This window comes from Erpetoichthys calabaricus, chromosome 2 (genome assembly GCF_900747795.2).
Source record: "Erpetoichthys calabaricus chromosome 2, fErpCal1.3, whole genome shotgun sequence".
In the NCBI taxonomy this organism is placed as follows: domain Eukaryota; kingdom Metazoa; phylum Chordata; class Cladistia; order Polypteriformes; family Polypteridae; genus Erpetoichthys; species Erpetoichthys calabaricus.
The window spans coordinates 133,269,598-133,402,747 of record NC_041395.2 but is presented as its reverse complement, the minus strand read 5'-3'; the positions used below and the strand labels follow the sequence as shown (position 1 = coordinate 133,402,747).

Below are 133,150 nucleotides of genomic sequence, written 5' to 3'. Positions count from 1 at the left end.
TTGGAGTCAGCAAGTAAAACCTGTTAAAGTAAAGGTGAAAGACTTCCAGTAGCAAAATGTTTGTTGACCAGTGTTATTTTTCAGTTTCACACTGAAGGTATGTTTATTCATATAATTAGATCTGAAGAACCTATTTAAGACATGTAACTCTTATTCTGTTTTGGACCATGGTAGTAAATCACTAATTAGGAGATGCTAGAGTTCAGTTCTCCCAAGTCGATGGTCAACCACAATACATCTGTTTCATACTTGCCTCTTATTTCATTTGCATTACTCCCAACTCCTATCCTCACTCCCCAGAATGCAGCTCTAAGCATCTTTGATGAGAAAAGTTCAACAGAGTTATGTGAATGTCCTATGATCGTGAGTCTTTTATTATATTTTCTGGCTTGCTTTCCTCTCAATTTTCATCTCCTGGTTGGATTTTTTGTGAACCTCCACCTTTGTTTTATTCATCTCCTGACTTCTTCACCTGGATGCTGGTGTTCACCTGTATCAATGAGTTGAATGCCCTTCGGAGACGCAAACTCACCCGCCGCCGTCGTGGAAAAAGAGCTGGAATTGCTGTTAAACAATGCCGACTCAAGTCCCAGAGCTTTGCTTCCCGATGCCTGCGAGTCGTCTATGACCCATCGTCTCCTGCTCAGAACTCCATCACTGGTTCATGGGTGCTGGACACTGGATTTAATTTCTCCATTTCAAGACAGCATCACTTTTCCTCGGCCTGCAATTGAGTAATAAACTCTGCTAATCTTCGCACGCTCACCCGTGCTCATCCTGCAACAAGCTCTTCTACCTCTATCAAGGCTGCTCTCTTGAACGTTAGATCAGTGTCTAATAAAACTTTTATTCTGCAAGACTTTATTACCTCAAATAATCTGGATTTCTTCTTCATCACTGAGACTTGGATTTTAAATGGTGACTCTTCTTGTTTTACTGACATGACTCCACCAGGTTATTCATTTTTAAACTCTCCTCGCCTGACTCGTCGTGGGGGAGGGCATTGCCACTATTTTTAAGTGTGCAGCTCGTTTCTCTGCTGTTTGCCATGGTTTATAGACCTCCTGTAATTAATGATACTTTCATCTCTGAATTCTCTGATCTCTTGGCTGATATCACCCTCTCTCATGATAAAGTTTTTATTGTTGGTGATTTCAACATTCACGTTTGTTGTCAATCGAAACCTTTGGTAAATGACTTTTTATCACTTTTGAACTCATTTGATTTTATACAGCATATTAATATGCCAACCCACTCTCTCAGTCACACCCTTGATCTCGTTCTTACTCGTGATATTTCAGTGAATAATATTGATTTATGTGATGTTTCTTTTACTGATCATTTTTCTATAATGATGGATCTGAATATTACTGTTGATGTCCCGACTAATAGCTGTCCCCCACACTGCTCGCGTTTTTTAAATTCTTCTATTATATCTGATTTTAAGACCATTTTTCTCTAGTCTTTATGTGCATGACCAAAATAATGGTATCGATGATTCTGTCGTAAAATTTAATTCTTCCTGTAAAATGATTTTAGACTCAATTATTCCGCCCAAGATACGCAGTAATAAGGGTAGTCCTGCTCCCTGGCTAAATGAAAATACACGATCACTGCGCCGCGCCTGTCGAACTGCTGAACAGTGTTGGAAAAAAGATGGACTGATTGTCTCTAAACAGATTTTTAGCACTTTTCTTTTCAATTTCCAGGCTGAAGTTAAGATGACGAAACAAAACTTCTTTGCCAATTTAGTATCCCGTTACTCAAAGAATCCTAGGGTCTTATTTGATTCAATTAATGCAGCCATTCACCCCCACTCTGCGATAGGATCAAATAGCATTGTTCATTCATGTGACCAGTTTCTAGCATTCTTTGTCAGCAAAATCGATACTATCCGCTGTGGCTTTGTCGGGCTATGAACTTTCTACTGTTAATCATGACATTGTCTTAGAATCCTTTGATCAAGTCTCACTTTCACAGCTAAAAAGAACTATTGACACCCTTAAACCAGCCCCCAGTCCTCTGGATATTGTACCACCACGTCTCTTAGTGGAAGCATTTGATGTGTTGGGCCCACCCTTAATAGCCATCATCAATGATTCTATTAGTTTGGGAGTTGTGCCCTCATTTTTTAAACATGCTGCAGTACGTCCCCGTCTAAAAAAGGCAGAATTAGATCCTGGAGTCTTAGCCAATTTTTGTCCAATTTTCCAACTGCCATTTCTGGCTAAAATTCTAGAAAGAATTATTTATAATCAATTGGTTGATCACCTTAACTCCAAATATTTATTTGAGATCTACCAATCTGGCTTTAGGCATTATCATAGTGTTGAAACGGCACTCCTGAAAGTGTTCAACAGCATCTCTCTTATTACTGACACAGGTGATGCGGCAGTCCTTCTCCTCCTTGACCTGTCCGCTGCCTTTGACACTATTGACCATGAGATATTGCTGTTGCGACTTGAACATCTTGTTGGGCTTAAAGGGGCTGTTCTTAACTGGTTCAGGTCATATGTAACTGGTAGACACTTTTCAGTGACTTTTAATTCCTCTTCTTCATCTACTGCTCCTTGTAAATAAGGTATTCCTCAAGGATCCATTTTGGGTCCTATTTTATTCTCCATATACCTTCACCCTATTGGAGCGATTTTTAGGAAATTTAACATTTGTTTTCACTGCTATGCTGATGATACTCAGGTTTATATTCCTGTCTACAACTCTTCAACAAATCAACTCCACAACTGTCTGTTTGAACTAAGATCCTGGATGGCTAATAATTTTTTTGATCTAAATCAAAATAAAACAGAGGTGCTTATAGTGGGTCCATCAGCTAAAGCCTAAATTGGTCTGGGACTTCTCTGCTCTTTCTCTGTCTTTTCCAAACCTCAAGTCCGCAATCTTGGTGTTACCTTTGATAGTAACCTCTCATTTGAGAAACAAGTAAATTCTGTAGTCAAGAGTTCCTTTTCCATCTTCGTCTATTAGGTAAGATAAAGCCTTTTTTATATTCTAGGGATCTTGAGATAGCTACTCATGCATTTATTTTTTCTCGCCTCGATTACTGCAACTCGCTGTATTCTGGGATTAACAAATCCCTGATACACAGGTTACAGTTGGTCCAAAATGCTGCCGCTCGCTTTCTGGTTGGGGCAAGAAAGTATGACTCTGTTTCTCTTATTTTAGCTTCTTTACACTGGCTGCCTGTCAGTTTTCGAATTGATTTTAAAATCTTGCTGCTAGTTTTTAAATCTTTACATGGACTTGCTCCTGCCTATGTATCTGAACTGTGTGTTTTACATCAGCCATCTAGAGTGTTTTGATTTTCTGGTCAGCTGTCTCTGGTTGTCCCTCGTACCAAGTGTAAAACCAAGGGGGTAGGGCTTTTGAAGCTTCTGCGCCTCGCCTGTGGAACTCTTTACCTCATCATATAAAGGAGTCGTCTACAATTGAACTGTTCAAAACAAGACTAAAGACTCATTTCTATTCACTTGCATTCCGTGACCTTCAGTAATACTGATGGTTTCCTCTTTGTGATTATATAACATTACTTCTATTTTTTATGTATTTTATTTTATGTTCATATATTTCTATTTATGTTTTATGTTAATTGTTTTTGTTTTTCTTTTATTCTATTATTGTAAAGCACTTTGGCCACAGAATTACTATGTTGTTTTAAATGTGCTATATAACTAAATTGACATTGACATTGAATAACCAGAATAATAAGTGCACTTTTGGCTAAGCATATGTGTCCTAGAATATCTTATGTTATGTTCACTTAGGTTTAACAATAGAATTACCAAAGCCTACGAAAAAACTCATATATTGTCATTTCACACCTTTTGTGAAAGTGTATATTTGATATTTGGACTTCAGGCTTCACACATTATACATTTCATGTCTAAATTTTTTCAATTATTACTAAAACTTAAAAATGTTTCTGTTTTAACAATGTGTTTACATAGATTGTTGTAGACACAGAACACACATGAAATTCCAAATGACGATGTATTATTTACCCTCCAGAACTCCAGCACTTCACTCTAAGATAAACACTGAGTACTGAGAACCTTCCTTGTAATTTGCTGCTTGCTGCTTGCATTGATCGGCACATTTACAACACAAAAGACTTTGACCAGGATTTCGAGTTTTTTCGTAGGCTTTAGTAATTCTAGTGTTAAGGACAACCATCATAAGAGTGAAGTTTTGAACTGCTTCTTGTGTGGTCCTTTCCAAAGATAACATTCTTAGGACTACACGGTGCATGATATTTTAGCCAGGGACTCAGCCCTGTCTTAAATGTAATTTTATTTGTTGTCATATTATGTGTTTTGTTCTTTTTTTTAATATTGTTGTGTTTATTAATTACTTACTATAAATACAGTATATATTAGCTGTGCTAGCTGTCTAAGACAGGTTGAAATCTAAACAGTCAACAAAGACCTCATGTTTTTTATTTGATATATGGGTTGTCCATTTGGTCTGGTATAATAATGGGTACCCAATACCCTTCCCTTGAGGTGGCCTTTCCACTTTGTATAGAGCTACTAGTTTTCACTGATTCCTCTGATCATTACCCATCAAACTGACCACTGTATAGTTGAAGTGTTTTGCTGGGAAAATGCAACGGTGGTCACTACTGCATTGGCCTGCTTTAGCAACCCGAGCTGAGTCGTGTCAGAGGTTTGAGGCCCCAACATGCGTGTTGCTTTATTGTTATTTTCACTCCACCATGGGAAGTTATTTGTCGTTAGCATTACATCTATAAACCTCATTCACATGGCCCAAGCAGGTGCAAGAAAGTCACCACTACACTCCTGTTACTGGCATATAACATCAGACAATAGAATCCATCAATAAGACCAATTTTCTTTTAACTCTTATATGGCATTTTTTCTGTCATTTTTAATTAATTAATTACTTTTCTTCCTTTTCTTCCCTGGCTGCCAGACAGAACACACAGCCCTTTATTAAGGTGGATAAGCTGATTTCTGTCCATCCAGCAATTAATCTGTGTTGGTCATATTCAGCGTTAATGTTTGCAGTGCACTATTTATTGGAATATATAGATTTTTATTTCATTTTATTGATTTTATAGTAATCATTCCATACAAATAGATCAATTTTTACAAAAAATAGGATTGAAAACAAAACAACCCCCACCCCTGAGAAAGAGAGTATGGCCAACGGAGTAAAAATGAATAAATTGACGAGTTTAATAGGCGGATAAAGATAAATGGAGAAGAAAGAGAAATGGGAAGAAAATCTGCTTCCTCAGTGCTTTAAGAGCTTATTCTAAAATATAATTGATTAGATCCTGCCAAGTTTTGAAAAAGTTCTGCACAGATCCTCTAAGTGAGAATTAGATTTTTTCCAATTTCAAATAATATAAAACATCAGTTACCCAAAGACTTAAAAGACGAGAGTTAGGATTCTTCCAATTTAGCAAAATAAGTCTGCGTGCCAATAGTGTAGTGAAGGCAATCACAGTTTGTTTGTCCTTCTCCAATTTAAACCCATCTGGAAGAACACCAAACACAACTGTTAATGGGTTACGAGGGATTGTGACACCAAGGCTGTCTGAAAGGCACTTAAAAGGTTTTGTCCAGAATGATGTTAACTTGGTGCAGGCCCAAAACAAGTGACCCAGTGGGGCTGGAGCTTGATTGCAGCGTTCGCAGGTTGGATCTTGCCCTGGAAACATTTTGGACAGTTTTAAGTGAGACAGATGTGCTCGATATATAATTTTGAGTTGAATAATTCTATGTTTTGCGCATAAGAAGCTCAATTGAATTCTCTGCATTTCTACCTTCCACTCCTTTTCTGATATGTTGTGTGAGAGATCCTTTTACCATTGTCCTCTTGGATCTTTGAAAGGGAGGGACTGTAAAATAATTTTATATACTGCAGAAATGCTGTCTGAGTCCTTGAAACTGAGCAATATTTTTTCCAGCGTAGAGGAAGGTGGGAGATGAGGAAAATCGGGCAGGTTCTGTTTAACAAAGTTTCTAATTTGTAGATAGTGAAAGAAATGTGTTGCTGGAAAGTTACATTTGGAATGTAATTGTTCATAGGATGCAAAGATGTTGTCTATATAAAGATCTCTAAGTAATTTAATCCCAAATGTTTTCCAGATATTAAAAACTGCATATGTTTGTGAGGGTTGAAAAAGGTGGTTTTCATGCAGAGGTGCCACAGATAAAAGATTCTCCATCTTAAAATGCTTTCTAAATGTTTTCCATATTCTGAGTGAGTGAAGCACAATTGGGTTATTAGTATATCAGCGATAACTTGCATTAATAGGGGCACAAAGCAGGGAATATAAAGAAGTACTGCAGGATTTTATTTCTATTGTGCACCAAGCCTGTGTATGTTCATCTATTTGTGTCCAGGTTTTTATAGCTTGTATGTTTGCTGCCCAGTAATAAAACTGAAAGTTAGGTAGAGCCATGCCACCTTCTGCCTTAGGTCTTTGTAGGGTCGCTCTTTGAATATGTGGATGTTTTAAGTTCCAAATATTGTGGCTTGACATGGAATATATTTTCTAATGCAAGTAATAATTAAATGCGAAGTCGCAGTGGGATCACCAAATGTCTAAGGATCATCAAGGCTTCTCAGCCTTCTTCTCTAGCCCTGTTTACCTGGCTTTTTCCCACAGCAGTAGCATTGCAGTCTGCCCCTTCACTTGTTGTTCCTGATGCCTTCCTAATCTTCTTTCCTTTAGGTGTTCTGTACTAGTTTATCGTTTTCTATTGTGGCTTGACATAGTATGGATGGGATACTTTTCTGAAGAATGAGTTCGATATGGCTTTTACCTTTCCAACATCAGCAATCAAAAAATCTACAACTGCTTTGTTTTTGCTTTTCACCAAATTCTGAAGAATATACTGAGCTGCCACATGAGCATTACTTTACTCTGAAGCCATAAACTCATCTATGCTAAAATAGTCATTCATGACTTATTGTACAAATTCTATGTCACATGACTCAAGCTATCATGCATAAGGCTGCATGGCAAGTTAATTTTACAAAGAAAAGGCACACTGACTGAAGAAGACTAGCTTTTGAAGGAACCTTTTTAATTTGTAGGTTGTGTTTCTGGTTTTTGATTTTTAACCCGTTCAGTATTATGATTTTTTCTTGATCTCTTTGTTTCTACTAAGTGTTTTGGTTTATATTGACTTGGTTCATAAGATTTCTCTCTTGGAAATCCCCCTGAATTAGAACTGTTTCCTTTATTAATGATTACTACTCTGTATGATCGTTCCATTCAAAAAACCCTTGTGGATTTAGAGCATGAGCTTTTAAGGAGGAAACAAATCATAAAAATTAGCAAGAAAATGTGCAAGTCTACGTGCAGGCAAGTTATAAAAAAGAAAACAAAATACACTGACAAAAATGTCATTTCTGCCAAAGAAAAGTTCAGTTCTGAGGTGCATGGTGCAACATTGTGTAGAGCTGTAACCCTTTACTGTCCTAATTTGGATACTCTTTACCATCTTTAAAAAATCTTAGTGTTGGTTAGTTTCTTAATAAGGAGAAACTAGCTCTAGGTTTATGAACTCACCTTTGATCAATGACATGATTTTTTATTAGTCCTTTGGTTTTGGTTGCTCACTCCTTTCTTTGCACAATTTCAGGAGCACATTTTATATCTCCTGGTCACTTTTTTACTCACAAAAACTCTTCAACACTGTACATCTCTTAACATAGGAGTTCATCAGATAGCACTGGGCCAAGGCACGGAAGTAGTGAAGTGCCTTAAACCCCCTTTGGCTAGAAGCTGTTTAGTGCCAGTGGGCTGAACTCTCCCTCCGTGCTCCACAGTGCTGCAGACCCAGAAGTATTCTCTTATGTATGTAAGCTACCACTGAATGTTAGTCAATAGTTATTGTCTTGATATCCCTATTTCATTCTTTTTTAATGTTAAATAAATGTTAGCTTTCCCTCCATTACTTACAGGTACTGTGTTACACAAAAGTCCAAGTGACAGAGGCTATAAAAATAGTATGCTATGAATACTTCTCAGGATCACATACTCTTTTGAGGTTGTTGTCAGTGCAAGTGTTAATACAACTGCTTATAACAGATTACCAGTTCTTTAAATGAATATGTCTTTTGTTACAACACTGGAAATCCTTTCATTTGAACTGGTTTCCAGCACTTATCTGAAAGTCAATCATTATGTCAAACCCTTATGCTCTCACATCTACCTATATTTAACTGTATCACTTTTTGTGATGTCTTTTTCTGACTGCTGTACCTGACATAGCGTTTGGCCATTTGCCTGGTCTGTGTTTTTGAAAATTTCTTGTGGAATCCCCTTCACCTTGCTTTTCATTAAAATACAAGATTTGCAAAAAGTCTTTTAAAAACTAACAGTATAATATGTCTCAGTAGAAGAATGCAGTATGTGGATCAAATAGATTAGATGGCCCCCACTTCACATAGGGCATACTGTATATATTCACTTTTCATTTTAGTGCTGCCCAGTGTTAAGTGAGGCCTTAATAAAACAACTTGAAAGAAGGAACAACACACAGTCATTCATGTCTAAAGATCACAACCAAGATATTTTTCACATCAATTGATTTTCCTGGTGCTACCCTCTTATCAGGATGCATTTTCATCAAAGATTCTAGCACAATGCACACAGAAGTAAACATTTTTTTTCTTTGTAATAACATACCAGATTGCATTTTAATATAAAAATTCCTTTAAAATGTCAGTTTTGAAGAGAAAGCATCTATATTGTTGTTTTTCTTTGGTCGATAAGGTATTATATCATCCTGCGGTGGGTTGGTCACCCTGCCCAGGATTGGTTCCTGCCTTGTGCCCTGTATTGGTTGGGGTTGGCTCCAGCAGACCCCCGTGACCCTGTGTTCGGATTCAGCGGGTTGGAAAATGGATGGATGGATGGGATGTATTATATCAACAATATCTAATTAGGCTCTTAAACATAAATAAAACATATATGTTATGTTTGAAATAAATGTTTGCATTTATTTTTCCTTTATTTTATTAAATAAACTACACACAGCAATTATTAATAAAGAGTAATATTGCAAGAACCAAATGCTTTTTATCTATTTAGTTTTTACTCATCAGATGCTTTTTGGTGTTTTTGTTGGGTTTGAACAGTATAACATAGCATTTTGGAGCAAAGATGCACAAAAGCAAACCAAAACTAGAAGCCAAAATTGCAAATATTTCAACAGCTACAGTATATTTTCCAGGAGAGCTAATATAAGCAGGAATGAAAGTAATCCAAACAGCACAAAATATCAGCATGCTGAAAGTGATATATTTAGCTTCATTAAAGTTATCAGGTAACTTGCGAGCCAGGAAAGATAACAAAAAACACATAGCAGAGAGAAGTCCTATATATCCCAACACAGTGTAAAATGCAATTTTAGATCCAAGGTCACATTCTAGAATAATTTTCTCTTTGTATGATTGTATATTTTTACTGGGAGAAGGAGGGGATAGTATTAACCACAAAGTGCATATCATGACCTGTATGAGCGTAAAACAACACACACTTATCCTCTGCTGAGTTGGCCCAAACCATTTCATCATATTATTCCCAGGTAGAGTGGCACGGAAAGCCACTAGCACTACTACTGTTTTACCCAGAATGCAAGAAATGCACAGAACAAAAGTGATTCCGAAAGCTGTGTGTCGTAACATGCAGGACCAGTCAGAGGGCACACCAATGAAAGTGAGGGAGCAAAGAAAACACAGAGTCAGAGAAAACAGGAGAAGAAAGCTCAGCTCAGAATTATTGGCTTTAACGATTGGAGTATCTCTGTAGGAGAAGAAAATCACTGCAACTGACACACTTACAGCTGCTCCAATCAGCGAAAATGTCACAAGCGTCATTCCTAAAATTTCTCCGTATGAAAGAAATTCAATATTCTTTAATATACATTGATCCTTTTTAACATTTGACCAGTAATCCAAAGGACATTTGATGCAGTCGGTGGAATCTATAATAAAAATAACATGGTTACAGTATATGCATTCTCAATAATTTGCGTATTTGCAATTGTAGATTACGGTGGTGAAGTGGCTAGCACTACTGCCTGATACCTCCTAGCATCTAAGTTTAATTCCCAAGCTACCTTCCATATGGAATTTACATATTTATGACTCTAGTTTCCTTCCTACAAAGTATGCAACTATACAGTTTATTAACTTTCAATGATGTATTTTAAATTATGACAGTAGTTGTTTTTGAATTCTAGAAATAAAATAATTTCTTAACTAGGAATTTTGTTACATATTTTTTCTCTCGAGTCTTGTTGATACTTAACCTGTTTTGGTGCTGACTTCCCCTTCAGCACATGGAATGCAATCAAAGCAACATATGGGTTTGCCTTTCTGAACAGCCTTACGAGTACCTGGAAGACAACTTGTACTGCAAACTGATGTAGGTACCTAGAAGAGAAAGTTAGTCATTTGTATGTGTATCTATTCCTAGTTAGCAGAATCACAAATGCACACTCTGCTTTATATTGAAATTATACAACTACAACTAAATACCCACATTCCTTCATTACATCCATATATTTTTGAGTTATCTACAATAGTCTTAATCCCATATATTCCATGAGAGTATATATAAATTGAAATGAGTCAAAGTAATCTCCTTCATAGCATTTAATTGAATTTGAAATTGGAAATGGTTAACACCACTAACTCTCCCAGTACTTCAAACACAGGAAATAAAAGATAAGCACCATGCCACCTACACGAAGAACCATATGTAATATTCTTTAGTAAACTATATAGTGTGATACCCATTTGGGACACAATTGTCGACTGTCTGTCCACATTTGGATGTCATTTGTATTGTGAAAACCTTACGTTGCATCCATTTTCCCAAGCAATTTTCCAAATACTTCTTAGTAAATTTCCAAAATGTTATTTAAAAAGAAATGCACACGCATATGTACATATATAATATATGTTTATAAATATGTGTTATGTTTCCAGTATTGCACTCTTTGTCATTAGATTTATTTACTGACAATCTAGTAAAAAAAATGGATTTAGGTAAAGTAAGATGTGGTTCGGAAGGTGTTGGTCATAAAGTGTTTTTTATTATTGGGATGTTCTTCTTTTTTAAGCCTGCATATGCTAGGTTTTAGTCCAAGAGAGAGAGAGCCACGAATCCACCAGCTCTCTAGCACTCAGTATTGGACTGAATTTTTACTTTCAAAGTGCCCCAGTTAAACATGTCTTGTGGATCTTGTATGTGTGTAAATCAGAGACTGTGGGTCTTTCCTTCTGACAGCATTGCAATGTTCCTGTATACATGCTGCAAGTCTTTTAAATGTTTATATCATTTATACCGCTGGGCATGTACTGCATGTAATGCTTTAAATTGCACCTCTTGTTTCTGTGGTCGACTTTTTGCTTTTGTCGTTGAAAAGGACAGTCCATAAAGTGTTTGCCAGTTTGTGCGCTATCTTGATCCCAGATCTGGACAAGATGCATGCTGTACTTTCTGAGATGCCACAATGATAAAGAAGGGTGTGGTAAGTGCGGTGGGGGACTGAGTTGGAGTCAACTGTTTGCTGAGGTCTGCAGCGTCTCCTTTATAGGCATTGTTTAATAAATGTCTTGGGGTCGCCGTTCGATGTGAACAGACAAAAAAGGTAATGTCTTTCATTCTCTTTTGTGTTACAATGGATGTTAATCGTTTTGGACAAAGTCCTAACACAACTCCATTTATGTGGTGAAGGGTGGTTGCTGGAAAGTGCAGTATTTTTTCTGCATAACAATCCTTGAGATAAACACTCATAATTAAACTGTCGTGGTTACCACTTTCAATAGAAATGTCTAGATTGATGGATAAGCTACATCGACGAGACATTCATCATATTAAAAAGTAACCAGCTGAATGAATTCTATACCCATATCAACTCAGTATTCCTGTAATCCAATTCACCATGGAAAAAGAAATGAACAGACGCATCGATTTACTTGACATTTCTATTGAAAGAGGTAACCAGGTCGGTTTAATTACGAGTGTATGAGGAATGCATTGTACATCTTGTGTGAAATTAAATGGTTAATGGAGAAAATGGTTTCTTCCATTTTGTCATGTTCTGAGCCAAATGTCAAATTGATAAAAAAAAACTTTAAACTCTGAGAACATTGAAAGCAAAAACTAGGTGAGTAAACTATATGACAAAGTGGTAGGTTACATACAGCAGTGCTTCAGTTCTTCAGTTATCACTATTCTACGAGAGAGGTGTTTTCTGCACACACTCCTTCCTTCTGTTGTAGAAAATGACAGACAGATTTTGGTTCCATAGTTTCCCTATCAGACAACCACCTCGGTAGAAATAAATACCAACGGTAGTTTATTAAAAAAATGCAAAATAAAAAACACATTGTTTGGCTTTAGGTAAGTGTTGTTGTTATGGCATAGACATTACCTGGTTCTATTTATTCAACTAGTATTTTTTCTAATAGTAACACAGCTACAGAACACAAAAACCATACTGTACAATTAGTACTGCAAAACTCACAAGAACCCATATTGAACACGTCATTTAAAATATGAGCGATTATATGATAAACACAACAGATAAGTGTGATATTAATACATTTGAAGTTAAATCGGTTAAATAGCATGAAAAATGTTTATTTGCTGTAGAAGACATGCAGGTGATGGGTGTAACAAAGTAAGGTGCAGAGGAGAGGAGGATATGGAAAAAGATGATCCACTGTGTTGACCTCTAACGGGAGCAGCCGAAAGATGTTATGTTAAGTTTGCAACATTTTACATGATTAAAAATTTATATTAAAATGTTTTCTTTATAATGTGACACCAACAAACTAATGTATTTTAAAAGCATGCATTAAGGATACTTAAAAAGTAGTATATCTATTAAATATAAGCACTGTTATGTGTATAGCAACAATTTACTTTCAGCTAGCACATTAGAGAGATATGTACATGTGGGAAGAAGGATTTCACATTGCCAAGTTCATATTCTTGCAGACATTTGTATGTAAAAATACAGGATCTAAGAAGAGCATGCCAAGTCCTCACAGAGCAGCTGGATTTGGAGCAGGAGTGCTAACCCCTGCACCACCGTGTGACTATAGGCATATATAAAAATGTGTACTTCCTTAATAACACACACTGCATTAATGACTTTCAACTTCAATTACCACAGAAACAGAAAAGGAGCAATTGCCAAAGGACTTTAGTAAAATATTAGCACTAGAGAAGCTTACTTGATGTTGATTGTCTGTCCAAATGATACTGATGTTATTCATTTTAAATTGCTGTCCCTCTGGATAAGATGCATCGTAATATCCAACTACAACAAATTCAGTCGCTCCATTTTTATTAAGCTGCCAATTTACTAATTCATATCTTGCAGTTGGGTCTCCATTTTCATCAAAGAATACCCTTTCTCCTATTTTGGTTGTGAAATTGACACCTTTCAGATACTGAAGTACCTATGGAAGGCACATAAACATTTAATGTACATACATTTTTTTCAGGTACAGGTACTAAAGGTTTTACTAAAGGGAAATGCTCTCAGATTGTGATAATTATGATGTATGTACTGTATTTTAATGCTGTTTTAAGAGGGCCAAAGTATTTGCACTGAAGAACTTTTTGGGGTTTTCATCAGTTTATACAGACTACCTGTTGTCACTTCTCAGGGAATTGGCCAACAGGTCAGGAATATCTCAGCCAAGCTCCCTTTCCGCCACACTGTGCCCATCCCGTTGCTCTGGAAGTCATTAAACCAACCAGCAAAGCACTGCATCCAGTTTTTGTATGGTGTGGGTGTACATTCATAAAGCATAACATGTTTTTGTCAACATAAAAAGGCAATTTGCAACAGTGTCCTGTTCTCCTAACATAATCTGAGCAGTTTACTACAAGTGAGAATGAAGCTACTTTTGTTAAACAAAAGCATTTATATTCCATTAACACATCTGTGATGCCAAGATTAGACTGACAAAGGTCTGGTGACCTACATTACCCCGTGATTCAATTATTTTGAGCCAAATTAGCTTTGGCAGATGTAATGGTACTGTACTTGGTGGCTGGCATGTTTTTTTTTACATGGCCTGTACTCTTCATTGTAACAGTAATCATGTCATTACATGGGCCAGGTAATAGTGGCTCAGATACTGACCCCTTACATTTTTCCCTAAGCCCCAAAATGCAGAGAAGAGGCACTATAATGCTGCACATGATCTTGCATGGTCAGGTGAAGAGTGCAGTCTGAAAATCTTGAATGTAGGTCATGGAGTCTCGATGCATCAGGAAGTAGGCTGCTCTACCAAGCAATGAAGTTTTGCAGCATCATGATTGCCTATGTATGAGGTTTATTAGCATTGTCCTTGTATGGTTGCTTCAGGGTGGCAACCAGGAGGAGTTTGAGATGTGTTTGCGTATGCACATTTATAAGATGATTGTAATTTATAAAGGTAAATTGAGAGGAAATTAGCATACACTAGGTTTTATAAATCTTTTTTTTTTGGCATAGGCATTTTCCTGTTTTTTGATATTTGCATTCTTTCATGCTCAAACTCACAAAACGCTTTTTAAATGAAACCCCAGCGCACTAAAAATGTATTTGGGAATTGCTATATGTAATTGAAAGGCTGTCAAATTAGTCAAATATTAACTAAAAATATTTTATATGATCTGCTCATTCATGGGCGTAGAAAGCTGTCCTGTTAGCATCAAAGCACAGAAACACACTATGGAAATGGACTCCTACTCATTACAGTGTACACGTACAGAGATTATCATACTCAAAGTGGGGCAGATTTGAGGTACTAATTAACAAAATGTACACATTTTTAGGATAGTTGAAGAAACACAAGCAATGTGAAGTAGCAATAACACCAGCTGCACTAGAGTGCTATTAAAATAGGTAACATATAGACATTTATGCAAAGCTAAAGGAGGAAACAGGGAAATGCATTTAAAATAGACAACAGAATGTAGATAATTAAGGAAACAGAATCAAAACAAAGAAAAGCGTTAAGTCTGCTATCATGTGCTCTATATTTAATAGATATGTACATTCTGAATTGCGAAGTGCGCAAAAAACATACAATAGTGTAGAATCACTCTACAGTCTACTGGGGGAACGTTTGCCATTTTGTCAACATTTTTAGACAACTTAACAAAATGTATGCATGGTGTAACATTCAAGTACGTTTACAGACTTAGTTAACTGATTTGAAAGCTGGTGCATTTTTAAATTGTTTTAGTTATGTTGTTAGACAGTCAGTTATCACATTTTTGTGTATGAAATATTTTTCTAACAAGGAGTCAAGTACAAAAATAACAGCAACAATAGAATGCAATTACATGTATTAGTAGATAGCATTACATACATGTTTTTAGTAGTACTTTGTACAGGTCGGGGATGAATTCTGTTAAGTTGCTTTCCTTTTTCTAACCTTATGAAATATTTTTTCTTTTCATTTTTGTTTTTCTAGTTTTAGCTTTCTTGTGTTCGTATGCTCACTATGTTGTATAAGTTTGACATGTTGTATGCAATGTTATTTTCTTTAAATAAAATATAAAAACAGTACTTTATAGTATTATATAGTTAAACATTTTTCCCAAATAGGCATGTAGTGGCTCAATAGCTATCATACACAGCAAAGTCCAATTCGAGTAATGCAAAAATGGATTTTATTGACAACCTCAGTTGTTGGCTGAAACTTCTTAAGCATAACATACACAATGGAGAGATAAAATCTCTGAAGTCTCAAGGTAATATCACTGATTTGAACAGTTGCCAATACACGGAAATGATGGAGAAATACTGTTCAGCTCATGCAACTGTGAGCTTGTTTTTAGAGTAACCTAAATACTGACAATATATCTGTTCACTCTGTGCTCCCAGAGTGACACTTTCAAAATTCCTTTCCACTAAAATTGTTTTTTCTTTTTTACTTTTATGGTTAACTTACCTCCAGTAGCCAGAGAAGTGAGCTGCTGTAGCAGTGGTTTGAATACACTTCTCCAGGCATTTAAGAAATTTGCATTGCGGACCTATTTTGCCATTGGGAGTGGCTTTTGGACGAGTGAAACAGGAAAATATGCAAAATATAGAAGTTGAAATACAGTAAACTGATCTATAATTGTAGCCACTTAGAAGTCACACAATTTATTTTAAGATTGAAAAGTTTGAAAATTTGATTTTCAATGTGAGATATTGAAATGTTTACAATTTGTTCAATGCACTCTATCTAAGATATCTCAGTGAAAACTAAACTTTCCTGATACATTTCTTTGAAGAAAATGTGGGCCAGATTTCAACCAAGTAGGTGTAAGTGTGTGCCAAGTTGTTTCATGCACACATTTTGCTTGGCTTTTCTCTACATTCATAATGGCTAACACGGTACAACACCCTAGTACTTCATGCACACAGAAAGTCAGACAAATGTGACAATAGGAAAAGGTGTTTATCACATTATACGTGAACACACCTAAAAAATAAAGTTAATTGTTGTTTCTTACCTGCCATGGCTCAAGGTTTATTTGATTCCAACATTTTTTAATTGAAATAGGGTTATTTCTGTCTTCACACACAAGAAGATTATGCAGTGAATGTGCTACAGCATAAACAGCTTTATATACATTATTTGAAATTCTCAACTCCGACACATCAGTATATGGATTATTTATTTCTGTTAGACTCTCATTTCCTGTGCATGGATTTTTTATTTCAGCACCAATCTGTGCTGTAAGAGAACACCCAAATACAATCTCCCAAAACTCCTTCACAAACATATTGTCAGGTTTATCAGATGGGTGAATTTGTAATAGAAATTCCCTCAAACCTGGTATTACAGCACTAACAATGGCAAATCCAATTGCTCCACCCAGCACTTTAAATCCATTGTCAGTTGCAAGATTTCTAGCTGTAATCCAAGATTCACTTCCCACCCATTGTAAGCCTGTAATATTCTGAAGCAGTAATTCCCGCATCAAAATGGCCATTTCTCCCTGTGCCATAAAAGCTACAATAACTTTTGCAGTGGACTGCTTTATGACTTCAATAACTTTGAGGATTTTTTTTTTTGGATCTGTTCTAGAAAATGACTCTGAATATTCAATGCAAATTCCCTCTTGTAATGCAGTATGAACAAAAGTGGACATTCCAGAATTTCCATAGTCATCGTCACTTCTAATTGCGCCAACCCATGTCCAACGAAAATGCTTGACTAGTTGTACCAAGGCTCTGCTTTGATAATAATCACTTGGGACAGTCCGAAAGAATGATGGGAATTCTTTTCTGTTGCTGAGACATGCACAGCTGGCAAGGTGACTTATCTGTTGAAGTGGAGGAAATGAAAGATATTTTAAATATATTTAAAATATTTTCATATGTAAATATTTACGTATCACATTCCCTGTGTCTGTGTCACGTTTTCTCCAGGTATTCTGTTTTTTTCTCAGATAAATTAAATGATGATACTAAATTGCTCCCATTTTGTGCCATGCAATGGGCCAATGCCCAGTTTTTTAGGACTGACACCCAATATGCCCTGAACACACCGCATCATCCTGAAGTGGATTAAATGGCTTTAACAATGGATGGATAAACTGACGATATTCATCACTGTCAGGAGTGTTTTATTTAAGAATTCATGAGACATAATTAAAACAATATGCCTGTTCACAGTACAAAAAGTAAGTCTATGTATTAAAAATTTATTGATGTAAAGGAATGAGACAAAATGTAAAAACTCATTCTTACCACTGGAACCCGTAATGGTCCTATAGTTGTTGCCATTCCAATCATTGGAGAAGATGAGGTCTGTCCTATTACTGAAAGCACAGAAGATTGTTTGGTGCAAGACATATCTGAATTAAATTCATTGTCTTGCCCATTCACCAAATCAAGCACAGCTTTTATTGACCGAGGTATATTTGCACACGCATCATAAATCTTATAGCCCAACGAAATGCCCGGAAGAATTTCTGTACTGTTGTTAATTTCTTCTATGGTGAACATCATGGTTTGTGCAAACTGAAATTCTCTATAATTTAGGCTATGGAAAAAGAAGCAAAACAACACACAATACTTAAAATATTCATTGTTTACTGTGATATAATTTAACACAGTACACGTACAAACAAGATATTTGTCAAAAAATATGAAAACATTATCTTTATAAGTAATTCTTGCTATAAACACATATAGTTTATTCTAAGAAAAGCATAAAAAACCTTTTGTAAATCTTTTTGATTTGTGTAGGCTTATCTACAGTGTAAAAACTAAAATAAGAGAGACATCCTTTACAGCAGCCAGTGATGTTTGAAATGTAATACTGTATATATAGTGATGATTAAAAATTAAAGTACAATAAAGTGTTATAATAATGAGGATATCATTATTTTACTAACCTTTTACATTTTAAAGGCTCAGGCCTGTTTTCAAAAGTAGGATTACTGCCAACAAAGCTACCATGGAAAGAAAACAGTCCTCCAATAATTATATCTCCTTCTTTCAAAAAGAGTGGGAGTTCTGGTTTTCCTAGATGTTTACAGACAGATTCCACTGATTGTATGAAAAAGCCAGCCAATAGCAACCCCAAGAAAATCATTTTGTATTTCATAGGAAGAAAACATGTTTTCAGCTTATATACAAAACTGTATCTCATACGAGTTCAAATGGTTGAGTAGGTGGTTATATTGACTGATGGTTAACTCTCTAAAGCTCACGAGTATTATTTGTCACGCTGTCTTGGGAAAATAAACTGAATAATTATCTTTAATCAATTTTCAAGAGACACAAAGTGTACTTTGCAATTATAATGAAAATTGTATTGACAAAATGTACTGTATGATTATAATTTAACATAAAAGGTAACATTAAAAATGTTTCAAACTGAGAAGCATGAAAAGTGCTATATAAATGTAGTAATGAATTAATAATTACAATTGTGTACATTATCGTTGTATTGCTTGGCAACCTTTATCTTATACAGTCACTAGGCCCAACTAATTATCTGGTGAGCTCATAAGGTATTCTTTTCTTGGGTCTAATCAGCATTAAACATTTTAAATAGTCATTTTTTTTAATATGGGTAATCTGCAAAAAACGTAACAACTTTATATTTTGCAGAGTGTATGATGCAGAAGCAGCAGTGGGTTGGCGCCCTGCCCGGGATTTGATCCTGCCTTGTGCCCCGTGCTGGCTGGGATTGGCTCCAGCAGACCCCCGTGACCCTGTGTTAGGATATAGCAGGTTGGAAAATGGATGGATGATGCACAAGTTTTCATTTAAGTAGTATAAAGCTGATGAACTCTGGAGCTGACTTTTTTCACAATAATCTCTTTTTACAAGACGGTACATTGGTGGAAGTTTTTATGCAAAAAGTACATTTCTTTTAAAAAAGGATGTATTTATTGTATAATTATTTATTTAGTTCAGAAATAAATCTCTCCTCAGAAGAATTGAAGGGAATCAAAACACTCTACTAGAATAAACAGCAATGTGAATTAAAGCTGTATCATCAGGGCAACACATAGCCAACATTTGACAAACTGAGCTAATGTACTCCATTTTTCAAATGATTTGCGGGATGCCCTGTTGATCCAAAACCCAGACTATTTAATGTAATTTAAATTGTATAAGAAAGGTCTCCATTTGTTCACAGGAGCTGGACCATAACATTCCTATAACTATAACAGGACTAATACAAGGCACAAAAAACTTTTGCCAGTTGTTAATGGAAGTTCTTACATCAAAGAAGAAGAGATACAGTATCCTTCCATCCATTATCCAACCCGCTATATCCTAACTACAGGGTCACGGGGGTCTGCTGGAGCCAATCCCAGCCAACACAGGGCACAAGGCAGGAAACAAACCCCGGGCAGGGTGCCAGCCCACCACAGGAGATACAGTATATACTTCTGAATATCTAAAACTATCAGTGACAGGGAGAGATGTTAAGGTTTGGTGATAAAAATCAGACACAATAGTCCAACCTAAATTATGTCGCATGTCTGCTCCATGTGACCACCAACAAGCATCATAACTACAAACAACTTGCCGGCACCCATGCCAGAACACAACAAAGTAGTGTCTGTGTCACCCATCAAAAGAAAATGGCATTGATGTGAAATCACAAACATAAAGTGCAAATAATTTCCATCCATCCATTGTCCAACCCGCTGAATCCGAACACAGGGGTCTGCTGGAGCCAATCCCAGCCAACACAGGGCACAAGGCAGGAACCAATCCCGGGCAGGGTGCCAACCCACCGCAGGACACAAACAAACACCAAGCACACACTAGGGCCAATTTAGAATCACCAATCCACCTAACCAGCATGTCTTTGGACTGTGGGAGGAAACCGGAGCGCCCGGAGGAAACCCACGCAGACACGGGGAGAACATGCAAACTCCACGCAGGGAGGACCCGGGAAGCGAACCCAGGTCCCTAGGTCTCCCAACTGCGTGGCAGCAGCGCTACACACTGCGCCACCGTGCCGCGTGCAAATAATTTCTAAATATGAAATGCTGAAATTATTGCAAAAATGTTAAAAATTAAAAAATAAAGTAGTCAAACATTCACAGCAAGCATATGGTGCAAATTATTTGGCTCGATCAGACCACTTTTAGGGCAGGTCAGGGTCTGTAAGAAAAAAACTCGACCATGAAGCATTTATGGCAAATCTGAAAAAATGTGTAATTTGTTTAAGTAAATTTGTATTTGTTTATTTTCCTTTGTATAAAACAAACTCCATTTACTTCATCTAAGCACTGTCACTTGACTTTTTTGTGCAATGTACTGTTGCAGTTCATTTCTTAAATGGTAATCCACGTGTTATTATAACTAAACTCAGTTAAATGCACAGAAGGTTATTTGTACTCATTTTTAAAGAACATCAACAGGTTGCACTGTTTCCATTCTTTACCAGTGTGAGGTCATAATATGAGCAGGTAGATCAGTGCAGACTGGACTTTGAGTTGCATCAACCTGTCCCTGTACAGAGCTAACATAGTTGGCATATTCCTTATGGCAGATCAGCTCCTAAACTATGGTCTGGTGGGATATATTACTAGCAGCTTTACTAGTATAACATTAGGAGCGACAGAAAGATAGCTTAATTTAGACCATTTAGCAAATATGGCTTCTCATTTTATTTTTAAGATTATAATTGGTGGACAATATAAAACATACTGATAATACTGAATGTCACAGGTAACTTTATAATTTTTATGTGGACCAAAAACACTTTACCAGGACTGACTTGTAAGCTTGTCTGTTTTGACTTAAATGTATGCATAGCGGAGCTGAAATGGAAATGTTGACTGTAATGAAAATTTGTTCCCAGTAAGAGGAAGGTTTGTGTGTACTTTTATTTTTCATTAAAGTTTATGAGAATATCGAAAATATTAATTTTAACTGAAACACAGACCCCCACAAAATTTTACAATGATGCATTCTGGAGAACCCATGCCTCATTTATGAAATCTGAGCAATTTCCCATTTATTTCACACCATGCATATTCACAGATGTCAAAAAAGGTTTTATTAGTTTTTTATATCTGTTGTAATCTTGATTTTTCTATATTTAATTAGCCTAATAGGTATTTATTTTATGAATTTAATGTATATGTGTGTTGCATAATATAATGTTTTATATATTGATATGTATTTTTATATATTGATATGCAGTTCTAGTGGAAAAAGAATGTCTCTAGTATTGATTTCTTCAAGTCTCCTATTTTCTGGCTAGCATTGCTTTGCTATTAAATTTACTCTGTGCAGAACTGGGTAACATTCTCCCAGTACACCTTTAAAGAGAAGGCATCTACAGTGATAAACCAGAGTAAGATTTTGTTTAATTTTGTAGCCTTGCAGGTGTATAATCTTCATACAATTCATAGGCTTGACTAATCCTTACACACTTCAAATTAGCTGGGTAAAGAAAAAAAATGCTCCAACAACATAAAAAATAGCACAGAGATTTAAATTTTTATGTTTAACTTTCCATGGTGTCTTGTTTTCTAGTTTATGTTTGAAAAGAATCTTATCTCATAGCACATATGGAGTCTAATAATTTCCTACTACAGGCATAATACTTTATATGTGTGTATACATTCAAGCTAAATATATATGTAAATATGCAAATTTACATATATGCTTGCATTACAAAATAAACCATATATCACAGCACTGCACTGATTATTTCGATTTTTGCACTATGGGACCATTACTTTCTAGCTTTTAATCTTTGGTAACTAAGCACTCCATTCTTTTCTCTGGCATATTCAGCAGAAAAGTGAAACTTCTGATTTTCTAAAAAATAATCATCATCATCACCAGGGACTGAGACTGAGGCATGTCCATGGCACATTCTGAGATGGTTTGTAGCTTTCAAAGTTGTTCTGCCAACTCAAAAGCAGGAAAGGACCGTGTATCAGGTTACACACTTTCTTCAGATCAGCGTGAGCTTCAAAGAAACATTTCCCATGGATTTCAATTAAATTTCTTACTGCTCCCTCTATCAAGGTGTGACAAAGCTGCTTATAAAGAAACGTATTTGGTTAAAAGTTGTTTTATTCTCAGTTAAGTGGCTAATACATAGTACAAGTGAGACCGCTCTTTGTTCTCATCCCAAGGAACAGCCTTGTCAGTCTTGTTCAGCTGTGGACAGGTTTATCAGTATCACTCAGATGAGCATTGTCTGTCCCAAAATCAGTACAAACTGACTGTGTATTTGTGTAGTTAGAAAAATACTGACTATACAGCTGCACAGACAACAGACAGATAACTCGGGGGGCAACCTGCTAAAGTGAATATCCCTGTTATTTAATACTTTTTATAATCACTAGCTATGCTCCCCGTCTAAGATGGGTTGGAACCTAAGTAAATCAGTGTAGACCTCATGGTTTTTAACAGATACATGGGTTGTCAATTTGGTGTGGTATAATAATATGCACTCGATCCCTTTCACTTGCAGTGGCCTTTTCTTCTTTGGATAGCGCATCTTCATCAAACTAACCATTCTTAAAGTGTTTTGCTGGGAAAATGCTACCACACAAGCCTGGTTTAATCACTCTAGCTTAGTCGTGTCGGGGCTCCCCACTGTGTATGTTAATTTAGCATTATTTTCAATCATTCATTTTTTGCCCACCAGATAAATTATAAGTCATTACCATTACAGCTATAAACCTTGTTCACATAGCCAGAGCAGATGCAAGAAAGTTGCTACCACGCTACAGTTGCCAGCATATGTAGTAAAGTGAGTAAGAGGTCTGTGGCATGTGCTAGTTTCTGAATTACAGCAGTGTAGCTCAGGCTCCATGGATGTGTGTAGTCACATGGCTCAGGGTGTTTAGTGGGGAGATTGGGCTGATCACACTTGCACGTGAATGAATGATCAGCCAGTTTCTTCAATGATGCTCTGTGGGTCGTAATGAAGTTACTTGCACCAACAGATGATGTAAAGAGCCTGAGTTGGTTAGACAAGAAGGAGAAAAATCAAGAATGACAGAGAAGAAAAGAGAGAAAATAATCAGTTTAAAAGCTGTGAAGCGGTTGGGGAAGCCCCTTGGAGGAGCATGTAAGAGGAGCTCTTGGGGAGAATGGAATTGCTCCTGCTGAACAGAATATAGCAAGAGCGATCAGGGCTCCTAGGGATCCCACAGATGCCAAGGAAGTCAAAGGGATGACAGAGTCGGGCTCAGTACGTCCTAGTGGTTGCTGACAGAAAGGTGGTCAGGACGGGAATTGTTTGGGGCTACTGTTGCTGGATTCTCGCTTCTGCTGATCATACTTGGGAATCGGATAAATGGAACAAGAGGAGAGAAAGAGATGAGCAAGAACGGAGAGAGCAGCCCTGGAAAGAATATTTTTAAGACCAATTCTGCTTTCATTTTACCATTGATTTTAGTGGATTAATTGTAATAATTGTTTATCGGATTTTACCTTCTTCATGAATGCACTGAGTTTTTATTGGGTTATTTATTGATTTATCAAGATCTTGCACTGAACTTTATGTACCATTTGGACACTATGAAAATAAAAACACAAGGCACATTTTTCACCTACCTCTGTTGTTGTTATGTGTTCTGAATACACAGTCTCAGTTTCTTGACTATCAATGTCCAAATTCAAGGATGAGTATACGAGCTGCAGTATACCTGGGCATCACAGCATATACTGTCTTACAACACAAAAATCTGATAAGACCGAGTTTCTTATTTTTAGACCCTTATTTTGTATATTTATTATCATTTTTGATTTTTTTTGACTATTCTACATGTTTTGCATAATATAAAGTTTTTCTTCCTAATCCTAGCAACTGAACAGATTTACAATTACACAGACACACACACAGACAGCTGCCATTTTATTAAGATGGATAATTTACAAGCATGACTCGTGTTGCTGTTTAAATAAATAATTCTTACATTTAGCAAGGTTGTGGTGCTTGAAACAGAGCTACTTTGACTTAAGTTTAAAAGAAATCTATGAAAAATACCTAAATTAGTTGCATTTTGTCTTCAGTATCTACAGTAACAAGGAAAATTCAGCAACTACTCCCAAGTGCACATCATCACCATTCAATATTTACCAAAGTCCACAAATAGAACTGGATATTTTGACAAAGAAAATTGATATTTTTGACTTTTAAAATATAGCAAAAATAATTAATTTAATTAACTTTGTCACTGAAAGTAACATTAGATAGATATAGCCCCAAGATTATCTCTGTGATTCTGAATTTAAATACATATGTTACTTACCAATAATAACCAATATACTGTTACATTAGCTTAAACCATTATTCTCATACATACACACATATATACATACATAAAATATGTGCATATGCACTGTGGAAGTAAACTTACAAATATATATTATTATCTTTCATAAAGTAGTAGCTGTGTTTGCACTGGTTTCTTTACCCAGCAATATATGACAAGCCTACCTGCTGCACATTACCCAATAACATAATAAACACAAAGTCAAAATGGTTCTAAAGTTTATGTATATGTGTTAGAAACATAAAATCCATTACATTCGTTTTTTGGATAATTTCTTTATCTGATTATGCAGATACTGATATGCTTTGCTGCTTTTGCATTTTTACTGTGGTTCAAAATGACCCCACTTAAATGGTCCCCACTAAATAAAATGGTTTGAATGAAACCAAGAAACATGATGCTACTCCAGGATTGATTACAGGAAACAAAAGATTATGGCACACAATAAACATATAAATTAACAATGCAACTTTTTTTTTCAAAATTAATATTTTGTTTATTATTACTGTAGTATAAAGGCGTTCCATACTTTTGGTAGTTTGTGCATTCTGATAGGATGAAAAACACTATCACATACTTTCAAGCTTAATGTGTATGCTACTAAATAAGAAAGGTATAGAATATAAATGTAAAATTTGTAAAGCAAAGCTGATATTCAGGGTATTTTACCCATTAGATACTTTTTTGTGTTTTTTTCTGGCATCACAAGTATGATGAAACATTTGGGAGCAAAAATACAGAAAAGCAAACCGTAGCTGGAAGCTAAAATTGCAAATATTTCCACAGCCACTGTGTATTTTCCTGGTGAACTGATATAAGCAGGAATAAATGTGATCCAGACAGCACAGAAAATCAACATGCTAAATGTGATGTATTTTGCTTCATTGAAATTATCAGGTAGTTTACGAGCTAGAAAAGCCAAAATGAAGCACAATGCAGAAAGAAATCCAATGTATCCTAAAACAGCATAAAATGCAAGGGCAGATCCTATGTCACATTCTAATATTATTTTTTCTTTATAATATGCTGTGTTACTGTTGGGAAATGGAGGTGACAACAATAGCCACAGAGTGCATATGAGCACCTGTATTAATGTGAAAATGCAAATGCATAGTCGTTGTTGATTTGGTCCAAACCATTTCATGACATTATTTCCTGGCAGTGTAGCTTTAAAGGCCATTATCACAACTATTGTTTTTCCAAGAACACAAGAAATGCACAAGACAAATACAATCCCGAAAGCTGTGTGGCGCAACATACAGGACCAGTCAGATGGACGACCAATAAAAGTTAAGGAACAAAGGAAGCTTAATATTAAAGAAAACAGAAGAAGGAAACTTAATTCAGAATTATTTGCTTTAACAATAGGTGTGCTTCTGTTGCAATAAAAAACAAAAGTTATGCCTATAGTCACACCAGCTCCCATCAAAGACAAGACCATCAAAAATGCACCCATAATTTCTTCATATGAAAGAAATTCTTTGTCCTTTAAAATGCAGTGATCTCTTTGCTGGTTTGGCCAATATTCCGCAGGGCATTTTACACAGTCAATTGAATCTGTACATGCAGAGAAAAAGAAAAAATAAATAGTTTAGTTGGGTTACAGGGAAGGTTTCACAACATAGTTTTCAAGCTTTTATCAAATCGATAATAAAACTTCTTAGTTTTAAACCTTATCTAATTTTACAATGATTTCTGTTATAAGGAGTTTAGCCTGAAGTTTAAACTTCTGTAAAAAAAAAATAATGTGTTTTATAAAGCTGGGATAATGAAAATACTGAAAATATAGGTATCCATCTAGGATTCTGCTGGCTTTGCAACTGAAATTTCAGCTGGCATTTTCTAATTTTAGTCAATTTCATCTCACATTATCATTTGGAACTAGAGATGACAAGAGCTAAAAACCTTACTCCTTTGTTGTTTTGAGACAGTAGAAGGGGATCCCATGTGGGGTTTTCCGCTAGTCAGGAGATGTCCTGTGTGGCCCTATCCAGGCCCCAAGAAATCACATACCCTGGAATCTTACTCCAACAGGGTAACAACATTTGCACAAAATAACAGTAGAACAGTTTAGGCTTTCAGTTTGCTCTGGATACTTTTATTTTGCATGTTCTAGAAGTACTTTTTGATGTTAATCAGTTTTGTCACATGTTTGTGTTTTGAAAGCTACATTAAACTAGGACTAACACAGCATTAGGAAATGGCATTCAGCATTATAATAATAATACACGTATCCATTCATCTATTTTGGGACCTTCTTATTATATTTATGAATTGTGGAGAACTGGAACCTGAACCTCCAAGGCAGAAACCAATCAAAGATGGAACACCAGTCTATTACATGGCACACTCTGTCACACCACACCAGTTTAGGGTCACTAATTCAAGTAACCAACATCACCTTGGCACGTGGTAATGTTACAACTCTGAGACATTAGATAAAGTAAGATACACCACACAGACGGTGGTCATCCTGAGAAACATCTTGGAGCTGTGAGGCTTCAGTGCTAAGTATTTTGAAACTTTGTCAACCCTCTATAAACTAATTGAAACTAAGAGAAAACATTTAATATTATTTAGAATGTAAGCAACAAAATTATTTGTTAAACAAAGACAAAAAATAATACAATATGTTGTCCAGCTTTAAATATTACAACTATTGAAGTTTTAGTATGAGGTTATAGCATAAATGCCGAACTCCATCCACAGAGTATATTATTAGGACATAGAGTATCTATCAGTATAGCTGATAATATTTTTTAGACACATTTATTATAGGAGAGGGCACTTTTAAAAAAGATAATCAACTCATATTTTGCCATGTTAAAGAAAATCTAGAAACCAAATTACTCATTTTATGCTAAATAACGGAAACATTATACCATTTACTGTATATAGATAAGAAATACTATGCCTTGGTAAGTTTCAATATGTCCACCCAGAACCTCCCAGACTTGGATGAAAGTGGATTTAATGGAGACAAACACAGACCAGCAGGTGCCAAAGATGTGACAACATGTTACAAACAGAAAATCAGTAGATGAATAAACTTATTTAGATTTTTTCTAAGTATAAAAGTAATTCATCCATGCCTTTCACACTGGGTGCAAGGCAGCAACCACCCCTAATACAGTTTTATTTCTTATTAGTTACATTCTAGATATCTGCTTGTTTTTATTGTACAAACCAAGTGACAACAGTTAAAGTAATGTTAAAATTCACAAGTGTGCTTTGTCAATACCAAATTGTTTACAGCCATGCCAATAATTTATTATTTGATAAATGCATATTTCACTTATACTTTAGGTTAAATATTTAGGCTGGAAATATGTCATATTAATCTGAGTAGTTTGTCAAATATGTCATACTTGCATGGGCTTGGTGACTTTGAATGCTATTGTCTCAGTGCCTTACCATTTCTGCTGCTAATTTCTCCTTCTCCACATGGAATGCAGTCAAAGCAACACACAGGCCTCCCTTTTTTTATTGCCTTGCGGGTACCTGGAAGACAACTTTCACTGCAAAAAGATGTAGGTACCTTAAATAAAAAAATAGTGAAAAATAATAAAATTTTATTGTTTCCTTTATGCCTCATAGTATATTCTGTCAGGACAGATTCTAGCGTTCCTAAAATCAGCTAAAATCAGATCAAATCCCATTAACAATGGAAATATTCAAGGACTATGTAGTACTGAATTTGAATTTAAAATAACAACATACATAAGAAACAATAAGAATTTGAATACAGAGATGCAAGCTAGTGGAAGATGGCCATATTGAATTTGGCACCAGTGCTGACAGAATAGGCTCTGGGTGATAAAAGTTTGATATGTGGGTTTACAAAATGAATTAATGGATGGAAAATACAATTAAAATTAAAATTAGCTGCAGAAAATTGTGAGAGATTGCACCAATTAAAAGTGATTAGACCATGTACTTAATTTATATTAACTGACAGCGCTACCCACTGCACCCCTGTGCCACCCTGTTAAAAATTATTGATAAAAAGCTCTTCAAAGTGTTCCAAGTACTACAAGATACACTTCTTTTCACAATTAATGCATAAGGAATAGCAGTCTGATCACTTATTTTAAGCACAACGAAAAACATCAAAACAAAGGCATTTGTTAACCACTAGAACTACTAGAACTTGGCATTTTTAACTACTCAATTGATCTTCATTTGATTTTCACAAAGATACTCTTAAATTTTGATACAAATGTAAAATAAGTAAGGAGAGATTTGGAAAATGAAAGCATCACTAGCTAGACATTTGAATTTGACTGTCCATTTTATATATAGAGTATATATAAAATGGACAGTCAAATTCAATTGTCTACCTGAGAGTCCTTCAGGTGCCTTTTGGCAAACTCCAGGCGGGCTGCCATGTGCCTTTTACTATGGAGTGGCTTCCATCTGGCCACTCTACCATACAGGCCTGATTGGTGGATTGCTGCAGAGATGGTTGTCCTTCTGGAAGGTTCTCCTCTCTCCACAGAGGACCTCTGGAGCTCTGACAGAGTGACCATCGGGTTCTTGGTCACCTCCCTGACTAAGGCCCTTCTCCCCCGATCACTCAGTTTAGATGGCCGGCCAGCTCTAGGAGGAGTCCTGGTGGTTTCGAACTTCTTCCACTTACGGATGATGGAGGCCACCATGCTCATTGGGACCTTCAAAGCAGCAGAACTTTTTTTGTAACCTACCCCAGATTTGTGCCTAGAGACAATCCTGTCTCAGAGGTCTACAGACAATTCCTTTAACTTCATGCTTGGTTTGTGCTCTGACATGAACTGTCAACTGCTGGACCTTATATAGACAGGTGTGTGCCTTTCCAAATCATGTCCAACCAACTGAATTTACCACAGGTGGACTCCAATTAAGCTGCAGAAACATCTCAAGGATGATCAGGGGAAACAAGATGCACCTGAGCTCAATTTTGAGCTTCATGGCAAAGGCTGTGAATACTTATGTACATGTGCTTTCTCGATTTTTTTATTTTTAATAAATTTGCAAAAATCTCAAGTAAACTTTTTTCACGTTGTCATTATGGGGTGTTGTGTGTAGAATTCTGAGGAAAAAAATGAATTTAATCCATTTTGGAATAAGGCTGTAACATAACAAAATGTGGAAAAAGTGATGCGCTGTGAATACTTTCCAGATGCACTGTAAATCCCATACGGAAGGTAGCTTGGGAATTAAACTTAGATGCTAGGAGGTATCAGGCAGTAGTGCTAGCCACTTCACCACCGTGTAATGTACAAATGCAATACAAAATTCTCTGGTCTGATGAGACAAAGATTGAACTCTTTGGTGTGAATGCCAGGTGTCACGTTTGAAGGAAACCAGGCACCGCTCATCACCAGGCCAATACCATCCCTACAGTGAAGCATGGTGGTGGCAGCATCATGCTGTGGGGATGTTTTTCATCAGCAGGGACTGGGAGACTAGTCAGGATAAAGGGAAAGATGACTGCAGCAATGTACAGAGACATCCTGGATGAAAACCTGCTCCAGAGCACTCTTGACCTCAGACTGGGGCGACGGTTCATCTTTCAGCAGGACAACAACCCTAAGCACACAGCCAGGATATCAAAGGAGTGGCTTCAGGACAACTCTGTGAATGTTCTTAAATGGCCCAGCCAGAGCCCAGACTTGAATCCGATTCAACATCTCTGGAGAGATCTTAAAATGGCTGTGCACCGACGCTTCCCATCCAACCTGATGGAGCTTGAGAGGTGCTGCAAAGAGGAATGGGCGAAACTGGCTAAGGATAGGTGTGCCAAGCTTGTGGCATCATATTCAAAAAGACTTGAGGCTGTAATTGCTGCCAAAGGTGCATCGACAAAGTATTGAGCAAAGGCTGTGAATACTTATGTACATGTGATTTCTCAGTTTTTTTATTATTAATAAATTTGCAAAAACCTCAAGTAAACTTTTTTCACGTTGTCATTATGGGGTGTTGTGTGTAGAATTCTGAGGAAAAAAATGAATTTAATCCATTATGGAATAAGGCTGTAACATAACAAAATGTGGAAAAAGTGATGCGCTGTGAATACTTTCCGGATGCACTGTATATATATATTACTCTTTAGTAAGCATGTGAGGATGCAGGGAGTAGAGTTGGTGAAGGTGGATGAGTTTAAATACTTGGGTTCAACAGTACAGAGTAACAGGGATTGTGGAAGAGAGGTGAAAAAAAGAGTGCAGGCAGGGTGGAATGAGTGGAGAAGAGTGTCAGGAGTAATTTGTGACAGACAGGTATTATCAAGAGTGAAAGGGAAGGTCTACAGGACGGTAGTGAGACCAGGTATGTTATATGGGTTAGAGACGGTGGCACTGACCAGAAAGCAGGAGACTGAGCTGGAGGTGGCAGAGTTAAAGATGCTAAGATTTGCACTGGGTGTGATGAGGAGATTAGGATTAGAAATGAGTACACTAGAAGGTCAGCTCAGGTTGGAAGGTTTGAGACAAAGTCAGAGAGGCAAGATTATGTTGGTTTGGACATGTGCAGAGGAGAGATGCTGGGTATATTGGGAGAAGGATGTTAAGGATGGAGCTGCCAGGCCAAAGGAAAAGAGGAAGGCCTAAAAGAAGGTTTATGTATGTGGTGAGAGAGGACATGGAGGTGGTGGGTGTAACAGAGCAAGATGCAGAAGACAGGACAATATGGAAGAAGATGATCCGCTGTGGCAACCCCTAACAGGAGCAGCCCAAAGAAAAAGTAATAATTTAATAACCACTTAAATCTCAACGTAACAACTTAAATCTCACAGTAGCAAATGTTACAAACCTGAATAATCTTGGTATTTACTAAACCATATGGAACAATGTTGTATTTATTCTTCAGTTAACAGAAAATATTGGTGAATAAGTTTAATACTGTTGTGATGTAAGATTTTGCATTTAACTTGATAAATATTTTGTATGTCCTTATTTGTAATTTAGGCAAAGCAATGTAATTTAGTGTTACATTCGTGAGTGTTTAAACCCCCCCCCCCCCCCCCCCCCCCCCCCCACCCTTTAGGAATGGGTCTCTCTGAATGTTAAGACAGAGATGGGGGGGAATGTGCGTTAAACCAGTTTGGCGAGTGTTTCTCTGCTAAAGTCTTTCAACCCCCGCAAGGAAGCCAAACTGCACCTTAACATATGGTTTTGGGGGATGGCAGGTGTTAAGATTGTCTTTGCCCCATTGGTCTGAAGCATGGCTGTTTGGAATTGGCTTCTATCAGAAGCTTTTAAGTACCATGATGTCCTATTGGCTGTAGGGGTTGGACAGAGAATCTATAAATCTGCTTGTTCAACCACATTCTCTCTCTCTTACTAACATCTGAAAAAAGCATCTTTCTTACCAAACTGATGAAGACCATCACACCATGAACTGAAAGGACAACACAATGGAGACCACAGCTCAGCAGCCATATTGGAACAGGCATATGGCCTGTTCTGAAGAAAGCTGAGCACCAATGATGCCTTAACAAGAGACATTTTAAATAACTACAAGTCAGTGTGCTGCCTGAAACTACACATCACCATTTAATTAGGTTGTATGGTTGGCAATATTCAAATGTACTTTGCATATTGTTATTATTTATGAATATTACCAATAATACATTGTTTTATGTGTAACTTAATTCCTGCTTGTCTTTTACTACACCTAATTGCCTATAGATATAGAAGGGAAGGTGGGGATAAGTTATATACTATAATACCTTATAAACAGTGGTAAGTCTGTGATATCTGAGGCATTCTGACAAAGGCTACATATTAATAATACAATTGGGGAAAGTAGAGCAATATATTACTCTACCAAAACAAAACAAGTGCAAACACAGAAAATCAGGTAGTCCATAATACTATAATTATCTATAAACGCTATGCTGAAATTCCTTCAAAGCCATGAACACCACCACCAACCCACCCCATTTGCTGTTACAATGGGTGCAATCCCTACCACAACAAATGGAATTCAAGCTATCATTATAATGTTTCTTAAAACTATATAAATCTATACATTAATCTAATATAAATGAGTACAGTGTGTATAAGTATGCCACTGCCATCCTGTTTAGGGCTTATCCTTCATATGAACATGTAATAGGAAAATTCACCACAGAAAATGAATGGCTGCATGCAAGAAAGAAAAGGTACAGTGATCCCTCCTTCATCGCGGGGGTTGCATTCCAGAGCCCCCATGAAGGTGAAAATCCGCGAAATAAAAACCATATGTTTATATGGTTATTTTTATATTGTCACACTTGGGTCACAGATTTGCACAGAAACACAGGTTGTAGAGAGACAGGAAGTTTATTAAAACACTACAAACAAACATTTGTCTCTTTTTCAAAAGTTTAAACGTGCTCCATGACAAGACAGAGATGACAGTTCCGTCTCACAAGTAAAAGAATGCAAACATATCTTCCTCTTCAAAGGAGTGCGCGTCAGGAGCAGAGAATGTCAGAGAGAGAGACAGAGAAAAGCAAACAATCAAAAATCAATAGGTGCTGGTTGAGTTTTTAAGTATGAATGTCAGAGAGAGAGAGAGAGAGAAAAGCAAACAATCAAAAACTGATTGGTGCTGTTCGAGCTTTTAAGTATGCAAAACACCGTGCAGGAAGCATATCGCTTGACAAAGCAGCCGCAAGTTAGCCCAGCAAGAAAGGGAGCAATGTGAAGGTAGTCTTTAATCATCTTTTAGACAAGCGTCCATATCCTTTAGGGGTGTGAACAGCCCCCCCTGCTCACACCCCCTCTATCAGGAGCAGAAATTGTCAGAGCAAGAGAGTGAGAGAGAGAAAAGCAAACAATCAAAAATCAATAGGTGCTGTTTGGGCTTTTAAGTATGCGAAGCACCGTGCGGGAAGCATATCGCGCAAAAAAGCAGCCACAAGTAAGCCCAGCAAGGAAGGGAGCAATGTGAAGGTAGTCTTTCAGTGTTTTTTGAGGAGCGTCTGTATCCTCTAGGGGTGCAAACAGCCCCCCTGCTCACAATATATTTGAGGAGTTTTATTTAATACTTAATACATGCTCTGATTGGGTAGCTTCTCAGCCTTCTGCCAATAGCGTCCCTTGTATGAAATCAACTGGGCAAACCAACTGAGGAAGCATGTACCAGAAATGAAAAAAACCATTGTCCACTGAAACCCATGAACCAGCAAAAAATCCGTGATATATATTTAAATATGCTTACATATAAAATCTGCGATAGAGTGAAGCTGCGAAAGTCGAAGCGCGATATAGCGAGGGATTACTGTAATTATAAAAATCAACACAAATATGTCAAAGTAAAGAAAGATACAGTATAGTACAAGTATGATGTTGACCTTCACACTGAAAGAAAGCAACTTTGATGTTTTATGAAAAAACTAACACACACTAGCAAATGTGAGCCCATTAAACAAATAGAATCTGTTGCTAATGTAGGAATATCTAAAAATCTCTGCCTCATCGATCCATCCTCCTGGGTTGCATGTTCACCCTGCATCTGCTCGGGTTTTCCTCCTATGTCTTCGAAAATGTAAGGGGTTAATTGTTGATTTCAAACTGGACATGTGATTTTGTGTGTGTGTGTGTGGGAGTGTGGGTGTGTGCAAGTCCTGCGATGGATTAACATCCTGTTCTGATGCTAGGTTCCAGCTATGAAATGGGTTAAGTAGGTATGAGAATGTTATGTAACTAACACTGCAGCTGTTATGGAAATGTACCTACATGAATATTTACTGGATATTTTTATACACAATCACACTGAATAACTGGAATACAGTATGCAAAGAAACTAGAATGTATAATATGATTAAGCACTTTTATTTTAAACAAACACTTGTTTTATTATGTGATTCAGTACCTTATAAGACACTGTTAGTTTTAAAGTATATTATAATCTCACCAGTATGGGTCAGGCACTGTTAAGCACTGAATTCCACTGAGCCATACATACTTGTAGTTAAAACACTGGAATGTACTGATATGTACTCGGTCTTACATATATCCATTCCAACAAAGTTAAATGACACCCTGAACACTGATGCCAGAGATTGGGTGGAGGATCAATAATAAGGAGGCGTGGTTGAAAAGGATACCGGACAAAGACAGCAAAATGCCAAACATGAATGAGTATAATCTAATAAAAGTGGGCATGACTGAAGGGCAATCACATAAGGTGGCAAAATTCCATTAGGTGTTGCCAATTAGCATAGCAGGCTTGTCAAGGTATCTTATCTATGTTAAGCTATGGAACAGCGGCTTTCTCCATGGACAGAGCACAGCTGTTTATTATTTTTCATAAACGTTCTAATTTGAAATAAGAAGGCTTTTTGGACTCTGGGTCATTCCTGGCTTTGGATATTATTGATTTGGAATTTTATACTATACACTACATAAACCCTTTCCAGCCTTGCCCTGGGCTTGTAGCATTCATCTGACATTTGCAGCAAACTTATTGTCCCCATCGATAAAAGCAGAAACACATTCAAGAACATGTGCCAAACAGGAAAGTTGCAAGTATAAAATTAACACTTTAACTCTGTATATGGAAATACACTTTCTATAAATACGCCTAGAACAGTTAATGAAAGACTGGAGTCATCTATGTGAAGTGCTATCTGGAGAAGTGTTTCTGTAGCATTCCTACATTCCTAATGCTGCATACTAGGTTTAATGAATAGACACAGCGCAGTTTTTAACAGTGCAACAATCACTAAACTTCAAATACAATTTTATATTGCATGCTGCCATTAAGACTTTGATTCAGTTTGTTATCAAATGTTATTTCTTAGGTTTTAAAAGTGTTACCAAGGTAAAGATGTTCAAAATCAATAAAACACTTCTTCTTCTTTTTTTCGGCTGCTACCATTAGGGGTTGCCACAGTGGACCATCTTCTTCCATATCTTTCTGTCCTCTGCATCTTGTTCTGTTACACCCATCACCTGCATGTCCTCTCTCACCACATCCATAAACCTTCGCTTAGGCCTTCCCCTTTTCCTCTTCCCTAGCAGCTCTATCCTTAGTATCCTTCTTCCAATATACCCAGCATCTCTCCTATGCACATGTCCAAACCAATGTAATCTTGCCTCTCTGACTTTGTCTCCCAACCGTTCAACTTGAGCTGACCCTCCAATGCACTCATTTCTAATCCTATCCATCCTCGTCACACCCAATGCAAATCTTAGCATCTTTAACTCTGCTACCTCCAGCTCTGTCTCCTGCTTTCTGGTCAGTGCCACCATCTCCAACCCATATAACATAGCTGGTCTCACTACCGCCCTGTAGACCTTCCCTTTCAATCTTGCTGATACCCATCTGTCACAACTCCTGACATTCTTCTCCACCCATTCCACCCTGCCTGCACTCTTTTTCACCTCTCTTCCACAATCACCATTACTCTGTACTGTTGATCCCAAGTATTCAAACTCATCCACCTTCACCAACTCTACTCCCTGCATCCTCAGCATTCCACTGACCTCCCTCTCATTTACACACATGTATTCTGTCTTGTTCCTACTTACCTTCATTCCTCTCCTCTCTAGCGCATATCTCCACCTCTCCAGGGTCTCCTCAACCTGCTCCCTAATATTGCTACAGATCACAATGTCATCAGCAAACATCATAGTCCACAGGGACTCCTGTCTAATCTCATCTGTCAACCTGTCCATCACCATTGCAATAAGAAAGGGCTCAGAGCTGATCCCTGAAGTAATCCCACCTCGATGTTGAATGCATCCTTCACTCCTACTGCAGACCTCACCACTGTTGCACTTCCCTCGTACATATCCTGTAAAACTCTTACGTACTTCTCTGCCACTCCCAACTTCCTCATACAATACCACAGCTCCTCTCGAGGCACCCTGTCATATGCTTTCTTCAGGTCCACAAAGACACAATGCAACTCCTTCTGACCTTCTCTAAACTTCTCCATCAACATCCTCAGAGCAAACATTGCATCTATGGTGCTCTTTCTTGGCATGAAACCATACTGCTGCTCACTAATCATCACCTCACTTCTTAACCTAGCTTCCACTACTCTTTCCCATAACTTCATGCTGTGGCTCATTAATATTATACCCTTCTACAGTAGTTACTGCAGTCCTGCACATCCCTCTTATTCTTAAATATCGGCACCAGTACACTTCTTCTCCACTCCTTAGGCATCCTCTCACTTTCCAAGATTCCATTAAACAATCTGGTTAAAAACTCCACTGCCATCTCTTCTAAACACCTCCATGCTTCCATAGGTATGTCATCTGGACCAATGGCCTTTCCATTTTTCATCCTCTTCATAGCTGTCCGTTCTTCCTCTTTGCTAATCCATTGCACTTCCTGATTCACTATCTCCACATCATCCAACCTCTTCTCTTTCCATCTGCTCAACACACTCTCCTCGCTTGTGAGTACATTTCCATCTTTATCCTTTATCACTCTAACCTGCTGCACATCTTTGCCAGCTTGGTCCCTCTGTCTAGCCAATCGGTACAGGTCCTTTTCTCCCTCCTTAGTGTCCAACCTCTCATACAACTCATCATATGCCCTTTCGTTAGCCTTCGCCACCTCTCTCTTCACCTTGCACCTTATCTCCTTGTACTCTTGTTCTACTTTCTACTTTCTCTGACTATCCCACTTCGTCTTTGCCATCCTCTTCCTTTGTATACTCTCCTGTATTTCCTCATTCCACCACCAGGTTTTCTTTTGATCCTTCCTCTTTCCAGATGTCACGCCAAGCACCTTTCTTGCTGTCACACTTACTACATCTTCTGTAGTTACTCAGCTGTCAGGTAACTCTTCACTGCCACCCAGTGCTTGTCTCACCTCCTCCCTAAACTCAACCTTGCAGTCTTCCTTTTTCAACTTCCACCATTTGATCCTTGGCTCTGCCCTCACTCTCTTCCTCTTCTTGATCTCCAACATCATCCCACAGACCACCATCCGATGCTGTTTAACTACACTTTCCCCTGCCACCACTTTGCAGTCTTCAATCTCCTTCAGATTAAGTCTTCTGTATAGGAATGTAATCTACCTGTGTGCATCTTCCTCCACTGTTGTACGTAACCCTATGTTCCTCCCTCTTCTTAAAATACGTATTCACCACAGCCATGTCCATCCTTTTGGTAAAATCCACTATCCTCTGACCTTCTTCATTCCTCTCCTTGACACCATACCTACCCATCACCTCCTCATCTCCACTGTTCCCTTCATCAACATGCCCATTGAAATCCGCTCCAATCACCACTTTCTGTCCCTTGGGTACACTGTTCATTACTTCATCCAACTCACTCCAAAAATCTTCTTACTCACCCATTGCACACCCAACTTGCTGTGCATATGGACTAACAACATTCATCATCACACCTCCAATTTCCAGTTTCATAATCATTACTCTGCCTGACACTCGTTTCACCTCCAAAACACTCTTGACATACTGTTCATTCAGAATAACCCCTACCCCATTTCTCCTTCCATCCACACCATGATAGAACAATTTAAATCCACCTCCGATCCACCTGGCCTTACTCCCTTTCCATTTAGTCTCTTGCACGCACAATACATCAACCTTCCTTCTCTCCATCATATCTGCTAACTCTATCCCCTTACCAGTCATACTGCCAACATTCAAAGTTTCTACCCTCAGTTCCACTCTCTTTACTTTCCTCCTCTCCTCCTGCCTCCGGACACGTCTCTCCCCTTTTCTTCTCCTTTTTCTTCTTCAGCCAACAGTAGCTCAATTTCCGCCAGCACCTTGTTGACTAACAGTACTGGTGGCGGTCGTTGTTAACCGGGGGCTCGACCAATCCGGTATGGAAATTTGTATTGTTGTCCGCATATTGATTTGGCAAAATTTTACACCGGATGCCCTTCCTGTCGTAACCCTCCCCATTTATCCGGGCTTGGGACTGGCACGAAGAAACACACTGGTTTGGGCATCCCCTGTGACTGGGTTCACTATACACCTAAAACCAGTGCAATATAAATATTCAGACCCAAACTTGTTTTTCAAATGATGAGTATCTGCAGAACTACTATAAAAGCATCCTGAGTGTAAATGTAAACAAGGTTTTATATGTTTCAGTTTTAAAAAACAACAAAAATCCTAGTTAACCACAGTTAATGTGTCAAAAATAAATGCATGTAGTCATTCTTCTCTAGCACTTAATCAGCTAATCTTTTTATTTGTTAAATTAACACAATATAACTCTAATAGAGTAGTTCTAATATATGAGTAAGGGGGCAGTATGGTGTTCTTTAATTTAGCTTGTTAGAAATAGGAGTAAAACCCAAGATTACCATTCATCTGTTCCATACAGAAGACAGTATTAAACTTTAGAGATAAGGAAAACTGCTATATAAATTAAATATATTATTATTATTATTAGGTCCACCTACAGCTGATGGACCATGAGTGCTACTACTGCAAAGCTCTGCACAGATCCACAGTAAACCTAAACCAAACTACTCACAATGAACTGAGCTAGAAAATCAGCCATTGGAGACAAATCAGCATAACAGTGCCCAGTGTAACATTAAAGAAAAAATAGAGCAGCAGGATATAAGTTTAGCTAATCATAAAAGTTTAATATGAATTATCAATGAACTTCACAAGAAAAGAAAGAATTGACGAAATGCAAATGCACTGACCGCTTCCACAGAAATACCTGCATAGCCAGAGAGCAGAGGCAGTGTGGTCACTATAAGCAGGGAGAAATATTGAAAAAAGTGAATCTCCAATTGTTACCACAAATAATAAAACTCGGAAAAACTATTTTCCTAAATTGGTAATTTCTTTTAAACAATGTTCCATTTTGATTAGCATAGGCAAATAAAAGACAATATAAGGGAAGTATTAGGCAAAAGGCAAATGGTTAACAGGCTAGAAACAGATGCATGGGAAACTGGAAAACATCTTGAAATCCTTATAACTAGAATTGCTCTTGGAAAGGGTATTTTAAATTGTGTATTTATCTGTCAATCTATGCATGTACTGTATGTAACCCTAAGTACAGTATTGTCTGATCCTTTGTTTATATGCAGTCCTGTCTGCCTGCAGTCCAGTCCGGTCTGGTCTGTCTTTTAACTGTTTTTCCTATGCCCTGTGCAGTTTTCTTCTCCAGCCTGAACACAACACAGAACATTTCTGAGTGCAAAGAGGAGAATAGGCTAATAAACTGTAAGGACAGGCAATAGACAGAAAAAAGCCAAGAAGAACTGAAAGAGAGAAAAATTAAGGAAGCCCTACATGTTGATGCCAAAATTCTGTGACAGTATCAAGAACTGGCAATCAGACATTCCAACTCTCCCAAAAATAAGTGTCTTCTCCTGGACTCCCAGGAGTGATTGCCCGTCTCCCAGGAATCCCTTTTCTTTCTCAATTATTTTGGCAATATCCCAGTACAGAAAAAAAATAGAGATGGAAATTTTTAACATTTCCACTATGGTTTTTTCTCACAGAGTTAACCCCTTCATGGACGAATCTGTTACTGCCCACTTTTCACATATGTATCCAAAGTGCGTCACAGTGTTTGTGTATGCGATATGATAAAATGTTCAGAATAAATACAAAACCAAATTTTCATCAGAGTACTCAAAGGTTTAACATTGTGTTATACCTGATAAAAATAACATTAGATTAGCTTGTGGCTGTTTGTATCAGTGATTTTTCCATAACAGCTGGTGGTTTAAAAGCATGCAAAATACATGTTGAGGTAAGTGAGGTGTTAGATATATATCTGCTAGGTTTTTAAAAAATATAATGTATAATTATACGAAGTACTTACTTAAAATAAATTTGCGTGACTAGGCAAATTGCAGGTGAATTTCTCAGATGAATGAAACCAAATTAATTCCACATTCTTGCTAAGTAACAGAAATGGGAAAAAAACACTAATTGTGATATGTTTTTTGTCAGTTTTAATCCATTACTGCATCATGAATAAAAACTGCAGTTCAAGTTTATGAAATGAATGATCATTTTGTATTTCTTCAGGGAGCACATCATGTAAGGAGGCAAGGCGCAGGGAGGGCTGTAATGACATTTCAACATGTTTCTTAACAACACAGAGACCGAAAAGTCTGAAAGAAAAACAGACTAATGCAGAGGTGTACTTTACATCTGTCATTGTAGAAAACAACCTTCCTTTTCAGTTAAAGACAGAATTCAGAGGTCACTTTGCATAAGAAACTCTTTTGAATTAGCTGTCTTGCAAAGTCAAACAATTTCATCAACATACATTGCTGTGGTCTTCAGTTAACTTTGGATCTGTTACTCAGCTAAACATGTGTGTAGTGGTAAAGAAAGTTTAAACTAAAGAATGTTAATTAAAGTGTTGATGCACCTCCTAATCAACTCAAGGTCCCGAAACCCTCCTAGAAATCAGTTCTTCAAGGCAAGAAAACTGGCTAACTAAAAAGATTACAATATGCAAGCTTTCGAGGCAACTCAGGCCCCTTCTTCAGGCAGGATGTAATGCCTCGAAAGCTTGCATATTGTAATCTATTTAGTTAGCCAATAAAAGGTGTCATTTTGCTTGGCTTTTCACTAACACATTGAGATATTGTTTGGTTAGTTAAACAAATAGATGGGTAGATAACATGCAAATATTTTAAAAGACAGTCTGCAGACCATAACACTGAATTTTCATTGCAGCTTTTGACATTTACATTTAGAAAAAAAACCTTTATAGGAAAATGAAAGAACTGAAAAGTATCTTAAATCACCTGATCTTGGTTGTGAGTCCATACTATTTTTACATTATTCATTGTAAACTGATGTTTTTCTGGCAATGATGCATCATAATATCCAACTGTAACAAATTCTGCAGTCCCATCTCTCAGCTGCCAATTCACCAGTTCATATCTCGCCACTGGATCACCATTTTCATCGAAAGAGACTGTCTCCCCTGTTTTGCTTGTAAAATTTACTCTTTTCAAATAATGAAGTACCTATAAAGTAAATAAACAGCTATATGTGACTTTCCCTTGATTGTAAAAATGCTATAATTAAGATTTCTGTAAAGTATGATAACATAAAATGATCTCTTAAAGAATCTGAAGATATGTCTGAAAAACACATATTGACCACTAATTGATCTATCTATCTATCTATCTATCTATCTATCTATCTATCTATCTATCTATCTATCTATCTATCTATCTATCTATCTATCTATCTATCTATCTATCTATCCTTTTCTTGTAATTGTAAAACTGTCTTTAAAATAGTACTATTGTTGTCTTACTTCTCATTATAATACTCTTACTTTTTCGTTTGTCTCATAATAAAAAGTAGATTGTCTACCTGCCATGGTTGGGCTGTCATCTTATTTGCACATACATTAATATCTGACGAGTTCTCATTTCTACATATAAAAAGATGATGAAGTGAGTGAGCCACAGCATATACAGCTTTATAAATATTATTGGCAAATCTCATTTCCGAGGTGTCTGTGTATTGGTTCTTGGTGGCCCTCAAATCTTCACATCCTGTGCATTGCCTCATGTTTGTAGACATATCTTGTGCTACCAGGGTGCAATTAAAAGCAGTCTCCCAAAACTCTTTCAAAACATTGTTATCTGAAGCAACACTAGGATTTATACGAAACAAAAAATCCCTTAAATCTGGCATCACAACATTGACCACTGCAAATCCAAGGACACCACCCAGAGTTTTAAAGTTTCTTTCCGTGGCAAGGTTCCTAGAAGTTATCCATGACTCACTTCCAATCCACGTTACACCAGTTATATTGTGAAGTGCTACTTCTTGGAGTAATGCCATCATCTCAAGTTGAGCTAGGAAAGCTATAATAACCTTTGCTGTTGACTTTCTTATAACTTCAACAACTTGAAGGATTTTCTCTTTTGGATATGTTCTGAAAAAGCTCTCTGCATATTCAACACAAATTCCCTCCTGCTCTGCTGTTTGGATGAATGTAGCCATTCCTGAATTTCCGTAGTCGTCATCACTTCTAATTGTTCCAACCCAAGTCCATCCAAAATGTTTTACTAGCTTTGCCAGAGCTCTGCTTTGATGATAATCACTTGGTATTGTTCGGAAAAATGAAGGAAATTCATTTCTTTTGCTAAGGCAAGCACAAGTAGCAAGATGACTTATCTGGGGAAAATGTTATGTTATACATGTTTTATTTCATAGACTCTCGTACATATTAAGAGATTTTAATACTGCAAATAAAAAGATTAAAAAAAATCTATGTTTCCATTCATCCCCTCCTAACCAGTTCAATGCTGTTGTTGGGTATCCTGTAGGCATTAGGCACAATTTGGAAGCAAATCCTGACCAGGAAACCAGTACATTACAGAACCCACTCATTGACTCACTTATACTCATTCATACTGAGCCAACCTGTTTGCCAAACAAACAAATCTTTATGTATCTGGGATGTGTGTGGATTACAAGAACACCACGTGGAAAACCTATCCAAATATACCGAAAACAAGCAGAGAGACAGTTTTGGCAGTATATAGATTTGTTCTACTATGTTACATCCCACATTTAAATGTTAAATATATTTTTTTCACTTTATCTACTAGCATCTTTTTTAAAATACTGTTTTTAGAAACAAAGACGAATGCTTTATGGGATGAAGATACCACTTGGAGGGTTTTTTCTTCTGATTACTTAAGTGTGCAAAAATATTTCTCTATTTTTAAGAGATTTATATACAGTGGTGTGAAAAACTATTTGCCCCCTTCCTGATTTCTTATTCTTTTGCATGTTTGTCACACAAAATGTTTCTGATCATCAAACACATTTAACCATTAGTCAAATATAACACAAGTAAACACAAAATGCAGTTTTTAAATGATGGTTTTTATTATTTAGGGAGAAAAAAAATCCAAACCTACATGGCCCTGTGTGAAAAAGTAATTGCCCCCTTGTTAAAAAATAACCTAACTGTGGTGTATCACACCTGAGTTCAATTTCCGTAGCCACCCCCAGGCCTGATTACTGCCACACCTGTTTCAATCAAGAAATCACTTAAATAGGAGCTGCCTGACACAGAGAAGTAGACCAAAAGCACCTCAAAAGCTAGACATCGTGCCAAGATCCAAAGAAATTCAGGAACAAATGAGAACAGAAGTAATTGAGATCTATCAGTCTGGTAAAGGTTACAAAGCCATTTCTAAAGCTTTGGGACTCCAGCGAACCACAGTGAGTGCCATTATCCACAAATGGCAAAAACATGGAACAGTGGTGAACCTTCCCAGGAGTGGCCGGCCGACCAACATTACCCCAAGAGCGCAGAGATGACTCATCCGAGAGGTCACAAAAGACCCCAGGACAACGTCTAAAGAACTGCAGGCCTCACTTGCCTCAATTAAGGTCAGTGTTCACGACTCCACCATAAGAAAGAGACTGGGCAAAAACGGCCTGCATGGCAGATTTCCAAGACACAAACCACTGTTAAGCAAAAAGAACATTAGGGCTCGTCTCAATTTTGCTAAGAAACATCTCAATGATTGCCAAGACTTTTGGGAAAATACCTTGTGGACTGATGAGACAAAAGTTGAACTTTTTGGAAGGCAAATGTCCCGTTACATCTGGCGTAAAAGGAACACAGCATTTCAGAAAAAGAACATCATACCAACAGTAAAATATGGTGGTGGTAGTGTGATGGTCTGGGGTTGTTTTGCTGCTTCAGGACCTGGAAGGCTTGCTGTGATAGATGGAACCATGAATTCTACTGTCTACCAAAAAATCCTGAAGGAGAATGTCTGGCCATCTGTTCGTCAACTCAAGCTGAAGCGATCTTGGGTGCTGCAACAGGACAATGACCCAAAACACACCAGCAAATCCACCTCTGAATGGCTGAAGAAAAACAAAATGAAGACTTTGGAGTGGCCTAGTCAAAGTCCTGACCTGAATCCAATTGAGATGCTATGGCATGACCTTAAAAAGGCGGTTCATGCTAGAAAACCCTCAAATAAAGCTGAATTACAACAATTTTGCAAAGATGAGTGGGCCAAAATTCCTCCAGAGCGCTGTAATAGACTCATTGCAAGTTATCGCAAACGCTTGACTGCAGTTATTGCTGCTAAGGGTGGCCCAACCAGTTATTAGGTTCAGGGGGCAATTACTTTTTCACACAGGGCCATGTAGGTTTGGATTTTTTTTTCTCCCTAAATAATAAAAACCACCATTTACAGACTGCATTTTGTGTTTACTTGTGTTATATTTGACTAATGGTTAAATGTGTTTGATGATCAGAAACATTTTGTGTGACAAACATGCAAAAGAATAAGAAATCAGGAAGGGGGCAAATAGTTTTTCACACTACTGTATCTATGCATATATTTCTTATTATAAATGCTATATATTTAAAATGCTTCTTACCACTGGAATTTGAAAGGGTCCCAGAGTTGTTGCCATCCCTATCATAGAAGAAGAAGAGGCTTGTCCTACTACAGAAAGCACAGTGGATGGTTTTGTGCAGTGAAGGTTTGAAAATAATCCATCTCCCTCTCCATTTATCAAAGCCATTGTTGATCTTATAGTATGAGGTATATTAGCACAAAAATCAAAGATTTTATATCCCAGGGAAATGTTAGAAAGTAATTCAGTACTGTTGTTTATTTCTTCAATCGCAAATATCATTGTTTGAGACAACAGAAATTCTCTGAAGTGTATACTGAGAATAAAAATGATATTTAATGAAATATAGGACTGTTTGCACATCTCATTATCTTGAAAAATTCTATTGTATGTAATATGCTGACACATGATTCAATAAACAATACTTTGATTTGGTAGTCATCTGCTTGGAGCTTGGGTAACTTAAGTAGTAGATTTACAAATCTTAAAATACATGTATTTAATTAATCACATCTAAGAAAAAAAAGGTAAAATATTAAAAAAAAAACAGTCAAAAGCCAAAAATTACATAAACTACCCTATTCTATTCATTGATCCATTCATTTTTTGCAACTATGTATCCTATTCATGGTTGCTGAACCAACCACTATGATTTTTTCCTAAAGTCTGTCTACATTTTGAATATCTTTTCTTTCATGACTTGACTACTGACAATAACTTTCTTTTTATTCAATCTAATTGTAAAAACAGCTTTGTTTTGCTTTAACTAACTTTATGGAATTTCACTGTATTTAAACCACTACAATTTCAACAAATGAAAATAATTAGAAAATACCACAGTTATACAATTCATACAAAAAATGAATTTTATATATTTTTTTTACATAATGCACACTGCTATTAGAAAAATAAATATTTTCACTAACCTTTTGCACTTTGGTGGCTCTGGCATTATTGTGAAATTGGGCTTTTTAGTAGTAAATGTTGAATAGAATGAAAAGAGACCACCAATTATAATGTCACCATCCTTTGAGAAAACAGGCACTTCCGGATAATCTCTCAGCGTACAGACTGTGTCTTCTGTCTTTGTTAAAAGAGGTAGCAGCACTAATTTCAGAAGCAACATGACTAAATGAACCACCCACTGAGATGTGCAGTCTAACTGCTGTCATTTAAATGGACCTGAATGAAATAGTCAGAAATAAAAAAAAATTGTTCCCAAAGGCTTTTAAAGCTTTTTAGCTTTTCTCTGGAGACCTAGCTTTACAGTGCACCCAGCTGAGGTTAAATGTGAATGTTGAAGATGTGTAAACAAGTAAGACATATACTGCCAAAATGTTTGTTCCCCCTAATTAAATAATATTTATGAGCTTTGTATTATAATCTTTAATTAAAATTTTGCTTGACATTGGTATGGTTACTTCATTGGTCCAGAGAATATAGTTCCCAGTGTAAATAATGTTTGGAAAATGGCCCTCCCTTTGTGAATTTTCTCACCCATTCTAAGAATGTGAGCATTAATGTGAATTGGAGAATCTAAATGAACCAAATAAGAGAAATTGTAGGTTTGTAAAAAAATGCACTATGTGGACTCAAGGTGAGAACAGCACTGAATGGAGCATTGGAGCTCTGCAGTTTGCATATCAGGAGAAGGTGGGAGCGGAGGATGCCATCATCTATATGCTACACCGATCCCTCTCTCACTTGGACAGAGGCAGTGGTGCTGTAAGAATTATGTTTCTAGACTTCTCTAGCGCCTTCAACACAATCCAACCTCTGCTCCTTAGGGACAAGCTGACAGAGATGGGATTAGATTCATACCTAGTGGCATGGATCGTGGACTATCTTAAAGACAGACCTCAGTATGTGCGTCTTGGGAACTGCACGTCTGACATTGTGGTCAGCAACACAGGAGCGCCACAGGGGACTACTTTCTCCGGTCCTGTTCAGCCTATATACATCGGACTTCCAATATAACTCGGAGTCCTGCCATGTGCAAAAGTTCGCTGATGACACTGCTATCGTGGGCTGCATCAGGAATGGGCTGGAGGAGGAGTATAGGGACCTAATCAATGACTTTGTTAAATGGTGCGACTCAAACCACCTACACCTGAACACCAGCAAAACCAAAGAGCTGCTGGTGGATTTTAGGAGGCCCAGACCCCTCATAGACCCAGTGATCATCAAAGGTGACTGTGTGCAGATGGTGCAGACCTATAAATATCTGGGAGTGCAGCTGGATGATAAATTAGACTGGACTGCCAATACTGATGCACTGTGTAAGAAAGGACAGAGCCGGTTATACTACCTTAGAAGGCTGGCGTCCTTCAACATCTGCAATAAGATGCTGCAGATGTTCTATCAGACATTTGTGGCAAGCGCCCTCTTCTACGCAGTGGTGTGCTGGGGAGGCAGCATTAAGAGGAAAGACGCCCCACGTCTGGACAAACTGGTGAGGAAGGCAGGCTCTATTGTTGGCATGGAGCTGGACAGTTTAACATCTGTGGCAGAGCGAAGGGCGCTCAGCAGGCTCCTATCAATTATGGAGAATCCACTGCATCCACTTAATAGTATCATCTCCAGACAGAAGAGCAGCTTCAGCGACAGACTGCTGTCACTGTCCTGCTCCACTGACAGATTGAGGAGATCGTTCCTCCCCCAAACTATGCGACTCTTTAATTCCATCCGGGGGGATAAACGTTAACATTTAACATTATACATAGTTATTGTCTGTTTTTCACCTGCATTATTATCATTCTTTAATTTAATATTATTTATTGTATCAGTATGCTGCTGCTGAAGAATGTGAATTTCCCATTGGGATTAATAAAGTATCTATCTATCTATCTACTCACACACACATTCACTAATTCTCATACTGGGCCAATGTAGATTTGCCAATTCACATCTTTCGAACGTTACAGAAAAACTGGAGTAAGTAGAGGAAAACCAATGCAGACATGGTGGTAACATGCAGAGTCTACATGGGTAGTTGCTGGGCCTGGGACATGTGAGACACCAATGCTGATGAGGCTAATGTTGAGTGAATTGTGTATATACAGCCCCAACTAATTGATAAGTTTTGGGACAAAAATTTCCACAGGTGTGAATTATCTTCAGTTATGTAGCTTCTACTGCAACTTGTTTTCTATTCAGAAAATGAAGTAGAGAACAAAAAGACAAATCAAGTGCATGCATGCTTTTACTTGCCTCCTCTGTAGCCACAGCAATCATGTTAGTGGAGAAGTCTTTCCATAATGATAGTATACATAATATATACTTAAGAATAAAAAAATGTTTTGTTTATGGAGAAGCGGCCTACCTGTGTCTTTCACTTATAATTTACAGCTGAATTGCATCAGAGTTATAACTATAGGCATCAGGTTAAGATAAAGCTAAATAACTGATATTTATACAATAGACCCCCACAAAGATGCGGTTCAGGGTTCGCGGACTCCGTCGTTTGCAGATTTTTCCTTAGAACCTAACTATTAATTGTTAGCGGAAAGCGCAAATATCCTCCACAATTTTTTATGGCTTTTTTTGTAGCAATACTGTGCTGTAGAGAGAACAGGAAGCAACCGCTGAGGGAAACGTGGTTTGGGATGGTGAAAGTAGCCAATCCGTGAGCGTTATTCATTTCTCCTTGATGCTGATTGACTGCTGCCCTGTGACGTGTCTCCAGCTGAGTGTCCTTGTATTTTCCATTTTGTTATTGTATTCATTTTGTTATTCTTAAACGCAAAAGATGTCGCCGAAACGCCCTGCACCTATTAAGGCTTCTGGCACTGAGCCTAAGCACCAGAAGAAGTTTAAAACACTCCAGGAGAAGGCTGAACTACTGGATTTGCTCTGGGAACTAAAAAGTTATGCTGCAGTAGCACGCTACTATGGGATTAATGAAAGCACCATATGCTACATAAAGAAGAACGAGGCATCAATCCAGAGTACCGTATCTGTAAGTTTCTGTAATAGTGCCAAAAAGGTAACAACCGTAAGGAATAAAAATATCATCAGAAGAAGACCGTCCAAAGATACAACTCCTCCTGAAGCGCCTGAAGAAGAGGCGCCACCCGAGGAGTTGTAAATCCTCTGCATCGTACAACACAGCTACTTCATCATCATCAATATCATTCATCATTAGTGAGTACCTGTACATTTTATTGTATTTTAATTAAATTAAATTATGACGTATTTAGTCTACTTATAACAAAGAAAACGACAGCACAATCCAATGAAAATGCGCTTGCATGAATTACAGTATGTATATCGATAAGATAGGTATTTTACATTCTAGCACCGCGGGAGACATAGCAGTAGAGTACTGTACAGTAGACGGTTTACCTTTACATTCTTTTTTTTGTTAATGTATTAAGGTAATTTTTTAGGTGATGTATTAATGTAGTAAGATGAGTTTGCAATGAAATTAAAGTGCTTTGGGGGCATATTTAGGGTTTAAACTATAAAAATAGGTATTTAAAAGGCATTTTTAACCACATCCAAAAGTTACGGTTTTTCACAATTCACAGGTGCTCTAGGAACGTAACACCTGTGCATTTTGGGGGTTTGCTGTATATTAAGTAACATGAAATTGATTAATATGTGCTCAAGCTACTTTTTCTTCATTAATGTTAGAATTTGTTACTGGGTTGTTATATTTTGAATAATCTAAAAAGCAATTACATTACGCGTATAAAATGTTTCATGTCAAAATAGTGATCTTTGAATCAGACAATTTGAAACTGCATGTAGTTATTTCGATACCAATAAAAAAGCCTTCTGGGAGGTGTGAACACATGCATTTACAACTGGAAAATTACTGAACCAAAAAAATGCAGACGCCCAATATAAACTGACATAAAAAAAGTGAAGTACACAACTTGTACAATGTGCAGCTTGGGCTGACTAATTACACTGTGCAACTTTGTTAAGTTATAGCATTTCACTTCATCATCACTTCAGTACTAATCACTGTACTGGGAATTGTTCAGAAGAAAACCCACACAGAGACTTACACAGAGAGTGCATGTGCAAGTCGAGATTACAACCCAGGCCGAAAATCTAAGCGGATTCCAAAGATAAGAATGTGTTTGTGCTTGGCAATCTTCAATGCACACACAAGATAATGGCTATAACTAGTTACAATAAATTCATGAATATACTGGATCATGATGTTTGTGAATCATGTATGACTCAGGCGCCGCCGAGAGTGGCAGCCTTTTCAGCAGCTCCATGTATGACTTTGTTTTTTTTTGTGAATTTCCCCTTGGGATTAATAAAGTATCTATCTATCTATCTATCTATCTATCTATCTATCTATCTATCTATCTATCTATCTATCTATCTATCTATCTATCTATCTATCTATCTATCTATGTGCATTATTGCCTCAGGTGGTCTTGTGTAGAGAGTGTACACTAGCTGTTTAAATTAATAACATAAGCGGCCACAAAACAACTGTGTACTGCATACTGAATAATATTTCATTCATTCATTCATTGTAATGATTCCACTTTTGATAAATTGCATGGTCCTGAGGGCTTTAATCTTCCATTCAACTATTCATTTCCTAAACATAATCCACTTTATGGCTTCAGAGTGCAGGAGCATATTGCAGTGAAAGGAATCAGCTTCATCAGCCCATCACAGTGCACAGACACCCACATAATATCAGTCATCATTTTGTCCTATAACATTTGTGGGGGACAGCCGGGGCCCTTAACCAGCCTGGATGCCCTGACCATGGAAGGACCAGAGGCATAAGCGTTTCTAGAGCATTACCTCCCCCGGGGTGCTAGAGGGCAGCCCACCTGGAGTGCAGTGGTATCACAGGTTTGAAGCATGAAAGCTCAGACCTGTTGGAGCCAGTGGCCACAGCCAAGGGGCGCCTGAGGATCTCTTGAGCCCTTTGTTGCAGCTCTGCCGCCACACCCGGAAATAAATCAATAAGCAGCAGCAGCACTTCCAAGTGCCTTATAAAAGAAGCCAGCAGCCACTGTTCTGGGAACCAGAGTCGGGTGGGAGAAGACAAAGCTCGCCAGGAAGAGCAGGGTGAAAGAAAGAGGGAAGAAAAGGTTTTGTGCAGGATTGTGCCTAGTGCTTGCAACTGTGCTGTAGCGATGGGAAACGGGTGAAGGCGTTTCCCACGGCGAAAAAGAAGAATAAAATCTGTGTGTCCTTGCACTTGTGTCTAGCGTCTGTCTATGTCGGGTTGGGGTGGCAGGTGCGCCCCCTGGTGGTCCACACATTGTATAGTAGTGAGGTTAGAAACAGTGAAAAAGAGAGATTAACTTTTTTCCAAATGGAAATGCTTTACTGTACTGTGTTTTATATGTACTACTTTGGTTGACCCCAAATATATATGATGGGAATTATTTTTGATGTTTCATTTAAGTCAGATGCACACTTAGTGCCAGCCATCTCAAAGCATAAACAGCTAAATAATGCAAGTTATAATTTGGGACAAGAACGCTGTATCAAAATACATATACAATTGACAGTAGACAGACTACGGTTTATTTCTTATTCTTCTTCTAACTATTATTAGTACTCGGTTTGAATTGTAGCCTTTTATATTAATTTATTTGCTAATGCATAATAAAAGAAAAGCTTCAAAGGATGCTCTCTCATACTGGATTTAAACAGATTCTACATCCATCTTCTTCTCCAGACTTATAACTATGGTAGCACGTGTTCCTTAATATGAAGTACTAGCCCCCATGGAAAGGCTATGTTAATAATAAAGACATAAAGTTTAAACAGAGGAGCGATAGGACAAGCAAGGCAACACATTTTATAGTGGCACAGAAAAGCTTTGTGTCACTAGGAGTTACGTTACTGGTCTTCTGCTTAAAAAGGCAAGCTCAGTAGATTTTGATCACTCTTGTACTTTCAACAATGTGATAGGCCGTATCCCAGGACATTTGGGAGACTGTATAATAACTGACTATAGCTGTTTATCTTTGTATAGCACTGCTGGGAGACGACTCCCTTGTTTTGTGACAGTTCAATCTGACCCAGAGGTGCTACTTGGGTACTAGAACCTGGAGGATCTTGTCACTCCTGGGTCCACGACAAAAGAAGCCACCTAACCTTACTCTAAACCTTGCAGTTACTGAGAGGAGATGGACAAAGCTTGCTGGAAGGGGTGTATTTAGTGAAAGTAAATGTGTAGTTTGAATCCAGGACTAATCCCTGTGTGGTTGTGTCTGAGGTCTGGGGCTCTGAAATGGTGGTGTTTTTCTCTCGCCCTCTCCCTCTCTTTGTATATATATAAAACTAAAATATATATACAGCATATACATGTACTGTATATATACAAGCGGGTATTTCATAAGAAAGTATGATAAACTTAGCTTTAATATCTTAGTGAATAACATATTTGAATGCTCTCAATTGTTCATTTATTCATTTTCATCCCTCTTGATTGCATTTAAGTTAAGTGCCTGGAGCTTCTCCCGTGAATACAGGGGACACTTCTGGTAAAAACCATGGACATGGCTTCAGTCCATCACAGGGTTGACACTTACAGATGCACAAATTCAGGCTGATTAACAGAATTTTTTCTTTGACAAGCCAAAAAGCGGCTTTTGTACCAGTGAGTAACATGAATGAACTGAAGCACACAGAAGCAGTACACAGTAAAGCCATGTCTAAAATCCATTTTTATGTATATATGTGTTTCTACTTCACTGACAGGAAAACTGATTTTGGGTTTGGGTATTAAATTTGCCAGTATCATTTGGGCTCAGATTATGTTACAAAGTTTTGGGTTTGGCCTTCCAATTCTTGACCCTGAATGCTGTAATGCCTCTGAAGTTACATCCCAGCTATTTGTTAAATAACAAAATACAGAAATAATGTACAGCCAGGTACAGATTTTTTGTCTGTGATACACTAACCTAATGCAATAAACTCTTCCCTGGAAATTGCCCCTTATCAAACTTCTGGGGTAACTCATACTTAAAACAGTGCAATATGTGTCCCATTCTACAGATTCTCACTTTACAATGCACATTAAATCTTTACTGAACACTGTGATGTAGTTGTGTTTAAGTGCAGTCAAGTAACTTGCGCTCCAAGTGCCATCTGCTGGTAAACGTAGTGCAAGTACATTAAAACAACATTTCACAAGTGTTTCTGAATAAAAAAGACTAACCCTGCTAGAAATCCCCACAACCTACCAAGCAGTTGGTACTGTGAATCTTCATGTGCTTGTATTTTGCTTGAAATACAAAATTGATTACATGATTGTACAGTAGTAATGTTCTTGAGGTAACTCAATTGTGTGCTGTGATAGTACAGCGCCATGAAAAAGTATCTTTTAGCTGCACCAATGAAGCAATGAAACACACCTGAGTAATCACAAACATCTGTGAAGCCAATGGTTCCAAACACTATGGTGCCCTGAAATTGTAAATTGTGGAGCAGAGTGGTGCATCAAGGAAAAATGTGCTATCACAAAAAGCACAATGAGACATGAAAAGGTTTGGGGCAGACACCTCTATATTATATCCTGGCTGCAGAGAGGTAAATTGTCAAGAGATCGTTACTCGTGTGAGCCCACAACACAACTGAATTGCTGCCTTAAAATGCCGGCTTTTAAAGGCAAGTGGAGGAAGTGATGTCATCAGGTGGAACCGGGTGGGATTTCCCAAGAATGGTCTGTAAGGGATTGAAAGAGACAATTAGTGCAACTCACCGCCCCCTGGTCAGGCATGGAATTACTATTATTCAGGTCCTTTAGTTGTCTCCTAATCGCACATGTGTGACAAGGCCTCCCCTTAGCCCAGACCCCTTGGGTCGGGTGTCCTGCACCGAGAGGTTGTGAACACGAGAAAGAGCATCGGTGTTGGCGTGGAGAGAGCCCTTACGATGAATGAGTGAAAACTTATAAGGTTGGAGGTCAAGAAACCACCTGGTGACCTGTGGGTTCAACTCCTTGAGTAGGGCCATCCACTGTAAGGGTGCATGGTCCATAACAAGTGTAAACTCATGACCCAATAGGTAGTATCTCAACTGTGTAATCGCCCATTTGATCACGAGAGCCTCTCTTTCCAATGCTGCATACCTGGTCTTCCGATCCAGCAGTTTCTGGCTGAGGAACATGACAGGGTGTTCAGCACCATCGACGCTTTGGCTCAGCACTGTCTGGAGAATAAAAGGAAGTGAAAAGTTAGGCTCTTTCAAAACTGGTGCCGACGTCAGGGCCTATTTTAAGTCACTGAATGCTACCTCTGTCATATCAATCCATACCACAATGTTAGGGGCCCTCTTCTTTGTTAGATCCCCCAAGGGTGCAGCTCTCTCTCAGAAAACCGAGGTACAAATCGGTGGTAATACCCGGCTAAACCAAGAAATTCTTGGACTTGCCACTTGGTTCGCGGATGGGTCCATTTCAATATGGCATCTATTTTAGACCACTGTGGCTTCACAGTACCTCAACACACCAGGTAGCCTAAATATTTGGCTTCTTTTGATCCAAAAAAAACATGTTTTTGTATTGATTGAAAGACTGGCCTTACCAAGCGTCCGTAATACAACTCGGACATGCTGTAGGTGTTCCTTCCATGTGCTGGAATAGATGACAATGTCATCTAGATAGGCAGCATATACGTGTTATGCGGGTCGAGCACTTTATCCACCAGACGTTGTAAAGTCGCAGGTACCCTGTGTAACCCAAATGGAAGGACACAATACTGCCAGTGTCCACTAGAGGTGCTAAACGCAGTCTTGACCTTTGCAGAGTCCATTAAAGGAACCTGCCAGTACCCCTTTGTCATGTCAAGTGTGGTCAAATAAATTGCCTGTCCAAGCCTTTCAAAGAGGTCGTCCACTCGAGGCATTGGATAAGCATCGAATTGGGAGACTTGATTAAGGTGATGGAAGTAATTGCAAAATCTCCAACTTCCATCTGGCTTACTAACCAAGACTATTGGACTGGACCAGGAACTATAACTTTCTTCTATTACTCCTAAGTCCAGCATGCGCTTGATTTCAAGTCTTCTTTGACTCAGGAAGACGATAGGGCCACTCTCGGACTATAACCCCGGGTTTTGTCACAATTTTGTGGGCGATCAGAGAGGTCCTTCTGGGTTCTTCGTCCACCACCTCCGGGACGGACGAGATAACTGCTTCGAGCTCCCATTTCTGTCTTATGTTTAAGTCTGACCCAAAGTTAAGTATGCTGGTCTGAGCAAAGAATGAGCGGGGCTGGCCAGAGGAGGGATTGGGGTCCCTTTCCTTCAACGGTTTCAGTAAATTCACATGAGATATCCACTCACAAATAATCAACGAGCCCTTTCCTCTCCTTAAGTTTGTATGGACCTTGCCAATTGGCTAGCAGTTTAGAATGGGAGGTGGGAACCAACACCATGACATGATCCCTCAGTTGGAATTCTCAGAGAGTCTTGCCGCAGTTATAATAGCGGACCTGTGCTGCTTACGCCTCCTCCATGTGACTTTTTAACCCTTAAACCGCCACATACTTGGGGGGTTATTGCACTCCTGGACGCCAAATACTTTTTTGTTGCACTTTTTAAGGAAACATTACAATTCACACAAGAAAAAGTGAAATTGTAATGGAATACATAATTTTTTCATGCAAAGAGCATCACAATTACTATAATATTGATCATTTTACACACTGACAATGAACAGTAAACTCTATAAAAAAAACTAATGCAACAATCTAGTATTATATGTGCAAGGTGCAACTGACACCATTGATGAAATTCAGTAAATCACCAAGCCAACTGCGCTTGAACTGGCTGCACACAAGCACACAGAGGCTAACGCTAATGCTTGCAGCCAAGTCTAGTGCAGCGGCTGAATCCCAGGGACAGTGATGCTGAATCACTAGGGGGCAACAGTGGTCATGAGCTGGCTGCTCAACATATGTATGACATGAACTGAACAGTTCCGGCATGCTGACAAATTGCACTGTGGCATTTAATGAAAGTATGTTGCTGAAGATACTCGACTCCAGCATGCTGGCAAATTGCATTGGGAACTGAATATAGCCGGTTGTGGCGGTTTAAGGGTTAATCCATCCATCCATTTTCCAACCCGCTGAATCCGAACACAGGGTCATGGGGGTCTGCTGGAGCCAATCCCAGCCAACACAGGGCACAAGGCAGGAACCAATCCCGGGCAGGGTGCCAACCCACCGCAGGACACACACAAACACACCCACACACCAAGCACACAATTTAGAATCGCCAATCCACCTAACCTGCATGTCTTTGGACTGTGGGAGGAATCCGGAGCGCCCAGAGGAAACCCACGCAGACACGGGGAGAACATGCAAACTCCACGCAGGGAGGACCTGGGAAGCGAACCCAGGTCCCCAGGTCTCCCAACTGCGAGGCAGCAGCACTACCAACTGCGCCACCGTGCCGCCCTTAATGGTTCATATATGTTGAATTTTGCCAATATATCACTGTGCGATATATTCTAATATATTAGTCAAGGGAAGAGCCTCTCCTTCCCAACCTCCTTCCCAACCTTCTTTTAAAATATCCAGTATACCCCAAGGTTGTCGTCCATAATTCAAAAGTCAAGAACCCCGTCAAGGCTTGAGGGCTTGAGGGACTTCCCTTTGGCAAAGATAATGAGGGGGAGGAGCTGATCCGGACTCCTCCCTTCCCTGCTGACCACCTTGCAAAGCATTTGTTTGAGAGTCTGATTAAATCTCCCATCCTCGTCGGTTTGAGGATGATACACCACAGTCTTTAAGTGCTTTATTTTAGGTAAATGATGACCCTTGATCCGTAAGGACTTCCTTATGGATGCCAACTCATGCAAAGACCCTTACCAGTTCCCATGCGATAGGTTTGGAAGTAGCTTCTGGATATCGGGTCACATAATCCATGAGGACTAATATATATTTATGTCCTTGGGCTAAGGGTTCCAGGGGTCCCACTATATCGACCCCTATTCTTTCAAAGGGGACATCAATTAAGGGATGGGAAACAAAAGGAGCACGGTCCCTCCTAGGAATATGCCGCAATTGGCACTCTGGGCAAGATATACAAAAACAGTGAACCTCCTCGTTAATTCCCAGCCAATAAAATCGGAGCTTGATACTTTCTAATATCTTTTCGGTGTCCAGATGGCCTCCAAGGAGGTGGGCATGTCCCAATTCACAAATCTCCATTTACATTCCACCTTATCCCCCAGTAGGTTGTGCGCCTGCAAATCCGGGGACATCGATACAGGCTCCAGTATACTCGTATAGAGGAGGCAGATTGTGTAGGACATAGCCCCCATGGTGTCTGCAAAAGAACGGTTCTGCTTTCTCAGATTGCGAGGCTGTCAGGGATGTTTCAACAAGCTTCATTAACTCATCCATATTTCTGAAGTCTCCCCAGACCGGCTGGGTGAGATGATTGGGGAGATGTTTGAATAATAAAAAGCAGGCAAATTTTTGGACTATCTGGAGAGTGGTGCACTCGAATGGCCTTAGCCATGAGACCACTATTTGCCAGAGGTCATAAGCCTGGCCCTAGGTCGAAGTCCCATGCCCTTAATTTCCTCCTCTGGTGGTCAGGGGATGCCCCACTTTTATCTGGGACCTCAGCCCCAGTGGGGAGAACAACTCTCTCCACTGAGAGAGCATAAAAAGTCCCTGTCACTTCTCCCACAGAAACCAGCCCACTCTTGTGTGTCTCCTCCACACTCTCCCTTTCTTTTGTTACTGGCCCAAAAAATTGTATAAGGAGCAGAGCCTGCACCGGGTCTTGCCGAACCATGGGACGAACCTCCCACTCAGAAACTCGGCCTCGGTACTCTCCCACCTGGTTATATTTAAGGTTTGGTCCTGTTTTCTTCTGGGTTTTCAGCAACCTGCCAGCTACGCCACTGTCACAAAAAGCACAATGAGACATGAAAAGGTTTGGGACATCCACCCGTATATTATATCCTGGCTGCAAAGAGGTAAATTGCCAAGCATTCTCTACTCATGCAAGTCCAAAAGAGAACTAAATTGCTGTCTTAAGATGGTGGCTTCTAAAAACAAGGAAGTGATGTCATCGGTGGTGCCGGAGCTGGGCGGGATTTCCCAAGAATGGTCTGTACGGGATTGAGAGAGACAATTAGTGCACCTCACCTTGTCAGGCATGGAATTACCATTATTCAGGCCCTTTAGCTGTCTCCTAATCGCACGTGTGTGACAGTGTCTTTGTCCCAAACATTATGGAGGGCACTGTACGTTTTTGCAGCCTGCATAATAGATTAACATTTTTCTTTGTTTTATAAAGTGGAGGGATGGATACATTGTATTTTTTTAAATCAAGACATGTAAATTATGTGAATGGCAGAGTGGTTAGTGTCGCTGTTCTACAGCCCTGGGGGACTGATTTTACATTCTAATTCAGTCATTGTTTCTGTGAAATGTGTACATTCTCAAAATGTTAGCATGATTTTCCTCTGTTTTCATTCTGTATCCTACCAACATGGAAATTAGGTTAATTAACTGATCTAAATTTGCTACATTTAACTCTATGTGTGTAACCCTGCAGTGCAGTGGACTGGTACCTTTGTGTCCAGTTTTTACCTAATGCATCAATTTATTATTTACCCTAATAGAATATGATAACCTGACTTGCAGTTTGCTTTGATTGATATTTTATCTGTATAAATGTGGATGCACTACTACTACTACTATTACTACTAAAACAGCTATGTTTAATAATGTATTTTGTATTGCTAATATGTTAAAATTCATAATATGTTATAAATTTCAAGTTAAATGTCAAAATTATGTAGATTCATTTTAGACACAAATTTTAAATTATCATTAAGATATTCTTTCATTTATGCATTTTCCAAATGTATTTAAAATTATATACAAACATTGCAATAGGTTAAAAGGAAACAAGTCCAGAAAGAGTGCTTAGGCAAAGTGTAAAAGCCTGATTAAAAGCAGAGGATATCAGACAGCCCAGTATCTAAGAATGAGCAATGGCAGTGACAGGCCTGGGGGAAGAATTGCCAAACATGCCAAATAATGTTTATATGGATCTTACCTATTCAAACTGCTGAGGATTAATTGGATAATTATTTAATCATAGCTTATCCTTCATGTTATTACTGTATAAATGAGTTACACTCCATATATTGTCACACACGCTTGATTAGGGAACAACCAAAGGGCCTGAATAAATGTAGTTCTATGCCGAACCAGGGGGTGGCAAAATATGCTAATTCTCTCTCTCAATTCCTTGCAGACCATTCTTGGGAAATCCCGCCCTGTTCTGGGGCAGCCAACGACATCACTTCCGGTTCCGGTCCCGATGACATCACTTCCCCTACGAGCATTTAAAAGCCGCCATCTTAAGATGATACTCAGTTCTGTTTTGGACTCCATTGTGTGGACTTGTCTTTGTTTTTGGGCAGATTTTGCAGCCGGGAAATATTATACAGGTTGCTGCCCCAAACCTTCCCAATGTCTCTGGGTTATTCTTGTTACAATATCTGTATAAACAATTCAATATAAAAGTGTTTGAATAGAAGTTCCACCATTTTTCCAACAACCCACTTCTACTTCTAATAATGATTTCTTACATTTTTTTGTAATACTAAAATGAAACTGATTGCCAAATTAGTTTGTCAAACCTGATTTCCCTACGTTACTGCATACTTTTCTCACAAGAATTTAGTTTATAATTATTTATCCCATATGAGTTAAATTAATGTCTTTACCACTGCATTTTGAAAAATCAAACCTAAAATACTGTTGTTTTACACTTCATGTTATACAATCAAAGCAACACATGGAGTTTACTTTCCTGATTCCTTTACATATTCCAGAGCAGTTCTCACTGCATACATATAAATTAAACTTTACATAATTAAATAATAATATATTATTTAACATTAGTAACATGTTATTTAAACACATCTTCCTCCTCATCTTTAAGCTGACATATTTTCATTTAGCATTAGTCGTCTCTAGATCATAAAGTGCTTTGTTGGATACTCTGATGGCTGGAAACTCCTTCAAACCTGGGATCATTGCATTCACAATGGCAACTGACCATCCCAAATTCTTATATCCATCTACAGTTCGCTACTTTATCTACTGGTAACCAGTAATATTTAGTTGCACCATCTCATGCACAAAAATCATAAATTCCCTGTAAGAACGAAAAGCCAAAACAACCTTGACAGTACACATTTTCATAATGTCTATAACTTTCAGAACTTTCTCTCTTGGGTGATTCCTGGTGAAGGTTTCTAGCTATTCAACAGCACCTGTTTCCATAGTCATTATCACTTCAAATTGTGTAAACCCATGTTCATCCACACTATTTGAACCAAAGCTTTGATGTGATAGTAATCATATACAAGAAGCAAGATAACTTCTGTAGGAATGGGTTAAAATAATGAAGAATATAACTGCAAAACAAATAATGTTGTTATCATATATATGTGTGTGTGTGTGTGTACACAAAAATATACAGCTACATAAATGAAAAGTGGAACACAATTTTGCTTATCTTTATTAAATGTTGTTTATCCTAATAGAATGCTACATTTAAAAAGCTAATATTATACTAATAAATAAAATGAAGACTGTTAGGGATGGTGGTGCAGTGGTAGCGCTGCTGCCTTACAGTTAGGAGACCCGGGTTTGCTTCCCGGGTCCTCCCTGTGTGGAGTTGGCATGTTCTCCCCGTGTCTGCATGGGTTTGCTCCGGGTGCTCTGGTTTCCTCCCACAGTCTAAAGACATGCAGGTTAGGTGCATTGGTGATCCTAAATTGTCCATAGTGTGTGCTTGGGGTGTGTGTGTGCCCTGTGGGGGGCTGGTGCCCTGCCTGGGGTTTGTTCCTGCTTTGCGCCCTGTGTTGGCTGGGATTGGCTCCAGCAGAACCCCAAGACTCTGTAGTTAGGATATAGCAGGTTGGACAATGACTGACTGTTAGAGACTAAAACTTTGAGACTGTGTTTTTTATTCTACACATTTTAAAAGTTAGTAAGTTGTTTCTGTCTGATTGAGAATCACCACTGAATCTAAAATTCTGCATTAAGTTCCAAATGCATTTACTGTATATTAAATGTGACATAAGAAAATAAAACTTTGTATTACCACTAGGGCACAGAAAAGACAAACAGTTGTTGAAATTGCAGTTATTGGAAATGATGATTTTTCTGCATTATACAACATTAGTAGTCTCCCTACTATTTTCTATACTTTTCTTTTTATGTCAAACATTATCCTTTTGCCATGGAGATTCTGCTACATCTTTTTTGAATTTTTCCATCCCCTTCAAATTCTATTTCAAATTTCTGTCCCTGGTGTGCTGGCAAAACCATGTGGCAAGAAATGAGCACAAAAAAATTAATGCAAACAAATGTGCCAGTTGGTATGGAGAAAAATGCAGGAATTTAATTTAGTATATGCTTAAAAATGATAAAAAGACACTTTCATGTTAAAATGTTATTCAATTAGTGTTTTGTGCTACGTGATGATGTATCCATTACTTTTGAAGAGCTTGTGGATAGTTTCTCTACAGAGTTACAGAGATATGTCCAGATAAATCACCACTTGCAACACTTAATAACAACACATACTGCAGACAGGTCTCCATTGTCCACAATGGAGAACAAGTTGAGAAGGTTAGTAGCTTTACATACTTGGAAACCATATTGGATAACAGCTTGAACTTTAATGAAAGCACACAATATATTTATAAAAAAAATGCCAACAGCGCAGCTTTTTATTAAGAAGGCTAAGGAAAATAAACATTTCAACAAGAATATGGAATTATTACACATCTCATTGACTTTTTCATTCTTTGACTGGGTCAGGGGGCTGTTTGTGACTTATAAAAATAAAATTAGGACAAACCCCAATTAGTATTGCTCTCTGCGTACAATCACAATTGCGTTTCAAGAACTGAATAACAAAAGAGCAGAAAGAAAAGCAGATACGATTGTAAAGTACCAGACGCACTGCTTAGGTAACTGCTTCTGAAGTTTACCTTCTGGGAGGTGATACTCACTGCCAAATTGTAAAACAAATAAAAGTATATATAGTTGTATACCAATGGCAATAAAACTTTTGAACAGGCCAAGTTCAATTTTGTTAAAATAAGCATATATTCTAGAATTTTTTTCGTTATGTATATAAATAAGAGGTGTGATAATTTTATTTCCAGCATGGCGGTATAGTGACATCCATGCTACAAAGCACTACTGAAATGCTGGAGCTGTTGAAAGTGGTGTATGGTGAGGATGCTATGAAAAGTCTAGTGTCTTTGAGTGAAGTTCAAGGATGGTCGAGAAGATGTGAATGACACCGGAAGTGGATCATTCATCATGTCAATGCCCTAAGCCATGGTGAGCTCAGTGCTTGCAACATCCTGGCTAAGAAATCAAATCAAATCCCAAATCAGATCATTCACCCTATTCACCTAACATATCTCATTCTGGTTCTTCCATAGCAAATAAAAACTGCCATTAAAAGGCCAAAGATTTTCAGACTTTTCTGACTTCCAGCATAACATGACAAGGAAACCCAAGGAAGTTCCAGTATGTTTCCAGCAATGGCAACATTGTCTAACTAAACGTGTTGCTGCAGAAGGAGATGGACAGTAGCAGCTAATGCACAGATATGCTCACATTTTTTTATACAGGTTCATTCTAGCAACATTAATTATTTTAATTTACTTACTGGCAATGTGTATTCATTGATGCCTCAATTGTATGTAGTTTTGTTGTACCATTGTTATAATATTGTTATGGTTGATGTTTGGGATCAAATTCCATGTCATATTAGGGGTCAAGGATATAAAGTCATCTCCATACATTTCATGGTATCCACTTTTCTGCATAGAAACCTTCATTGTCACTAATAAATTTTTATTTATCGCTTTTCTGGTAAAGACCCTGAGTTTTGATTATTTTGATGTTGATTTTTGGAACAACTTATTGGCTTGAGAACAAATCAACTTTGACTTTTGTTAACAAACTTTGTGCAACTTTTAACCATATTTCTTCTCCCAATCCTTGTTAACAAAAAATCTGTTTCAATTATTCCTGTGAGAGAATAAAGACCTCTATTGGTAGTAAATTGGGATAAAGTAAAAGATTAAAAGTAAAAACAACTGCAACCAAATGCTTCCTATAGTTCCATATCCATTTTGCATTTCTGAATTTCACCCCACTCTTCCTTGTAAAACTGGTTAAATTCAGAAATACTAGGAGATTTTTGAGCATGAATTCCTCCTTCAGTCCTTTTCACAGCATATCTAGCATATTGCTGTGGACTTGCTTTTGTGTTTTAGATCAATGTCGTGATGCATGGCCCCAATACACTTTACCTAATATTCTATTAAGAAATTTCAGATACTGAGCTAAATTCATAGTTTCACCTCTCATGGTAAGTCATCTATTACCGTAAAATATAAATTTAAAAAAATAAAATATCCTCATACCATCATACTATTGCCATCAGCACCACCATGTTTAACTGCTGGTTTGATGTTTATACTGTAGAATTTTAAGTTTTTTTTAAACCACACTTAAAATGACCCTTGTCATCCAATCAGTTTCCACTTTCCCTCATCTGTCCATAGAACATTAAGACAAAGGCTTGGGAATTAAAAATGTGCATTTTTGCTCTTCTTTTTAGCACTGGTTTCCGCATTGCTACTATTCGATGAAGCTAAGCTTTGTCCAGTTTCTTTTTGATTGTGGAGTCAACAGTAACCTGCTTTTTTGGATTATTTTAGGATCATTTATGAATTTATAGCCATTTTTAAACTAGTAGATACTGTATCAACCTTGTTCTGATATTTTCACAAATTTCTTTTGATTGTGGCATCATGTGCTTGTCAAATATTTGTTAATATTTGCAGATTGACCTAAATGGCCTAAATACCTAATGTTTACAGTATATTGAGCCAGTCTGGCTGGGTTTAGGGCAATTACCCTTTCACACAGTGCCAGCTGCCATTAGAAAATTCTGTTCATTAGATAAATAAGTCAAAAAGTGCTAGGTGTTCACTCAAGTGTTCTTTATCTAATGTTATATTTTGATTGAAGACAATAACAGTGGGTAAATGATGTTGTACATCCCTTAATTTGCTCATAATATTGTGTGTCTAAGTCCCCCATTCCAAAAACCTATTGATACATAATGGAACTGCCAGCAATAATAACAACATAAAAGAAAACATTCTTTCCTAACTTTATTACCCTATTGGTGAATTTCCTCCCAGTAGGACAGTTCCTGAGAATTATTACAATTATTGCACACCCTTATCTGATCTCTTGCTTGTAATAATGATATGCCAATGATGTCATTTATTTCTGATGCCCCAATATCATCAAAAGATGTCTATTAATAATCATTAAATTGTTGTATTTAAGTTATTTGAGACATACTATTTTTTTAAAGTGGAAAAACTTAAAATAAGGGAAAAACTAAAGAGGAGATTCATTATGTTCACAGTATATTTTGTGGAGTAAATATTTATTTATATCTGACAAACATTTATTATGAAGTGATTTTACCCATTAAATGCTTTTTAGTGTTTCTATCTGGTTTTATCAATATAATATAACATTTTGGAGCAAAAATACAAAAAAGCAAACCAAAACTAGAAGCTAATATTGCAAAGATTTCAACAGCTACCGTGTATTTCCCTGGTGAACTAATGTAAGCTGGAATGAAAGTGATCCACACAGCACAGAATATCAGCATACTGAAAGTAATGTATTTAGCCTCATTAAAGTTATCTGGTAACCTGCGACCTAAAAAAGCCAGAATAAAACACACAATGGAAAGAAATCCTATATACCCTAAAACAGTGTAAAAAGCAGCTGTTGATCCTAAGTCACATTCTAAAATAATTCTGTCTTTGTAATGTTTGGCATTTTTATTTGGAAATGGTGGAAATAGCATTAACCACATAGTACATATTAACACTTGTATTAAAGTAAATGCAGAGACACATAACCTCTGCTGAGCGGGGCCAAACCACTTCATAATATTGCTGCCTGGAATGGTAGCTCTAAATGCTACCAGCACAACAATCGTCTTCCCCAGAACACACGAGATACACAAAACAAAGCTTATCCCAAATGCAGTATGGCGCAAAACGCATGACCAGTTAGAGGGCTCACCGATGAAAATCAATGAGCAAAGAAAACTGAGGAGTAATGAAAAGAGAAGAAGAAAACTGAGTTCGGAATTATTGGCTTTAACAATCGGAGTATTTCTGTAGTGGAAGAAAATCAGAGCTGTGGCTGCTGTTAAACAAGCACCTGACAATGAAAAAATCGCCATCAGAATTCCCATGATTTCACCATATGATAGAAATTCAATATCCTTTAAAATACATTGTGTTCTCTCGGAATTTGACCAGTAGTCCAGTGGGCATTTAGTGCACTCTGTAGTATCTGTAAAAAACAAAATACTGAATTATATATTACAACACATACTATATCCAGAATATTTTGTTATTAAAAATTCTTCTGTACTTCTTAGAAGCCTTTCATTACCTGGGGTCTGAGGAGTACCACAGATAGGAGTACCCTCAAAGCAGACAAAATATAGTGTTCTGCATTTACTTTTGAATGTGCATTTAATCAGTAGGTGCATATACATTTTAGATTAAGTTATTATAATAATTATTCAACATCAGTCCTATCTGTCTCATGCAGCAGTAGTGTAATGAATAATATTGTTATTTAATAACAAACAAGTACACTTTTATTTGTAATCATTAAACAAAAAGTATTTCTTATTGATGAGGATACAGTATTATAAATACAGTATTTTAACATTATAAATATAACAAAATTGTCATTGGCACTGTGGTAGAGGGTTCAGATCAGTGCCCAAACCCTGCCTGCATGTAGTTTTATAGATAAGGGTAAATTATATCATAATATCATAACTTTAAAATACATTTTGTTCTCTCTTAGTTTGATTAGTAGTCTAGGGGGCATTTTATGCAATTTATGGAATCTATGGAAAAAAAAACACATATAACACATATCTTAGATGTTATGTTTTCAAAACCGATACTCTAATTCTTGAGAACATTCTTTTAATAAGAATTAGCATCTGAACAGTTCAACAGATAAGTGTATCTTTATAACAAGTAAAGAACAGTCTTTTGTATTTACTATTGAACGTCCACATTTCGTTAAATATAATTATTCAGTAAGTGTATAACCAGTTTAGATGAAGTTATTATAATAATTATTCAAGATTAATCCTCTCTGTCCTATTTTATAAAAGAACATAGCAGTAGTGTAAAAAATACTATTGTACAATAAAAATAAAAGAACATAGTTTTATTTGTAATCATAAAATAGAAAAGACTCTTCATACTTGAGGAAAAATGACCTGATAATTATAGCAGAATTTTAAATAACTCAATAACAATAGTTTAACATTATAAAAATAACAACAGCTTGTTATTAGCACTGTGGTGCAGGGTGCAGGGTTCAAATGACTCTAAATTAAATTGAAGGGATGGATATATTGTATTTTTTTAAATCGATATGTTTGAAATAAATGAATGTTTAGCATTGCTGTTCCAGATCACCAGGGGACTGATTTTACATTCTAATTCATTCATTGCTTAAGTGAAATATGTACATTCTCAACATTTCATCACGGTTTTCCTCTGTGTGCTCAGTTTCTTTCCTGTATCCCACCAATGTGGAAGTTAGGTAAGTAAACCGATCTAAATTAGCCACAGAATACTGTGTAAGTAACTGTGGCCTTCAATGGACTGGTACCATTTTGCACAGTTATGCCTAATTGGTCCAATTTATCATTTACCCTAATAGAATAGTATAACATGGCTTCCAATTTGCTTTAATATTTTACCTGTACCAGCAACTACTGCTACTACTTTTACAGCCATTGTGTAATAATGTGTTTTATATTCCTAATATATTACACTTCATAGTACAATATATAATTCAAATAAAATGTGACAATGAAATCATTATAGATACAAATCCTAAAATATAAAGATATACTTTCATTTATGGAATTTCCAGAATCTCAAATTTATTGAAAAATACAGACAACACTGCAAGAGTGTAAAGGGCAATGAAGGCAGAAATAGTGCTTTGACTTTGGCTGAAACCTTTCTTGACAAAGGGTGAATGCCTGACTGGAAGAACAGGATATCAGACAGCCCAGCAGCCAAGAATGAGATTCTGCAATGACACTGATGAGCCTGCAGGAAGAACTCCAAAACATGCCAAATTATGTTTATGAGGGTCTTGCCCATTGAAATGGCTGCACCTTAACTGTATAGTTATTTATGTACTTAATTATGGTTTATCCTTCAGGTTTCTGGGTTACATTCTGTATATCTGTATAAATAATATATGGAAGAAGTTGAAGCTGGGCGGCATGGTGGCGCAGTGGGTAGCGCTGCTGCCTCGCAGTTGGGAGACCTGGGGACCTGGGTTTGCTTCCCGGGTCCTCCCTGTGTGGAGTTTGCATGTTCTCCCCGTGTCTGCGTGGGTTTCCTCCGGGCGCTCCGGTTTCCTCCCACAGTAAAAGACATGCAAGTTAGGTGGATTGGCGATTCTAAATTGGCCCTAGTGTGTGCTTGGTGTGTGGGTGTGTTTCTGTGTGTCCTGCGGTGGGTTGGCACCCTGCCCGAGATTGGTTCCCTGCCTTGTGCCCTGTGTTGGCTGGGATTGGCTCCAGCAGACCCCCGTGACCCTGTGTTCGGATTCAGCGGGTTGGAAAATGGATGGATGGATGGATTAACCCTTAAACCACCACAACCGGCTATAGTCAGTTCCCAATGCAATTTGCCAGCACGCTGGAGTCGCTGTGTTCGGACAGCGGGTTGGAAAATGGATGGAAGTTGAAGCTAATGAACTGTTTGACTAATGTATTTAAGTGTCCCACTTTTAGTAACGTTTTGTTACAGTTTGGGAATTATATAGATTGCCAAATGAACTTATCAAAATCAAGTTTAATATGTTACAATATACCTTTGTCACAAGCATTCAGTTTATTCAGTCCCATGGCAATTAATATTTACCATTGCATTTTGACAAATCGCCGCCTAAAGTAGTTTTAACATACCTATAGTATTGCTGATTTCCCCTTCAGCACATGATATACAGTCAAAGCAACAAACAGGCTTTCCTTTTCTGATGCCTTTACGAGTTCCAGGAGAACAGTTCTCACTGCATACAGATTTAGGAACCTGCAATATACATTACATTTTCTTAAAACATGCTTTTCCTGCACCAATGTTATTTAAAGGCATCGTATTTCTTACCATTACATTGACATCTTAAAGAAATTATTAACTGTTTACATTTAGAATCAATCAAGAAAGAATGTGAATTATCTTGTAATCAAATGATTAATCATTTTTACTTAGTTTTAGTGACTTATTGTATTTTTATCTGCAAAAAGTAATCGTAATAATTAATTTTACTTTATAATCAAGCCTCAGAATTTTAAAGGCATTTCTTTTCTTTATGAAAACATGTGACTTATCCTGAAATGTCACATTATTCCAATGGCAGGCTATGTGAGTGTCACTGCCTTATATTTTTAAAGATATTTAACTAAATTCATTAAATTAAAGAATTAAAGGCGGCTCTTATACTTTACTTACTTTAGTCATTCCAGTAGTCCATACAATTTTGACATTATTCATTAAAAACTGTTTTTCTTCTGGCAATGATGCATCGTATTGGCCAACTGTAACAAATTCTATTTTTCCCTCTTTATTATGTTGCCAGTTCACCAATTCATATCTAGCTACCGGATCTCCATTTTCATCAAAGTAAACATTTTCTCTGTTCTTTGTGGTAAAATTGATCATTTTCATGTTGTGAAGCACCTAAGGTGAAAGATAAACCTGAATTGAAAGCTTTGCAGTAATAATATGTTTTCAATATTCAAGCATATACTTTTAAAAATGTTATGTATTATTAATTTCATTTCATATATTTTTAGTCTGGCTGCTTGAAGACTGAGATATGTGGAAGTTTTTTAAAGCAAGTTAATTTCACAAGTTTCTCTTATATTTAATTTATAGATCATATTCAGACCTCTTAATAAATAATCTTATTAATAAACATGATTAGTTTCAAAAGAAATAAAATGTGTTTCTTGCCTCCCATGGCTCAATCTTTGTCCTGTTTATGCAAATGTCTTTATCTTTGCAGTAAAGTAAATTGTGGAGTGAATGGGCTACCGCATATATTGCTTTATAGACATTATTAGATATTCTTAATTCTGATACATCTGTGTATGGATTAATCACATCCTCTAAGCTCTCAAAACCTGTGCAGGCATTTGAATTGTTTTTCTCTGGACTATAGAATGTGCAGTTAAAAACAGTTTCCCAAAACTCTTTGAGAAAAGTACTTGTTGGATCTTCCGATGGCTGGAGTCGTAGCAGAAACTCCTTCAAACCTGGGATCATTGCATTCACAACTGCAAATCCAACTGACCCTCCCAAAATATTATATCCATCTTCAGTAGCAAGGCTTTTAGCAGTAATCCAGGATTCACTGCCTATCCACTGGTAACCAGTAATGTTTTGTTGCAGCATTTCCTGCAGCAAAATCACCATCTCTCCATATGCCAGAAAAGCCACAATAACCTTGGCAGTAGACATTTTTATAACATCTATAACTTTCAGAACTTTCTCTCTTGGATCATTCCGGTTGAAGGCTTCTAGATATTCAATGCAAATGCTCTCCTTCTGAGCCACCTGTAGAAACGTGCTAATTCCACTGTTACCGTAGTCGTCATCACTTCGGATTGTGCCAACCCATGTCCATCCAAAATACTTCACAAGCTGGACCAGAGCTCTGCTCTGATAGTAATCACTTGGAACAGTTCTGAAGAATGAAGGAAATTCATGTCTGTTGCTAAGGCATGCACAAGACGCAAGATGGCTTATCTAAGAATGGGTAAAAATAAGATTACAAAACAAAATAAAGTTGTTAGTATTAGCCATCTACATAAATGAAAGGTAAAACACTATCATTTAGCAGTTTTAGATCTTTAGAATAAGTATCTCTAATATTACATATTGCATATTTGGTACTAAATCTTAATACAATGCCAAATTAATAAAGAAAATGTTATACTAATAAATAAAATGAAGGCTGTTAAAGACTGAAACTTTAATGAATAACTGATGCATGTCAAATAGGAACCAGATTAGTGCATTTGCATACATTGAGTGTTTTTATTGTAAGGATTTAAATGTAATTAATTGGTTTCCTATTTGCTCGAGAATCACAAGTGAATCTGATATCCTGCATTAATTTCCTAATGCATTAACTGTACATTAAATTCAACTGAAGAGAATAAAAAATTGTATTACCACTGGGATACGGAAAGGACCAACAGTTGTTGAAATTGCAATTGTTGGAGATGATGATGTCTGCCCTATAATGGTGTAGACAGTGGATGGTCGGGTACAGGACTTTTCATTAAGCAGCCCGTCTTCCTCCCCATTCATTAATGCCATTGTTGCTTTAATTGACAAATGAATATTTGAGCAAACATCATAGATCTTGTAACCCAGAGAAACACCAGGAATTATTTCTTTGTCATTATTTATTTCTTCAATGGCAAAAATCATTGTTCGTGCAAACTGAACTTCTCTGAGGCTAATGCTAATGAGAAAAATTAGAAGGACATAATTAATAGCATATTCTTTAAATTATAAGGTATGATAAAAAAAATTATTAAACATTATTTATAAAGATGGACACTCACAGAACTGCTCTGACCTTTTGCATTTCAGTGTTTCTGGCATTGTTCGGAAAGTTGGTTTGATTCCAGTAGTGCTGCTGTGGATAGTAAATATACCGCCAATTATAATATCTCCATTTTTTGAAAGTAAAGGCTTATCTGGTCTTCCTAGTAGCCTACAGATGGGCTCTTCTGTCCATGCCAAATGTATGAGAAGGATGCTTACCATGAACAGCATTTCAGAAATGAATTTCTTCTACAGTGAAGTTATTACAGTACTTAAAAGGTTTATATAAAGCTTACCTCATTTCTTCTTCTTTAATTAATATACTGTGGGGATTTTATAAAAGGGACTCTCCTATTGTTAAAAGCTGAATCAAAAGATTTGTCTCTAGAGAAAATCAATGAGAACAATAACATCTCAAGTAATCTCTTTAATAATTATATATAGTAAAAGAAAAAAGGAATTTAAAAAAAGATATTTTTGGCATGCCAGCATTTTGTCTAATGCCAAGACATATTATTATCACAATTAAAAGTGATTGACTCAGACCATTGAAAACCAAACAGACCACAACTCATACACTTCATCATGTTATATTTTGGTTTCATGTATGTGTTCCTGGGTTTTCATGTGCTAGTTGGTTTGTCATGTGGTGGGAGCAGCAATGCACTGTATCAGCGTGTGTGCTACTGGTCTATACTCATCATTATAGGTGCTCTACTTATGGCCTTCACATGGTCAGCCAACTATACAGCACAATTACAATACTGTTAAAATAAGGGGATGAATATTGAATAAATCCTAGCAACTTTCTCAAGACAGTTGGTCTATGGTGTATATCACACAATGGTTTTCTATCCACCCCTGCATTTTCAAACACTCCTATTCAGTTTAGGTTAAAAGAGAGCTCATGCAATCCAGACAGCACTGGGCGTAAAGCAGAAAATTAGCCCTGCCTGGAGCCCCAGTCCATCAAAGAACACCCACTTAAACACAAAGTCACACTCACTCATAATGGCTCAATGGGCACCAAGTAACTTAATATGCAAATATCTGGAATGTAGGATGAGGAAAATTGAAGTGCCTGGAGAAATGCCCATGCAGATACAGTACATGAAAAACATGCATATTTCATATGGACAATGCTTGAGGTGAGATTCAAATTAAGGACTCTGGAACTGTGATGCATCTGCACTAATCACTGAATCAATGCGTCATTGCTATATGAAACTAAATCAGCCAGTCATGACAGTCATTGTCCAGCCTGCTATATCCTAACACAGGGTCACGGGGGTCCACTGGAGCCAATCCCAGCCAGGGATGTGTTCCTGCCTTTTGCTGGCTGGGATCGGCTCCAGCAGAACCCTGTGACCCTGTGTTAGGATATAGTGGGTTGGATGATGACTGACTGATTAATGGGATTGTGTTCAGAATGCAAAATATCCCATGGTAATTGGAGCAGTCCTATTTGCTGAACACTGAAATCTTACTCTGGTACTATGGAATAAACAATGAATTAGATATGGAGAATGTTATCATTTGAGATACAGATATCTTAGGCAAACAAATTGTATTTTTCATGGATAAAAGCTCTGCAAACAATCACCACTCTACATTATGGAGAACAGCAGCTTTTGTGAGATACTATATGTAAATGAAAAGCTGTCTATCAAAAACTGCTTCAGCCTCAACTGGACCAGTTAGTTTCTCAGTAATGTCTGAAGTTAAATGCAAATTTGTTTTAAATTTTATGGTTATCTTTAATCAGCCTCTGCGCACTCCTGTTGAATGCTGGGAATTGAAATCCTCTCAGCAGCACTGTTACCGCATCATCCCAATATAGGCTTTCCTTATTGAACAATATACAGGAAGTAACGTGTGAAAATACTTTAAATACAGCGCAGATGATAATAAAAGCAACTATAGCGTGCGAGAAGAAGAAAAGAGTCTCGGAGTTTAAGTGCAGGACCAGCACTTCTCTGGCACCATGACTGCATATCAGGGCAACAGAGTGAATCTGCAGACCGCAATACCTTTGACGTCAAAAAAAAAAAACTAATAATGATAACATAAAATAAATGTGTCCACTGGTCTGTGCTATAAGTTTGTTTTCTGTATGATTCCAATAACTTTGATCATTTCTTTAGACAAAATCTCAGAATTGGCGCATGTCCTGTTCAAATACAGGGGAGAAACGTGAGATGCGACAACTTCGAGCCTCACCTCAACTGGAACTGCGCTGTCTCTCACACACTGGGCTGATGCATGCAATTGGCGTGTGCCTGTTGCTGTCTCCAATATAATGTTTGCAGACACGTTTATTATACACCCTGGCATTTCACGGTCTGGCTAATATCTTTAATGAATGTGTGTGACATATGTAGTCTTGCTTGATCGGCCATAAAACCACAGTGAAAAGGCACAAGGCGAGGCAGACAGTAACGTGCCGGATTGTAAGGGGCGCATGTGAGCCCAACAGGTTCTTGCTGCTGCTGTTCTTCTACACAGAGGCTCTAGGCACCAATAAGTTAGCGATATCAGAAAGTCAAGTGCACTGCAGCGGTCCATTTATTTTTATTTTTTATTCCGACTGATTGCCAAAATGGAAGATTTAAGACTTTTAAAACTAAAGGAAAACAAGAAGGACTTTTATAAGAAAGTGACAGAGATTTTCATGGAGAAGGATAGGCTCATGGAATCCATTTACAAATACAGATAAGACCATAAACATAAAAAAGTGAGATCAGACTAAAAAAAAAAATCCAATAATTAAAAACTAAATTTTGAATTTAAAATATTCTTTAGTTTTTCTTGTTATCCTTTTGTTGAACAGTCTGTGTTAAAATTCATTAAAACATCAGAATTAAAAGCTTTTAAAAACGACTAAATATTTAAATTAAGGTCAAAATTGAAATCTGTGTTTTTTGTTCACCACTCTGTACTTTCATTTGTTTTGAATTAGTATTAATTGAGGAATTGCAATGGTAAATTTAGAACACATGGAGGGTGTAGAACAAATGCGCTCTCTCCTCTCTCTCTTCCCGCTATAAATGTAACATTCTTTGTTAGCCAAATATGTACCTTACTTATCTGTGTGTAAAGAATGCTGATGAGATATGAAACATAACCAGTAGTCAATGTGCATGCTTCCAGCTGAATAGTGAATAAGCTACTCTTTTGGGTTCATATATTTGTAAATCTGACTCTGAAGGAGTCAGTGCCTCACCAGTACTGGCAGGAGAAATCGGCAACATAAGCGTCTGTGCACATACATTACAGGAGTTAGTCGAGCGAGTATTTACACTGTGTGACTATCTGTGCAACGGATGTCGTTGCAACATTAAGAAATCTCTCAAAATGCGTGCTTGATTAAAGCTTAACAGTAACGTGCTTGTACAGACTGGTTTCTTGGGTTGAAACATTTTATCTTGTTGACTACACTCATTAGGCCACTTAATCTGTTTGCTCATTGACAGTGAGGTTGTTTAATGACATTATGAACTGTGAGTGTATTTTCTTGACTGAAACATAACTTGCATTGAAATATGTGTAGGCCAGCATTTGTGGTCTTGCAACAGAAAAAAAAAACTAAAATTGTACTAATATTATGTAAAAACACCAGAACTAAATAAAATAAAAACTATAATTTTAAACATAAAACTAAATAAAAATAAAAAAATTTGACTCCACTGAAAACCAGAATGAAATAAAAATAAAAATGAATTTTATAAAATAAAATAAAAACTAAAACAGTAATTAATATCAGAACTGAAATATCACTACACACCACTCAGGACAGCAGACCAAGTAAAAAAAAAAAAAACATGAGGAAAGCTGTACACAGGAACAAATGCATTATGGAACAACATCCAACCAGCTGTTTACTAAAGGAATAACGTGATAGCAGTTGCGGATAGTAGACCCAGAAGAGTTGTTGATGCGAGATGCAGAAAGTTGAAGAAGGACAAGATTGCAAAAGGAAGACTTCCAGACAGTCAGAGAGACAACGGCAGGAGATTTCCAGCCAAAGGCTAAAAGCAATTTAGCTGCAATGGTCACAGTCATTAACAGCCTCTGCTGGGTGAGAAAAAAAGAGAGTGACGGAAGAGAAGAAAGGTGTAGGAGGAGAAGATCTTGAGCGGCCAAAAGAATGGGGAAAGAAAAAATTGTAGATAGGGATTCAGCCACATAGCGCCAGAAAGCCGCAGCCAGAGGGTATTCTGAAAACATGAAGAAAAGTGCCAGGGACTTTATGAGGACAGAGGTGACATAGGTGATCTACTAAACCTGATCTATTTATTAATCAAGGTCAGAACCAATCAATGAATTACTAAAACTCCAGCATCACCTGTCTTGTTAGTAGTTATCACTGAAAGAAAGCTGATCCTATGCCAAGCATATGTTAAATATTAGACTGTACAGCAACTAAAGTGAATTTCCCCTTGGGATTAATAAAGTATCTATCTATCTATCTATCTATCTATCTATCTATCTATCTATCTATCTATCTATCTATCTAAAGTTAGCCTGTGATGCACTTGTTCAGCTCCACCAATCTCCACTGTCTTTCTCTGGCTGAAGCTGCCAATGTTAAATAAGTTACCAAAAAAGTTGTGTTTTGCTTTATTGTGCTTTTGGCTTCAATAGGGAAAACAGCTGGCCAAGGACCATCTCTATCATTAAGGCAGCTTAGTTAAAATGTGCTTACTGTGAAAAAGTTGCAGAGCTTTAGGGTGAAAAATGAAAAGCATGTAGATAAACATTTGGAATTTATAGTTAGGAAATGCACTGTCATGAATGCGCATCTGTGGATCACTCTCTGGGTTCATCTGAGGTATGTACTACCACCCTGGGTTGAGAGGCTGATCTGGAACTAACCTTCTCTTTTGTTCCCTCTGCAGTACAGAGAAGACACCTAGTAAGGGCAACTGACTTCAACCCTTCCAGTCCCCCACCTGATTATCCCACAGCTGCCGGAAGGAGATGTCCGTTTTTGTACTGTACACACCACAGACTGTAATTCTTTTCCAGGTCTAATCAAGCCTGATGGCTTTTTATTTGAATAAGACTTTCTTCTATTGCTGCCCATTTTGGTTACCTTTGGCTTTTGTTTCTGACTAGAATTAAACAGGGACAACCGGGTTGGCACCCCAACACTTTTCCATGGTACCTTGCAATTCCTTACTCAACCACAGCACTAGTTAGAAAAAGTTTGATTATACAGAAGCACAAAAAGCAGATAAATAACTCATGGGGCATCTGGCTATGAACATTTATTTAATGTGACTTTCGTAAGATTGTGGTTGTTGAGACAGTGTTTCATTTCACCTTTGACTTAAAAGAAATCTATAAAAAACAATAAATTTTTATTTCTTTGTGAATCCAATAGTTACATGATGTCTTTAGAAATATGGTAAAATTTAGAGCAACCACTTTACTCAATAGCATACCCACTCCCATCTTCGCCATTCTCATGACATCTACCAAAGTCCGAAAGGAAAAGATAGTGTACACTCTGATTAATTTTTTTCTTGTTTCTATAATAAAATAACATTGAGTTATTAATGGCAACTGAAGGCAAAGTTCCTCTAAATTTGCTTTCATTCTCTGCTCTTGCCACGGTGTCCTGAGGACTAGCCTTGCTTCTGTTTTAACTTTGTGCTTCTATTTTTTGGAAACAGTCATATTGGGAATTTCTGTTGTCACACACGTGTGTTTTGGAGACAACCAAAGGGCTTGAATACATGTAATTCCATGCCAGACCAGGGGGTGGCGACGTGCACTAATTTTCCCTCTCAATCTTTTGCAGACCAGTCTAGGGAAATCCCGCCCGGCTCTGAGGCAGCCAATGACGTCCCTTCTGGTTCCGGTGCTGATGACATCACTTCCTTTTCTGGCCTTTAAAGCTGCCATATTGCCTGAAGATTATCAGTTCTGTTTTGGACTCAGTTGAATGCACATGTATTTGCTATTTAGTTCGTTTTGCAGCCATAAACAATTATACGTGTGGCTGCCCCAAACCTTCGCAATGTCTAATGGTCATTATTGTGACAGTGTATTGGCACATTCCATGTAGAAATGCTAACACCACAACAAGTTCAATGAAACAATTTCAGCCAAGAATTGGTCCCTGCTTAATAAACTGGAATGAATGAAACCAGGAAAGACAATGCTACTGAGTATGGGAAACAAAGTCTGAGGACACGCAGCAAACATATATGAATTTATGACTTGAGCAAATATATACACTTTAATCCAGTATATAAAAAAGATCACTTTTCTTCTTCACATGTTATATATTTTTTTTCAAGGTCAATTTATTACATATTTGATAGAAATATTCAGTGTGTCAGAATACAGATACAATCATGAAGTCTTAATGTGTAAATAGTACTAAATAAGTTGGGAATGCGATATAAAAGCAGAACTTATGACATACTCATGGCCTTTTACCCATTAGATACTTTTTAGTATTTTTTTCTGGTTTCACAAGTATGATAAAACATTTAGGAGCAAAAATACAAAATAGCAAACCAAAGCTAGAAGCTAAAATTGCAAATATTTCCACAGCCACTGTGTATTTTCCCGGTGAACTGATATAAGCAGGAATAAATGTGATCCAGACAGCACAGAATATCAACATGCTAAATGTGATGTATTTTGCTTCATTGAAATTATCTGGTAGTTTACGACCTAGAAAAGCCAAAATGAAGCACAATGCAGAAAGAAATCCAATGTATCCTAAAACAGCATAAAACGCAAGGGCAGATCCTATGTCACATTCTAATATTATTTTTTCTTTATAATATGCTGTGTTACTGTTGGGAAATGGAGGTGACAACAATAGCCACAGAGTGCATATAAGCACCTGTATTAATGTGAAAATACAAATGCATAGTCGTTGTTGATTTGGTCCAAACCATTTCATGACATTATTTCCTGGCAGTGTAGCTTTAAAGGCCATTATCACAACTATTGTTTTTCCAAGAACACAAGAAATGCACAAGACAAATACAATCCCGAAAGCTGTGTGGCGCAACATACAGGACCAGTCAGATGGGCGACCAATAAAAGTTAGGGAACAAAGAAAGCTTAATATTAAAGAAAACAGAAGAAGGAAACTTAATTCAGAATTATTTGCTTTGACAATAGGTGTGTTTCTGTAACAATAAAAAATGAATGTTATGCCTATAGTCATACCAGCTCCCATCAAAGACAAGACCATCAAAAATGCACCCATAATTTCTTCATATGAAAGAAATTCTTTGTCCTTTAAAATGCAGTGATCTCTTTGCTGGTTTGGCCAATATTCCACAGGACACTTTACACAGTCAATTGAATCTGCAAGTAAAGAGAAGAAGAAAGTAATTTGGACGTGTGAGCATCAGTAGGCTTTGCGCCCTAGGAACCAAGCTACCTGAACTATTCTGTAACATTTGAGTAATTATTTACCACTCTGATACTGATTTTTCTGAGCATAAAATAAGTCATTATGCTACCAATTGACAAGAAGAATTCATAATTAATTTCAGAATTACGGTATTTCAGGCTTCCTCTAGAGCAGTGTTTCCCAACCTTGGTCCTGGGGACCCCCTGTGCCTGCAGGTTTTCTGTTCCAACCAGATTTCTAATTAACAACCAGATTAACAACCTGACAGCACTGATCTCATTTAATTAGCTGGTATTTTTTCTCTTATTCTACATTCAGAAAAGTATGATTTTTACATTTATAAGACATTTAGAAATATTTCTAATTTTGCTATAGATTTAAATGCTTTACTCTCTTTTGTTGATTTCATTATATTTTGCCCATTCTCTGTGCAGCTTTTCCCCTTCATTGTATCTTATTAATGACAATTAAAAATGAGCAGAGCAGACATGCCGGCAAACAACACTGAATAATCAAAGTCTGCAACTACTTTATCATCAGACCCACAAATTAGTAAATAATGGACTAATTAAACAATTAGAATACCTAGAAAAGCAGAATGAAAATCAAGATGTAAATATTGTTAAAAAGTAAAAAAATACATTATTCCCATATAACTGCTTGGTACAATTTTATATATATATATATATATATATATATATACATATATATATATTATCCTGCGGTGGGTTGGCACCCTGCCCAGGATTGGTTCCTGCCTTGTGCCCTGTGTTGGCTGGGATTGGCTCCAGCAGACCCCCGTGACCCTGTGTTTGGATTCAGCGGGTTGGAAAATGGATGGATGGATATTTACCAAACTTACTTTTCTAATTTCTATATTGTTCCCAAAACACAGAACTTGGGAAATAACGCATCACTTAATTAGCCCATCAGTCCAATTAAAAACAGAAGCTGGTTGGAACAAAAACCTGCAGCCAAAGGGGGTCCCCAGGACTGACGTTGGGAAACACTGCTCTAGAGTGCCTCTTTCTCTTGCATGATTTGGCTCAAAAGCTAATCAGCACATCATCATCTTATAACAGGCTTAAGTTTCGAGCTTGGTATTTTTCCATCCAGCCATTTTAGCTCTGAACTGTCCTCAACAAACTGTGACACATAAACGCACAGACAGGCACACACCCATCATTGAGATATCAGTGTTTTCTGTATAAGGGGAGATCCATCGAAAACTGGAGATTGAAATTTTTGACGAATCTAAAACTTATGCTCCTCCCCCATGGACAATACGTTATGGTGGGGGAGGGCGCAATTCAATTGTGGTTTGTCCGATTATATCTTTCTATAACTAACATAGCATTCAGAAATGGTATTCACCATAAAAAATAACTTTGAAATCCATTCATCCATCTATTATCTCATTACATTATAGGGCTATAGAGAGCAACATTGGATATAAAGCAAAAACCCACCAAAGATGAGACACCAGTCTACTATGGCGCACTCAGTCACTCAAGACCAGGGCAGAGTTGCTAATTAATTTAACCCACATGTTTTAGGGATATTGTAGTATTGTAAACAGAGTAACCAAAGAAGAAAACTCACAGACATGTGATGAATGGACAAACTCCACAAAAATGGGGTCAACTGTAAAAATAAATTCTTACAGCTGCAAGGCTGCAACACAAAGGACTGTGAAACGCTGCCCCCTGATTTCCAGTGTCTCTTTATGCTACATCAGGTATTATGGTATTATTTTGGGCAGTTACTCTATTTTTAAACTTCCCTTAGGCTATCAGTTTTTCAAGGATCTGGCAAGCCTGTTCTTAACTAGGAAATCAAAACAAAATCAAGAATTTAACAGCAAAGGAGGGTTTCAGAATCTACTGTATTTAGTCAGATGAATACTGTAGGTAACCTTATGACGCTTTTATCATGTTGCACTGTGATCGACAGGATCACGATCTGTGAGAACACACCCTACTGGGAAAGACCTGACTGTAAGAGCCAAGTTAATGTTAATGGTAAATATTCGTTAGTTTGCTTAGCTTAAACTTGAATACAGTATAACTTAGCATAGACAATAGAAGATTCAGTTTAACCCCCTCTAAGTTACAGAAAATTGAATGTTTATAATCTTAACTCTGTGTGACAGTAGAATAGCCCATAGATTGAAGTTAGACAGCTAAAATGAAACATGAACAGTTAGACAGACATTAAGGGCATATAGTTTTTTGACAGTCTGCTGCACAAACCTTAAGAAATGTAGCCTAGATATTTAAGCAGAATATCATAGGTTCCTCTTTTTTCCTTTTATTTTTGCATGTACTATCAACTTCTTTCCCTATTTTTTGTGTGAACTGTTTGCTTTGAATTTCACTAAATGATTTAATATCTATTTGATAGCTGCATTTGAACTGTTTTGAATGATTTGGAAACCTTCTTCAAATGCAGCTGCACTGATAATAAGGAGTCATCATGACACCATCAGAAGAAAACAAAATGACAGTAGAAAAACATACCAAATTAAAAATGAAAATCTAAATAAGTGATTCTATTAAATACCTGAGGTAAAAGAATGCCCTAAGTGCATAAAGCTAGAGACCCAAGACAGCCAAAGAAGCTGTAGTAAAATTATAAAATCCTCAGAACCCTGACAGTTCTAAGTATAGAATTCATTCATTCATTCATTTTCTTAATCCTAATAGGCAGCATTGAGTGCAAAGTAGGAACCAAACCTAGGTGGAGTTAAAGTATAATACCTTCCTAGTAATATCCTAGATATGTTTTCTGATTTCACTTACGAAAAAAAAAATGTTTTTATTGACAAGTTAGTTTTGTCAGTATCAACATGTTTACATCCATGCTACTAACTTATTACTGAAACAATGGATTTTTCAGTTATACTTAGGGCCAAGTATTTTTTTAGATATTTTAGAAATACAGTATGTGTATTTCTGACTAGTTTGTGAAACATGTCATACCTGCATTGGCTTAATGACTGTGAGTACTACCGTCTCAGTTCTTACCATTTATGCTGCTGATTTCTCCTTCACCACATGGAATGCAGTCAAAGCAACACACAGGTCTCCCTTTTTTTATTGCCTTGCGGGTACCTGGAAGGCAACTCTCACTACAAAAGGATGTGGGAACCTTCAAAGGAAAATTCAAAGTAGAGACAAATTATAACGCTAAACTGATGTCTTTTTGTCTTGTTCCAGATTTCATTAGGACAGATTCTGTTGCTCCTGAAATGTCCATTGCCAGTGAAAGTCATGTCAGAATCATTAGCAGCAGAAATATTCAAGTACTGTATAATGTAGAAGTGGATATAAAATATAAATACATAAAAATATGCATAGAGGACTGCAGGCTAGTGAAAGACTGCTGTATTGAATGGGGTTGTGACTGTGGTGGATTCATTTTTTTCTGGTAAATGAACAGTTGCCTGATCTAACTTTAAACAAGTAATAAAATACCTATGGATCAAAGTTCCATTAAAATATTATTCATCCTCAGAACATGTAAGCAAAAACAATTCTTTCAGGATTGGGCACTAGGCAAGACCCAACCCAAAACAGGTTGCCAATAGATCATAAAAGTTCACTCATACAGTATATACAACTACACTTACTCAAGCTGGGTCACTAAATTACATTGTTAGTTTGGAAAAAAGATGGGTATGCATACATATATATACAATTAATGTATATTGTGCATTCACAATGCAGCTTTTGACATCTTAATTAAAAAAGAAACCAGATATAGAAAAAGTAAAGAATTGATAAGTAGCTCAGATTACCTGATCTTGGTTGTGAGTCCATACTATTTTTACATTATTCATTGTAAACTGAAGATTTTCTGGCAATGATGCATCATAATACCCAATTGTAACAAATTCCGCAATCCCATCTCTCAGCTGCCAATTCACCAGTTCATATCTTGCTACTGGATCACCATTATCATCGAAAGAGACTGTCTCCCCTGTTTTGCTTGTAAAATTTACTCTTTTCAAATAATGTAGTACCTGTAAAATGAATGAGCAGTTTTATAAATATAATGGGAATGTTAGTTAAGCTAATCATGCGTTCCTTTTAGAGTCACTAATTTCTAAAGTAAATGTGCCTTTCCTTTGATTGTAAAATATGCTTTAATTAAGACTTTTGTAATGTGATAGCATAAGATAATCTCAAATGAATTTCTGAATAATACACAGATAGATAGATAGATAGATAGATAGATAGATAGATAGATAGATAGATAGATAGATAGATAGATAGATAGATAGATAGATAGATAGATAGATAGATCAGTATCTAACATGGATATCATGTCTAACATATATTGTAAAACTGTCACTGTTCTATTATACCTATTATGACACTTTTCCTTTTTTTCTTTTTTATTTGTCCCATATTAAAAAGTAACTTATTTACCTGCCATGGCTGGGCTGTAATCTTATTTGCGCACACATTAAAATCTGAAGGGTACTCATTTCTACAAGTAAAAAGGTGATGAAGTGAGTGAGCCACAGCATATACAGCTTTATAAATATTATTGGCAAATCTCATTTCTGAGGTGTCTGTGTACTGGTTCTTGGTTGCCCTCAAATCCTCATATCCCGTGCATTGCCTCATGTTTGTAGGCATATCTTGTGTTGCTAGGGTGCAGTTGAAAGCAGTCTCCCAAAATTCTTTTAAAACATTGTTTTCTGGAGCAACACTAGGATTTATATGGAACAAAAAGTCTTTTAAACCAGGAATCACAGCATTGACAACTGCAAATCCAAGGACACCACCCAGTGCTTTAAAATTTCTTTCTGTTGCAAGGTTTCTAGAAGTTATCCAAGACTCACTTCCAATCCAAGTCAAACCAGTTATGTTGTGAAGAGCTATTTCTTGAAGTAATGCAATCATTTCACCTTGAGCCAGAAAGGCTACAATAACCTTTGCAGTTGATTTTTTTATAACTTTAATAACTTGGAGAATTTTCTCCTTTGGATCTGTCCTGAAAAAGCTCTCTGAATATTCAACACAAATTCCTTCCTGCTCCGCTGTTTGGATGAATGTAACCATTCCTGAATTGCCATAGTCATCATCACTTCTAATTGCTCCAACCCAGGTCCATCCAAAATGTTTTACTAGCTTTGCCAGAGCTCTACTTTGATAATAATCACTTGGTATTGTTCGGAAAAATGAAGGAAATTCATTTCTTTTGCTAAGGCAGGCACAAGTGGCAAGATGACTTACCTAGGGAAAAGGTTGTTACAAATGATTTACTGTAAAAATGCTTAAAGAAAAATTTTATTACTGCATATAAAAACACCACTTAAATATATATCTTGCCCCTTTTTAACCTGCTCATCCAATTCAGTGCTGCCAGTGGCAGAGCACACTCATAGACACACCCACACTCACTCATACTGGACCAATCTGGACTTGCCAAATAAACAAATTTGTGTGTCTGGGATGTGAGAGGAAAACCAGAGCACCTGGTGGAAAAAACCAAACATACAGGCTTTACACTGAGAACAGACTGGACAGGATTCAAACCTGTTCCTCTGTACCCACTCCCAGTATGCCACTGTGTTTCACCCTAAATATATATATATATATATATATATATATATATATATATATATACAACTATAATTAATGAATATACTTTTAACTTATCTACTAGCATTCCTCTCCCCTAGTTAATACTGTTTGAAAAATAGAAATGAAGTTAAATGGAGTAAAAATGCCATTCAGTGGAATTATTGTTTTGATTACATTCAGTAAATTCTTACATGCTGTATATTTTAAAATCTTTCTTACCACTGGAATTCGAAAAGGTCCCACAGTTGTTGCCATTCCAATCATAGATGAAGAAGATGCTTGTCCTACTACAGAAAGCACAGTGGATGGTTTTGTGCAATGAAGGTTTGAAAATAATCCATCTCCCTCTCCATTTATCAAAGCCATTGTTGATCTTATAGTATGAGGTATATTAGCACAAAAATCAAAGATTTTATATCCCAGGGAAATGTTTGGAAGTAATTCAGTACTATTGTTTATTTCTTCAATAGCAAATATCATCGTTTGCGATAATTGGAATTCTCGGAAATGTATACTGAGAATAAAAAGGATTTTTATTGAGATGTTTGTGCATGCAAAGAGTTGTTATTTTCATAATGGAAGTAGTTTTGTAATTTAATAGATCTCAAAGGCTTACTGAGCTTTTTGGCTTGGTGCTCTCAGCCTTACAAACTTCAAGTGGTCATCATATTTGAGAGAAGAAAGATAATACGTTATTTTTTAAAAAATCAGTCGAGCCAAAAATTACATAGCCTATCCTTTTTCATTCATTGAGTCATCCATTTTCTATAACTGCTTATCCATTTCAAGGTTGCTAAACCAGTCATTACTGTATAGCATTTTTTTCGCTAAATTCTGTCTAAGTCACTGAGTGATGTTTTCAAATTCAGGACTTGATTATTAACAAATAGCAACTTGCACTGTTTTAAAAACTACATTGTTGATCATAGTTAAAAATTGATTAATATATAATCATATTACACAGTAATTTTTATTCTACATAGTGCACCCCACAGTGATCACAAAGTGAAATACTGCTGACAAAACAACTCAGTGTATTGCCATTAAAAAATTAATTATATAATTACAACAGGAGTATTTTCACTTACCTTTTACACTTTGTTGGCTCTGGGAAAATTGTGAAATTGGGTCTTTTGCTAGTAAATGTTGTATAAAATGAAAAGAGACCACCAATTATAATGTCACCATCCTTTGAAAATACAGATATATCTGGATAACCTTGCAGCTTACAAACTAAATCTTCTGCCTTTGTTAAAAGAGGAAGCAGCACTAATTTCAAAAGTAACATGACTAAATAAACCACCCACTGAGATCTGCAATCTAACTGTTCCCATTTATATTGTGTGCTAATTGTTGCTCAAATGGACCTGAATGAAATATTCAGAAATAAAGATCAAAGCCTCAGTGAGCTTTCGGCTGTTCTCTGGAGAGCTAACTGTAGAGCGCATTCACCCAAGGTTATATTTCATGTTAAATCTTATTAATGAGTTTTCTGTTATTATCTGTCATTAAAATTTTGCAGGACAGTGTTGCAGTTGCCTCATAGGTCTGGTGACTTGTGTTTATTTCCCACATAAAGAGTGTCCTCCTGTCTCCGTGTGGGTCCCATTTTAAGGACATTAACGATGAGTGAACTGGAAGCTTTAACTTTGCCAGATTATAGTGATTGTGAGTTTGTTCTTGAAAATGCCATATGGGTTCAAGGTGGGAAACAGATATGGACCGTGTGCCAGGTCGTAGCAGGTCACACTCATATACACACCTCCAAACTTACTAGTTCTCTTATGATGCAGATGTACATTTTCCAACTCTCTTAACACACATCTTTGGAATGTCAGTGGTGAACTACAGCACCTGGAGGAGAAACCATGCTAACACTGGAGGTTGGGGGCAAGCAAACTGTACACAGACTGCCTAAGACCTGTAATTCACCATTACAAATCATTTCACAGGTATGCTGTTATTACAATAAAGTCAGTATTTAATAATAAATACATGCTGATGTTTCTCTACTTGTCCTTTCTACTATGTGAATTACATTTATGAATCAATCCATTTTTGTTCTAATCAGTTGTGTCCTAGTTAGAGTACTGCAAAGAAATAGAAAACATATTACATAATTTTAGTGATTATTTTGCTTGCTTGATGTCGTTCTGTGAGAAAGTATTTGTCCCTTTCCTGATTTCCTCTATTAATTCCAATTTTTGAAAGTGAATGTTTCAAAGTCATCAACCAAAACTTAATATTTTATAAAAGGCTTCTATTTTTTTTAAATATTGCTATTTATTGTATGAACAAACATATCCAACATTAAATAGCAATAGCAAATCAATATCATCTTTTACATTGCTCTGGAGGAGGTTTAGCCGCCTCTTCTATGTAGAACTGGTTTATTTTGGAATCACTGGGAAGTGTTTCAGCGTGAACTTCTTCTCTCAAGTCCTGACACAGCATCTCTAGCATTCTGATGTGGACTTTCTTTGTTGTTTTGCAATAGTGTCTTGATGCCTGGCCCCATTACGCTTCAGCTTATGGACAGATGACCAAATATTCTAACTAAGAAATTTCTGAAACTGAGATGAATTCATAGTTTCACCAAATATGGGAAGTTATCAAGTCTTTAGGCAGTAAAATATCCCCAAATCATTATACTACTGCCACCACCACCATATTTCACTGCTGATATGACATTCTCACTGTGTTTCATGCCATCCAATAATTTCCACTTTTGTTCGAAACGTCTTGTAAAAGGTTAGTGAATCATTAAGATACTTCTTGGCAGATAAAAATGGGCCTTTATGCTCTTCTTTTTTAGAAGTTTGTTTCTATCTTGTCACTCTTCACTCAGCCTCAATTTTGCCCCGTGTGTTTTTGGTTGTAGAGTTAAAAGAAGTCTATTTATGATATTATACTCTTTTTGATTAACATTTTTTTCTAACATTCTTCTTTTGATTGAAGCTTTAAGTACTTTTTTGATATTTGTGTCAGCAGCATGAGACAGATGGTAAGGGCCAAAATACCTGAGGTTTATATTGAGAAGCCTATCTGTGTTAAAGGCAATTACTCTTTCACACATTTCCAGGTGGTATTGGTTAATTCACTTCATTAGATAAATTAGATATGTAAAAAAGTGGTATGTGTTTACTCAAGTGTTCTTTTTTATACTCTGATTGAAGACAATAACAGGAAATTATGAATTTAACAAATATTTTTACATCTTCTTATTTGTTCTTAATATTGTAACCCCAAAATACTGAGCTAGAACTCCCATTACAAACTCTGTTGGCACATATTGGAGCTATCAGCAATAGTAATTCCCCAAAGGAAACCATTCTTTCCCAGTTCCATTAACCATTGTTAGCACTTATGCAATATAAATAAAATTTATTATTATTATTATTGTTAATTTTCCTTCCTGTAAACCAGTCCCTGTGTGTTATCACAGTTATTGAACCCCTTTATCTGGCCTTTACTATATATTGCCAATGATGTGAATGATTTTTGAGGCCCAACTATTATTAAAGACACTATTATTATTAATAAATTTGCTGTATTTAAATCATTTCAAACAGATTCCATTTTTTAATAGTAATGTGGAAAAAGTTAAAATATGGCCAAAGCAAAACAGAACATCCACTATGTCCACAGTATATTTTACGGCATAAATAGTTTTTCATATATGACAACATTTATTATGAAGGGAGTTTACCCATTAAATGTTTTTTAGTGTTTCTATCTGGCTTTATCAATATAATATAGCATTTTGGAGCAAAAATGCAAAAAAACAAACCAAAACTAGAAGCTAATATTGCAAAGATTTCAACAGCTACCGTGTATTTCCCTGGTGAACTAATGTAAGCTGGAATGAAAGTGATCCACACAGCACAGAATATCAGCATACTGAAAGTAATGTATTTAGCTTCATTAAAGTTATCTGGTAACTTGCGACCTAAAAAAGCCAGAATGAAACACACAATGGAAAGAAATCCTATATACCCTAAAACAGTGTAAAAAGCAGTTGTTGATCCTAAGTCACATTCTAAAATAATTCTGTCTTTGTAATATTTGGTATTTTTATTTGGAAATGGTGGAAACAGTATCAACCAAACACTACATATTAACACTTGTATTAAAGTAAATGCAGAGACACATAACCTCTGCTGAGCGGGGCCAAACCACTTCATAATATTGCTGCCTGGAATGGTAGCTCTAAATGCTACCAGCACAACAATCGTCTTCCCCAGAACACACGAGATACACAAAACAAAGCTTATCCCAAATGCAGTATGGCGCAAAACACACGACCAGTTAGAGGGCTCACCGATGAAAATCAATGAGCAAAGAAAACTGAGGAGTAATGAAAAGAGAAGAAGAAAACTGAGTTCGGAATTATTGGCTTTAACAATCGGAGTATTTCTGTAGTGGAAGAAAATCAGAGCTGTGGCTGCTGTTAAACAAGCACCCGACAATGAAAAAATCGCCATCAGAATTCCCATGATTTCACCATATGATAGAAATTCAATATCCTTTAAAATACATTGTGTTCTCTCAGAATTTGACCAGTAGTCCAGCGGGCATTTAATACACTCCGTAGTATCTACAAAAAACAAAATATTGAATTATAAAATGATACAATACATACTATATCCAGGATATTATGTTATTAAAACTCCTATAATTCTTAGGAGCCTTTCATTACTTGGGGTCTGAGGAGTACCACAGATAGGAGTACCCTCAAAGCAGACAAACTGTAGAGTTCTGCATTTACTTCTGAATGTGCATTTAATCAGTAGGTGCATATATAGTTTAGATTAATTTATTATAATAATTACTCAACATCAGTCCTATCTGTCTCATGCAGCAGTAGTGTAGTAAATAATCTTCTTCTTCTTTTGGCTGCTCCCGTTAGGGTTATTTAATATTAAACAAATATACTTTTATTTGTAATCAGAAAACAAAAAGTATTTCTTATAGATGAGGATAAGTTATATCATAATTAAATCAGAATTTTAAATAAATATAATATTTTAACATTGTAAATATAACAAAATTGTTATTGGCACTGTGGTACAGAGTTCAAATCAGTGGCCAAACCCTGCCTGCATGTAGTTTTTAATTTTTTTCTTGTGTCTGATTGTTCCTCAGGGTGCTTTGCTTTTCTTACCATGTCTGAAGTATATACTTGTTAGATTACTTTATCACATTTTTTTCTTGAATGAATTTGTTGACTTAAAGGTTTCATTACAATACATACTGTATATTACAGATCTTTAGGGCATACAATCGTATGTCTTATTTAAGTAAAATGAACCACTTCCCAAATTACCTACAGACTCTAAATGAACCTATTGTGAATACACGGGTCTTTGAGAGTGTGACCCACACAATCTGTCACTCTGCCTAGCACTGATTCACATTTCATATCCAATATTGCCAGAACAGACTCAGTTCCTTAAAACCATAAACAGGGTAAGCAAGTTAAAAAAGGAATAAATAGATGGACCTAAATAGATGGATGCATTTATAAAAATACACATTTTTCAGATTTATTTAATAAATTTCACTATAGTAATGTAAGTTTTTAATAGTTAACTTTTCCATGAATAAATGTAAAATATACAGAATTTTTTCCAACTCAACTTATTTAAAACATCTGTGTAGCACAGTGGTTAGTATTGCTGTCATGTTTAGGAAACTCAATTTTATCTCAAACAATCTTTCTTTGAATAGTTGTTTCCTGTATGAATGATGGAAGAGTTAGCTTAATCAGTGACTCTACATGTGGGGTGGCAACTGTGCCCTGCAATGGACTCCTTTATGCCGAATTTTGCTGGAAGGTCCAATTTTTCATTACCCTAATAGTACATTCAACCTGACTTCAAGTTAGAATCAATTGATTTTTTAATTGTTCAGATATGGATGTACTATGATAACAAGTGCAACTATTGCAGCCATTGTGTAATAATACATTTATTTATGTGATATTTAAATTTGTAGATAACAACTTTAGAAAATTGTCAAGATATGTCATTATTTATGAAATTTCCAGAAATCTTTTATTTATTTATAAAGTGATCTAAACCCTTTGAACAAACACTATTATAGGATAAAAAAGGAAGAAGTGGGAAAGACTATAAAGCATGTAAACAATGTTTTTGGAGGTCTTGCTTATTCAAATAGTTGAGGTTTAAGTAGATAATTATTTACTTGTTTAATTAGATAGATAGATAGATAGATAGATAGATAGATAGATAGATAGATAGATAGATAGATAGATAGATAGATAGATAGATAGATAGATAGATACTTTATTAATCAAAAGGGGGAATTCACATACTCCAGCAAAAGCGTACTGATACAAATAAACAATATTAAATTAAAGAGTAATAAAAATGTAGGTAAAAACAGACAATGACTTTGTATAATTTTAACATTTACCCCTGCCCGGGTGGAACTGAAGAGTCGCATAGTTTGGGGGAGGAACGATCTCCTCAGTCTGTCAGTGGAGCAGGACAGTGACAGTAGTCTGTCGCTGAAGCTGCTCCTCTGTCTGGAGATGACACTGTTTAGTGGATGCAGTGGATTCTCCATAATTGATAGGAGCCTGCTGAGCGCCCGTTGCTCTGCCACGGATGTCAAACTGTCCAGCTCAATGCCTACAATAGAGCCTGCCTTCCTCACCAGTTTATCCAGGCGTGAGGTGTCCTTCTTCTTTATGCTGCCTCCCCAGCACACCACTGCGTAAAAGAGGGCATTCACCACAACCGTCTGATAGAACATCTGCAGCATCTTATTGCAGATGTTGAAAGACGCCAGCCTTCTAAGGAAGTCCTCTCTTTCACAGAGAATCAGTATTGGCAGTCCAGTCTAATTTATCATCCAGCTGCACTCCCAGGTATTTATAGGCCTGTACCCTCTGCACACAGTCACTTCTGATGATCATGGGGTCCAGGAGGGGCCTGGGCCTCCTAAAATCCACCACCAGCTCCTTGATTTTGCTGGTGTTCAGGTGTAGGTGGTTTGAGTCGCACCATTTAACAAAGTCCTTGATGAGGTTCCTATACTCCTCCTTCTGCCCACTCCTGATGCAGCCCACGATAGCAGTGTCGTCAGCGAACTTTTGCACATGGCAGGACTCCGAGTTATATTGGAGGTCCGATGTATATAGGCTGAACAGGACCGGAGAAAGTACAGTCCCCTGCGGCGCTCCTGTGTTGCTGACCACAATGTCAGACCTGCAGTTCCCGAGACGCACATATTGAGGTCTGTTTGTAAGATAGTCCACGATCCATGCCACCAGGTATGAATCTACTCCCATCTCTGTCAGCTTGTCCCTGAGGAGCAGAGGTTGGATGGTGTTGAAGGCGCTAGAGAAGTCTAGAAACATAATTCTTACAGCACCACTGCCTCTGTCCAAGTGGGAGAGTGATCAGTGTAGCATATAGATGAAGGCATCCTTCCGCTCCCACCTTCTCTTGGTATGTGAACTGCAGAGGGTCGAGGGCATGGCGTACCTGTGGCCTCAGGTGGTGAAGCAGCAGCCGCTCCATGGTCTTCATCACATGTGACGTCAGAGTGACAGGCCGGAAGTCATTCAGCTCACTAGGACGTGATACCTTTGGGACTGGGGTGATACAAGATGTTTTCCAAAGCCTTGGGACTCTCCCCTGTTCCAGGCTCAGGTTGAAGATGCGCTGTAGAGGACTCCCCAGCTCCGATGCACAGCCCTTCAGCAGTCGTGGCGATACTCCATCTGGACCTGCTGCTTTGATGGCAGGAAGTCTCCTCAGCTCTTTGCTCACCTGTGCTGCTGTAATTGTGGGTGGGGAAGTCTCTCCTATGCTGGTATCAGTAGAAGGATGGGTGGCGGCTGTAGTACTCCGAGGTGAGAGTGGGTTAGTGTGGTCAAACCTGTTAAAGAAGTTGTTCATTTGGTTTGCTCTCTCCACGTCTCTCTCGATGGTGGCACCCCGCTTCGAGCTGCAGCCAGTGATGATCTTCATCCCATCCCACACTTACACACAATTACTGCTTTCCTCCAGGAGTCTACTATAGAAATAGGTGAAATACTTCATATATTGTATGAATAGTACAATATGGGAAAAGGTAAAACTGATAAAGCATTTCACTGATGTATATCTATGTTCCACTGTTTTTCAAAATGTCCATTGTAGTGAAATCTTATTAGTTTTTAATACTGAAGTTTTACAGATTCCCAAATTAACCTACCAAAACATAGTTTCTACTGTACTAGTTTCTACATAGTTTCTACTGTATACATACAATTTATAATTGTCTATTCCATGGCAATTTAATTATTGTCCTTTGACAAATAAACTGGAGGATTTTTAACATACCTATAGTATGGCTGATTTCCCCTTCAGCACACGGTATACAGTCAAAGCAACAAATAGGCTTTCCTTTTCTGATGCCTTTACGAGTTCCAGGAGAACAGTTCTCACTGCATACAGATTTAGGAACCTGCAATATACATTATACTTTCATAAAGCATGTGCATATATCTGTGTTACTTAAACACATCTTACTCATGATCATTATGTTGACATCTTAAAGAAATGAATATGTGTTACCATTCAGAATCAGTTAATAATGAGTGTGAATTATTTTTTAACCAAATTTATCACCTAGTTTTACTTTGTAAAGTGCTCTGTGATGGATCTCACTGTAAGAGGTGCAATATAATGAGTATAATTTAAAACTGAGCTTGAAAACACGAAAGCTATTTTATTTATGGAATTGTGTCTTGTTCTTATTACATTACCTATAGTAGGTTAAGAAAGTGTAATGACTTGGAGTGTGAATCATTTCCCTTGATAGTTAAAAGAAAACAGCACACATTTTGCTATTAAACCAAATCCATTAACTAAAAAATTATGTAATTCCTTACTGTAGTCATTTCAGCTGTCCATACAATTTTGACATTATTCATTGAAAACTGTTTTCCTTCTGGTAATGATGCATCATATTGGCCAACAGTAACAAATTCTATTTTTCCCTCTTTATTATGTTGCCAGTTCACCAATTCATATCTAGCAACTGGATCTCCATTTTCATCAAAATAAACATTGTCTCTGTTTTTTGTTGTAAAATTTACCTTTTTAATGTTATGAAGTACCTAAGAAGAAAGAAAAGCAGGCATTACAACCAATATACTTTCAGTTTTATAATATTCAGCAATATATTTGTTTAAATCTATGACATTTTAAATTTCTGTCTTATTTGTAATTTCCTTTAACATTTTTATTATTTCTTCTTTATGACCAAGGCATTTGGAAAATGCAATCAGAAAAATCTAAACTGTTTAAGACAAGTTTATTTTAGAAGATTAGTTTTCATTTACAATATAAGTAATAAAAAAAGTGTGACTCTTACCTCCCACGGCTCAATCTTTGTCATATTTTTGCAAACTTCTTTATCTTTGCAGGAAAGTAAATTATGCAGTGAATGGGCTACCGCATATATTGCTTTATAGACATTGTTAGATATTCTTAATTCTGATACATCTGTGTAAGAATTAGTCACATCCCTTAAGCTCTCATAACCTGTGCAAGCATTGGAAACATTTTTCGTTTCTTGACTATAGAATGTGCAATTAAAAACAGTTTCCCAAAACTCCTTGACAAAAGTGCTTGTTGGATCCTCCAATGGATGGAGTCGTAGCAGAAACTCCTTCAAACCTGGGATCATTGCATTCATAATTGCAAATCCAACTGACCCTCCCAAAATCTTATATCCATCTTCAGTAGCAAGGTTTTTAGCAGTAATCCAGGATTCACTGCCTACCCACTGGTAACCAGTAATGTTTTGTTGCACCATCTCCTGCAGCAAAATCACCATCTCTCCTTGAGGCAGAAAAGCTACAATAACCTTAGCAGTAGACAGTCTGATGACATCTATAACTTTAAGAACTTTTTCTCTGGGGTCATTTCTAGTAAAGGCTTCTAGATATTCAACACAAATGCCCTCCTTCTGAGCAACCTGCAGAAACGTGCTAATTCCACTGTTACCGTAGTCATCATCACTTCGGATTGTGCCAACCCATGTCCATCCAAAATACTTCACAAGCTGGACCAGAGCTCTGCTCTGATAGTAATCACTTGGGACTGTTCTGAAGAATGAAGGAAATTCATGTCTGTTGCTAAGGCATGCACAAGAAGCAAGATGGCTTATCTAGGTATAAATGATATAATTGCACAACATAGTCAGAAGAAGTAGAAAGACATATATATAATTTTTAGAGACACGTTATATATACAATGTGTGTATATAATTTATACAAATCATAAATCAGTGTTAAGACGTAATTATTTTCATGTTTTAGATCTTTGGATTATACAGCTCTACACAGCTAACTTAGAGTTAATCTAACATTTTTTCAGTGTTACTTATTTTTTAATAAAATACTACATTAATAAAACTAATATTAAACTAAAAAAATATAATGTAGATTGTGAAATCCTGCAACTTTAATGAATAAGTGATGCTTGGCAATTACATTTCTAAATCAAAAGTCCATTTGCAGACACTTTAAATGTGACTGAAGAAAATAAGAGTGTTTATTACCACTGGGATACGGAAAGGACCAACAGTTGTTGAAATTGCAATTGTTGGAGATGATGATGTCTGCCCTATAATAGTGTAGACAGTGGATGGTCGGGTACAGGACTTTTCATTAATTAGCCCATCTTCAGCCCCATTCGTTAATGCCATTGTTGCTTTAATTGACAAATGTATATTTGAGCAGACATCATAGATCTTGTAACCCAGAGAAACACCAGGAATTATTTCTTTGTCATTATTTATTTCTTCTATGGCAAAAATCATTGTTTGTGCAAACTGAATTTCTCTCAGGATAATGCTAATGAGAAAAAGAGAAGGTCACAATTAATTACAGAATGTTTAAATTGTAAACAGTATGGTTGAAAAATAAATATTTCATTAAATAATATTTATAAAGAAAGACACTACAAAAATGCTCTTACCTTTTGCATTTCAGTGCTTCTGGCATAATTCTGAAGGTTGGTTTGACTCCAGTAGTGCTGCTGTGGATAGTAAATATGCCCCCAATTATAATATCTCCATTTTTTTCAAGTAAAGGTTTATCTGGCCTTCCTAGTGGCCTACAGAGGGGCTCTTCTGCCCATGTCAAGTGAATGAGCAGGGTGGTCAGCATGAGCAACATTTCAACAAGCCACTTTCTTCTACAGCTAAATTAATATACTGTTCCAGGGTTTATATAAATCTCATCTCATCCTGTCTTTTTTAATTAATATACAGAGGGGATTTTATAAAAACAGAATCAATAGACTTGTCTCTAGAGAAAATCAAACAGAACAATAACATGTGTTACTTAGACCCATTCCTATAATGCTTACATTTAGGGGGAAAAAATCACATTATTTTGAAATTACAACTCAAGACTGTCTTGGCATGCTTGTATTTTTTCTAATGCCAAAGCATATCATTGTTACAATAATGAGTGATGGATTCAGAGCATAAAAGCCATACAGACCACAACTCAAATAGTATACAGTAGCATCATGTAATACAGTAGTTTGATTTTCCATGCATGTGTTGCTTGTTTTCGTGTGCTGACTACTGTTTTATATTCACCAGTGAAGGTGCTCTGATTCACTGCCAGCAACTTCCTTACAGTTTTCAGAGGACTTAAGCAACTATCCATCCATCCATTTTCCAACCCGCTGAATCCGAACACAGGGTCACGGGGGTCTGCTGGAGCCAATCCCAGCCAACACAGGGCACAAGGCAGGAAACAATCCTGGGCAGGGTGCCAACCCACCGCAGAAGCAACTATACATTACATTAATAAAATAAATAGATAAAATAATGGTTGAACTTGCAAATGAAGTGTGGCAGCTTTCACAACCCAGCAAGCCTACACTGTGTATCACATATGGATTTTCCATCCTCCCATCTGTTTCTCCATTGCAGTAAATGCAAGGGGCCCAAATCCACCATTGGTCACAGTGACGCACAAACCCACACTCACTCATACTTGGCCAATTAATAGTTGCCCATTAACCTGACATTAAAATCTCTAGAATGTAGGAGGAATGCTGAATAACCTGTAGAAAAGCAAATGTGGGGAGAATTTGCAAAATTCACATAGACAGTGGTCAAAGTGAAATTCAAATTCAGGACCCTGCAGCTGTGAGGCAGTAGCTATGCCAGTGTGTCATTACCATATTAACTTAAATCATAAGTCTAAATCAATTTAGGTAAACGTTTGAATTTATTATAAAAAAAATTACCTTCAAAAAAGGCAAAACAAGAACAAGAGTAAGACAGCATTTCTAAGAGAGGAAGCTCTCAGGAAGCTCATGCAGATAGGAGCATGTTTCTAGCCTATGGCAGCCTTAACACGTACAGTATTGCACTATAATTAGCTATATAAAGACTTCTGTTTTAAAAGAAGTGTGATGGGAAAATTCGGGATACTGCAGGGATATACTGGGAAAAATTAGCTAAGCTTGATAGGTCTAGCTGTAAAAAACATTACTTTTGGGATGTTGCATCTTTAAATGTCAACTTTATGCACCTATTACCAGTTCAAAGATTTCTTTTCTCACCTATCCTTTTAAAATAGTATGATTGAGAAGCATATTAAAGAATTTAAAACTTAGATTTAGCACGCTTTTTGACTTAGTCTGTCAACTTTGTAGTGTCCTCTGTCACCTGTTCAGTCTGTCCCTAAGGCTCCAGAAAGTGCTGCTGCTGTGGAAAACATCCTGCATTGTTCCTGTTTCAAAGAAGGCAGACATCTCTTCTTCTAATGACTATAAACCAGTGGCACTAATAGTATGTCTTATATCATGAAGACCTTTGACAGAGTGGTCCATTTATTTGATTTGATATACCTTATTAATTCCTGAGGAAAAACTGTCTTTTAGCACATTTGGTGGTCAGAGCACAGGGTCAGCCATTGCAAAGAACCCCTAGAGAAATTTTCCGGTTAAAGGCCTACAGGTATACAAGTCCTCTTTTTGTACACTACCTGGACCAACTGCAATTTGAAATACAGATGAAGACTGGAGTGGAGGATTTGTCTGCTCTACAAGGCTTATTAACACCTGGACAAAGTTAGCAGCACTGTGAGAATTTTTTTTATTTCTCCAATGCCTTCAATACCATATAGCTATCCCTGTTAAGGGGTACACTCAAGAGATATACTGGTGGATGAGCCTATGGTGTCCTCGATAATGGACTATCTGTCGGGTAGGCCTCAGTTTGTGAGACTCAAGGCCTATGTCTCTGATGTGGATGTGAGCAACACTGGAGCACCACAAGGAGCAGTCCTGTCTCCTTTTTTCTTTACTCTGTACAACTCAGACTATAAATATAACACTAGTTCATGCCACTTTAAGACATTCTCAGATGATTCTGCACTTCTGGGGTGTATTGATAAGGAGCATTATGGGGATAAGGTATAGGTGTCAGATGGAGGACCTAGTTTTTTGTGCAAAGAGAATTGTCTGCTTCTTAACATCAGCAAAAAAAAAGAAACTGGTTATTGACTTTCTATTTCCACACTATTCAAGGAGGGAATGTAGAGGTGGTCCACTCCTACAAGTACTCAGGAGTCCACATCAATTTACAGACTGGACTGGTCTCAGAACACAAAGGAATTATATAAGAAAGGACAGAGCAGGCTCTTTTTCCTTAGGGGACTGCATTCCTTCAATGTGGAAAGTGACCTCCTTCACATCTTGTACAACTCTGTGATGGCCAGTGTGATTTTCTTTGCTGTGGTGTGCTGGGCTGATAACATCACTTCAAGAGAGGCCCACCGAATCAATAAAATAATTAAAAGGGCAGGCTCAGTTATAGGATGGACTCTGGACCCCCTGGAGGTAGTGCCAAAGGAGAGAATTAAAACAAAACTGAGTACTGATATGAATAATGCTGGACATCCTCTCTCTGACACACTAACACTGAGGACTTTCAGCTAATAAATCATTCAGCAGAAATGTGTAAAAATTAGCTACTGGAACTCTTTTATACTAATTGCTATATTTCTGCTTAATGTCTCACTGGGACTGGGACTGCCAAGTCAGAAGTTTTCTTTCTTTTTAAAATTATCTTCCTTTTAAGGCATTCTGCTGTGTGTTTGGACCATAGTAAGGGTGTACTTACATTTATTAATCTACCTACTTATGTATTTATTTATTTAAAGAGCTTATGTAAATAGCCAAATAAAGTTATCTATCTATCTATCTATCTATCTATCTATCTATCTATCTATCTATCTATCTATCTATCTATCTATCTATCTATCTATCTATCTATTATGGAGTTGAAACAACTGGTGTATTGTACAGAATAAACATGGGGATATTGTCTGTAACATAATTGTTAAGGCATCAACCCTTTTAATTTTAGGTAGGCATATTAGGCCCACTTTTTGTTTACTGTTTTAGTACATTCTAGTCCCGATTGGCACATTTCTGTTTAAATGTAATTTAGGAATAATCCTTACTACATACTTACTCAAAATTATGATTTGTTTTTTCAGTTTTGCCCTCAATATGTGTTTGAGGAAGTGTCATTTCTTTTTATAAAATGTTGTTTTCTATATATTAAATATGCACAGTATTAAAATGCTCAACATAGGATTTTACAAATTAATCTAAAATTGTTGGAGGTTTCCATTCCCTCTCCACCTCTTAAGCAGGTACAGGAAAGTGCTCATGTACCCTGCATTTTTCTGTTTAAATAGCTCTTAAGTGCCAGTGATACTATGAATTACCACTAGATGGAGAAATTCTTCTATTTTCCTGTACTGTATACTAAAAACACAACTACTCAGTTCAGGTTTGCTCCGTATGCTCTCCTTTTTCCAGTTCGAACTGATTTTGTCTTACATTAAAAATTTGGCAGGGAAGATATTGGAAATTTTATGTACACAATTCTCTTTAAAAAGAAAAACCAAAACTAACTGCACGTGCTACATTTACTATTGCTTAATGCACCATGCTCTCTCTCATTCACTTATTCTCCATCCTCCTATCCTGAGAAGACATCAGTGGCAACAATCTCAAGTTTCTTATATAATTCCAGGGCAGGATTTAGCATTTTTCAGTTAAAAATACTTACTCTCTGCCTGTTTTACAACAATTACTTTGGTTTGCCTTTTAAAACCTTAGTTTAAGGTTTAATTCTGAGAATATTTTTCTTATTCCTTTGTTTTTTTCACTCTGCCAAAGGATTCATAACAACCCCAAAACGGAGTGGGTATGTTCTGGAATTCAACAACTTAAGTCAGACAGCAAGGCTAACCATACACAATTATATGATGTCAGTGTGACTGTGCATCAGTTTGTTTTGAAACAAAAATTAACTGTACAAGCGTCTTCACTTTGATTATAAAAGTTCCACTAGCCACACCAAAATGCATACTCTGTAGATATTCACCTACACTGGGTATGCACACATGTAGTGTAGTGAAAAATTCAGAGCCTCATCAAAATCAGATTCCTTTGTGCTTTATGTACTTCCAAAACTATAAGCACATGCAGGATTCTGATTTAAGACAAATTCTTAAAGGAGCAAAGGCAAATCGCCCCTGTGCCATGTTAATGCTCTGATTCATGTTGAAAGTAATAGTCTTTAAAACTGGCAAGAGTTGTATTATAATTTAATAAAAATAAAGCAAATGTTAAGGTGACACTTAAAAGAAGTGATTAGCTCTGTATTCAATCGTGAGAAGACTCATAATAAGCAGTCCACAGCTTGTACCAAACAACATTTGTAAAACTAACTCAGTAGAGAAAGTAAAGAAATGTATATGCGTACATGTCTATATCTTTGAATTACTGAATTGTGCTTTCATGTTTCTGTCCTGAGCTCAGCTGCATTCCATACTCACCCACTTCATAAAGCACTTTGTTATCAATTTTGATAATGTCCAATTCATTATGGCTGTTTTTATTAACAATCCTTAGAATGTGACTGAGGAGATTAGAATATATTCCTGTTTTTGCTAATTGCAAAATTCTCCATTTGGGACACAATTCACTTTTTGCTTGGTACCCAGGTATTTCTAAGGCTTCTTAACTAATTTCTAGGCATTTTTATGGCCAACTACTAATCTCAATATTCGGGAATGCCTAAAGGCATGCAAGGTATGTAACAGGAGTTACAGTAAAACACCTCTGGAGAATCAGTGGGATTACTACAGACTATTACATCACCAAATCACCCATGGGAAGGTACTTTTTAGATTTCTTACTGATAGAAATTTTTGAACAAGAATAATTTAGGATTCATTATTCTAAAACTATAATCTGTGACTAGAAATCCAAGTTTGTTTTTGCCAATATTTTTTGAAAAGGTTGTGACAAAAATAAATCTCACATCTGATCATTACCCAGAAAGTAGAAGTCTAACCAAGCATGTCAGTCAGGACATAGAAAAGTATTTCAGGTGTATTGTGAACGCTCTTCTAATGGGGTAGAAGTATATTTTATCAATCTTTTATAAGCACTACAACACCATTTTAATGTTCATCACATCCTTCTTGTCTCCTAACTTACACATGTGCTATACTGTCCATTATCCTGGACTGTGTTCTCAACCTATGTGGAAGTGGATAGAGAAAAAGAATATGAGGTATAAATGTTCTGGATTCAAATCATCTGGGCTCTGTGGTATACTGACTGGTCCACTGGAAGGAGTATATTGTGGAGAACACATTGGTAGGAATGACTCCTATCACAAGACACATAGTTTGTGAACATACCGTGTCATCACACTTCATATATATATATAAAATAGTGACACACTGAGAATTTTGTTCAGTGTTTGGATTGAACATCTAAAAACAAGGATGTTTCTAGTATAGAAAGTGAAAGGCTAACTAGTCAATTTTAGGTTTTGGATTTATTTGTTTTTGTCTTTGACTTTTGGATTTTGTTGTAGTTTTGGTCTCAAGACTTCAATGTTAAACATGCTCTGACCCCTGCCTGTTTTTCTACTGCTTTTTTGGTTTGCCCTTGGAAAGGCTGTTATTTATTGGTTTAAAAAATTAATTGTGAGAAGATTTTCTTCTTTCTTTGGTTTTCTTGCCCTGTCAAGGATTCATAACAGGTATAAGAGCAAGATAGAATGTAATGCTGTATGGACCAGATGAACAAGAGGATGAAAATACCTAACAAAATATGATAGACATAATCCCCTCTGTTCTACTGGAGGCAAAGAAGAAACTATATACTGGCATTGATAAGTGTGCATAAATCAGGAAGAGAGAAAGCCAAGGGTGATGGAAAATGACGAGATATGATTGCACTCTAAACATCGTTATCCACAAGACACCAGCAGTTGGAAAGTCAAGAAATGTTATTTTTTAAAGAACAAAAAAAAAAAACTTTAACAAGGTCATAACATTGATGGTCAAAGCTGTAAACCACAACTTATGGCCAATAGTGGAATATATAAGGTGGGCAAATGGCTTACTTTACTAGATGAAGTGCTATTATTTTAGGCAGTGAAAGCTATAATTTTTAGGAGTAAAGCAGTTGTTCTAGGATAAACTAGGTTATAACTTTATTCAAGGAACACACAAAGTATCTTCAGATTACAAATTTTGGAAAATAATGGAGTACATCTGAGGGTCTTACTGTTATGATCACATTTGGATGGAGTTTTTAAAGACCAGAAATATGTGACCAGTAAATGAAGCTTTTTCAAAATGGGACAATCAAAAGAGTTGTCAAAAACAAACCCGAAGTCAAAGGACATAAAGAAGAATGACAAAATACCCCAAAAATCACTTTCTAAGATGTTATCTCCTGAGAATATTAAAAATTGCTTCCACTGTGATACTTTAATTCTGTTTTGCTTTGTAATAATTATCCATATTATGCTTAATAAAAATGTGAATGCCCACTTATCATTTTAATTAACTCTGCTTCTCGTAATCTGATACAAATTTGTTTTTGTGTCTAATTACCTGATTTTCATTTATTTTAGTTTAACATCAGGGTAAAGTCCATATCACAATTCAAGACAACAGTTGAATTTGGGAAGTAGAATGAGAGAGGAGCATATAAGTAATCAAGTTAAACATATTTGGTATACTTTTGTATTAGAATAATAAAGGTAGTGCTTGTGAAAAACAGCCATAATAAAAAAAACGAATTAAAAAAAAATTAGAAATAAATTACACTTCATATGATGTTTTATACTAAGCAGTATGACAATTTTCATAAAGATATTATAAGCAAAGCAACTTACTGAAAAGCAATTCACAATCACTTGTATACTGAAAGTTATTTTGAGATAAAACTAGCCGTGCCCTGCGGCTCCACCCACGTAGTAGTAAAACAGGACAGTGAGGAGGACCCTGCCCGGCTCCCCACTCCTGACGTCACGCTTCCCCCTCCCCTTGGCCCGCAGCCTCTGTCTCGGATTAATGTGAATATATTGCTCCTGCAGGCAACTATGATTCTTAGCACGAAGTTGCAAAATCATCTGGAATGTGTAAGCAAATTATAGAAAAAAACCCGATCAAAATCTGTTAAATATCTCTCTTGTGAAAAGTGGACAGACAGACAGATGTTGGATTTTATATATAGATAATATTTACTATATTTTCCCCATTATATGCTTTTTGGTATTTTTCTCAGGTTTTATCCAAAGTATATACATTTTAGGTACAAAAATACAAAACAGCAATCCAAAGCTAGATGCTAAAATGGCAAATATTTCAACAGCCACTGTATACTTTCCTAGTGAATTGAGGTAAGCTGGGATAAATGTTATCCAGACAGCACAAAATATCAGCATGCTAAAAGTAATGAACTTTGCTTCATTAAAATGGTCTGGCAGCTTCCGTGCTAAAAATGCCAGAAGAAAACACACAGCAGATAGAAACCCAATGTACCCCAGAACAGCAAAAAATGTCACTGTAGACCCCATGTCACATTCAAAAACAATTTTTTCTTTGAAGGTTCTTGAATTTTTGTGTGGGAATGGTGGTGAAATTAGAAGCCATAATGTACATATTAAAAGCTGTACAAAAGTTAAAGTAAAAACACTAATCCTCTGCTGGATTGGTCCAAACCACTTCATGATGCTGTTATGAGGCAGGGTCGCCCTGAAGGCCATTAAAACGACTAGGGTTTTTCCCAAAACACAAGAAATGCACAAGGCAAATGTAATTCCAAAAGCCGTGTGGCGCAGCATGCAGGACCACTGTGAGGGTGGACCTATGAACACCAGGGAACAAAGAAAACACAATGTCAATGAGAAAAGAAGAAGGAAGCTTAGTTCAGAGTTGTTGGCTTTCACAACTGGTGTGTCACGGTTCCGAAAGAAGGCAATGGCTACAATTATGGAGAGAAATGCTCCAATCAAAGAGAGTAAAACAAGTAACATCCCCATGACTTCTTCAAAGGACAGGAATTCAACCTCCTTCCTGATGCACTGGTCTCTTTCTTCATTTGTCCAATATTCCAGTGGACACTTGATGCAATTGATGGAATCTATAATAATAGTAATAAAAACAATAACAATTTCACTGAAATTCCTTCAGAAGACCAAAATGTATTTCTATTCATTTTCTATAGGTGTAGTATTTTCTTTAATACATAATCTCTTCTTTTTGTTAATACTATTATTTTTAACAAAGCAGTTTCAGCTGAATAGTTTTTGGCTTATAGAATAGAAAGCAACCACAACAGAAAAAAGTACAATAAAAGTTTGCACACTAAGGTTTTTATCAGGATAAATGCATCTACATATTTCTTATTTAAATGTTTTGCAATATTTTTTCTTGGGGTTTTGTAAAGAATGTACATTTTTGGTGGCACAGGTGTTGGCAGCGATCTCTCATTGCTTGAGGATGTTTGATTCAAATTACAAAAAAACGATGTTAGGTTTAAATGTTGATTCTAAATTTGCCTGTTATGAGTTGGGGTGTGTTTTTGTATATTTTGAATGTGCCATGCAAGAGATTCTTTTTAGTCTGAGGCTACTGGGTCATGTTCTGTCACCCTTTAACTGTATTTTTGATTAAACAGGAGGAAGTAATTGATACGAATATGTAAGGTACAAAACTAGAGTTCATGAGAAGTCTTGGAGTATTCACATATGCAGAGGTACTGAGTAATTACAAATGGGTAAAAACAGAGAAATCACACCAACGCAAGGCACTGTTTACAGTCCCTTGAGTTGTATGGCAAGTCATCTGTGCTAGCTGTTGCCTTCCAAGTTTCAACTGTGTCAAGGAGAAAGTTAATGAATTATCACACCTTCTGCACAAAGCCCTATCCAGACTGCAGCAACCTGAGTTGGTAATGCTGCACCATTAGGCCACATTTAGCTCAATGACAGTTGACAGGCAATGTTTGAAATGGAAAAAATAAGGACTTTTAAAACATGTCCCTTTTTTTTCACTGAATTATGCACATCATGTAAAGACCCCTTTGGTTTTATAAAGTTTTTTTCCTTTCCTTATACCATTTTAAAATATAAACAAGTGGAACTCTGTTGAAACCACAAAAGTCAAACATCTCAGCCTTCATATTAATTTTTTAGTTTGTCTAAACACCGCAATGCTTGATTAGATACTTGGAACTTCTAAGAATAGATGGACTAAATTTAACAATTTGGAGTTTTAGTACCCCTCTTGTAGACTCTTCTGTTTTTCTGCCTAATATATATTTTCAATTGACCGTCTATAGTAATGATTTAGTTGACAGGAAAAATAAAAATATTATTGATTTGTGCATTGGATCACTTAATGGCTAATTTAAAATTTAGTGACAAAGGGGAAGGAAGCTTTTTTCTAAGAAAATATTTTGTCAAAATTTCAATATAAGTGAAAATCAATAATGTTAGAAAAACAAAGTGTCTAAATAGAGGCATAAATTAATTAAACGTCCCGAAGTCTAACTCATAAATTCAAGACCAAATCAATTTGTCTCAAAAACTTTATGCTTCTTATTTGTTATCTAAAAGAGGACAATAAAACAAACTTTACTGGAAGTGTTTTCAGGTTTAGTTTTTTGGATAAATGTCATATTCTCCCTCTTTTTCTGGCTGATTGAAAAACTTGAAAAAGTACCCACATTATTTTTGAACATTTTGATTATTTATTTCTATTTGTTTTCTTATTATTTGTCAGAATCACAATACAATGCTTTCCAAGCACCACTGTGACATCACCACAGTGGTTACCATGCATGTTCATATTGCTAGTTATAGGTATGTAACTGGTGTGTGATTCATTGGGTCCATTCTTTTTCTACAAAGAAAACAGCTCTGAAATAGTGGAAAAGTTACATTTTCTGATCATAAATAGAAAACCTCATGAAGTATTTCATTATTTATTTTATATTCATTTGTTCCTTCTTTGGTGGTATGTTTGTCTACATTGTCGCGCTTTTTCTTGTTTTCTACTAAGAGATGAGAATTGGGTTTCCAATAAGGCCAGAGTAGTAACGTCTTTTACAGGTTGTTGTCAAGGACCGATTTAAACTTCAGCTTCCCAGGATGCAATTTATAAAACACTAAAATATTATTTTTCCTATTCAGTATACAGAGCATGCAGATGGGGATACACAAAACTTGTTATTGATCAAGTCCAATGCTTAGTCTTTAAATATTAATGCATCTAAAAACATTGACGTGGCAAATTTAAGCTGAAGTTTGTTTCTCTTGGGGTTTTCATATATTATTGAAAAGCAAGAGGTAAAGTATATTTAACAAACACAATTTCTTAATTGTCAGTTTCTTTGCCAAGTTATAGTAATCATCCTGCATGTTCCGTGCAGACCACTAATAGGACAGTCTTAGGCTACATGACACTGCCTGCACCCCATCTAGATACTATAGGCATGCTTCTCTCTGATATGGCAGCATACAGGTTTATTATATGATGCTTTTCTTGTTGCTTATGGCACTTAATGAGGCAGCAAAAGCAAAAAGCAGGTTCTGTTTTTGCTGATGCTGCTGATAAGTGACAGAAATACAGTAGCTTCTACCAAATCACAGTAGGAATGTAAACTACAATAATTAACTTGAAAGTATATGCATCAAAATGTCTAGTGATAACACATTTGATATTTTTTTCCAAATTTAATATAATGTTTTTGGACTGGAGACCAACAAAATGCTAAAACACAACCAGGAAAACAGTACAGAAACCAAAAAAAAAACTGCCATTTTCAAAGAATGATCCTCCAAATAATTAAAATCTGTTTATCAGCTCACTTGTCTGTTTGCTTATTTCTCCTTCAGCACATTTTATGCAGTCAAAACAACACGCTGGTTTTCCTGTCTGTACTGCTTTACGTGTGCCTGATGGACAGCTTTCACTACACACGGATCTTGGAACCTTGGAAAACATAAACACATTTAACAGACAAGATTGCACAACAAAGAATGTGATTTATTATATAACAGTACCTTTAAATAATATATATGAAAAACATCATTAAGAAAAAGCAATAAAGTAAACAACTTATCTGCAACACAGTATTAATGCACATATACAGCAAATAGAACCCTGGGTGGTTAATTTAAATTTTATACTTTTATTAAATATTTTTCTAATTGTATACATATTTAACTATAGCTATCCATACTTCTCTAAAGTAATTTAATGTTATAAATACATGCTATGACATATGAAAATATTACATATCATTGCAGGTAGAATACATGTTTGTGAAAAAGCATATATGAAAAATAAATGACGAAAAAAGACAACCATATAAAGGCTGGATGTGCAAATAGTTGCCGGCATGTTAGTAGCCATTTACCACAGGAAACATTATTAAATTAATAGAAAATATAATGAGCAGGAAAGTGCTCTGATTTCATACCTGAGCTTGATTGTCCACCCACATAATATTGCTGTAATTTAGCATAAATTGCTCATTTACTGGTAAGGATGTATCGTAATAACCAACAGTAACAATGTGGATTTTGCCATTTCTATCAAGTTGCCAGTTTACTAATTCATATCGTGCAACAGTATCTCCTTTTTCATCAAAATAAACATTCTCTCCTGTTTTAACTGTAAAATTCACTGTTTTTAAAGACTGAAGTACCTGGGAAGAGAGTACAAAATGTGAACACGGGTTAATTATTTTTAACTTATAATTTGTATTCCTGTCTCACAACTTCACCACTCTCATACTAATTTTACAAGAATTTGGATCCAAAAATTTAATTCCATAAAGAGACTTAGGCATGATAACAGCTAAAAGTTGAGGCAAATATTATATTAATCACTTGTCCATTCTTTTACCTGTCCATTTATCTAACATTTACGTGTTTGTGATGTGTCAGAAACACCTGGGTGCACACAGACTTGAGGAGAATGTGCAACCTGAATGGAAATAATGACAAGTGTAGAATGTGTTAAATTCAGACTATGGGAACCGTGAGAGAACAGTTTTAATCTAGTCTGATCTAATCTATTTAAGACCCAGAATGACATAATCAAATGTAAGTGGTAAGTGGGTGTCTACATTTTATAGCGACTTATATCTCAACTGTTGCAAGAACTACTGCAGAAATTAGAAGTATTTTGAGTTGTAGTGATGTAAAACTATTTAATGCTAAAATAAACTGCTGACTTAAACTCTAATGACTTCATTTTGTGGCCAGCTCTCAGTAATGCACCATCAAGCTCTTTTATCTATTGTCTATCTTGGAAATATAACTCTTTTAGATAGATAGATAGATAGATAGATAGATAGATAGATAGATAGATAGATAGATAGATAGATAGATAGATAGATAGATAGATAGATAGAACTTTACTTGTCCCCAGGGGGAAATTTGGCTTTTTGCAGAAGGTCATTAAATAAATAAATACATAAATAGGTAGATATATAAATAAATATACACACAGAATGACTATAAAGCAACAAAATTAAAAAAGAAAGAAAAGTTCTGACTTGGCTGTCCCAATCCCAGTGAGACATTATGCAGGTGTATTGCTGTTGGTATAAAGGAGTCTCAGTAGCGATTCCTAACATACTTCTGATTAATAATACGTTGGCTGAAAGTTCTCAGTGTTAGTGTATCAGAGAGAGGATGTGCAGCATTGTTCATAAATTTTGTCAGAATGTAAGACTTGTTTTAATAACAATTAGGAAATTATTAAGTGACTTTAAATTACATGTTATCAGCAAAGACTGTACTGTTAGGATTTGACACCTTAACCTCTATTGTCTGTATCTTTATAAAAAGAAAATTTCAAAAACTATAAGCATTTATTGTTTTAGTTATGGAAAAGTATTTTCTAGATGCAGTTTTATTTTTTCAGTTATCTGTGTAACTAGAAAACCCACAGGACAAAACAGTTTTATTATTGAGATAGCTTTTCATATCAAGAGACTTTACATTTATATTTTATAAGATGTCATTCTCGCCCACTCACTGTTTCAAGAGTTATGTTAATTTGTGGTACAATCAGTGCTGCTACTTCACAGCTTCTGGGTTCAAATGCCAACCTGGTCACTGTCAATGTTTTCTTTGGGTACTTGTTTTTTTCTTGTCACATCCTACAGTTGTGTAGCCTAGTGTGAGTGAGTGAGTGTATACAGTATGTATATCTCATTCAAAACTCTGGTGTCTTGCAGTCACTGTTATACGTGAGTTTTGTGACTATGCAGGGCCTCTAACAGAAGGGATGGTGTTTCAGCATGTCTGCCCCAAAATACTATACACATACCATGCAGAGCCCCAAAAAAGATAGAAAAAACTATACTACAGTATTTATTTTCTACATGCATAGCCATAATACTAATACAGATAAACAAAGTAAAAAATTCAAATAATATATTTTTTTCCTGTCTGAATGACCATTTAGCAAAATAATCTTTACCTGCCAAGGCTGAATAATCATTTTATTTTTACACATTTGGTGGAACTGTTGATTTTCCTTACATGCTATAAGATTATCAATTGCATAGCCCAGTGCATATACTGCTTTGTAAACGTTGTTGGGAATTCTCATTTCAGTTACATCAGTGTATTGATTACTTACATCTTTCAAATTTTCTTTTTCTGTACATTGCACCATATTTGTAGGCTTGCCTGCCACTTCAAATGTGCAACCAAAAACACTTCCCCAAAATTCCTTTAAGAATGCATTATCTGGGGCATCAGATGGATGGATACCCATTAAGAAGTCATCAAGCCCAGGTATTACTGTATTCATGCTAGCAAATCCAATGGCTCCTTTTAAAACTTGATTCCCTCCGTCACTTGCAAAATTTCTGGCTGTAATCCAAGATTCACTGCCCACCCATTGTAAGCCAGTGATATTCTGAAGAAATATTTCCTTAATTAAATACTCAAAATCTATAAAAGATGCAAAAACCACAATAACCTTTGCAGATGATTCTTTTATAATGTTAGTTATGTTAAGGAACTTTTCTCTTGGATATGTTCTGTAAATGGCTTCGGAGTACTCAATGCAGATTCCTTCCCTTTTAGCAATGTCAACAAATGTGGCCATGCCAGAATTGCCATAATCATTATCACTTCTTATTGTACCAATCCATGTCCATCCAAAATGTTTCACCAGCTCTGCTAGAGCTTTACTTTGATAGTAATCACTTTGGATTGTTCTGAAAAATGTTGGAAACTCACGCCTGTTACTGAGACACGCACAACTTGCAGAATGACTGATCTGTTGAGAACAGGACACAATGAATCGATGACTGTGACATAAAGCACAGCACCAATTACAAACACTGGATGCCATGTACTATTGGTTTGCAGGTTAGCTAAATTGATACATAAATGAATGTGCTTACTGAGTATTACAAATGGAGAATAAGTCAAGACAAGTGACCAAGTGCAAGACAGGTAAAGAACTATACTATGCTATAATAGATAAATAATTAAATAAATAATTGAGTGAATAGATAGTAATAAAAGTGAAACAGATAATTATATATAAATAATATCAGTAAAACTAATAACAAAAATAAGAGTAATGACAATTTTAACAAATGTACTACATATAACTTCACTACAAGGGGCAGATCTGAAGGCAGGGGAGCAGCGCAGAGTTCAAAGTCTGGACAGCCAAGGGGTAGAAACTGTTTTAGTACCTAGCAGAACTTGTTTGGATGCTACAGTACCTTCGGCCAGATGGAGGTGGGACAAAGAGATTGTGGAAGAGATGGTAGTGGTCCTGCACAATGCTGTAAGCTTTGCAGATACACCCAAGAGGACCCAATGATCTTTTCTGCTGTGTGCATTATCCATTGTACTGTAGGACCTTATGGTCAGGGACACACTGCAGTTCCCAAAGCAGTAATGCACCTGGTTAATCTATTGTTTCTACTTTTATTTAAGATCTATGTTTTAATGAATCTTTTTCTTTTTAATTTTATAAACTGTTTCTATTAGAAATTATCCATTTGTGAAACAAAGAACTTTTGTTATAAACTGTTAACTTGAGTAGAGGAAACAGAAAAGATTTGGGTCATTCTTGAAGTAGCAATAGGTAGGGCTTGAATTACTTTGCAGGTAATTGGCCATGCACTTAAGAAATAATCCTAAGCTTGCTCCACATGAATGGAAGTGTGGTTGTGTGCATTAAGCAGGTTTGAGTATGATATATAATACTGTTTGCTACATTCCTTCTTTTTCTTTAATATGTGCTGTCCAATTTTAGGTACAGGAGCCAGAGACTATCCTATATCGAGTGCAAGGCAGGAGCCAATACTGACAGGGTGCCAGTCCATTGCATGACAAACATGTAGTCCCATACTTAGTTATACTAGACTAGTTTAAAGTTGACAGTCTACCTTATTCTCTGGCAGTTTTTAGGAATGTAAAGAGGAAAACTAGTGAACCCTGGGAAAAGGCTATGCAGACTCTACATAAACAATAACATATGATTTGCACTCAAGCTTCTAGTACTGTTAGACTGGGGGATTAGCCTCTGCACCATTATGGCAGCCTGATTTGTTAGACATGTTATAAATTATAATAATATAAATGTTTTATAGACAGATTGTTATTTTCATCTGAACTATGTCTAAAGTGAATAATATTTAAAAATGTGTCTACTGTAAGAATTTGGTCTGAGCAGGAAATCAATAAATAAATTCTTACCACAGGTATCTGAAAAGTTCCAATTGTTGTTGTGATGCCAATAGTGAGAGATGATTCAGACAGCCCAATTACAGCTAGAATATTTGATGGATTTGAGCAGAGCTTCTCAAAATACTGCTCCTCTTGTGAATTTATTAATGCCATTGCTGATTTGATAGACTGGGCTACTGAGCCACAAGCATCATAGATCTTATACCCCAGGGAAACACCAAATAGCATGTCAGGATTTTTATTTATTTCTTCTATGGCAAACATCATTGTCTGAGCAAGCTGAAATTCTCTGTAATTTATGCTAAGAATATCAGAATGATTAAAAAAAGTCATTTTATTATGAAAAATGTATGAGATATTTATTCATGTTACCAAAATTGTTACTTTCTCAGAACCTTTCAAGCTTTATGTTTTAATGTCAAAGTCTTGCCCAGAGAGCTACAAAGTCATTATCTGTATTTATTTTGAAAGAAAAAGAAAACATACTTAAAAGCAGACCTTTGTGCAATGACAGCAATATACACTATCATTTTCATTGAAATTAAGAAACCAATGAGGGAATTTACATCACTAGAGTAAAAAGAAAGGGGCTATAACAGCATAAACTGAACACAATGGCTAAAAAAATTGCCATTAAAGATGTTATGCGATAAAACATGGATGTTCATTTCTTAATTACAATTGCAGAACTTTTAGGAAAGGAACAAGGTTTCAGTAATTTAGGTTCTGCGTATTTATAGTTGGTGACCAGCACTGAAAGAAGAAAAAGGTTATAGAGAAATCCAGTATAATCCAGGATATTTTCCATGATAATCAATTATAGATAAGCACTTTATTTTATACTTACTTTTCACATTTCAGTCTTTCTGGCACAGTTTGGAATGTTGGTGACACTGCACGAAAATTCCTGTGAAATGAGAAGACTCCTCCAATTATAAAATCTCCATCTTTTGAAAATACAGGTAGTTCTCTTGTCCCTCTTAACCTACAAGCAACTTCATCTGCTTTAGCTTTGGCTAAAGCAGTAATAAGGACCACCTTCAGTAGCAGCATTTCAGTCTCTTCAATGCTGTCAAAAATAAAGGACTTTTAAAGGCTTGTGCTCCATCACCTGGGTATTTCATTTGCCTGAGGTGAACAGAAGTGTTCAGCAGTCTGATCTCAAAGGTGAGATTACAATGTCAATCCATCCGAGAATAAATAAAAACACAGGATATCTCAGAGAGTTGCTCACAATTTTCAACTTGTAGTAGTACTGAGTATATACAGTGCACTGCTTTTATTGTTCGGGTTTGTCTGGATGCTCATACTTCAATCTGGCATTGAGTTTCAAACTATTTACTCATCAACTATTTTATTAATATTACTAAATAGGCCACCATAACAAACTCCCTTCTATAAGTATTAAGGGAAACTAATAATTTTATTTAAAGAACAAATTAAGTACACAAGCATTTAATATTACAAAATGAACAAATGAAATCAGCCCTTCAATCTACTTCTACCTTTCTACAAAGGTAGCTAGATGTTCCCTTTAGTAATATCTGTGATCAGATTGTTCCAGTTTTCTTTTGTGTTCTTGAATAGAGGTTTCTTTGGAAGAAATCTGCAGGATTCAGTTTGCTACTTTGTCACTTTCACTTTGCAAGATCTCTAAGTGCATTGATTATATCATCGAGCCTGGGAGGTGAATCTCAGGTGCTCATGCATAACAATTTAAAATATAATGCAAATTTGACTTTTTGTATATATTGTCACTTTCGTTTATGTGCTATAATTATGATTTTTTTTATTTTTATTATTTACTCTGCAGAATATCATAATAAGGACTTACTGTCTCAATTTTTTATTAATTTTGATATGTAGTATACATTCATCCATTGATTGTTTTGGCAATTTACTGAATTCATTTATTTTGTAAAGTCTCATGGGATCAGTTGTATGGATATACTGTAAACTAAGTGGCCACTATATTAGTTTCACATGTTTTTTAATATAACCCTTCAGTTGTAAGTGTCGGACTGGATGGACTTGCATCCCGATAATGGATGGACAGATTTCAGGAACAATTAACCCCCCAATACGCCAGGTGGCAGTATTACTTTTGCAGGAGCCCAGTTTGGGTACCCGCAGGGTTGCCTGGGACTTGTAGTATGGAATGCCACTCTGTTGGGGTGCTTAGGCACTTGTATTCCTTCTCCTGATACATATATATTCTTAAACAACAAGGTGTGGCCTTCACTTATATATTTAAACCATATGTTTTTCAGTAAGGCATATTACATGACAAGATGATTTATTTGAAAAAATAATGGCAGTGAAATATATATATATTGGGTCAAAGATTTACACAGAAACACAGGAGATTGTAGAGACTGGAACTTTATTCAAACACTGCAAACTAACATATCTCTCTTTCAAAAGGGGTGAGCTTCAGGAGTGGATGTCTGGAGGAGGATAGAGAGACAAGCAATCAGCCAAAAAGGACAGGTGCTGTTCAGGCTTTTAAGTATGCGAAGCACCGCGTGAGAAGCATATCACGCGACAGAGCAGCCGCAAATAAGTTCAGCAAGTAGATAGATAGATAGATAGATAGATAGATAGATAGATAGATAGATAGATAGATAGATAGATAGATAGATAGATAGATAGATAGATAGATAGATACTTTATTAATCCCAAGGGGAAATTCACAAGGGAGCAATGTGAAGGTAGTCTATCAGTGTTTTTAAGAGGGGGTTTTTGAGGAGCGTGCATGTCTTCTATGGGGTGCGTTCAGCCCCCCGCTCACAATATATATATATATATATACATAATATATATATATATATATATATATATTGTCACATACAAGTGCTTAGGAGGCAGCCAAGAAGCCCTAAGATGAGTGAATTCTCGCGAGAAATACTGAAGGAAAATAAGGAAACATTTTACCTATCATCTGCAACTTCAAATCCACAAAATGGCATTTTGGACCAAAAATCACTCTCACTTTCCAGTTCCCCATGATGACGTCACTTCCGGTGCTCAAATGATGACATTGCTTCCAGCTAGGCATACAATACAATACAATACAGTTTATTTTTGTATAGCCCAAAATCACACAGGAAGTGCCGCAATGGTCTTTAACAGGCCCTGCCTCTTGACAGCCCCCCAGCCTTGACTCTCTAAGAAGACAAGGAAAAACTCCCAAAAAAAACCTAGTAGGGGCATGATGATGTCACGTCCGGTCCCCAAATGATGGTATCACTTCCAGCCTCAAATTGATGATGTCACTTCCACCTTTCCTGTGGTGACATCATTTCCCCACATACTTCCTTCCGGCCACCATTTTGTCTATAAAAACAACCTACTTACTGCTATATATTGTCAAATGTCTCTGATTTTTGATCCAAATAACTGTTTTTTTCTGTAAATCTTCTGTACATTATAATGGCGATTCCCCGACTGTTTTCAAGTTCTTTATTGTTGTATGTGTTTATTATATATAGTGATAAAAAAATCAGGCAGCAGACAGAAAAAGGTTTGGGGATGTCCACACCGTATACTGAAAAATCAGCAAATGAAAAGAAACACATCTATAGAGGAGCGGAGTTCACAACTAAACTGATTAACAGATTGGGACTGCCCTATAAATATAGTGGGTAGGAGGAAGAGGTGGAGTCAGGGTAATTCTGGGTAATGAAAATGATGTCATCAGGGTTGGCTGGAATTGATGTCAACAGTTGTTGGATAATTGTCATGTCATTAAGAGTCAGGGTCTTTGGCTGAGCTGCAGAGGAATAAGAGAGAGGATCAGGTGAGAGCGCCAACCTCCTCTCTGACTGAGAAATAACACTATTTGAGCATGATCAGGTTTGTGATAATATATATTTGTCATTAGATACGGGGGTCTTCCCAGACTGTCTTAAGACTGCGGTAGTTAAACCCCTACTTAAGAAAAATAATCTCGACCCCTCTGCTCTTGAAAATTATAGACCCATCTCTAACCTGCCTTTCTTAAGTAAAATTCTAGAGAAGGCAGTCATTATGCAGTTAAATGAGCACCTCAATAAACATGCTATTCTTGATAAATTTCAGTCAGGTTTTAGAACAAATCACAGCACAGAAACTGCACTCGTTAAAGTAGTAAATGACTTGCGGGTAAATGCAGACAGAGGCCATTTATCTGTTCTCATCCTCTTAGATTTGAGTGCCGCATTTGACACTATTGATCATAATATTCTTAAGAATCGCCTTAGTCAATGGGTGGGCCTCTCTGGCAGTGTCTTAAACTGGTTTGAATCCTACCTGGCAGGGAGAAAATTCTTTGTTAGTTGTGGTAATTACAACTCAAAGACACATGATATTCTATATGGTGTTCCACAAGGCTCTATCCTGGGTCCGCTGCTCTTCTCAATCTACATGCTTCCATTAGGTCAGATTATCTCGGGACATAACGTGAGCTACCACAGCTATGCTGATGACACACAGCTGTATTTATCAATAGCACCTGATGACCCCAAATCTCTTGATTCGCTAACACAATGTCTAACCTGTATCTCAGAATGGATGAATAGTAACTTTCTCAAATTAAATAAAGAAAAAACCGAAATCTTAGTGATTGGCAATAATGGATACAATGAGGCTATTAGAAATAAACTGGATGCATTAGGATTAAAAGTCAAATCGGAGGTAAAAAGCTTAGAGGTAACCGTTGATTGTAAGCTGAATTTTAAATCGCATATTAATAAAATCACTAGGACAGCATTTTTTCACCTAAGGAACATAGCAAAAGTTAGACCTCTTATATCATCGAAAGATGCAGAGAAATTAGTTCATGCGTTTGTCTTTAGTCGGCTAGATTACTGTAATGCACTCCTCTCAGGACTACCCAAAAAAGACATCAATCGTTTGCAGTTAGTGCAGAATGCAGCTGCTAGAATCCTTACCAGGAAAAGAAAATCCGAACACATTTCTCCAGTTTTGATGTCACTACACTGGTTACCTGTGTCATTCAGAATTGACTTTAAAATTCTGCTTATGGTTTATAAAGCTTTAAATAATCTCGCCCCGTCTTATATATCGGAATGTCTGACACCTTATATTCCAAATCGCAACCTCAGATCCTCAACTGAGTGTCTCCTTAGAATTCCAAGAGCAAAACTTAAAAGAAGTGGTGAGGCGGCTTTCTGCTGTTATGCATCCTAATCTGGAATAGCCTGCCAGTAGGAATTCGCCAGGCTAATACAGTGGAGCACTTTAAAAAACTACTGAAAACACATTACTTTAACATGGCCTTCTCATAACTTCACTGTAATTTAATCCTGACACTCTGTATATCCAATTCATTAGAATAACTATTCATTCAAAATTTGTACTAACCCCTACTCTCTCTTCTGTTTCCTTTTCCGGTGTCCTATTGGTGGTGGCTTGTGCCACCACCATCTACCCAAAGCACCATGATGTTCCAACAATGATGGATGGATTAAAAGCCAGAAGTCTGTATAACCATCAGCATCAAGTGACTCCGTGAGAACCCTAACTACAAAGAGGACTATTTCATTTATGTTAGGTAGAATGCCCAAAGGGTGACTGGGCGGTCTCGTGGCCTGGAACCCCTACAGATTTTATTTTTTTCTCAAGCCTTCTGGAGTTTTTTTTTTGTTTTTTCTGTCCACCCTGGCCATCGGACCTTACTCCTTTTTATGTTAACTAAGGTTGTCTTATTTTAATTTCTTATTTGTCTTTTATTCTTCTTTTCTTCATTATGTAAAGCACTTTGAGCTACTTTTTGTATGAAAATGTGCTATATAAATAAATGTTGTTGTTGTTGTTGTTATATATATATTGTAACAGATAGCCCGGCCACAGACATGACACCGGAATGTCCAAAAACTCACACACATTTATTCCACACACTATGTACAATATTTACAGATTGCTCAGTCCTTGGTCCTTCGGCCACATCCACTCCTCTCTCGCACTCGAGGTGTCCCTGGTATTTCTTCCGCAAGCACCTCTGGGTGTGGCGGAAGTGCTGATGTCCAGGGCTCCTTACTCGTCCGGGCGCCCCTTGGCGGTGGCCACGGGCCCCTATAAGGTTGAGCTTCCATGCTCAATTCCCGTGGCCCCCATACAAACCAGGGCGGAGGCATAGTCCCTTTCTCGGTCCTTCTAGGTGTCCCGGCTGCTCATCACAATATATATATATATATAAATAGAAGCAAAGGTATGTGATACAGTTTGCATATTTATAGCAAGGGGAGGAAATAAATCACATATCTTAAAATATTTTTTTTTATTCCTAAGCTTTTGATTCCTCTACCAGGAATCATCATTAGAGGAAAATGATTAGACTTATGTGGAGGAGGTGGTATTGGGTTCAAAATAATCATATATATATATATATATATATATATATATATATAATGTGTGTGTGTATATATATATATATATATATATATATATATATATATATATATGTATATTTTGAACCCATTACTGCAGTCTGCCAGAATGAAGAGTTTTATTTCCCACTTTGTAGGCTTTATATACTGCTTTATTGCAGTCTTTATAAGCAACCATGCTCTCATCCACAGACAAATGCCTTTGAGGTTGACAAAATAAGACAGGATGAAATAAAGGAGGATGTTGCTTACAAACAGGATCAAAAGAAGGAAAGCCTATGTTTATTTTTTCATTTTTATATTTTTTCTGGGACTTTATCTGGTTTGGTAAGGTGTAGATTCTATAGGATGGGAAGAAATCTATATTTTGACTTTACATTTTTGCAGAAATAATTTCAGTGAGAAGGATCTTCATTCCAATATTCACTCAAGGTTGGCATTCTTGTGATGTCTATACAAACAATGACTTCAAGAAATTAATTCATTTCTAAACAATCAATGGGTTTCCATGCATATTTCTCCTTGGCTTTGCTTGTATCTTGCCTGTTACACCATCTAAAAAGAAAATAAAATGCTGCAGCAGATTAAATGTACTGTGAGTGCTGCTTGTGCTTAATTGACACCCTGTATCCTAAGCAGGTCAGAATATAAGTACTATAGGAGCCATATCAGGCTTCAGAATCTATGTTTTTTGTGGCTGATAGGGTCAGGCACAGGCTGAGTTTGCTAAACAGGTTGAGGTTCCTTCTACCTTGCACAGAACCTGATGCACCAAAAGATATATGGATGAAGGAAATTGAAAATCTCACTTAAGAGTAGTCACTGAGCTAAAGTGGCACAGTCACCTGGATTTACTATATACGGCTCAAGTGCTGGGCAACCCCTTTTGGTAACCCCATTTACTTGCAGTAAATTATAGAAAAATACAATAAAATTGTCAGTCTCTGTCATTAACAATAACAAAAATCTTTTCACTTAGAGAGGAACTCGCCTTTTCCCTGTCGCTTGGTCCTCACCAGGGTCAAAATGGGCTCTATATATATGTAAGATGAATATAGATAAATAATTATTAATTTGGGTATATGGAACAAAAAAGTGAAAAATAGACGCAGAGCATTAGCACCTACCTTCCTGTACAATATGAACATTCACACCTCCATCCTCACTCAACATTCAATTCACATCACCATTAGTATGGAAGAAAGCAGGTCAAATAAACTACTAATTAATTTGAATTGTATAGAAAAAGTACATTTGCCACCCCCATGCCAATATACTAAAAGACAGGAAAACAAGCCCTTTACCTTTGTAGTTTTAAAATTGGCCCTGCTTCAGTCTGCTCACTTATGGTCATTGGCAACTTGATCTGCCACACTTTTTCCCAGCTCTGTGAGCCCAAAGTTCCATCATTGACTGTGCATGCAGGCCAATGGACCTTTGCAAATGGAGAAATGGTGGTGGAGATGCAGAGACAGCAGTCTCTCATATTTTGTATCATGTACTGATGCAGTAAATAACATACTAGATCATAGATCTCAACATAGATCTCTCCCGTAATTCTTGCAATTCCTCAGAAGATCCCAGCAAGTCCATATTGTGTTTCCATTGCAATCATTGCTTGCTACTTTGGACTGCAAGTCTTCTCCTTGTACCACTTCTGACACAAATGTAGCACCACTTCTGACAAAATTGTAGCACCAGCACCAAGAAACAAATGGATTCTTTGATCTTTATACTGCTCTTTTGTGTAGCTTGATATTCCTAAAAGGAACATTTGCTGTTGCTACACTAGGTGGAATTCATATGCAACTTTGTAGGCTTCCTGTTTTTATAAGCTCCCCTGCAGCTAGCTCTGAAGCCGCTTATTTGGAATGCCAGCTCATAATGGTGATGAGTCATCCCTAGGCTGATGCCACTTATCAGCACCACTTCAATATGTACAGACAATCATTTTTAAAGCAGGTTGCTGTAAAGATTGGATATCTGTTCAGTTAAGGGGAGAATGAACAGGAATAAAAAATTTAATTACTTTGAATATTGCATGGTAGTAGGTCTCAACACAAAAGCATGAATATCAGAAGGATCAACCTTCTGTCATACTCCAAAGAGATGGAGGCTGTCACAGGTGTCTGGTCACACTTATAGGTAATCTAACTTTGACACCATTAAAATATCCAACTATGCCACCCAGTTTTATTAAGAGACTGGGAACTCCTGAAATTTACCAATAATTGCACACAGGTTTCTTTAAATTGGGCGGTGAGTAAACACACAATGAAAGACACAACAGTAATTTCAGAAAAAGGCAACAGTAAGTTCTATTGTACAAGACAATATAAGGTACATTAAAAAGATAAACGAACATAACAGAACCTAAACATATCAGGAATTAATTTCCTTTTTTTAAAAAGGAAAATACACAGTCCACACTCTAAAAGTCCGCAAAAACAAGAATTGTAGGATACAACCTTTAGTGGTGCAGAGTCCAGTTTGGGCACTGTGTTACCCCAACACTTAATTGTTCAACTGTCCATGGATGCACTCTGTTCCCCAGCAGAAGTTGTGTCAAATTGTTGACTCCCTGTCAGCGTCTCTTCGTTGTTTCTTTTTCTTCCACTCTGGGCTCCTTGTGTGGCTGGGACCTAGGCACGCCTCATTCCTCGTCTGTCAGCTTCGCTTGGTCCTCTCATGCGGCTTCCCTCTTTCGCTGGACCCACAACTGGCGTCTCCTTGTGGAGCTGTCTCTTCTTCCCTGGAAGTAAATGTTGCCGTCCTTGTACCTCACATCGTGCCAGCCAGGTACCCTTGTCTGCCTGCGAGCCCCTGTGCCCTGTCCGAGTGTCTTGGCAGCGTTTCCTGTGGACTCTCCCTTCTACCTTCTGCTGGCCAGGAGTTTATATTTACTTCAGCCCCTGCTGTTGTCAGTCCTGGACAAACAGTTTAATCAATGGCACATCTAAATTGCCTGGGTTTAACAATTAATAAAAACACAAGTTAACAAAATGTATGGTTACCAAACATTAATAAGTACAGATATGCTGATTAGGAACCAATATTTCCAAGCCAGGTAAATACAGGCATCTTCCAAGGCCAGACTTCAAAGCAGTGACTCCCTTGCAAGGCAGCAAATACCATTAATAAGTACAGACATGCTGAGTAGAAACCAATATTTCCAAGCCAGGTAAATACAGACATCCTCCTTAATAAGTACAGATATGCTGATTAGAAACCAATGTTTCCAAGCCAGATAAATACAAACATTCTCTAAGGCCAGACTTCAAAGCAGTGACTCCCTTACAAGACAGCAAATACCATTAATAAGTACAGACAGCCTTTTAACTTCTCACCCCCCAGTCCCAACAGTGGGTGCCTAATGGAACCACCCAGTGCACAAAAAAAATGTAAAAGTGTCCCCCTCTGACAGAGGCTAATAGATCTTTGGCAGAAAAACTGATGGTTGACAACAAATAATCTAACCGCTAAATGCAACAATACTACGCTGCTGCTGAAGAATGTGAATTTCCCATTGGGATTAATAAAGAATCTATCTATCTATCTATCTATCTATCTATCTACTGAAAAAGGTATATAAGATTTAACAACGTTTAACTTGTCACATGGCCTAGCAGCTAAAAAAAGCAGCCCATACCTGTCTGTGAATCACACAATGATGTAATTGCTGCAAACTAAGGAACTCAAACATATCTGAACACTGTGGGGTCTTGAGACCCAGTACCTTGTCTGGTGAATTTCAGTTGCTGCCTGCTAATGTTGATTAGAGTACCAGGACAGGCCACAAGTCTCTTGAGATCATGTGTCCATAATAATGGATGTCGAAAATGTAAGCTGGTTGTGACATATTTTGTTTCAAAGTAGAATTAGTGATGGGTGTTGAAACAGAAAGGGAAGAACCTAATTTGAAAAGCACTAAAATGGTGGATTTACTGCTGGAATTATAAAAGGTTCCGCAGTTATTGAATTTCCAATGTGAAAAGAAGGAGCATTTCTTTAGTTAATTTTTCAAAAAATATTTTTTTTCTCCAGGAATTTTTAAGCCAAAGTCAGATTACCTGTCTGATGTACAGTTGCATGAAGACACATGCATCATATAAACAGTAGTACTGGAGGGAAAAGCTTAAGATGTCACTAGCAAGCACCACTTATTCAATGTAATAATCATTAATAATGAATAATAATTTTCATGGAAATACATCTTTAAATAGCCAATGAAAGGAAAAATATTATTAACACTAGAATCCCTGAAGCCTATGAAAAAAGTTATAATTCCAGGCCACCTTAATTTCCCTCACACCTTTTCATCAGCGTTTTTGTGTTGCAAATGTGTTGATCAGCACAAGCAGCCTGCTATCCAATCCCACACACAGACCCTCCCCCCCCCCCCCCCCCCCCTCCCTCTCCACAGCTCGAGTAAGAAATAAAATTCTCCCAGCATAAGTCTGTTTATTTGGGTGTGAAGTGCCTGGAGTTGTATAGGGTAAATAATGTATATTTATTTGGAACACATGCATTTCATGTGTGTTCTGTGTCTACAGCGGTCTGGGTAAATGTAGGATGGCAGAAAATGCAAGGCAAGAAATGCTGAATACATACCTAAAACAGAAACTCTTTTCATGTTATAGTACTAATGACAAAATGTTGACATGAAGTGTATAATGTGTGAAAACTGAAGTCCAAATATCAATTAAACAATTTCCCAAAAGGTACAAGTATAACAAACCAAGCACGCTTTTAATTAAGAATATAACCGAAGAAAAAGAAATTGGGTTAGAGTACAATGCTGACATAACCAGTTGCCTGGTGCAGAGGTAAGAACTGCTGTCTCATAATCAAGAGTTTGCAAGTTTGATTCCGTATCCTTCCTGCATTTACCATTTTGACTAGTGAGCTGCTCTTATTGCTACTATTAAAGAATGAAAACATATATTTGATTTGAGCCTGTAACAAATGGTGTAAATTTATGGTACTTGTAAAGGTTAACATGTCCTTCAACGAAACAGCAAGGCCTACAGAGCTTGCCAAGGTATCGTACAAAGCTCTGTTTGCAATTATGTTTTTTGATGGTCTTTATATTAAAAACATTTATGTTACTTATATAAAAGTCACATTGAATGTTATTTACCTATATTTATTTACTTATCTTCCTACAGCATAAAGTCACAAGTAGACTGCAGAGTTTCGTGTGTTTGATACACACAGGCATGCTGACAAGGTACATGTGCAATGCCACTTCTTATTTGATTAGATTATATTAGATCCTGACATTAATATGCTCTACCACAAGCTTACAAAATTCTGCAATGGTTCTAGGATCATTTAAGGAAATTCACCTAAATGAAATGGCCCATCCAGTCACCAGGGGCCTTATGCATAACACCATGCATAGAATTCACACTAAAACATGGTGTATGGATAAAAGTGGAAATATGCATACAAACAAAAAAATTCAGATGCACAAAAATCATGTGTAAACTATCTTCCATGCACTTCTGCTCCATAAATCCCAGTCAGTGTGAAAAGTAACACACGTCAGCGATTCTTTTGCCCCACCCCACCTTCTCTCAGAATTACGCCCCTTTGAATATGCAAATCAATATAAATAGCCCGTTATGGTCAGCATTTTGTGAAAAGACAATGTCAAAAGCATGGGGAAGAAAGAAGAATTTAAGCGAATATGAAGTGGAGGCAAGGAAAAACGTACTATTTGTTGGCTTAAGCAGTGATATAAACAACAAATGGAAGTTGATCGAGTGATACAGAGTGGCGGAGACACTTGAAAGTTCAAATTCAGAAAGTCGCACAGTACCCAAAAGCAAAAAGAAGTGGTCAGATATCAAAGTCGGCATGAAAAGGGTACAGAGAAAAGAAAAAAATAGGGATGCAGTGAATAAAAAAGGTTGAAATGTCAAAATTTCAGTCTCGTAGCTTATTTTGTCATTAAAGAAGAGCGTCATAAAAATTTTCATGATGAAATTAATTAAAATGTATAAGCATGGGGGCACAGTGGTGCACTGGTAGTGATGAGCTGGCGCCCCGTCCAGGATTGGTCCTTGCTTGCCAGGAAGTGCACAAACCTAGATGAAATAATTTATTGCAGCAGTACTCTCTCTGTCAAATGTACCAACCCTCATTTCCTGTCCTTCCATTTACTTTCTCCATGTAACCAATCGGCATAATATAAGCTCTATGATAAATGTCAAACCAGCTGTAAGCTTAGAACGCCAATTCTCCAAAACTTTAAAGAACATTGAAAAATCTTTGTGATACCTACAGTATTTAATTATTCCACCCTGTGTCATGCCAGTCCTAGCAAGCATCAAGCGTGAGGCAGGAACAATCCCTGGATGGGGTCCCAGGTCATTGCTACCACTTCGCCACTGTACCCCACATGTTTAATTATTATCAGTATACATTATGTATAATACAATATTATTGTTAATCAATTATTTGAACTACAATACAACATTACTACAATAATACAGCTAGGTTTATGAGTTTACTCGACGTGCTCATTATAAACTCCAGTTTTCCAGTTCAAATGTCATTAAATGCAGTGTGACAGTGCGGGTCCTGCTCCATGCTCCCTCTTCTCTTCTAGGAGCTTCTCGAACCTGACACCATCGATAATGTAACTGGATGAACTGGCTGATGGGGACAAATCACACTCAGAGTATGGGGATGGTGGAAAAGTGCTTTTATTAAAACAAAAAAAACAAGTTCTTTTGTTTTTGATCTTTTTTATTGTCTTTGGTTATCGATTTTTTGGATTTTTTTGGATCTTGTTGGTTCAACTTTGTAGACTCTTTTGACAACTCTTGGTTTTTGCTTATTTTTGGGAACCTTTTTGGAATAAACATAATTATTATTAAGGAACTTAATTTTTGTTTTTATTGAGAGATCGTTGTTTGCAGTTCGCCTCTCCCTTTTTTGAGAAATATGAGCTGGGCTCCTTTTTGTCTGGGCAGACCTCTTTGCCTGTCTTTTGAGTTTTGGAAGCCAGGCATACCTTTTGCTGGTCACTTAGCTGGATCAGGCTGGTGTTGGAGTACAAACCTGTTTTTGAAACTTAACTTTTGTGAGCCCTGCAATCACAGCACAATTCCAGTCATGCTGCATAAGAAGAGTGAATGGTAATAATAACTGGTGTAACAGATAGAGGTGTGGTCCACCTCTTGAACCCTCAGGTACCACTCTGAACACCAGGTGAATGTATAACAACTCTTTATTTTATCGTTGTCACGTGCACAAAGCACTCTCCACACCACACTACTCATAAACACAAACTCTCTCAATAAACAATTCTCTCTCTCTCTCTCTCTCTCTCTCTCTCTCTCTCTCTCTCTCTCTCTCTCTCTCTCTCTCTCTCTCTCTCTCTCTCTCTCTCTCCTCCTCGCTCAGACACTTGCCACCCTACCTCCCAGCTCAGCTCAATGTCTGGGCTTTCCCACAATCCTTTTATACACCCTGACCCGGAGGTGTTCCTGCCCAATCAGTCCACAGTTCCTTTTCCCTTCCGGGTCAGGGTAAACAGTCCTTTTCTTCACCCTGGGAGCACGTCGTTCCTTCCTGTCACGTGACTGTGACGTACTCCCAGGTTATAGGGCACATAAGAGCCCACGAGCCCCCTTACAGCGACTCCCGGTGGTCCCCAAGGTATCCAGCAGGGCTGTGTATACAAGCTACATAGTCCATGAGGCCCTGCTGGAACTCGGGGCACGATCATGCTGTCCGGAGGGCTCCTCCTAGCGGCCTGGGGGTGGCGACCGGAGTCTGTAGCCGGTTGTCCATCACACTGGGTAAAAATTTCATGAAGTATGTCAAAATTGGAAAGGACAAATCTGGTACTAAAGCTTTAGATTTTTCAAAGAAAAAATCTGTAATTGGATTTTTCAGTTCTGCAGTTCATCGTAAAGTGTTTTGTGAGGAAGTTTTGAAGTTATTCAAACTTTCAACAGTTTTAGATAGCTGGACGTATTTGTAAGTTTGTAGCCTACCCTCCCATTGAGAATTCACTTGAACTGAATGAGCATTTGTTATCATCTTTGTTATAAATATTCTCTCTTTTAACCATGGTGTTGTGTATGGATACATGCATGTACTGTCTTTAAAGTTAAGGAATTATAGAGAATTCATAAAAGTGTTATTTATAAGTAAGAACTAAATGCAAAGAAAATATACTGGTAATGTTGTCCAGGTAAAAAAGTAAATCTCTTCATTTAAATTTTTATTACATTATACTAATTTATAGAAGAACGGGCAACTAAAGATACCAATATTCAAAGATAATTCTAGGCCAATGGTCTTCCTTGATTTCAGAAATCAAGTATAAATCTATTTTAAAACCCATTATTCCAAGATTTAGGATGGAACCTATTGCTACAACAATGTTCAACACTGGAAGCAACACAAGAAGGGGTGTTTCTTAAAATGTAAAATAATCAATAAATTAACCAACTAATTAATGGTGACCACAAAGTGCAAAACACAAACAAAACAATAAAGAAAACATGAACAATAATGAAAAAAAGAAAAGACAAAAAAAGTAAAAATGCAAACAGAAAAATGAAATCACAAACAACAAAGCAAAACAGAAATGACATCCCTAGAAAAAGTGGGGAAGTGGGTTGATCAGTAGCAAGAAATGTCTAGTGTTCCTCACTTAAGCTATGGGCTCCCAACAGCCATGCTTATTCAGTTTTTTGAGTGATAATATACAACCTGGTGCAACTGAAACACTGGAGGAAATTCCATGTGTCCATGAGGAAAAGGTGCAAACTGCACACAAATTCCCTGAACAAGGTTAAATTTTTAAGGTGACTTACTGTTACAAAAATGATACATACAGATTGCAAGGGCAGATTGAACTTTTCAAAGTGACACTGTTCCCCACTTACATGCAAAGATACTTGTAAATAAGAATGTCTGCTTTGAAGTGTGCATGAGTGTGATGATGCGGGTTCGCTCCATGCTCCCATTCAGATTCTGGGAGCTCTGAACCCGACACCGTCGATAATGTCACCGATGAGCTAGGTAGTGAGGCACAACATAGCAAGGGGATGGTGCAAAAAGTGTAAAGTGCTTTTATTTAAAATCAACAAACAAAAACAGTGTCCACAATAAAGCGCAGTGCATCAAAAAGAATTAATTAAATAAATAATCCATAATAACAAGTGAAATAGTGGAGGTTAAAATCCATTAGAAAAAAAAAACTTTTAAAAACAACGAGGTTAAAATAATGGCTGGAAGCAGTCTCTTCAAAACACAAAGCCCAGTGCCTTTATTTTACAGGTGACTCCCCTGGTTCTCCCATCCAGGCTATGCACCAGGGGAGCCACCCTACCTGCAGCTGACCATCTCTCTCACTTCTACTGCTGGTCCATTCACCTCACCGATCCCTGGCTCCGGTAGGCTTCAACAAACCGTGACTTGGGCTACCCAGCGACCAGGGCACTCACGCTGGGGCTTTCACGTCCCAAGTCCTGACCCCCACGGCCTTACGCGGCGAGCCATCCTTCTTCCGGTCACTCCCGCTCTTCATAAAATGCTCAGCACGAGCGACCACAATCGACTACTCCTCGGGTGCCAGCCAAACACCCAGGCTCACTTTTCAGCTGTCCTTGAGCCTGCGCTTGCTCATTCGCTCTCTCCTGCACTGGCTTTTCTCTCCCTGCTTCCTGCCTTCTTCTCCTGCAACCTCCGTTTCTTTTTTCCTTTTTTTTTCCTCTCCCTAGCTGCCTCGCGCTTCAATTTATCACAAGGACGTGGATCAGGTGTGGCAATCAGTAGCTCCCGGCAACAATTACGGATGTGGACGACTCCTCACCTGTGCACTTAAGTGAGGTTCGCCCACATCACGAACTTCCCAGGGAACCACTTCCGGCCACACTACCACGCCCTCTCCATAAGCCACGAAGGCAGCAATTATTTATTTAAAAATTGGCCTTTTTAACGTGAACTGTGAACCCGCTACACCACAATGAGATGGACAGTTTTCCACAGCACTTCAACTGACATGGAATGTGCAGTGCCACTGCTACGCCAAGACAAGGAGCTCTTCTTCTCGAAGTTCAAGTTGCAATCTTGAAACATGGAAAAACATGGGATTTTCCGGTTAATTGCTATGGGTCCACCTACTTCTCCCCTGGCATCCTTTTTGTTTTGTTTTATTTGCATTTTCATTTTTTCATTGTGTTGGTGACTTAAACTTATGCAGTTTTCTCTACAGCAGACTTCTAAAATGTATTTCATTTTCAATACATACTTGTGAGCGGATTACTATGGCAACGAGGTTTGTTGACTGACTGCTTCCTCCGTAAGATGTGTTAATGGTCATATTGGCAATTTCCTAGTCACTGTCCTGATGCACATACATTTCTAAAATGCTCCAGCTTTGAACTTTCTAAATTCTGTTGAATAAGTTATTCCAATCAGAATTGGATTAAAAGACTTAATATGAATCATAATTTAGTTTATTTATGTCCAGTTTTGTTACAGTGATCAGTATTAGACAACAATATTACAACAAAACTTAAAACTATTAACATTAGAAAAATCACTCAAAAGGGGTAAAAAGATTTAAAATCAGTCCATTTTCTCTTTTTTTTTCTGGTCATCTATATTTTTGTTGTATTTTAATTTTATAGTGATTTTGAGGGCATTTTACTCATTAAATGCTTTTTGGTGTTATTTTCTGGTTTTAGTAGAATAATGTAGCATTTTGGTGCAAAAATACAGAATAGCAACCCAAAACTGGATGCTAAAATTGCAAATATTTCCACAGCAACTGTATATTTCCCCAGTGAGCTGATATAAGCTGGAATGAAGGTGATCCATACTGCACAAAATATCAACATACTGAATGTGATAAATTTAGCTTCATTAAAGTTATCTGGTAGCTTTCGAGCCAAAAAAGCCAAAACAAAACACATAGCAGAGAGAAATCCAACATAACCAATGACAGCATAAAATGCAATTGTGGAGCCCATTGCACATTCCAGAATGATCTTTTCTTTATAGTACTTTGTGTTTTTGTTTGGATATGGAGGAGATATTATTAACCAAAGTGTGCATATTAAAGTCTGTATAATTGTTAACATACAAACACAAAACCTCTGCTGAGCTGGACCAAACCATTTCATGATATTACTTCCGGGTAGTGTAGCCCTAAATGCCATTATCACCACTAAAGTTTTACCAAGAACACAAGAAATGCACAAAACAAATGTGATCCCAAAGACTGTGTGACGTAACATGCAGGACCAATCAGAGGGCTGGCCAATGAAAGTCAGCGAACACAAGAAGCACAATGCTAGCGAAAATAAAAGAAGAAAACTGAGTTCAGAATTGTTTGCTTTCACAACAGGTGTATCTCTGTAGTGAAAGAAAATAATGGATACTATTATGGTTACAAATGCTCCGAATAAGGAAAATGTCACCAGCATTATTCCCATTATTTCTTCAAAGGACAGGAACTCAACTTCCTTTAAAATGCACTGATTTCTGTCTTCATTTGCCCAGAATTCCAGTGGACATTTAATGCAATCAATAGAATCTGAAAGAAAAATACACACATTCATTGTTTATATAATATGTGATATACTGTATATGTAATAAAGAACACATTATTGTATGTGTGGCATCTCCCCAGCAACGGATTTTATGTGCGCGAAAATAAATCTACTTTTAAAAGTCATCCTATTGTAATATCATGAAAATTCATATATTTAGGAAAACCCCTTCAACGACTGTCACTTTAAACTTTACCGGGCCAAGTTTGTTAATCGCAAATCTGACATCCTCAGAGTGAACACATGCACAACAAACACTAATCTCACCTCTTTGGGGAAGCTGGTCTCCGTGTCTCAGTACCCGATTCGATTTTTCCTGCGTTATGTTTTAGGTCTTACCTCATTTACCGAAATCCGATTGGATTGGCCGCGCGATATTTTATAGGTCCCGCCCTCTCTGTCATGCGCACTTCACCAGAAGACACACACACAGACACATGGACACACACAGGGGTTTTATTAAAGAGGATATATATATATACACACAACATAGATAGACAGATAAATAGTATGTATATATGTATGTAAAATAGTATGCATGTATGTATGTATGTGTGTGTTGTGTATTTTTATACATTCATTACATAAATCTTGTCTTTCAAACAGAGCTTCTCTTGGAGCAGAAGCCTATCCTGGCAGCACTGAATACAAACTAGCCCTCACTCATTCTAGGCTAATTCACTGTAAGCAATCAATCTAAAATGCACATCATTCAGATTCAGGAGAAAATAAGCATCCCATGGAGAATGTGCTAATTCTACAGAACCAGACGGGTAATCCAGTACACAGTCACAAACAGATGGAGAGAAGTATAATGGCATGGTATCAGATAAGGTTTGAGTGTGTGCTGCAGGTTTGAGCCTTGTCAAATATGGCAATACGGCCCCATCCTGGATTGATTGTAATCGTAGTTTTCATGACTTTCTACAGTAATAATCGGCTTTTGAAAAAAGATGGATGCATAAATATATAAAGAAATATACATTTATTTATTTGGCAGCTTTTGTTAATTTATTTTTATGTTGTGCTGTTTGTATGCAGTGTAGAAGGAAGTACTATCATTGGGGAGAACTTCTAACTTTAAGAGTTTCCAGTAAATTTGATCAGTTGATCAGTAGGAACATGTCTGTTCATATGTTTATGAGTCTGTCTCCCTGCCTGTCTGTGTGTGTGTGTCTGTGGCACAAATAATTCTAAAATAAATCAGTGCTTGGCACTAATATTTCAATACTTAGATGCTAGATCTCTATTGATTTAGAAAAATAGTGGTAAAACAGACATCTATTTTACTGAATCTCCCTTTCCAAATATGTTTCTGATAAAAGCAGTAGAAAACCGTAAGCTCTAAAAAATTAAAACATTTTTGATATTCATGAGAGCTGATTGAAAAGTAATAAGACTGACCCTGTTCTTCTTTCATGGATTTAGACATGGGAATGCTGGGCAGGTGTTTGTGGACGGCATACATTGACGTGTGTGAGCCTGCAGTTGGACTGCCATATTCTTCAACATTTTGTCACAGAGACTGGAAGTACCTCATACATGTTGTCATGGCGGATGAAGAAGACGTTCCTGTGAGGTATATGATTGATTTTTGCATTAAGCTAGGGAAGAGTGCTGATGAAACAACTGAAAAAACAAATGATGGCTACAGCCATACCGCTAAAAGTGACTTCGTAGAACAATCTGTTACTTGTCATTGAATCATTTTTGAAAAGTGGTAAATGTTCCATTCAATGTGAAGGACACTACTTCAAAAAAGAAAAATGTTCAGAATCAGTCTTGTTACTTTTTAAGCAGCCTTCATACAACCGTTTTGCCGTCTATGGCAATGTTCCTTTTTATATTTAAAAGATTTTTTCAAAACTGCCAACTGTTTTTGAGGAATGGAGAAAAAATTAGATCACAGAGAAGGCAATATTACATGCCATTTTGATAAAAAAAAACATGCATTTCCAGTCTCCAATAATTAAAAGATATGTAGTTTATTTTTTTTAGTTCTGTCAACCACTGGTGTTGGTATTGTTATCTCTATATGTGCAATACAAAGATATCCTGGCAAGACCTATCTGATTATGGAGAGAATGTTTAGGGACTACCCTGGCTAGACCTTTTGTTTCTTGTAAGTTCTGTACAAGGGATTGTGTTTAAATAATGATTTATAGAAGAAATATAGTTGTTTCTGTTCCGCACTTGTATTTGTAAAAATAATGCTTTGATCAGTGCTTAGATAAACTAAACACGCTATTATTTTTCATCATTAATTTACACTGATTAATAAATGGCACATTTGTATTTAATGGCCAGTGGCACTAACATAAATATATCTTTCTCTTTTGAAAGTGTATTTTGAGAAAAACTAGAGTTGGTTTCACAGAAAGTTTATAAAGTGAAATGGTTTTTAATATAGAAATTGTTAACTTACTTATTTGTTTGCTGATTTCTCCTTCAGCACATTTTATGCAATCAAAGCAACAAATTGGTTTTCCTCTCTGAACCGCCTTACGTGTACCTGGTAGACAGTTGTCACTGCACACTGATTTGGGGACCTTTGAACAAAAAAGTAAGTAAAATAAATTCCAGCAGCATGTTTACATTCGAAACAGCCACTTAATCAGATTGTACATTTGCATATGGCTAGGAGAACCGTAACATGCAATCTTAATCTGATTTGGTGGTATACATCTTTAAATAAATAAATATTATATAAATAAATATTTGTAAATACAGTAAAAAATGGTGACACCATGGCCATGTGAGAAAATATGTGAAACCTGTAAATGTACTCTACACTCTAAAACAAGACAGAGTATTGAAAATATTACCTGCCTTTGTTTGCCAGTCCAAATAATGGTGGAGTTTTTCATTACAAACCGTTGATCTGCTGGTAATGACGTATCATAGTAGCCAGCTGTTACAAACTCTATGTTTCCATCTTCCTTAAGTTGCCAGTTTACTAGTTCATATTTTACAAGGGTATTTTCTTCATCAAAATAGACATTGTCTCCAGATTTACTTGTAAAATTTACAGTTTTTAGAGTCTGAACAAGCTAAAACAGTGAGATAAAATGGTATTTTTCACAACTGTGTTAAACACTACCAGGTGAAGACAAACTACAGTGCATAGGTTCATGTAATTTTCTAAAACACTGTTTATGTTTTATAAATCTTAGAAAACTTTAATATTAATCTTTGCAAGCTTGATACGTTCATTCACGTTTATTAAGATTTTAACTAATGTAATACTGTTTTTGCTAAAACCAACAGCAGCAGTTATAAGCAAAGCAAAGAATTATACAACCTAGGTAGGTTCATACAGCCTTCCTTAACTGAAAAATTAAAAGGATCTCTTGAAGAAAGACAGAGCTCCTTGTAAAGTGTTGACCAGCTTAACAGCAGCAGATAGAAAGCTTCTGCTCCCTTCTTCCACACCTAGAGAACACTTGTCTTACTTGTTTTTATATGTTTTATCTAAGTGCGCAATGATGTTATACAGTTTCTCAAAACACATAGCAAATGTTACAGAATTATCATTATCACAAAGTTCAAGGTTATTTCCCCATGGGAATCGAAAGCTGAACTTTCTAACTAAACAAAACATGAATCCTGCTTTGTCTTTTTGTTTTACCAGAGCATATTGCACTCCTATTCAACTTGACAAGACATAGGGTTTTCACCTGAGATCTGTTAGCTGAAAAGTATGTCCCATGCTATAAAATAATCTATTACTTACTTTTCACATTTAATGGTTTCTGGAACAGTTCTGAATGTTGGAATCACAGCTCGAAAGTTTCTGTGAAATGAAAAAATACCTCCAATAACAATATCACCATCCTTTGAAAATACAGGGTATTCTTTGCCTCCTCTAAGCTTACAGTGGGGCTCTTCTGCTTTCGTGAAAACAGCAAACAGTGTTAGTGCTAAGATAATCATTTCAAGTTGTTCTGTTTTCTGTTATAAAATATTTAACTGTTTTGTGTTGTTTTTATACAGTGCACTACAGTTCAGTTTACAGCTATCTAATGTAGCATTAAATGTGAATCTGCTTTCATCTAAGATTTAATTCTCAAAGGTAACATAATGGTGTAAATATGCCTGAAGGTACAAAGGTAAAATCTGGTTATCCAATTTAACAGCTGTGCTAAAGAGTTATACTAAAAATAATTATAATTATTACTGCTGTTTTTCACAGAAATGCATTTTAGAATTATTTCTGATT

At 36.9% G+C, this 133,150-nt stretch overlaps 6 protein-coding genes across 6 annotated transcripts; all 6 read right to left on the bottom strand.

The window, feature by feature from the left end:
- Positions 1-9,062: 9,062 nt before the first annotated feature.
- On the bottom strand, positions 9,063-18,612 carry LOC114643448 (extracellular calcium-sensing receptor-like). Its single transcript, XM_028792030.2, has 6 exons — positions 18,422-18,612; positions 17,772-18,066; positions 16,529-17,344; positions 13,258-13,485; positions 10,317-10,440; positions 9,063-9,989 (listed from the first exon to the last, which is right to left on the bottom strand). The coding sequence occupies exons 2-6, from the start codon at positions 18,030-18,032 to the stop codon at positions 9,091-9,093; spliced, it is 2,328 nt and encodes a 775-aa protein (XP_028647863.1). The 5' UTR covers positions 18,033-18,066; positions 18,422-18,612; the 3' UTR covers positions 9,063-9,090.
- A 6,704-nt stretch (positions 18,613-25,316) lies between these two features.
- LOC114643441 (extracellular calcium-sensing receptor-like) lies at positions 25,317-46,243 on the bottom strand. The gene is made up of 6 exons (XM_028792024.2): positions 46,043-46,243; positions 45,138-45,432; positions 42,084-42,896; positions 41,504-41,728; positions 28,220-28,343; positions 25,317-26,362 (listed from the first exon to the last, which is right to left on the bottom strand). The coding sequence occupies exons 1-6, from the start codon at positions 46,240-46,242 to the stop codon at positions 25,461-25,463; spliced, it is 2,559 nt and encodes an 852-aa protein (XP_028647857.2). The 5' UTR covers position 46,243; the 3' UTR covers positions 25,317-25,460.
- Positions 46,244-64,621: 18,378 nt separating this feature from the next.
- On the bottom strand, positions 64,622-71,081 carry LOC114643432 (extracellular calcium-sensing receptor-like). The gene is made up of 6 exons (XM_028792016.1): positions 70,882-71,081; positions 70,470-70,764; positions 69,246-70,040; positions 68,742-68,969; positions 68,198-68,321; positions 64,622-65,526 (listed from the first exon to the last, which is right to left on the bottom strand). Exons 1-6 carry the CDS (start codon positions 71,079-71,081, stop codon positions 64,622-64,624), a joined length of 2,547 nt encoding a protein of 848 aa, XP_028647849.1.
- Positions 71,082-76,939: 5,858 nt separating this feature from the next.
- On the bottom strand, positions 76,940-85,124 carry LOC114645420 (extracellular calcium-sensing receptor-like). Its single transcript, XM_051922443.1, has 6 exons — positions 84,923-85,124; positions 84,054-84,348; positions 82,671-83,483; positions 82,037-82,261; positions 81,264-81,387; positions 76,940-78,188 (listed from the first exon to the last, which is right to left on the bottom strand). The coding sequence occupies exons 1-6, from the start codon at positions 85,120-85,122 to the stop codon at positions 77,287-77,289; spliced, it is 2,559 nt and encodes an 852-aa protein (XP_051778403.1). The 5' UTR covers positions 85,123-85,124; the 3' UTR covers positions 76,940-77,286.
- Positions 85,125-87,238: 2,114 nt separating this feature from the next.
- Positions 87,239-95,041, bottom strand: LOC114643420 (extracellular calcium-sensing receptor-like). The gene is made up of 6 exons (XM_028792006.2): positions 94,838-95,041; positions 94,419-94,713; positions 93,228-94,025; positions 92,743-92,970; positions 92,192-92,315; positions 87,239-88,431 (listed from the first exon to the last, which is right to left on the bottom strand). Exons 1-6 carry the CDS (start codon positions 95,035-95,037, stop codon positions 87,527-87,529), a joined length of 2,550 nt encoding a protein of 849 aa, XP_028647839.2. The 5' UTR covers positions 95,038-95,041; the 3' UTR covers positions 87,239-87,526.
- Positions 95,042-102,457: 7,416 nt separating this feature from the next.
- Positions 102,458-132,864, bottom strand: LOC114645418 (extracellular calcium-sensing receptor-like). Its single transcript, XM_028793275.2, has 8 exons — positions 132,665-132,864; positions 131,806-131,946; positions 111,805-112,026; positions 110,967-111,258; positions 108,718-109,527; positions 106,703-106,930; positions 106,089-106,212; positions 102,458-103,357 (listed from the first exon to the last, which is right to left on the bottom strand). Exons 1-8 carry the CDS (start codon positions 132,862-132,864, stop codon positions 102,459-102,461), a joined length of 2,916 nt encoding a protein of 971 aa, XP_028649108.1. The 3' UTR covers position 102,458.
- Between the last annotated feature and the right edge of the window lie 286 nt (positions 132,865-133,150).

Excerpts from the sequence above, each read along its gene's own strand:
- LOC114645418 (XM_028793275.2), bottom strand. The coding sequence starts at position 132,864 with ATGATTATCTTAGCACTAACACTGTTTGCTGTTTTCACGAAAGCAGAA. Across the intron at positions 131,947-132,664 it reads GAAACCATTAAATGTGAAAA|TAAATCTGGAGACAATGTCT; the intron begins GTAAGTAATAGA and ends AAATTTTACAAG. Across the intron at positions 106,213-106,702 it reads GGGTGGACAATCAAGCTCAG|GTTCCAAGATCCGTGTGTAG; the intron begins GTATGAAATCAG and ends ATGTTTTCCAAG.
- LOC114643448 (XM_028792030.2), bottom strand. The coding sequence starts at position 18,032 with ATGATGTTCACCATAGAAGAAATTAACAACAGTACAGAAATTCTTCCG. Across the intron at positions 17,345-17,771 it reads GACCATTACGGGTTCCAGTG|ATAAGTCACCTTGCCAGCTG; the intron begins GTAAGAATGAGT and ends CCACTTCAACAG. Across the intron at positions 10,441-13,257 it reads GGACAGACAATCAACATCAA|GTACCTACATCAGTTTGCAG; the intron begins GTAAGCTTCTCT and ends TTTCTCTTCTAG.
- LOC114643420 (XM_028792006.2), bottom strand. The coding sequence starts at position 95,037 with ATGTTGCTCATGCTGACCACCCTGCTCATTCACTTGACATGGGCAGAA. Across the intron at positions 94,026-94,418 it reads GTCCTTTCCGTATCCCAGTG|ATAAGCCATCTTGCTTCTTG; the intron begins GTAATAAACACT and ends ATTTATACCTAG. Across the intron at positions 92,971-93,227 it reads CAAAGATTGAGCCGTGGGAG|GTACTTCATAACATTAAAAA; the intron begins GTAAGAGTCACA and ends CTTTCTTCTTAG.
- LOC114643432 (XM_028792016.1), bottom strand. The coding sequence starts at position 71,081 with ATGCTGTTCATGGTAAGCATCCTTCTCATACATTTGGCATGGACAGAA. Across the intron at positions 70,041-70,469 it reads GTCCTTTCCGTATCCCAGTG|ATAAGCCATCTTGCGTCTTG; the intron begins GTAATACAATTT and ends ACCCATTCTTAG. Across the intron at positions 68,970-69,245 it reads CAAAGATTGAGCCATGGGAG|GTGCTTCACAACATGAAAAT; the intron begins GCAAGAAACACA and ends CTTTCACCTTAG.
- LOC114643441 (XM_028792024.2), bottom strand. The coding sequence starts at position 46,242 with ATGTTGCTTCTGAAATTAGTGCTGCTACCTCTTTTAACAAAGACAGAA. Across the intron at positions 28,344-41,503 it reads GGACTCACAACCAAGATCAG|GTACCTACATCTTTTTGCAG; the intron begins GTGATTTAAGAT and ends TTTTTATTTAAG. Across the intron at positions 26,363-28,219 it reads AGAAATTAGCAGCAGAAATG|ATTCAATTGACTGTGTAAAA; the intron begins GTAAGGCACTGA and ends CTGCATGTACAG.
- LOC114645420 (XM_051922443.1), bottom strand. The coding sequence starts at position 85,122 with ATGTTACTTTTGAAATTAGTGCTGCTTCCTCTTTTAACAAAGGCAGAA. Across the intron at positions 84,349-84,922 it reads GAGCCAACAAAGTGTAAAAG|TATACATTTCCGAGAATTCC; the intron begins GTAAGTGAAAAT and ends TTTTATTCTCAG. Across the intron at positions 78,189-81,263 it reads AGAAATCAGCAGCATAAATG|ATTCAATTGACTGTGTAAAG; the intron begins GTAAGAACTGAG and ends CTTTACTTGCAG.